At 39.5% G+C, this 133,585-nt stretch overlaps 2 protein-coding genes and 1 non-coding gene across 6 annotated transcripts; 2 read left to right on the top strand and 1 right to left on the bottom strand.

Annotated features, from left to right (window-relative positions):
• The first annotated feature begins 15,583 nt into the window (after positions 1 to 15,583).
• TOPBP1 (DNA topoisomerase II binding protein 1) lies at positions 15,584 to 100,026 on the top strand. 4 transcript variants are annotated; one of them, XM_047782833.1, is made up of 28 exons: positions 15,584 to 15,746; positions 16,369 to 16,459; positions 18,939 to 19,073; positions 20,842 to 20,985; positions 21,837 to 22,018; positions 23,476 to 23,672; positions 25,911 to 26,090; positions 27,941 to 28,095; positions 29,491 to 29,654; positions 29,805 to 30,055; positions 42,258 to 42,601; positions 43,421 to 43,593; positions 48,718 to 48,929; positions 50,324 to 50,610; positions 67,405 to 67,578; positions 67,669 to 67,778; positions 71,705 to 71,828; positions 72,430 to 72,576; positions 72,696 to 72,798; positions 74,354 to 74,546; positions 76,529 to 76,749; positions 77,820 to 77,986; positions 78,223 to 78,334; positions 81,588 to 81,751; positions 83,730 to 83,867; positions 86,852 to 86,941; positions 87,119 to 87,280; positions 99,283 to 100,026. In XM_047782833.1, the coding sequence occupies exons 2-28, from the start codon at positions 16,376 to 16,378 to the stop codon at positions 99,424 to 99,426; spliced, it is 4,557 nt and encodes a 1,518-aa protein (XP_047638789.1). In that variant the 5' UTR covers positions 15,584 to 15,746; positions 16,369 to 16,375; the 3' UTR covers positions 99,427 to 100,026. The 4 variants fall into 4 exon arrangements, with proteins under 4 accessions (XP_047638789.1, XP_047638788.1, XP_047638790.1 ...); XM_047782832.1 differs by having other exon boundaries at positions 27,926 to 28,095; XM_047782834.1 differs by having other exon boundaries at positions 15,585 to 15,746; positions 25,911 to 26,069; positions 27,926 to 28,095.
• On the bottom strand, positions 62,956 to 66,615 carry LOC125137830 (profilin-1-like). The gene is made up of 2 exons (XM_047798923.1): positions 66,593 to 66,615; positions 62,956 to 63,433 (listed from the first exon to the last, which is right to left on the bottom strand). Exons 1-2 carry the CDS (start codon positions 66,613 to 66,615, stop codon positions 62,956 to 62,958), a joined length of 501 nt encoding a protein of 166 aa, XP_047654879.1.
• Positions 100,027 to 122,396: 22,370 nt separating the features above from the next.
• On the top strand, positions 122,397 to 122,503 carry LOC125114698 (U6 spliceosomal RNA). The gene has a single exon (XR_007131878.1). It is a non-coding gene; the product is annotated as a U6 spliceosomal RNA (small nuclear RNA).
• Positions 122,504 to 133,585: the final 11,082 nt, after the last annotated feature.

The following is a 133,585-nucleotide window of genomic DNA, read 5'->3' as shown; positions in this document are numbered from 1 at the left end:
AGGGCTACTCCGAAGCGTCTCGGTTGCCCTCTCCAGGGCCCTCCCAGAAGCTCTGCAGCACTCCTTCCCTGTGACGCGGTCCCTGGCAACCCTCTTCTGAAGCTTGAGGTCGGGTGGTGAAGCGCTGAACCCAGGAAGTGCTCCTTCCACTCGCCCCTGCACCCTGCAGCCCTATCGTCCTATAATCTGTGACCTCTACCTGGGGGAAGTCTTTCAAATTTAGATAGAGTCTTACATGCATACATACAACTTCACATATTCTGACTATTCTTACTTATGAATTATCACCAAGTGGGCACATCCTTATAACCAGCATTCACATCTAGAGAAACAGAAGGTTGGAGTTCCTCTGTGGCGCAGCCTGTTGAGGATATCCTGTTGTCACTGAAGTGGCTCTGGCCACATCATATCCATTATCTTGATTTCCAGCAACAGTAGACTAATTCTGCTGATTGTTTAACTTTATAGGGATCGAATCTTATAGTATGTACAATGTTGCATCTGGTTTCTTTTACTTAAGGTTGTATTTGTAAGATGCATCTATGTTGTTGTGCATAGTTGCCCTTCCAGGGATTTGGGTATTGTGTATGACCCCAAATTGTGTATGCAGGGCCCACTTATCTTTCCTGTTCATGATGGAAGTTTCAAGTTTGGGCTGTTGTAAATAGTGAATGCTGGAGTTCTGTTGTGCTGCATCAGGTTAAGGAGCTGGCGTCGTCACTGCAGTGGCTCAGATCGCTGTCTGTCTTATCATTTTAGCCCACCATTACTCTTTATTCTGCCCCCTCTTCTCGTGCAAAGGGTGAATGTTTGCTAAGGAAATGTTGTTCGTTTCAGCTCCTACCAAGACTATGGAAAGTTCTTCCCTCTGCAGAAACTAACTCTGCCTTCCACTGAGGCCAGAGACAGTCCTGAGGGAGTGGGAAGAGGCTGCAAATCACAGAGGTCACAAGGTCAAGGGCATGAAACTATGATACACAAACCTGGGCTCTCTCTGGAATACACACACACACACACACACCTCAAAGTAAACTGCTTATCCCCTTCCTTCTGCATCTTGCAGACATTACCATCCTTCGACAACCAAGGGGAGATTGTCCTTATTCTCTTCACCTTCACACACCTCCAGCCAACTGTGTTCAGTTTTCAATTCAAGAAACGTACCTTGTCCCTCTCTATGTGCCAGATGAGTAGGGGGATGGAGAAGGGTTCCTCTCCAATCTGGTTAGCTTCTGAGGTGACCCTCTGTGCTTTGGAGTGAGGCCAGCTGGAAAGCACTGAGAAAGGTTTAGGAGCCTCAGTCACCCAAGGTCCATGCTGGGCAGAGAGGCAGGGTCCCTGATGATGACAGCCCATCTGCTCATGAGGTAGAAATAGCCAGTATGGTTCTGGTTAGAGATTAAAGCAACCTCTGGACCAGCAATCCAGCTAACGTCATCCCAAAGGAAAGGATGAACAAGTCCTCTCCTTGGTGAGACACTCATCAGGAGGTCCCTAGCATGGCACCTGCCACAGAGATTGCTAAGAGCTATACCCTTACTCTGGGCCTGCTGTGATGGTGACATAATCCTTAAGTCTGCCTGCTACCCACCCCTTGCCAAGGACGCTAGAGACCAGAGATTCTGTGCTGGGACTCTCAGCTACTTCTACTTTTTCCACTCAAGGAATCTTTTGACCTTTAGAATTTTTGAAAATGAGAATAACAGTCCCTTCCTCTATTTTTAATCTAGAGGAAAAGAGATTTATATCATTTTAGTGTGGAATCTTTTATTGACCTTATACATCCATATAGAAAACATACAAATCTTGTGTACAGCCTATGGATTGACCCACCGTGAACACACCAATGTAACCAGTGATCAAAAGTGACTATTATTGATTTTGAACACCATAGATGTTTCACCTGTTTTTGTATTTTAGACAAATGGAATCATAAAGTAAGCACTGTTTTCCGTCTTGCTTCTTTGTCTAAACATAATATTCGTGACAGTCAACCATGCCGTTTCATATGCAGTTTGTTCCTTCTCATTGCTGTGCGGTATTCCAATGGTGAATGTATCAATGACTATTGATGAACATTTGTTTTTTTCTCCTTTCAGTTTGAGGCTATTATGAAGTAATACTGCTGTGAAAATCCCTGTACATGTCTGTAAGCATGTGTATGTATTTCTGTTGATTACATACACAAAGGCACAATTTCTAGTTCACAGCAAATGCCTATGTTCAGCTTTAATAATTGCTGCCAAACTGTTCTGTTTTTGTTTTTTTTTTAATCTTTTTATGGCCACACCTGCGGTATATGGAAGTTCCCAGGCTAGGGGTGGAATTCAAGCTGCAGCTGCCGGCCTGCACCACAGCCACAGCCAGGCAGGATCCAAGGTGCACCTGTAACCTACACCACAGCTCACGGCAATGCCAGATCCTTAACCTACTGAGGCCAGGGATATAACCCCCATTCTCATGCATACTAGTCAGGTTTGTTACTGCTGAGCCACAATGGAAACTCCTTGACCTCTGTAACTTTATAATGTCTTCAAAACTCATCGTTAAGTCCTCCCATTTGTGCTTCAAGATGCACTTGGATTTGTTGGTTTATTGATGTTAGTTTAGCTTTTGCAATTACATGTAAATTTCAGAATCGACACATCAATTTCCAGGAAAAAATAACTGCAGAGATTTCATTGAAATTACATAAAATATAGATCAGTTTGGAGGGATGTGACAGCTTGATAATATTAAGCCTTGCAGTACATGAGTATGGTATATCCTTCCAATTATTTAGCTCTTCTTTACTACATCTTCTGTGGATAATATTTCACAGTGTTCACTTTGAAGGCCTGGCACATCCTAACTAGATTTGTTCCTAGATAGCACAGGTTTTTTTGGTGCTATCATAAACAGTATCATGATTTTAACTCATTTCCCACTTGTTCATCGCTGCTATATGAAAAAACAATTAGTTTTTCTATGTTGCCCTTGAATCCAATGACCTTATTAAATTCTTATTAATTATAATAGTTAATAGTTAATCATAAGAGTTTCTTTTGGATTTTCTGTGTAAAGCTTTCTATTTTTGTCAGTAATGTTTTGTTTCCTTTTTTCCAATCCTTATAATTTTGTCTTTTTCTTGATTTACTGCACTGACTAGAACTTACAATACATCATGGCATAAAATTAGTGATAGAGGAGAAATGCTTTCAATACTTCACCGTTAGGTAAAATGTTTGCTGGTGTTTTGTTTTAGATATTATTTAGACATTGTTTAGCTTAAGGAAGATATTTTTCTTCTTAGTTTGCCTTTTGTTGTTTGTTTTGTGTTTGGTTGGTTGGCTTTTGGCCATGCCCATGGGGTAGGAAATTCTGGGGCCAGGAATCGACCCACCCCACAGCTGTAAGCAGAGCCACAGTGACATCACCATGATTACGTCTCCTTTTAGCGTTAATATGGAGAATTACTCTAATCGATTGTTAAATGTTAAACCACTATTACATTCCTGTATTCAACCTCACTTGGTTAATATGTGTAATGCTTTTTATATATTGCTGACTTTGAATTGCTAATATTTTCTTGAGGATTTTTTTGCATCCATTTCATCTTTTTTCATGAGAGAAATCATTCTCCAGTTTTTCTTTATTTTAATTTCCCTTTAAGTTTGGTTTTAAAGTTATGATGGCTCAAAAATGACGTGGGAAATGTCTCTTTTCTTATCTTTTGGAAGACATGTAAAACTAGTGCTATTTTCTTAAATTCTTGGAAGACTTTAGCAGTAAAGTCATTCATCTCTAGATGGGTGGAAAGGTTTTCAATTTCAAATTAAATTTCATAGTGGAAAGGTTTTCAATTTCAGATTAAATTTCTTTAATAGTTAGAGAAGTGTTCAGATTGTCTGATTCTTGAAGTTTTAGAATTAGTACATTTTGTTTTCATCTAAACTTCAAATTTGAAATTTATTATAAGCTTGGTCACAATATTATCTTTGTTCATGCTTTTCTGTTTGCAAGTTTATAAAGGATATTACAAAGGATACAGATGAAGAGGTTCATTGGTGAGGTCCAGAAGGGTCCTGCATAGAGAAGCCTCTGTCCCTGAGAAACTGGAGTGCACCACACTCCCAGCACATGAAAATAAATGTTCACCATCCTGGAAGCTCTTATACATTTTTAATGTATGAAAGATTCTTGCTAGAATGTCTCTTTTTTGTTGCTGATGTTGCTATTTATGTTTGCTCCTTTTTCTTGATTCATTTTGGCAGGGTTTTATCTGTTTTATGAATCTTCAAGAAGAGTGAACTTTTGACTTTGTTGATTTTCTCTATGGTAAATTCACTTATTTCACTGATTTCTGCTCTCTCGAATTTCTTTGGGTTTTGTTTTCCTATCTTTGTTTTTTTTCAATCTGATTTTTCTATTAGTGCCAGATAAAGTTGTATTAAAGTTTTCCACAATGATTGTAGATTTGTCTATTTCTTCTTCTTTTTTTACTTTTTAAAAAGTTTTATTGAAGTGTGGTTGATTTACAATGTTATGTTGATTTCTGCGGTATGTCTGTTTCTTTTGATTCTGTCAACTTTTGTTTTATATATATATATATTTTTTCTTTTTTTTGTCTTTTTCTTGGGCTGCTCCCGCAGCATATGGAGGTTCCCAGGCTGGGGGTCCAATTGGAGTTGTAGCCGCCGACCTACGCCAGAGCCACAGCAACGCGGGATCTGAGCCTTGTCTGCAACCTACGCCACAGCTCACAGCAATGCCAGATTCTTAACCCACTGAGCAAGGCCAGGGATCGAACCTGCAACCCCATGGTTCCTAGTTGGATTCATTAACCACTGAGCCACGACGGGAACTCCAAGGGATTGTGCTATTTTACTGGTGGGTTATTTCTTTTATAAGTATGATCATCATGAAATGTCTTTTTTCATTTTTTAAAGTTTTATTGAAGTATAGTTGACTTAAAATTTGTGGTAATTTCTGCTGTACAACAGAGTGACTCGGTTATAAATGTACATGCATCCATTCTCCTTCAGATTCTTTTGCCACATAGACGATCACAGAATATTGGGTATAGAGTTCTCTGTGCTATACAGCAAGTCCCTATGGCCGATCATTCCATAGACCTCAGGGTGCATATGCCAATCCCAAACCCCACCAAAATGCCTCTTTTTATCTCTAGTAATGTTTCTTGCCTTAGAGTCTTATCTAATATTGATATAATTAAACCAGGTTTCTTTGTCAATTATAGGCATGATATTTTTTTTACTCCATTTGTGTTCAGTGTTTCTGTGTCCTTATAGCTAAAGTACATCTTTTTTGTTTGTGTGTGTCTAAAGTATGTCTTTTATAAGAAACAGATTTTTAAAAATTCCATCTGATAATTTTAGGCTTTTAATTGGCATATAGTTTGCTGACATTTCATGTAGTTACTGATGTATTGGGGGTGTTGTTTACCACCTTATTATTTGTTTTCTACTTGGCTAACCTCTTTTATATACTTTCCATTCTTTTCCTCTTTTAATCTTTTTTTTTTTTTTTTTGTCTTTTTGCCTTTTGAGGGCCGCTCCCGCGGCATATGGAGGTTCCCAAGCTAGGGGTCTAATTGGAGCTGTAGCTGCCAACCTACGCCAGAGCCACAGCAATGCGGGATCCGAGCCGCATCTGTGACCTACACCACAGCTCACGGCAACACGAGATCCTTAACCCACTGAGCAAGGACAGGGATCGAACCCGCAACCTCATGGTTCCTAGTCAGATTCGCTAACCACTGAGCCACAAGGGGAACTCCTCCTCTTTTAATCATTTTTAAAAAATGCATCCACTTTTTCCTATTTACTTGTTAGTTACATATTATTTTCCTATTCTTTTAATGAGTACCCAATAGATTGCAACATGACTTCCTTGCTAGTGCTAGGGACTTTATAACAAGTTCACTTACTGTTTTCTGACTATTGTGTTATGTTATGCATTTTTAATTTCATTTATAGTTTAGAAAGTCACAAAATTTTATGTTTGTTAAGTCAGTATTGATTTATGGTTAACCACATATTTATTCTCTTGACTTCTTCCCCATTTCCGTGGTTCCATCTGGGATCATTTTTATTGTCTAAAAGAATTTCTGTCCCTTGGTACAAATTTTCTTGCAAAGAATTTTCTCAGGGTCTTAAATGCCTTTGTTTTTCTTTTCTTTTTTCCCCCTTTCTTTTTAAGGTTGCACTGTGGCATGTGGGAGTTTCCAGGCTTGGGGTCCAATCCTAGCTGCAGCTGCCGCCCTACACCACAGCAGCACCAGATCAGAGCCACATCTGCCACCTGTGTCACAGCTTGTGGCAACAGCATATCCTTAATCCTCTGAGTGAGGCCAGGGATCAAACCTTCATCCTCACGGACACTTGGAGTTCCTGTCGTGGTGCAGTGGAAACAAATCCAACTAGGAACCATGAGGTTGCTGGTTCGATCCCTGGCCACGCTCAGTGGGTTAAGGATCCAGCGTTACCATGAGCTGTGGTGTAGGTCACAGACGAGGCTCGGATCTGGTGTTGCTGTGGCGTAGGATGGCAGCTGCAGCTCCTATTAGACCCCTAGCCTGGGAATCTCCATATCCCTCAGATGCGACCCTAAAAAAAACAAACAAACAAAAAAATCCCTGCATCCTCACAGACACTATTCTTAACCCACAGTAGGAACTCCTTAAATATCTTTAACTAATTGTCTTCTAAGTTTTTTTTTCCTCACCAAGTGTAATATTCCACTCTGTTGGTTATTTCCTTAATATTGTCTCTGCGTTGTGTTCTTTTGTCCATAATTTCTGTTGTGAAGTCAAATATTGCTGCTTTTAAAATATTCCCTTTATCATCTTTATGTTCTTTTGTTTGGCTATATTATACCTAAGTGTGATTTTATCCTAGTTGTGACTGTGTGCTCTATTTTTCATCACTCTTGGAAAATTCTTTTTTTTTTTTTTCTTTTATGGCTGCAGCCATGGCATATGAAAGTTTCCAGGCCAGGGATTGAATCCCAGCAACAGCTGCAACCTACTGCAGAGCTTTTAACCCACTGTGCCAGGCCTGGGATTGAACCCAAGCCTCTGCGAAGACCCAAGCTATTGGTCGTCAGATTCTTAACCTACTGCACTATAGCAAGAACACCTGTCTATTCTCTCTTGACTCTACTTCTATGACTGTAATTGTGTAGTACTCTTTTTAAAATATGCATATATATCGTGCTTTTTTTTTCTGTATTTCTATCTTTTTTTCTTGCTGTGTTCCAGTTCAGATATTTTATGTTAACCTGTCTTCCAGCTTACTAATTCTCTCTTCTCTGTGTCTATTTGTACTGTTAAATCCATTTAATGAGAAATTAACATCAATTGTTGCATTTTCATTTAAACTCATGTTTTAGATGTTTTTGGAGTAAAACAGGTTCTTTGCTGTTTACAAGGTTATTTCTGAGTTGCAAAGACTCTCTTTCCATAGCTTCATAATTCCTGTATTTCCCCCAGTTTTGGCTACCTCAATAAGACAAATCGCAAAGACATTTTTCTTAGATCTGTAGTAGAATTATTGCCTTTCTCACTGCTAGAATTTCCATTTGACTTCTTCTTCATAAATTTCAGTTCACCAAAGAAATTCTCCACCTTTACCATTATATTCACCATCTTTTCCTCTGTTTTTATCACATTTTACTCTACTTTTTGACTCTACTAATCGTGGGGATTTTTTGGGGGGTGGCTGTCTTTTTTTAAGGGCCTAACAGAGAGCATATGGAAGTCCCCAGGCTAGGAGTCGAATCAGAGCTGCAGCTGCCAGCCACAGCCACAGCCACAGCAATGCAGGATCTGATCCATGTTTGCAACCTACACCACAGCTCACGGCAATGCTGGACCCTTAACCCACTGAGCAAGGCCAGGGATAGAACCTGCATCCTCGTGGATACTAGCTGGGTTCGTTACCAACTGAGCCATGATGGGAATTCCTAATCATGGTTTTTAAAGTTCCTTGTCAGAGTTCCCCGTTGTGCTTCAAGGTAAGAAACTCGACTAGTATCCATGAGGACTCAGATTCCATCCCTGGCCTCACTCGGTGGGTTAAGGATCCAGTGTTACCAGGAGCTGCGGTGTAGATTGCAGACATGGCTCAGATCCTGTGTTGCCATGGCTATGGCCAGCAGCTGCAGCTCTGATTCAACCCCTAGCCTGGGAACTTCCATATACTGCAGATGTGGCCCTAAATAAATAAATAAATGGCTAAATTTCCTTGTCTGTCTGCTAGCTGCAGTATCTGGATTATTCATGGATGTATTTATATTGTGAGCTTTTCTACTAGGTTTTGTTTTGTTTTTTTTTTTTGACATATAGTTCTCCTGGCATGCCTTTTAATTTTTGCTTGAACAACTGGATATTGCATATAAAATATTTTAGAGGCTCTAGACAATATACCATAATTTCCAAGGGGAGTTCACTCTTTCATTCTGCTAAGAAGATAGAATGGGGACTGGTCACTTGGATCCATCTGAGATTTGGTTGAATCAAGACTAGTTTGCAATTTTAATAGCTCCTTCCTATATCTTCACACTGAAAGCCTGGTACAGCGGGGCAGAAAATGGCCCCTCTAAAGTCATCCACGTCCTAATCCCACAAACTGTGAATATATTTCAAGGCAAGGGAGGATTAAGGTTGCAGATGGAATTAGAGTTGTTAATTAGGCAATTTGGGGATAAACGGATTATCCTAAATTATTTGGTTGGGTCAGTGCAATCACAGGGATTCTTTAAATGTTGAAGAGGGAAGCAGAAGAGTTAGTATCTGAGAGAGACAATGTAAGAAAGACTCTAGAGTTGCTGGCTTTGAAGATGGAAGGGGGTGAGGCCATGAGCCAAAAAATGTGAGCAGCTCCAAAGCTGGAAAAGGCAAAAGAATGGATTCTCTTGTAGAGACTTCAGAAAGGAGCACACAGCCCTGCCAACACCTTGAGTTTAGCCCAGTGAGATCCATTTCAGACTTCAGACCTACAGAACCATAAGATAATAAATTTGCATCGTTTTAAGCTGCTAAATTTGTGGTGATTGTTACAGAAGAAATAGTAAACTAATACACCTGCTATATTCTTTGGGACCTTTGTGGAATTTTATTTTTTTGCCTCCCATTCATTCTATGGAGCTTCACATTGTGCCAAATTCCTTAAGAGGAAAACTGATTATGTGTTAGGCTTAGTTCTCTGTACCTCTCTTCTCCTCGGGATCTTGTCTGCAATTGTTTTTCCAGCACTGAGGTTCTGCTAGGAGTGGCCCACTGCTTAGGCAAAGCCAGATACATTTTGCCTTGTGCCTGGAAGTGGAAAACTCCCCCAAGTGGTTGCAGAATGTCATCTCAACCCTCTGGGTTACCCCCTCCCTTTTCCAGAAATTTGGCACTTCTAATTTCTAATGCTCTTATTTTTTTCTTTTCTTTTCTTTTCTAGAGCTGCACCTGCAGCATATGGACGTTTCCAAGCTAGGGGTCTAATCAGAGCTGTAGCTGCCAGCCTAAGCCAGAGCCACAGCAACATGGGATCTGAGCCACATCTGCAACCTACACCACAGCTCACAGAAACGCTGTATCCTTAACCTACTGAGCGAGGTCATGGATCGAACCCACAACCTCATAGTTCCTAGTCGGATTTGTTAACCACTGAGCCACGACGGGAACTCCTAATTTCTAATGCTCTTGAAATAGATGTTTTCTGGAGTTCCCGTCATGGCGCAGTGGTTAACAAACCCGACTAGGAATCACGAGGTTTGGGTTCGAATCCCTGGCCTTGCTCAGTGGGTTAAGGATCTGGCGTTGCCGTGAGCTGTGGTGTAGGTTACAGACGAGGCTCGGTTCCCACGTTGCTGATTAGACCTCTAACCTGGGAATCTCCATATGCCGCAGGAGCGGCCCTAGAAAAGGCAAAAAAAAAAAAAAGAAAGAAAAAAAACAAGAAAAGAAATAGATGTTTTCTGATGCTTTCTCCACATCTAGATCTATTCAACAATAGTATAATTCCTGCACAAGCTACTTCACCATGGCAGAAGCACTAGCCAAGGATGACATTAGCTACTCATTTTTAATCTTTTTTTTTTTTTTCAGGGCCACACCTGCAGCATATGGAAGTTCCCAGGCTAGGGGTTGAATCAGAACTGCAGCTGCTGGCCACAGCCACAGCAATGCAGGATTCGAACCACGTCTGCAACCTACACCAATGCGCATGGCAGTACAGAAACCCAACACATCAGTGAGGCTAGGGATCAAAACCTCATCTACATGGATACTAGTCAGTTTCCTAACCTGCTGAGCCACAACTGGAACTCCTAATCTTTATTTTTTAAGACTCTAGTGTATTGTTACTAAATGAATTTCACAGGGTACTGTGCTCATGTATAACTTCTTTAGCTCGTCTTCCATTTACTCCTAACTTTGAAAGGAAATATGGTCTATGAGGGCAGAGATCACATTTGTTTTGTTCAATGTGCTGATCCTATTGGAAAATAGTGCCTAATATAAGGCTCAAAAAATTAACAAATAGATGAATAAATGCACAGGATTATATCCAAAGTGGGTTGAGCAATTGTCTCTGTAAGCCTGCAGCAAAGACCAATTAGGGTCAAGGGGTGCATATTGCTGCTAATATTGATGATCTATCTAAAGCTAACAGTCTAAATCCGATAGGCCAAGGTGCCCTCTGACCTCTGAGTAGAGCAAACTATGGAAACTTCCTACATATGGGGACAAAGTCATCTTGCAAAGGAAGGCCATCCATGGTGCCAAAGCCATCTTTGTTGCTTTGGCATAATCTCTCACAATAGCAGAGCAGAAGTTTAGATTGTATTGTCAAAAACATTTTAAAGACTTCATGATGACCTTTAGAAAATTAGGGATTTGTAAATTTATCATTGTGTGTAGGCACTGAGCTAAGTGTTTTCCTAATATTAAAATAAACCCACAAGGTAGATGCTGTTGTCATCTCATTTTATACAGGAAGAAAGTGAGGTACACGGAGGTTAAGTAATTTGCACAAGGTAGCCAGCCGGTACATGTCAGAGCTGACATTCAAATTAAGCAGCCTTCACAACATTGTAAATCAACTATACTTAAATAAAACTTTAAAAAATAAAATTCTTAGGTTACAAAAAAAAACTAGGCAGCCTGCTTCCAAGTCCATGCTTTTTCCCAGGTGGCCTCTGGAGTCACTTCATTCTTTCCTCTTTCCAAGGGCCTTCTGGTAATAAAAGACAGTTTTGTTTTTTTTCCTCTTAGGGCTGCACCTGCGGCATATGTTAGTTCCCAGGCTAGGGGTCGAATCAGAGCTTCAGGTGCCAGCCACAGCCACAGCCACAGCAACGTGGGATCTGAGCCGTGTCTGTGACCTACACCATAGCTCACTGCAATGCTGTATCCTTAACCCACTGAGCCACGACTGGAACTCTGCAAAGACAGTTTTTGAAGTGGCAACACATCTGTTTAAACCCTGCCAACTTCGAAAAAGAAAAAAAATAAAAATAAAAAATAAACCCTGCCAACTTCAGAACTGATTAGGTTGGTACCAGTTGCCATAACAGATGACACTCTCAATCTCAATGGTTTAATACAGTAAACTATTGCTAATATAAAACCCAGTTGGCAGCAGTAGTGCTTATCTGTTGAAGAGGCGGGGGGTGGGGTGGGGCGGTGGGGGGTGGAGATTTCATCTTTGGAGCTCTTGACAGACATTCAGAGCTCTGCAATTTTCAACATGCAGTTTCCAAGACTATTGTTTGTGTTGGGATCTAGAATAAGGACGTGTGGGACCCAGTATGAGAGGTTTGCATGGACCAGGCTCAGAAGTGCTAAACATCACTTCAGCTTACACTGTATCAGCCATAGCTCAGTCACATGATCCCACCTAGATGCAAACAGGATGGGAACTGAAATCTGTGGCTGAGCACTCTGTTCCAGCAACAACACACATTATCAAGAGGAGCAAATGTCTTGGGTCTTTTGTCTTAGTTTGAGTTTCCCTAGAAGTCACACTTTTAGACAAGACTATTCAAATGTTTTATTTGGTAAGTAAAGAAACACAGTTTAGGAGTTCCCGTCGTGGCGCAGTGGTTAATGAATCCAACTAGGAACCATGAGGTTGAGGGTTCGATCCCTGCCCTTGCTCAGTGGGTTAATGATCTGGCGTTGCCGTGAGCTGTGGTGTAGGTTGCAGACGCGGCTTGGATCCCGCGTTGCTGTGGCTCTGGAGTAGAACAGCTGCTACAGCTCCAATTCGACTCCTAGCCTGGGAACCTCCATATGCTGTGGGAGCGGCCCAAGAACTGGCAAAAAGACAAAAAAAATAAATAAAGAAAGAAATAAAGAAACACAGTTTAGAGAAACAAGACAGACCTAAGAAGACATCCAGGGAGCTCCTTGGTTGTCTAGTGGTTGAGACTGAGCCATGATGGGCACTCCTGGATTTTTTTCTCTTATTTTTTGCTTGAAATCAAGCCACTTCTTCTGAGATTATTACTTTCTTATAATACCTAATTAAATGCAGCTAACAGCCACCAACACATGCCACTAACATTCCATTTTACCTCCTTTTCCCTATACTTTAGCAGACTCAGTAGGCTGATGTTCTACCATCCAGCTATTGAAGACAGACAACAAATAAATATTGTGCTGCAGCAAAGACTATTTCTGCAGCAAGAAAGATAATTTACTAATCTCATTTTTTTGTATTTTTAATTTATTTAAAAATTTTTTATTATGATTGATTTACAATGTTCTGTCAATTTCTATTGTACAGCAAGGTGGCCCAGTCATACATACATACACACATTCTTTTTCTCACAATATCGTCCATCATGTTCCATCACAAGTAAGTAGATACATAGTTCCATGTGCTATACAGCAGGATCTCATTGCCCATCCACTCCAAATGCCAGAGTTTTCATCTACTAACCCCAGATTCCCAGTCCATCCCACCCCCTCCTTCTCCCCCCTGGCAACCAATCTGTCCTATATGTACTAATCTCATTTTTTAATTATACATTTCCTTATATGTAGGTACTTATTCATTTACAGCACTGAAAACAAATATAAAACCCTATCACTGAAAACAATCTATTTTTAGTTTATTTTTTAGTTTTCAGAAATCTTATCTATGTAGCAAAATAGGACAAGAAATACTCGTTTTCTCACCATCCTGCCCTGCTATATTTATTTCCTATGTCTCTTCATTCTACAAACATAAGGTTCCCTATAACTGTACTCCAGGCAGGGTCTGAAGCTTCTGGCTCTAGGTCACAGAAATGCCAAAGAAACAGGGATTAATGTGAGGGAGGTAAGAGTAAAGTTAATGCCCAGATTTATCTTCCAAAGGTAGCTGCCAGAGAGCACATCACAACTATTCCTGTTTTTACTGAAATCTTCATGGACCTCAACCTGTATAACCACTTTCACTCTTTCCTAAGGGATTGCTATGCAAGCAAACCTTAATATGCATTAGAATCAGCCTATGGGCTTGTTAAAACTCAGAGCAGCAGCCCCATCCTCCAACTCTGCACATCAAGAAGTCTGACTCAATAATGTTCATTTCTGGAGTTCCCGTCATGGCTCAGTGGTTAACGAATCCGACTAGGAACCATGAGGTTTCGGGTTCGATTCCTGGCCTCACTCAGTGGGTTGAGGATTCGGCGTTGCCATGAGCTGTGGTGTAGGTTGCAGACGTGGCTTGGATTCCACGTTGCTGTGGCTCTGGTGTAGGCTGGCAGCTACAGCTCTGATTAGACCCCTAGCCTGGGAACCTCCATACGCCATGGGAGCAGCCCAAGAAAAGGCAAAAAGATTAAAAAAAAAAAGAATGTTCATTTCTAACAAGTTCTCAGGTGATGCTTATGCTGCTGGTCCAGGCACCACACCAGACAAAGACCCAGGGCTCTAGCTAATGCCCAAGATTAGGGGCCTCCGAGACAGACCCTCTTTGCCCACGTGCAGATACAGATGGCAAAACTTGGCCCCTGGTCTCCTATTCTCAAGAGCAGATGGACTCCCTTGCTATTCAGATCCAGCCACGAAAAGCTAAAGGGTTGATTTCATTTTCCTCCTTCTCCTCCTCCTCCTCATTAGCAGCATCTGTGAGTCCCTTCCTCCTCCCATGAGGCCTCCACTGGGCCCCAGGAATGGTCAGGATCAGGCTCCTGCCCCAGGGCTGACCTCCCTGTAGAGATGGGTGGCAGCCTGTAACTGGGACCCCTGTGGTGGGTCAGGAGGAGCTAAGCCTTCTGGCCACAGCACCTCAGCTCAAATGCAGGTACAGCCACCTCCCAGGTGGGTGGCCTTGGGCAAGTCACACAGCCCTGAGCCTCACTTGCCCATCTAGGTGACTTGGACAGTAATGCCCACATTCTAGGACAGAACGCTGGGCAGAGTGAGCAGGAACAGGGCAAGCAGGAGTCCCCTGTTCACTGTGGGGTGCCTGATGACAGTAATTACTACACAGCTCACCACAGACTTGCTCCTTCACAGTGAACTGAGGCGGTGCCATTTCTTTTTACAACTCTAGTAACTTTCACTCATGTGTATGTAGGCTTTCCTCATGCTTTTCCCTGACAACAGTCCTTTACCTTTGAGCCCCTGTGTTATTCTGACTACCCTTCCACAGATATGCTCACACACTTAGATCCAAGCTGCTCTTTGCTATATTGAGACATTAAAAAGGAAAAGAAAAACAATCGAGGTACAGGGCCTTAAACTCTCAACATTACTCAAGTCATGACTTTATCAACCTCAACAGTCTGGAATAAAATGAGGAGAAAACTCTAACTCAGCACTTTGTCATTGTCCATCAACCAGCCAGGATCCAGCAATCCTGTTTCACCTCCTCTCCCCTGATCTTTGCCTTCTCAACAGTAGGTTTCATCCCAGAATGAATCTCAAGTGGTTACAGAGAAGGAAAATGAGATGCTCATTGAAAGGTTTAAGGGAAGGGGGAACCACAGAAGACCTTGGTAAAGACCTCTTTGCACCAGGTGTGTAATTCAGGTCGTCCTGACACTTTCTTTCCTTTAGACTTCCTGGCTGAGGTAGCTGATGAGTACATTCATAATACACTGAAAGGAAAAGAATCCAGTCCGCCAGTCCACAGGGTGAAACAGACCCGGAAGCAGTCTAAATTCTACTTTACTGTGACCTTGAGCACGTCACTTAATTTCCCTAAGCCACAGTTTTTACATCTATAAAGTGGAGATACCGCTATTTGCCCCACAGTGTTGTTTTGGACGATAATACATGGTTTCTAGGTGTAAAATATTTATCGAGGAAACCCTCTTTTCCCTGGCTTTATTTTTTGGCTGTATTGGGGCCTCCTCTAAGGAACTCCGGGCCCCCTACCCGCTAGCCCTCAGCGCTTGGCCAACTCCCAGTGGAGCCCAGGCTCGCCCTTCCGAGCCCGGAGGTCCCAAAGGCTCTAGCCCTAGATTTCCCGAACACCTAGACTGGCGTCCCACCTCACCATAGCGACCGCCCACCACGTCTCTAGACGCCTCTGCCCTCCTCGCTCGACTCCGTTGATGTCACTTCCGCCGGAAGTTTCTGCAGTTGGCGCGAAAGTCAGTTCGGGTTCGGCAATTTCCGGGTCTGCGCTTGCTTTGGGCCGGGGGCGCCGCCGGGTGCGGCGGGTGTGCGCCGGGCTGGCGCCCGAGCCCAGCAGCCGTCTTGCCGGCTGCGCGGCCCCACTCTCGCCGCCCGGAGACCCCCAGGCGCCACCGTGGTGAGTGAAGCTTGGAGAGAGGAGTCAGCTCCCTCTCCACCCCGCGGTGCTTTCGGGACGCTGTCTCTGGCCTTTGGGGCCCTGTAACCGGCCCGGGACCGGCGGGTGGAACTTAGACGCCGGAGAGGACATGACTGCTTGCTGGACCAAGAGCCGGGCCTTGCCCCGGGAGCTGGGGAGCAAGCGCTTTTCGGCGGCCTATTACGGAGCATGACTTTGCTCGCTTGTTTTCACGTTTATGTTTAAACGTTTACATTACTGAGGGCTGAACGTACCTCGAGGGCCGCGGATTCCCGCAGGGACCGATTCATTCAGAGGATCTTTAAGCTAAGTACAATTGAATGCGCTTTGGCTTAAGGAATTTAGAGCCCCTGAGCACAGGCCCTTGATTCAATTTAGCGACATTAATTTCGTTATCCGATTTATTTGCAAGGATTGGTGTTGTCATCTTTTTCCTTGACTTTGTCCACATTCCAGTGTTTTCTACAAACCGTAATGATGAATTCAAAGGCAAGGCCAGAATGTTTGTCCTGAGGCATTCTTATCTACGCCGGAAAATAGGTGCTTTAAACATTTAACTTCATATGTAATGTTCTTGTTAACGGTTCCTTTATTTTGACAGTTCAAAAATGTCCAAAAATGACAAAGAACCGTTTTTTGTGAAGTTTTTAAAGTCTTCAGACAATTCCGAATGTTTTTTTAAAGCTCTTGAGGTAAGAATACTTGAAAATGTCTTGTTTGATGCAGTGAATTCCTTTTCTTGTTTTTAGTGGTTTTGATTTATTAGGCCTATTATGTCTTACTCATAATTATTTTATGTTCATAATAGTTTTACTGTAGTCTATATTATTAGATATCTCATTGTTACACATTTTTGAATTGATGTAAACATTATATATTTGGGGTGCTTGAAATCTTTGATGACATTTCTGTTGAAAGTGGTGGACCTGCTGTTCTGAAAATAATTTCTTTTTGTCTACAAACCACAGACCTTTGTTGAAAAAAATGTGAGTCCTGTATTGGTTACACTTTCTTTTTGTTGTTGTTAATTGTTAAAACTATGCTTTGTTATGTACAGTATTGTATCAGAGCAGGTAGGGTTGTGTAGAGCCTTGTTACTCACTGACGTCATCAGTAGCATCACCATGGCCTGAGAGTTGGGCCCTAACTCATACTTAGCAGCTAGAATCTGGTTTTTAACAAGATCCTGTGTTCAGGAATTCCCTTCGTAGCTCAGCGGTTAACAAACCTCACTAGGATCCAGGAGGATGCGGCTTCCTTCCCTGGCCTTGCTCAGTGGGTTAAAGATCCAGCATTACCATGAGCTGTGGTGTAGGTCTTAGACTCTGCGTGGATCCTGTGTTGCTATAGCTGTGGTGAATGCTAGCAGCTTTAGCTCCCATTCCACCTGGGAACTTCCATGTGTCGTGAGTGCAGCCCTAAAAAGCAAAAAAAAAAAAAACCCAAGATCCTGGGTCCGTTAAAGTTTAAAAACCACTGTTGTAGCAGGTTTCTCTTTAAAGTTCATTCATTCAGCAAGTAATTATTGAGTATCCTTCATCTGATGAGTACTGTTCCAGTACTCGGCATGTGTCAGTGATCAGAGCAGACAAAGATCCATAGTTTTTCAGAGTTCTCATTTTAGTCGAGGAGGAAATAGACGTTAATCAGACATATAAATGAAGAAACTATAGTGTGTTAAAGGTGCTAAGTACCGTGGGGAGAGAAATGCAAAACAGGTTAAAGGGTTCTGGAGGATGTTTGTTGGGGGAAAAGGAGAAGGGAAGATAACAATTTATTTTAAATAGAATGTGATCAGGGTAGACTTTATGAAGAAGGTTCTATTTGAGTACACTTGAAGGTGAGATAATGAGCCATATAGATATCTGGGGGAAAAGGTTTCAGGCAGAAAGAATAATCACACACAGGCCCCTGGGAAAGTGTCACGGTGTCTGTTCAGCAATAACGTGGCTGTAGAGTAGTGAGCAAGGGATGGGGGAAGACTGTTTAGGTTTACTTCAGAGAGTAAGAGTAGAAAGGTCAGGAGGGCCTTGTGGGCCATTGTAAGGATTTTGACTTTTATCTTGCAGTGAAACAGAGCCACTGGAGAGTTACACTCTGAAGAGTGACATAATCTGACTTAATTTAAAAAGGATGACGCTAAGTATTTAACATAAGGACTTCAAAATTTATTCTGAAAATACTCTTAAGTGCTTACTGGGAGTCATGATATGTTGGCAAACAAGAAAGAGAATGAAACTTTCATTCTTGTAAAGGAGAGAGACAAAAACTATAGATATATGAATATATAGAGAGATTGATATATATGTGTTATTTTTCTTCATAAAGTACACTAGAGGCACAAGAGTATTTTAAAAAGTATGATCGGGGAATTCCTGTTGTGGCTCAGTGGGTTAAGACTCTGACTAGTATCCATGAGGATATGCATTCAATCCCTGGCCTTGATCAGTAGCTTCAGGATCTGGCATGTCACATGGCATAAGTTGCACATGCAGCTCAGATCCTGTGTTGCTGTGTCTGTGGCTGTAGCCGTGGCTGGCAGCTGTAGCTACAATTAAACCCCTAGCCTGGAGACTTCCATATGCTGCAGGTGCGGCCATAAAGAAAAAGCAAAACAAAAGAAAAGTATGATCAGGAAAGACATCTCTGAGGAGGTGACATTTGAGCAGATGTGGTCGAAGTGAAAGATCAAGTCAGGTGAAGTTCTGGGAGAACAGTATTTCGGTCAGTGCGAACAAGAGCAGAGCATCTAGATGAAGTTATGCTTAGATTGTTCCAGGCCTGGCAAGAAAGCAGGAGTGGCTAAAGAAAGAGTGAGCCAAAGGGATGAGAGGTAGAAGGTAAGTGGAGAGCAGGGGAGAGACAGGCAGAGGCCAGTCTTATAAGTGATTTTAAGAAATGTGGATTTTATTCTGAGTGTAGTGGGAAGCTGTTGGAATTTTTGAACAGAGTGATTTGACCTGATTTGTATTGTTGAAAAGATAACTAGCTGCTCTGTGGAGAATAGATTTAGGGCAAGAGAGGGAGAAGGAACCACTTTGGAGGGATCTAATGAGAGATAGCTTGCAATAGGAAAAAGGATGGATTTGAGATGGATTTTGAAGATGGAATTCATAGGACATAAATAAAGGTGAATAATTTCTGATACATTTTTATTTATTTTTGTTTCAGTCAATAAAAGAGTTCCAATCAGAAGAATATCTTCAGATTATTACAGAAGAGGAGGCATTGAAGATAAAGGAGAATGATAGATCACTTTATATTTGTGACCCTTTTAGTGGTGTTGTCTTTGACCATCTCAAAAAGGTTTGCTTTAACTTTTAGTGTGTTCCTTCAGCAATCTATTTTTTGGTTTGCTTTTGCTTCAGCAGACATAAGTTCTTTACTGACCATGAAATATTTTGCAATTTATGTAATCAGAGAAATTCTTTGGTTTTGGAAATAGTGTTTTTTAAGGCTAATTGTGTTTCAGTAAGCTTTGGTTAATATGTAAGTTCATATTTCAGGGAATTTAACTTCATTTAGTACAAATTAATCCTGTGTTAATGAAGCATTTTATTGATGAAATTCCACTGCACTGTAAACACAGTTTGAATGTAAGATTTATCAGGAAAAAATAATCGAGTAGGAAAAGACCTCAACCTAAAGCTTGGTTACTTACTGTCTTTCCTATGTGCTCCTGAATTTTAGTACTCATATCTTTTTTTTTTTTTTGCCATTTCTCGGGCCTCTCCCACGGCATATGGAGATTCCCAGGCTAGGGGTCAAATCGGAGCTGTAGCCCCCGGCCTATGCCACAGCCACAGCCACAGCAACGCGGGATCCGAGCCGCATCTGCGACCTACACCACAGCTCATGGCAACGCTGGATAGTTAACCCACTGAGCAAGTGCAGGGATCGAACCCTCAACCTCATGGTTCCTAGTCGGATTCATTAACCACTGCGCCACGACAGGAACTCCTTAGTATTCATATCTTTATGGGGTCTGAAAAATGATATGCTAAACAGAAGCATTTTGGGGTTAAGCATTACTAATATACCAATGAGCCATCTTATTTCTTTTTGTTGATTCTAGAGTCTGCTGACTCATTACTTTTTTGGTGTCTGGACAAGAGAGAAGCATTGAAATAAGAGTAAACTGACTATAATTCCATCCAGATTACAAAGAACTTATTCTTGTTTGAAGGAGGAGAAAACATAGAAGAGTAGGTAGATGCAGTACTGTCTGTACAGTGTACAGAAGGTCTGTGCCCACCTTTGCCAAAAGCATTGTTGGTCTTGAAATGACACTGCTTGTCAGGTAGAATCAGCAGCATCAAAAACTCAGTTTTCTTATAACTGACCAAAAAGATAGCAACAATCATTTGCTCTGTGGATATTTAAATCAGTCATGCTTTGGTGACTTTGGCAACAGTAGGCTTTTTAGTCTGGCCCAGGTGTGCTGAATTGAGCAAGACTGTCACCTTTCTCAATTAGCAATGAAAATAAAAGGTTTTTTCTTTTTCTTTTTTTGAGCAACCTGCAGTATCTTAGGAGAAGTCTTTGTGGATCTTCCTTGAAAAGACATCAAGTTGAAGACAAAGTATTTTAAAAAAACAAATACAGAAACTGCCTAGGATTATACTTTTTTGGGGTAACATAATAGGTATTTTAGAGGGACTTTATCTGAGCTCATACTTTTAAACTACTTTATTGGCTGAAAGCTTCATTTGAAAAGTAAATGTAGATATTTACTAATTCTAATGGCATAAGACTGTTAATTCACATCCCCTGTCATTAAGATTGCATTTGTTTTAGAGATTAAAAATTTAATGGCAACTTTGAGTATGGCTTTTAGAGCTTATTTCTTTTGATAGCCTGCATTGTTTGATTTGCTTGTATGTGTGTGTTTTAATGTGGTGTGTGTTTGAGAAATCATATAGTGGTCTTTTTTTTTTTTTTCCTTGTAACAATTTGGTGATTTTTCTGCAGTGGTCATCAACTCCTATAAAGAATTGGTAAATATTACAAAATGTAATCTTAATGTAAGACTGAAGGTCTTTTCCTACTTACTAAACTTTATCTGTTTTTGTAGCTTGGCTGCAGAATTGTTGGTCCTCAAGTGGTCATATTTTGTATGCACCACCAGCGATGTGTCCCAAGAGCGGAGCATCCAGTTTATAACATGGTTATGTCTGATGTAACTGTATCTTGTACAAGCTTGGAAAAAGACAAAAGGGTAGGTGTTGAGGTGTTGAGACAAATATCATGGTCAATATATATATTTCCACACTTAATTTTTCACTGTGTAGGAGATACTTCAAAAGACCTTGCACTTGGTGTTCATGACTTATAGCAAAATCAAGATGATAGTGTATATCTTTTTAAATTTTTTAATAAATTAAGGAGTTCTTGCTGTGGTGCAACATGATCTGTGGCGTGTCTGCAGCACTAAGACGCAGGTTTGGTCCCTGGCCTGGCACAGTGGGTTAACGGATCTGGCGTTGCCACAGCTGCAGCTTGGATCTGATTCCTGGCTCAGGAACTCCATATGCCATGGGGCTGCCACAAAAGAAAAATAAGTGATAAATAAATTGAATACAGTGGAATCTTTTGTTGAAAACTGGCTAGTTGAAGTTTTTTGTTTTGATTTAAAGAGGAAGCTCAGTTTTTTTCTCTGTATAATCAGTGAGTTTGTTTTTGAATCATTTATATTTTTCCATCATAGTTGGTTAATTTTTTTAAAAAAGGCTTCTGAGAGCTATGTATATGTTTTTATATATTACGTGTATAATTTATATTTTTTGAGTATGTGCATGGCGTAAAAATTATTTTTTATTGTAGAAGCAACATAGTTAAATTTATGGAGTTGAAGAAGATAAATGTAGGGAGATAATGTGTATAAAGATAACTATTCTAAAACATATACTTTATATTCCCACAAGTAATTTTGTCATTTAATTTTATGGTGGTGGTGAACATTTGTACATTCAAGCTAACAACAAAAGATGTTTATGGGATATTGTATAAAAAGTGGAAGAGATATAGTTTTCCTCCCTATTAATAAAGTATTTTCTTTTGGGGCTACAGGAAGAAGTTCATAAATATGTACAAATGATGGGTGGACGCGTATACAGAGACCTTAACGTATCAGTAACTCACCTTATTGCAGGAGAAGTTGGTAGCAAAAAATATTTAGTTGCAGCAAACCTAAAAAAACCTATTTTGCTTCCTTCTTGGATAAAAACACTTTGGGAGAAATCACAAGAGAAGTAAGAAAAATATTTAGATATTTTCTAGATTTGAAAAAATGATGCATTCAATCATTTTGGCATATTGTGGGTTTTCATAGGGGAGGTTTTATGATACTCTCTTTGGATTTGTTATTTGGGGACAAAAAAAATTGTTACTCTTCTCTAATAAAAACAAAATATAACCTACAAGCTCTTATCATCAAGTTGATAGGTAGAATGAGCTGTGTACTTAGCATCAGCTGAAAGGTAAGAAAAGCTTTGATAATAGAATTGTTTTCAGCAATAATGTTTGTAAAATAGTTGAGAAAATCATTGTGGCAACCGTAGCTCTTAGGTTGCATTATCCGTCAATACTGTGCCCGTAGTTAAGATGGAGTGTAAGTTTTAGCCACTTTGGTATTTGTATTCCCTCCCAAAAGGTATATGTAAAGAGTTAAATGTAAACATGTAAAAACCTATTTTATGTGACCTGAGCAAGGCATTAGATATAGTTAAGAGAGCAAAAACAGGACAGCATCCCTGCCCTTGTGGAGCTTAGAGCTTATTTCAAAGGGTAGAATAGAGTCTCCTTTAAAATTAGGTTAACAGCCAATAAGTCCAGGTACCACTGTTAGAATTCAGTAGGCATTTTTTCAGTCTTCCTTTCAACACAATCCAGCACATCCTAAACATGTCTTGATGTTGGCAGCCTCATTCCTAGACTGTTTCATCAGCACATCTGCCTAACATGGCAACAGAATAATGATATTTTTGTTGTTATTTTGCTAAAAATCATTGCTTATTATTTGTATAGTATAAAAGAAGAATTAAAAGTATATTTTTCGAGAGGGCAACCAAAGAAACTTTGGCTTTTTAGGTAGAAATTTAGACTTATGGTTTTGGGAAATGCATCACTTTGACCAGCATGGACTTAGAGTTAATGAAATACATATATATATATTTCTTCCCTTTTCCCTTAAAACAGTTCTATTCGAGAGACTCTGTTGGAAATACTAATTTTTATCAGAGACATATTTTGAGCTAGATGAGTGAAGTGTCTTTATCAGTTTCCCTGTTACTAAAAATGATTATAGGAGTTCCCGTAGGGCGCAGCGGAAACGAATACAACTAGAAACCATGAGGTTGAAGGTTCGATCCCTGGCGCCTTGCTCAGTGGGTTAAGGATCTGGTGTGGTGTTGCTGTGAGCTTAGTGTAGGTCGCAGACGCGACTCAGATCTAACATTGCTGTGGCTGTGTAGGCCAGCAGCTGTGGCTCCAATTTAACCCCTAGCCTGGGACCCTCTGTATGCTGCGGATGAGGCCCTAAAAAGCAACAACAAAAAAATCCTAAAAAAATGAGTAAAACATTAGAGATATTCTATTGTTTGTCTTTTCATTGTTGTGGTGATATTGTTTGTCTTGTCATTGTTGTGGTGAAATTTAAACATATTTCATATGTTAATGTTTTTTCCTTTTTATCATTTTTTTTCCCCAGAAAGATAGCTAGGTATACGGATATAAACATGGAAGACTTCAAGTGTCCTATTTTTCTTGGCTGCATAATCTGTGTGACTGGCTTATGTAGCTTAGACAGGAAAGCAGTTCAGCGACTCACAGTTAAGCATGGAGGTCAATACATGGGACAGCTGAAAATGAATGAATGTACACATCTCATTGTGCAAGAACCAAAAGGTAAAACTGTTTTCCAAATGGGCAAATGTAAAGTTGTCCAGGATTTAACATTTTAAGGTCTTTATAGAATGGCTTTTACTTCTGGCATGTCATAAATCTGCTATGATATTTTTGCCCTAAAGTCTTCCAAAAATAGTTCGATAGTTTGGTTTACAATCTGTAGAGGAGTTCCTATGTGCCTCAGAGGATTAAGAACTCCGTGTTGTTATTGCAGGGGCTCAGGTTGCTGCTGTGGCACAGGTTTGATTCCTGGCCCAGGAACTTCTGCATGCCATGGGTGCAGCCAAAAAAAAAGTACAGTCTGTAGAAAAATTACATAACTATCCTAGTGTTTATCAGGTCATTGACTAAATATTAAAAAACAAAAATTTCCAGTGGTGTTTTACCTAAATTTATTATCAGATCTTTTTTTTTTTTTTTTAAGAAGGTCCCCACAGGGAGTTCCCATTGTGGCTCAGTGGTTAACAAATCTGACTAGGAACCATGAGGTTGCGGGTTCGATTCCTGGCCTTACTCAGTGGGTTAAGGATCTGGCGTTGCCGTGAGCTGTGGTGTAGGTTGCAGATGCGGCTCGGATCCCATGTTGCTGTGGCTCTGGTGTAGGCTGGCGGCTACAGCTCCAATTAGACCCCTAACTTGGGAGCCTCCATATGCCACAGGAGCGGCCTAAGAAATGGCAAAAAGACAAAAAAAAAAGAAAGAAAGAAAGAAAGAAAAAGAAGGTCCCTACATGGTTACCAAATACTTAAAAGAGACAGGAAATTTGGTTGCAGAGCAGGAAACTTAATAGATGTTGCTAAATAACATTTCTTTCTGATGATAAATTCTAAAGGCTTGGCTTAGTTTGTAAATGAATGAATCAGCTTTACTGAATGAGCTACAAATTTTAACTTGAAAATACATCTTGCAGAATATGAGACAACTAAAAGAAGAGAAATACATTACTAAGAAGAATTCTTTAAAATTTGCTATAATTTTGGGGTTCTAAAACCTTTATTCTGGAAAATATTTTTTACCAGTACTCTTAAAATGTATAAAAATTAATGAGAGAAGAGCTTTATTAGTGTTTTTATTATCTTTTTATATCTATACTGTGTTTTACTAAACTACCTAAAAGGTAAAATTAGAAAAAAAGGTTAAAATTAATTGGTAATTGTCCTTAAGTGAGCTTTAGGTGTGGCCAATTATGATCTTATGATTATGAGTTAACTTGATAACTGCTCTTAGTTTTCTGAATCTGAAGGCAGTTCATCTCTTAGCTCTCAAGGATGTAAAAAAACCACACACTTTCATGTTATTGTTTACTGCATACTGACCTCAATGTCTCTGTGACATCATTTCAAAATACATTGTGTTAAAGTTTTTTTTAAAGTAGTAAAAAGACACATTTTTAATATGACTTACTTATCTACTTGCCTGTCTGTCCTGGATGTCAAATAGAACCCTCCTCCTATGTCAGAGTAATCCGTTGAAAGTTGGTATTTTTTATATTGCACGTGTTTACAGTTTTCACAATTGTTTTATGCAGCCTTATTAAAACCACATAATTCTGTGAGTTATCCCCGTGTTACAGATTAAGAAACTGGTTCAGGAGTTCTCTTGTGGTGCAGCAAGTTAAGGTTCCAACGTTGTCTCTGCAGCAGCGCAGGTCACTGCTATGGTTCAGGTTTCATCCCTTGTGCTGCAGGCATGGCCAAAAAGGAAAAGAAACTTGTTTAAAGAATTTAAGTGATGGAGGCTATACTCAAACCAAGTCTAATATGGAGTTCCCACTGTGGTGTAGGGGGTTAAGGATCTGGCATTGCCTCTAAGGTGGCATGGGTTCAATCCCCAGCCCCGCACAGTAGGTTCAGAATCTGGCCTTGCCACAGCTGTGGCATAGGTCACAACTGTGGTTCAGAGTCGATCCCTGGCCCAGGAACTTCCACGGGTGTAGCTAAAAACGAAAAAGAAAGTCTAATATTATTTCAGTTACCCCACAGTTGCCTTTGTCTCTATGCAATTTTGTAAGAGATAACTCCCTCATATAGCATGAGTATTTACCTAACAGAAAATATAATTGGGCAATAACCTATAATGTTACTTTTTAATACACTATATAGCTAATTACTGGTAACTTTAATTTTGTCTCAGGTGTGTTTTTTTCATAACCTACTGTAATTTGAATATTTCTGCAAAGGTAGATTTTCTCAATGGTTTATATTTCTCTCTCTTTCTCTTTTTTAATGAATATATTAGGTCAAAAATATGAATGTGCAAAGAGATGGAATGTACACTGTGTGACCACACAGTGGTTTTTTGACAGTGTTGAGAAGGGTTTTTGTCAGGATGAATCCATATACAAGACGGAGCCTAGACCAGAAACAAAGACCCTGCCTGATACTTCAACTCCTACTGGTCAGATCAACACTATTGATAGTAGGTCTCTTTGGGATTCAAGTAAACAGTCATTTTTAAGGCAGTTTACTGTGTTAGAATTGATTTGTTAATAGGATCAAGGAGATATGGTGAGGGATTTCATCTTTTCTTACTGTGCTTCCAGGTATAATGGTATAATAACCAAATTGTATTTTAAAAAATTAGTCCAGGAGTTCCCGTCGTGTCGCAGTGGTTAACGAATCCGACTAGGAACCATGAGGTTGCAGGTTCGGTCCCTGCCCTTGCTCAATGGGTTAAGGATCCAGCGTTGCCGTGAGCTGTGGTGTAGGTTGCAGACGCGGCTTGGATCCCGCGTTGCTGTGGCTCTGGTGTAGGCCGGTGGCTACAGCTCCGATTTGACCCCTAGCCTGGGAACCTCCATATGCTGCTAGAGCAGCCCAAAGAAATAGCAAAAAAAAAAAAGACAAAAAAAAATTAGTCCAGAGCTCCTGATTATTTCTTTTTATATTGAATGCATACTTTATTTCATACCCTAACATAATGCAGAAGATGATTAAAGAAATTAAGAATACTAATAAAGACTTAAAATAAGAGGATTTTTTTTTTAGAATTTTACTGGCATGCACATATTAGTACATTTTCCTTATTTACTAGTTTGCTGCAGTTGTTATAGATCATCAGTGTTCTTATGTGACTTAAACCTACTTCTGTTTTGGAGGTACTATATTGGCAATTTAACAAAAGTTGTAGAGAGTTCCTGTTGTGGTGCTGCAGAAACGAATCCAGCTAAGATCCATGAGGACATGGGTTCGATTCCCTGGCCTTGCTCAGTGGAGTTAAGGATCCAGCATTGTCGTGAGCTGTGGTGTAGATCTCAGACTTGACTCAGATTCCGTGTGGCTGTGGTGCAGGCTGGCAGCTGTGGCTCCATTTCAACCCCTAACCTGGGAATCTCCATATGCCAAGGGTGCAGCCCTAAAAAAAAAAAGAGAGAGAGACAAAAAAATACTAAAGACTTAAAATAAGAGGACTAATTTTGACTGGCATGTACATAGTACGTTTTCCTTATTTACTAGTTTGCTGCAATTGTTATAGATCATCTGTGTTCATATGAAATTTAAAGCCACTTCTGTTTTGGAGGTACCATTTCAGCAATTTATCAAAAGTTACAGGGAGTTCCAGTTATGGCTCATTGGTTTACAAACCAAACTAGTATCCATGAGGTTGTGGGTTCAATCCCTGGCCTTGCCCAGTGGATTAAGGATCTGGTGTTGCTGTGAGCTGTGGTGTAGGTTGCAGACACAGCTCAGATCCTGTATAGCTGTGGCTGTGGCATATGTTGGCATATGTGTCCGATACTTCCATATGCCTCAGGTGCAGCCCTAAAAAGCAAAAAAAGAAAATGTTTTAAATAGATTTTCCTTTAAATAAATGAATTTTAATTAGTTTCATTTTCCCTTTTCATACTTAGCACCAAGATTTCAGTAAAAGCATTTGAATCTTTTTTTTTTTTTTTGTCTTTTTAGGGCCACACCCACAGCATATGGAGGTTCCCAGGCTGGGGGTTGAATCGGAGCTGCAGCCGCCAGCCTATACCAAGCCGTAGCAACACCAGATCCGAGCCATGTCTGCTACCTACACCACAGCAATGCCAGATCCTTAACCCACTGAGCGAGGCCAGGGATCGAACCGGCAATCTCATGGTTCCTAGTTGGATTCGTTTCCTCTGCACCACCATGGGAACTCCAGCATTTGACTCTTACTTTGGAAACTGTTCATAGCTCTTTTTATATAAGGCAAGCTAATCTATAGGAAAATATATAATCTCAGTTATTTTGTATCCATAAATTTATACATTTTTGTTTAATATGTAGGTCGTACTCTTTCAGATGTCAGCCATATTTCCAACATCAATGCAAGTTGTATAAATGAATCAATATGTAATTCAGTTCTTAATAGCAAAGTGGAGCCTACTCTGGAAAATCTGGAAAATCTGGATGTCAGTGCATTTCAAGCCCCTGAAGATTTACTGGATGGTTGTCGGGTATGTCTTTGTCATATAATTAAAGCAGTTAGTGGTAATGTACATTAGTACTTCTAGCTTCACTGTGAATACCTTTCAGAGTTGGGCTTGATCCTTATCTACCTAAATTACTGAGCCACAACAGGAACTCCCTGGTTGTGACTTTTAATTATTCTTTATTTATAATAAGTGTAGGTTCCTAATTTTTGTTAAAATATATTCTAGTAATGGAAGTTACTTAGTTTTGAATATAACTGTAGTTAGGAATAGATGGGTCATTCTTGAGAAATTTTTAGAAAACACATTATGTAAAATAGAGCTGGAAGGGAGTTCCCATTGTGGTGCAGTGGAAAAGAATCCAACTAGTATCCATGAGGATGCGGGTTTGATCCCTGAACCCATGCAGTGGGTTAAGGATCTTTTAGCTGTGGTGTAGGTTACAGACTCCGCTTGGATCTTGCGTTGCTGTGGTTGTGGCATAGGCCAGCAGCTGTAGCTCTGATTCGACTCCTAGCCTGGAAACTTCCTATATGCTGAGGGTACAGCCCTTTAAAAAAAAAAAAAAGAGTTGAAGAAGACTGTTAAATTGATTAAATTAGTTTAAATATGTACATATTGATAGTTAAAAATAGGTTATTGCATATGTATCATCCTCAAAGCATTGTGCTCAGTTCATTGACTTAAATTTCTTTGTTTAATTAGCTGAAAAAGATATCTCAATTTATAAATAAGAGGAATTGGTTTTAGAGAATCTTAGGTATCTTGACTTGGTCATGTGGTTAATCATTGGCTACTGAACCAAAGTTTAAATGTAGATTTTCTGAATTCACACATTTAACTCCAGTTTATTTCTGTAATTATTTTAAAGCCTCAAAATCCTTATCAGGTGTCTACTGTAAAGGATAATACTGCTATGGGATTGTGAAGAAGTGATAAAAATAAAACCAAAGTTTTTTTGTTTTTTTTTTTGGTCTTTTTGCCTTTTCTAGGGCCGCTCTCATGGCATATTGAGGTTCCCAGGTTAGGGGTCTAATTGGAGCTGTAGCCACTGGCCTACACCACAGCCACAGCAACTCGGGATCAGAGCCATGTCTGCAACCTACACCACAGCTCACGGCAACGCCAGATCCTTAACCCACTGAGCATGGCCACGGATGGAACCTGAAACCTCATGGTTCCTAGTCAGATTCGTTAACCACTGAGCCACGATGGGAACTCCAAACCAAAGAATTCTTTTAAAAAAGAAAAATCAGAGTTTCAGAATATACTCTACTTAATATATCTTAAAATGTACATAAGAGTTGTCTTATTTATATACAATGGATTTAGATATGTGCTTCTAATAAATAAGTTTCTATTGAGAAATAAATCATTTTAATTGCATTAATCTAAAGTAAATATTTCCTTTCTTTGCAGATCTATCTTTGCGGTTTTAGTGGCAGAAAGCTAGATAAACTGAGAAGGCTTATTAACAGTGGAGGTGGAGTTCGTTTTAATCAGCTCAATGAAGATGTAACTCATGTTATTGTGGGAGATTATGATGATGAATTGAAGCAGTTTTGGGATAAATCAGCCCACAGGTTTTGTCAGTTTTTAATTCAAAGCAATTTCTACCCTGTAGTGATTTTTCTTAAAATTGCATGTCCCTGCAGTTGTAGAAACTGCATGGCAAGTGGGTTAATGGTCCTGATAGTTTAAACTAATATATAAACTATGTACTATTTTTGTAGGCCTCATGTAGTGGGAGCAAAATGGTTGCTGGAGTGTTTTAATAAAGGTTATATGCTTCCCGAAGAACCGTATATCCATGCTAACTACCAGCCAGTGGAAATTCCAGTTTCAAATAAGCCTGAAAGTAAAACAGCCCTTTTAAAAAGAAAAAACAGCAGCTTCTCTAAGAAAGACTTTGGTCCTAGTGAAAAGCAAGAGCAAGCTGATGAAGATCTGCTCTCTCAATATGTGACTAATGATGCAACAGTAGGTAAGAAAGAATGATTTGTGTTTGCCAAATTTTCTAGAATTCAATTTAATATAGCCTTTTTCTTCCCTTAAAGTTTTACATTTGTTGCATTTTTTAAGCAGTTAAGGCTAAGGGGTTCTGGGCCTTCTGAACCCCTTTTCTCTCTTCAGCTCACCTGTTCCACTTACTTCTGTTTTATTTACAGGCATCACTTGGTTTGTGTGAGTTTGTAACAACCTGAGCTTTCATTTTAACTTTGTAACAAATGCCTCTTGGTTGGTTATTGTGGTCTTTACCATATATAATTCTGGGCTGTGGTCTCAGGATGTAGTACAGTATGGTAGGCAAAATTGCCACTGGAGTTGTGAGCAACATTTCTTCTTTTTTAAAAAAAATTTATTAAGAAGTATTTAATATGCCCAAAAAGATATAAAGAGTAATTTGCTGAGTAACCATATCCTACTGTCTAGCTATAAAATATAGAATATTCTACTCAAAATTTTCCAGTGAATCCCTCTCCATTTTTTTATGGTTTATAATGTGTATGTATCTATAAATTACATATATATATATATTGTTTCATTGTTTATATACTATAACTTAATATAAATGATACATGGAAAGTACAGTTCTACTTCCGTGTTCTGAACATGAGAGATAGTCATCTCATCCAGGTAACTGGTTATGAATATACCACAGTAGTATATAAACACACCACAATTTTTTTTCCCCACCAATAGGACATTTTCATTGTTTTCCTGTTTGCTAATACAGTACTCCTAAGATTGTTCTTAATGCTTATCTCTTTGTGCACATGAGCAAGAATTTTTCTAGGGTTGGCATGGCTGATTCATGGGATATGTTATGTACATCTTCAACTTTCTAACATGATACATATTGCTATCTGAAGGTTTTTGTGTGTGTGTGTTTTTGTTGTTGTTTGGTTTTTTTTTGTCTTTTTGCCTTTTCTAGGGCTGCTCCCGCGGCATATGGAGATTCCCAGGTTAGAGGTCTAATCGGAGCCTTAGCCACCGGCCTCCTCCAGAGCCACAGCAACACGGGATCCAAGCCGCGTCTGCAACCTACACCACAGCTCACAGCAATGCCGTATCCTTAACCCACTGAGTGAGGCCAGGGATCAAACCTGCAACCTCATGGTTCCTAGTCGGATTCGTTAACCACTGTGCCGTGACGGGAACTCCTGAAGGGTTGTGCTAGGTTATCAATTTACACTAAAACAATAATAAGGGTTTCTTTTTAAAAAATTTTTTAATATGGTTCATTTGCATTGTTCTGTCAATTTATGCTCCGCAGCAAAGTGACCCAGTCATATATCTATGCCCTAATTTCTCTTTCTGATCTTTCATTGTTAGTATATAGAAATGCAGTTGATTTCTATGTATTAATTTTGTATCCTGCCAAATTCATTGATGATCTCTAACAGTCTTCTGGTAGCATTTTTAGGATTTTCTAGGTATAATATGTCATCTGCAGACAGTGATAGTGTTACTTCTTCCTTTCCAATTTGGACTCCTTTTATTTCTTTTTTTCTCTGATTGCCATGGCTAGGACTTCCAAAACTATGCTGAATAGAAGCGGCCAGAGCAGACATCCTTGTCTTGGTCCTGATCTTAGTGTGAATTCTTTCATCTTTTCACCATTGAGAATGATGTTAACTCTGGGTTTGTCATATATGGCCTTTATTATGTTGAGATAGGTTCCCACTATGCCCACTTTCTCGAGGGTTTTTATCAGAAATGGGTGTTGGATTTTGTCAGTGCTTTTTCTACATCTATTGAGAGGATCAGATGTTTTTTATTCTTCAGTGTGTTAATGGGGTGTATCACACTGATTTGTGGATATTGAAAAATCCTTGCATCCCTGGGATAAATCCCACTTGATCATGGTGTACAATGCTTTTACTGTATCGTTGGATTCAGTTTGCTAGTATTTCGTTGAGGATTTTTGCGTCTATGTTCATTATAATTTTCTTTCTTTTTCTTTTTTTTTTTTGTGGTATTGTCTGGTTTTGGTATCAAGGTGATGGTAGTCTCATAGAATGAGTTTGGAAGTGTTCCTTCCTCTGCAGTTTTTGGAAATTGTTTCAGAAGGATAGGTGTTAGCTCTTCTCTAGATGTTTGATAGAATTCACCTGTGAAGCCATCTGGTCCTGGACTTTGGTTTGTTGGAAGTTTTTTAATCACAGTTTCAATTTCAGTACTTGTGGTTGGTCTGTTCTTCTTTACCATTTTGTCTTGGTTTAGTCTTGGAAGATTGTGCTTTTCTAAGAATTTGTCCATTTCTTCCAGGTCGTCCATTTTATTGGCTTATGGTTGCTTGTAGTTGCTCTTATGATCCTTTGTATTTCTGTGATGTCTGTTGTAACTTCTCCTTTTTTATTTGTAATTTTGTTGATTTGAGTCCTCTTTTTTTGTTGTTGTTGGTAAGTCTGGCTAAGGGTTTATCAATTTTGTTGTTCTTTTCAAAGAACCATCTTTTTGTTTCATTGATCTAGTCTGTGGTTTTCTTCATTTCTGTTTCATCGATTTCTGTTCGGATATTTGTGATTTCTTTCCTTCTGCTAACTTTGGGTTTTGTCTGTTCTCTCTCTAGTTGCTTTAGGAGTAAAGTTAGGTTGTTTATTTGAGCTTTTTCAACTGTGTCCTGAGATAGGTTTGTATTGCTATAAACTTCCTTCTTAGAACTGCTTTTGCTGCATCCCAAAGGTTTTGGAGTGTATCTTTGTTGTCATTTGCTTCTAGGTAGTTTTTAATTTCCTCTTTGATTTCTTCAGTGATCCATTACTTGTTTAGTAGCATTTGTTTAGTCTCCACATGTTGGTGTTTTTGGAAGTTTTTTCTTGTTGATTTCCAGTCGTATACCGTTGTGGTTGGAAAAGATGCTTGATATGATTTCAGTTTTCTTAAAGTTACTGAGGCTTGATTTGTGGCCCAGAATATGATCAATCCTAGAGAATGTTCCATGTGCACTTGAGAAGAATGTGTATTCTGCTGTTTTGGGTTGGAATGTCCTATAAATTTCTGTAGAGTCCATCTGGTCAAATGCTTCTTTTAGGGCCTGTGTTTCCTTGTTGATTTTCTATCTGGATGATCTGTCCATTGCTGTAAGTGGGGTGTTACAGTCCCCTGCAATTATTGTGTTGTTGTCAATTTCTCCTTTTAAGGTTGTTAGCAGTTGCCTTATATATTGAGGTGACCCTATGTTGGGTGCATATATATTTACAATTGCTGTATCTTCGTGGATTGGTCCTTTGATGGTTATGTGATGTCCTTCTTTGTCTCTTATAATATTCTTTGTTTTAAGGTCTATTTTGTCTGTTATGAGTATTGCTACTCCAGCTTTCTTTTGGTTCTCGTTTGCATGGACTATTTTCCTCCATCCTCTCACTTTCAATTTGTATGTGTCCCTAGAAGTGAATTGGGTCTCTTAAAGACAGCATGTGTATGGACTTGTTTTTGTATCCATTCAGCCAGTCTGTGTCTTTTGGTTTGGGGCGTTTAGTCCATTTACATTTAAAGTAATTATTGATATCTGTGTCATATTGCCATTTGATTGTTTTGGATTTGTTTTTACTGGTCTTTTTTCTTCCCTTCTTTTCTTGTTCTCTTTTGTGGTTTGACCACTATCTTTAATGTCATGTTTGGATTGCTTTTTCTTATCTGTGTGTTTATCTATTGTAGATTTTTGGTTTGCAGTTACCATGAGGTTTTGGTATAGGAGTCTGTATAGATATACAAGATTGTTTTATGTTGTTGATCTCTTAATTGCAAAAGTATCTCCAGTATCCTGTGTTCGTACCCTCCTCACAATTTCTAGTTTGGGTAGCATTTGTGTGTGGATGATTTCCTATCTTTACTATATGTGTGCCTTTACAGGTGAGTCTTTTGTAATATTTTTGTTTCTAGTTGTGGCCTTTTCTTTTCCACCTAGAGAAGTTCCTTTAGTATTTTTTGTAAAGCTGGTTTAGTGGTGCTGAATTCTCCTAGCTTTTGCTTGTCTGTAAGGCTTTTGATTTCGCCTTCAAATCTGAATGAGAGCCTTGCTGGGTAGGGTAATCTTGATTGAAGTTTTTTCCTTTCATGACTCTAAGTATATTGTGCCTACTTCCTCTGGCCTGCAGAGTTTCTGCTGAAAAAGCACCTGATAACCTTACCAGGGTTCCCTTGTATGTGATTTGTTTCTTTCCCCTAGATGTTTTTAGAATTTTTTCTTTTTTTCTTTAATTTTGGTAAGTTTGATTAATGTTTCTTGGGCTGTTCCCCATTGGGTTTATTTTATGTAGTACTCATTGTGCTTCCTGGATTAGAGTAAGTGATTCCTTTCCCATGATAGGGAAGTTTTCGGCTATTATCTCTTCAGTTATTTTTCTCTGGCCTTTTCTCTCTCTCTCTTCTCTTGGCATACTTATAATATGGATGTTGGTGTGGTTAAAATTGTCCCAGAGTTCTCTTAGACTGTCTTCATTTCTTTTCAGTCTTTTTTCTCTTTTCTGTTCTGCATCAGTGATTTTCACCTGTCTATCTTCCACCACTTTGCTTATTTGTGGGGTTTTTTTGTTTTTGTCATTTAGGACCACACCCATGGCATATCGAGGTTCCCAGGCTAGGGATCGAATTGGTGCTACAGCTGCTGGCCTATGCCACAGCCACAGCAACGCAGGATCTGAGCCACATCTGTGACCTACACCACAGCTCACAGCAACATTGGATCCTTAACCCACTGAGCAAGGCCAGAGATCAAACCTGCAACCTCATGGTTCCTAGTCGGATTCATTTCTGCTGCACCACAGTGGGGACTCCTGCTTATTCGTTCTTCTGCTTCCTGTATTCTGCTTTTGGTTCCTTCTGGTCAATTTTTTTTATTTTGGTTATTGTATTTTACATCTCTCTTGCTTAATCCTAAATCTTCTATTTCTCTGCTCAGTGTTTCTTATAATTTATCAATCTTTGCCTCTAGTTTATTTCCAGGATGTTGAATCATCTTTGGCATCTCAGTCTAAAGTCTTTTCATGGAGGTGAGTAATCTCCAGATCACTTAGCTGTTTTTCTGGGTTTTTTTTCTTGTTCCCTTATCTGAATTATAATTCTCTGCCTTTGCATTTGGTATGGATTTTCGGTGTGGTGTCCTTTTTGCAGACAGTAGGTTTGTAGCCTCTCTTGCTTCTGATGTTGGTGCCCCCTTGTGGCTGAAGTTGGTGTGGAGGCTTGCTGCAGGCTTCCTGGTGGAAGAGACTGGTGCCTGCCCACTGGTAGGTGGAGCTGATTCTTATCCCTCTGGTGGGTGGGGCTTTGTCTCTGGGTGTGATTAGAGGCAGCTGTGTGCCTGGGAGGACTTTAGGCAGCCTGTTTGGTGATGGGTGGGCCTGTATTCCCACTCTGTTTTTTATTTGGCCTGGCATTTCTCAGGTCTGATCGGTGGGGCCAGACTTTTCCAAAATGGCCACCTCTGTAAGAGTTCACGCTGATGATTATTCCAGAGACCTTTCCTCCAATATCCTTCCCTACAGTGAGCCACAGTCACCTCCTCTTTCACCAGTCTATCTTCCATTTTTCTTATTCATTCTTTTGAATAAGGGATCCTACAAGAACCATAGGCAGGTCTGACCCAATTTCTTATGGAATCTCTGCTTTGCCCTGGGACCCAGTTCATACAGAAGCCTGTGTGTGCCTTTTAAGAGTAGAGTCTCTGTTTCCCCTAGTCCCGTGGAGCTCCTGCACACAAGCCCCACCGGCCCTCAATGCCAAATGCTCTGGGGGCTCCTCCTCCCAATACCAGATCCCCGTGTTCATGGGAACATGACATGGGGCTTGGAACTCTCACTCTCATGGGTAAGCCTCTGTGATATACAGTTACTTTCCACTCTGTGTGCCACCTACCCAGCAGGTATGGGATTGCTTATATTGTGTAATCACCACTCCTACCTTCTCAGTGTGGCCTCCTCTTTGTCTTTTGGAATAGGATATCTTTTTTGATAGGTTCCAGACTATTTTGTTGTTGGTTGTTAAATAATTGGTTGGAATTTTGTTGTTTTCATGTGAGAATGTAAGCTCCAATCCTTCTACTCTGCCATCTTAATTCTGTCTCTGCAAATGAATTTTCTACTTTTTCTTGGCTCCTCCTTATATTTTCTAGTTTCTTTCTAAAGTAATGTGCATTATTGTTCATATCTGCTCTTAATTCCTTCAGTATTTTCACTGTCTCCTTTTTGAACTTGATGTCTGTTAGACTGCAGAGGTCTGTTTCATTGTTTATTCCTTCAGGGGAATTTCCTTGTTCTCTAACTGTGAATAGTTCCTAAACTTCCTCCTTTTGCTTATATTTTCTTACACTGTGAGTTTAGGGAAAACAGCTTCTGTAATCTTGGAGAGTTATTTGTATGTGAGAGCATCCCTGGATAGGTTGTGAGGGCTTACTTTTTTTTTGTTTGTTTTTTTTTTTGCGTGAGGGCTGCTTTTGGTTTGGATATGTGCTGTCTCTTTCCTCACTGTGTGCAGGCTTTTATCCCCTTGATAGAGGATGTGTTGATGTAAGGCTTGCACTTGCTTCCAGGGAAGACGGGGGCAATGGGCAGGGCCGGTAGTAGTGAGTGCCTGATTGCTAGACCTTTGACAGTGGCGAGTACCCATGGAGAGGTGGCACAGGATGGTCCTAGTTGCAGGCCCTGGGGAAGTGGCAGTGACCATCAGGGAGGTGTAGGTGGCACCCAGAGCCTTTGGCAGCAGAAATAACAGGGTGTGTGCGTTCCCAGTGGAGTGGGGGCAACAGGTGTCACTCAATTGCAGTACCCTCCTTTATGGTGATCCCAGAGGTGACTGGGGCCCTAGAAGGTGCCTTTTCATGGAGCCCTAGTGGTGGCGGGCCATGCTCACTTCTGGAGTCTGAGATGCCATGGTTTCCCCTCATTGCCTGAGAGCCTGCACATGCACAGATAAAGATATTCCTATGGTAGTCCTGTTCCTCCTCCTCTTGCCCTCCCCAACAATGGCATCTTGCTTCTCCTGTGGGCCCAGGCCTCCTCCTCCCATGCTCCCTCAGCTATGGCTCTCTGTACCCCAGCTTGTGGCACACCATTCCCTAGCCCCTCAGGCTGTCTCTCCTAGAACTGACCTTGGAACCTGGATCTCAGCACCTAGCCCCAACCCATGTGTCTCAGGCTATGGTGTCTGGGGGTAGTGGTACCAATGGTCTGTGCAGTTCTCTTTCTCCTTTCCCTCTTCAGTCTGGCTACTGTGCTTTCTCCAGTGCTTTGAGGTTCCTCCTCTGTCCTGGCTGATCTCCCATTCAGTTAGCTGGCTTCCTAGGGTGTGGATTCCTTTTCTCGTTCACAGCTCCCTGTCAGGAGTGCTGGTTCTGTCCTAGTTCTTTTTTTTCCCTCTTTTCTGTCTCATTCTTTTTTCCTTTTGTTCTTCCCTATTATGTGAAGGGTTTCTTGCCCTTTTTGGAGGCTTAAGGTCTTCTGCCAGTAGATTTTCTGTGCCAGTTGTTCTACATGTAGATGGGTTGTTTTTTTTTTTAATGTGTTTGTGGGAGATGGTGAGCACCATGTCTCACTCCTCTATCAACTTGATCCACCTCCATAACAGTTCCTGTTGTTCCACATACTTTCAACATTTAGAATTTCTTGTAAGGCTTAAAATTTTTGTTAATTTGATGGGTATAAAGTAGGATCTTATTGTAGTTTTAACTTTATAACTGACTGCTAATAAGGTGGAGCATCAGGTTTTCCTATCCTAAGGTCATAAAATTGTTTTTATATATATATTCTTAGAAGTCTTAAAACTTCGCTTTTCCACGTTTACATCTTCAGTCATGTGGAGCTGAATTTTATATTGGGTTTGAAGCATTCAAATTGTATTTTATCCATATGGATAATAACTTGTTTTCAAATTTTTTATTGAATAGATAACCCTTTCTCCACTAATTTACACTGTTGCCTCTGTCATTTATTAATGGTCTGTTATGTCAGGATCTGTATTTAGATTTTTTATTCTGTTCCATTGAGCTAGCAGTCAAACTGATAAACTGTTTTATAATATCTTTGTAACGTGTTTCAATATCTGAAATTAAAAGACTCCAATTTTCTTTACAAAGTGTCTTAATGTATTCTTGGACCTTTACTTCCATGCAAATTTTTAAAATTAGTTTGTCAGTTTGCACAAAATCAATATGGGAATTTGGTTAGGATTATATTGACTTTTTTTTTTTGTCTCTTTTGCTATTTCTTGGGCCGCTCCCGCGGCATATGGAGGTTCCCAGGCTAGGGGTCAAATCGGAGCTGTAGCCACTGGCCTACGCCAGAGCCACAGCAACGCGGGACCCGAGCCACATCTGCAACCTACACCACAGCTCACGGCAACGCCGGATCGTCAACCCACTGAGCAAGGCCAGGGACCGAACCCGCAACCTCATGGTTCCTAGTCGGATTCGTTAACCACTGCGCCACGATGGGAACTCCCTATATTGACTTTTATAATTTGGAGCAGAATGGATGTCTTTACATGAAAAAATCTTCCTATCCATGAATATAGAATGTCACCATATAGTTTTATCTTTTTTTTAATGTTTTTCAATAAAGTGTAATAACTATGTTTATAAGATCCTAGGCATGCTGTGTTACCACTACTAATTTTTGTTTTCCATTTACATTATGTTTATTTCTCTTTTTGATATTTTCATTTCATGACTTAAAATTATATATGTGTGTGTGGGTGTGTGTATTTTTTTTTTTTTTCCCTTTGGTCTTTTTAGGGTCACACCTCCAGCAGCATATGGAGGTTCCCAGGCTAGGGGTTTAATTGTCACTCTGGCCGTGGTGAAGACTGGCAGTCTTCACCACAGCCACAGCAATGCAGGATCCGAGCCATGTCTGCGACCTACACCACAGCTCATGGCAACACTGGATCCTTAACCCACTGAGTGGGGCCAGGGATCAAACTGGCATCCTCATGGATACTACTAGTTGGGTTTATTAACCACTGAGCCACAGCGGGGACTCCTTAAAATTATATTTTTGACTCTTCACTAGGGTGTAAGAATGAAATATTTCGACTATTAACTCTCATATTTAAACTTTTCTGTAGAATATTTTTGGTATTGAAGTTTTTAAAATTCTGGTGATATATACAAAACATAAAATTTGCCATTTTAACCATATTTAGGTGTACAATTCAGTGTTACTACTTTCACATTGTTGTGCCACCATCATTACCATCCATCCCAGAAATCTTCCCAAACTAAAACTTTATAGCCATTGAACAGTGATTCCCTATTCCTCCCTCTGCCTAGTTCCTGGCATTCTGTTTTCTGTCTCTATCAATCTTGACTATTCTAGGTAGCTCACATAATGGATTCACACAGTATCTGGCCTTTTGTGTCTGGGTTATTTTAATTAGCATAATGTCTTCAGAGTTCATCCATGTTTTAGCATGTGTCAGAATTTCATTACTTATAAAAGTTGAATAATACTCCATTGTGTGTTGCTGAACAGTTGGGTTGTTTCTACCTTTGGCTGCTGTGAATAATGGTGCTATGAACTTTGGTATACAGATATCTGTTCAACTCCCTGAATTTAGGGTTTTTTTGTATATAGTCCCAGAAGTGGAATTTATAAGTTGTATGATAATTCTATGTTTAATATTTTGGGAAACCTCCTTGCTGTTTTCCACAGTGCTATACTGCTTTTCATTCCTACTAGCAGTTCACAAGGGTTCCAGTTCTCTGCATCCTCACCCACATTTTGTATTTTCTGTATTTTCAGTACAAGTCATCATAATGCACGTAAAGTGGTCCCTTCCTAGCAGTTTTGATTTGCATTTCCCTGATGATTAGTGATGTTGAGTATCACTTCATATTTTTTATTGTGTACCTATATATCTTTGGAGAAATGTTTATTTAGTCAGGTTGACTTTTAGTTCTTGAGTTGTAGGAGTTCTTTATGTAAATTCTGAGTATTAATCCCTTATTATACCCCTAAATGATTTGCATATATTTTCCCCTTTCTTTGGGTTGTCTTTTCACACTGTGTTCTTTGATGAACAAAAGTTTTTGTGATGAGGTGCAGTTTATATCTTTTTCTCATTGCCTGTGCTTTTGGTGTCATAATCAAGAAATCATTGCCAAATCTAATGTCGTGAAGCTTTTCTCCTATATTTTCTTCTAATAGTTTTGTAGTTTTTATTCTTCTTTAGGACTTTGATCCGAGTACTTATTATATACTTTCCCTTTTGCTCACTGGATGATCATAAGGTTTTTCCTCCTTGGTATGATAAATTATTAATAGATTTTATGTTATTAAATTAAGTTTAAAATCTTTTGGATATGGTATATTCATCTTTTTATACATCACCATATTTTGTTTACTAATACTTTATTTGGGATTTTATCTATTTAGTATGATATTGACCTATAATTTGTCGTGTCATGTTGTCTCTGTTGAGTTTTGCTATTAATTGATAAAATGAATTGGTGAGTTATTCTTTTTTAAAAATCTCAGAGTGTGTGTAAGATTGGAGTTCTCTAATACTTGAATGTGTGATGAAACTCTTTTTTAACAAACCATCATTTTGTTTTTTTGTCACATCTATGGCATGTACAAGTTTCTGGGTCAGGGATTGAACCTGTGCTACAGCTGTAATCAGAGCCCCTGCAGTGACATCAGAAATCCTTAACCTGCAAGCTACAGTGGGAACTCCAAGAATCCTTGAATAGCTTCCAGGTTTGTTGGAATCCCATGAAGCAAGGCTTGGCAAACTTTTTTTGTAAAAGGCCACACAATATTTTAGGTGTTGCTAGCCACATTTTGTCTCTGTAACATTCTATTTTGTTTCATTCTGTTTTTGCAATCATTTAAAAATGTAGGGAGTTCTGTTGTGGCTCAGCAGGTTAAGAACATGACATAGTGTCTCTGAAGATCTGGGTTCTATCCTGGGCCTTGCTCTTTGGGATAAGGATCTGATATTGCCACAAGCTGCAGCCTAGCTTGTAGATGCAACTTGGATCCTTTGTTACTGTGGTGTAGGCTGGCAGCTGCAGCTCTAATTCAGCCCCTCGCCTGGAAACTTCCATATGCCGCAGGTGTGCCCCTAAAAAGAAAAAGGGAAATAAAAAAAGAAAGGAAAAAAATAAAAACCATTAACACACAGGTATTGGCCCACTTTGACTTCTAAACTGTAGTTTGCCAATCTCTGCTATAAAGTGTTACCTTCTAACATAGCACCACTAGAGTTTTAACTTTTGGCATTAATTTCACAATATTTATTGTATATTAGGGATTGCATTTTCATTACTGACATTTATATTTTAAAATAGCTTTTTTTTTTTTTTCTTCTACCCATCTATCAGCCAACTTTATCCTAAAATGAAGTATTTGAGACTGTTGGGTCCTTGATCAGTTGTTCTCTCTCTCTCTCTTTTTTTTTTTTTTGCCTTTTTACCTTCTTCTAGGGCCGCTCCCGTGGCACATGGAGTTCCCAGGCTAGGGGTGTAATCAGAGCTGTAGCCACCGGTCTACACCAGAGCCACAGCAATGCGGGATCTGAGCCGCGTCTGCAACCTACACCACAGCTCACGGCAACGCGGGATCGTCAACCCACTGAGCAAGGCCAGAGATTGAACCCGCAACCTCATGGTAGAGTCGATTCGTTAACCACTACGCCACGACGGGAACTCCGATCAATTCTCTTAAATATGTATGGACACTAAATAGCTCCAATTTTAGTATAAAACATTTTAGGAGTTTTTGAAAGAGAATTAAGTAACCATAATTCTCTTATTATTGCATTTATTCAGTTATTTCCATCTGAAGAGCTTATTCCTTAGGCCTGTTACTTCTGTTTTTTTCCTTAATGATATTTTCTTAATTCTGTTGTGAATTATATAAACCAGTTTTGGAACAGGCCCATGGAATTATTGGAACTTCAACTAATTAGAGTTTGAACTAATTAGAGTTTCTAGTACAATCAGAATATTTAGAATAGCAACATGATTGCTGTTGTCCTTCCAATGCGAGATAGTACTGATAACACTCTTGGGAACACAGAAGACAAGGGTTCATATTCTTTCTTCGTTGTATACTCATAAAGCCTTAATTTTTTTTTAATATCACAATTCTCAGCCTCCATGGTACCTTAATATATATCCTTACTAGAAAATAATCTTTATAAGATCAATAATCTGTTAGCAAACATTTCTTTTTCTATTCCAGTTGAAGCTGCGAAGTCTGAAGTTGGGCCCTTTAATGATTCTACTCATGTTGAGCCCCTTAATGAGTCTACTCATATTTCTCTGCAAGAAGAGAACCAGTCTTCTGTCAGTCACTGCCTCCCTGATGCTTCTACAGTTACTGAAGAAGGTTTATTTAACCAAAAGAGTTTCCTTATTCTGGGTTTTAGTAATGAAAACGAGTCTAATATTGCAACTATCATAAGAGAAAATGCTGGAAAAGTTGTCTCCCTTCAGAGCAGAATTGTTGCTGATTATGCTGTGGTTCCTCTGCTGGGGTGTGAAGTACAGGCAACTGTGGGAGAAGTTGTTACAAATACGTGGCTGGTAAGAAAACACTGCAGCAGTTGAAATGTAGTGCTGAGGGATATCTGAATGCTAAGAGCATTAATGTTTACTTCTTAGTTCAGTTTTGGTAAATTGGTATTTGTGTTTGTGCACTGTCTGAATTTTGCTTTTAGCAGAGGAAATTATAAATAATAAAATATGCAAGCTTCTTGGTCCTAAGCCTGGTAGAATAGAGGTTATTGTATTGGGGGGCCACACCAGCAATGTTCTTAATTAGGGAGTTAGTCCAGATCATCTCATATTATTTCAGTTTCCCTATTTCACAAACAAAGCGTGGCACTTATTGTTTGTATTATTCCATATTATTGGCTTATCACTGATAATTTCATTTTCTGAGAATTAAGAGAAAAAATTTTAAACTAACATATTGGAAGAAATTAAAGCAACATTCAATAATTTCAATAATAAATCTGATTTTAATATACTATATAATAGATTGACATGTATGTATTTCTTCGAATATTATAATTTTAAATATATTGAGAATGAGCATATGCACATTTGGTTTTTGTTTTCATTTTCGTTTTTTTTCTTTTATCTTTTTAGGGCTGTTCCCTTGGCGTATGGAGGTTCCCAGGCTAGGGGTAGAATGAGAGCTGTAGCTACCAGCCTATGCCACAGCCACGGCAACGCCAGATCCTTAACCCACTGAGCAAGGCCAGAGATTGAACCCATGTCCTCATGGATACTAATCGGATTCATTAACCACTGAGCCATGACAGGAACTCCATATGCATATGTGGTTAACACTGGTTGCTTATTTCAGGTTGATATTATTGTTTCTTTTGTTTTTAAAAGGTAACTTGTATAGACTATCAGACTTTTATTGATCCAAAGTCAAATCCTCTCTTCACGCCAGTCCCAGTAATGGCAGGAATGACTCCTTTAGAGGATTGTGTTATTTCATTCAGCCAGTGTGCAGGAGCTGAAAAAGATTCGTTGACATTTTTAGCAAATCGCCTTGGAGCAAGGTAAGTAGTATTTTTAGTGCACCTGCTGTCTTGGAGTACTTTGGATTTGTTTTGACCTATTGAACAGCATTCAAATTAGAATTTGGCAGGGCATCTTTATAATTCTTATGGGGAGTATATTGTATATCTGTGCGATGGCTCACAGTGGGAGAGGGAGAGTGCTATTTAACGGATTCCTGGCAGATATTAAGTCTGTAGGCATTAATGCTTACCTGCCAAGAAAGGGAATATTTAAAGCTGATACATGAGCAATTATTGAATATTGCTTGTCTAAGCATTATTCCCTTCCATATGTCAGATGGATAATTTATTCTTTTTCAGTATATGTTCATCGTTTCTCTGTAGTGCAGATGTTAAGTGGAATACTGAATACTCAGGGAGGAATAAAATGAATTTAAAAGTTCCAAAATCCAGATTAGCCCAACCCCTAAGTTAACATTTGATGATGGCCGTTTGAAAAAGAGGTAGAAAACTGTTCTATAAATAAATATAAATGGATTTTTTTTTTTTTTTGGTCTTTATCAAGGCCACGTCTGTGACATATGGAACTTCCCTGGCTAGGGTTCAAATCGGAGGTGTAGCTGATGGCCTAAGCACGGCAATGCCAGATCTGAGCTGCATCTGTGACCTACACCACAGCTCATGGCAATACTGGATCCTTAACCCACTGAGCAGGACCAGGGATCGAACCCGTGTCCTCATGGATACTAGTCGGGTTTGTTACCACTGAGCCACGATGGGAACTTACTAAATACATATAAATGAACTAAACCTTTCCATTAAAGGGAACGTTCTTTTAAATTAGATATAAAATCCTTTTAAACAAGAGACACATCTAAACCAAAGTGATTCAAAACATTTGGTGGGGTTGGGGGATGGGCAAAGATATGTCAAGTAAGTGCATATAGAAAGGAAGGAGGAGATTGCAATTTTAATGTCAGACAATTTGGATTCACATCAAAGGGCATTAGAAGAAAAGAGTAAATAAAAAAGAATAAAAGGTATTTTTTTACTGAAGCTTAAAAATATATACCAAAAGAGCATGACTACCATTCATAAAACAAAAACAATAGGAAATACAAGGAGGAATCAGCAGAAACACATCGAGACCACCTTTCCTTTGTAACAGGTCAAAGAGAAAACAAGGAAGGATACAGACTTAGTTACAGTTTGCTGTCTACCGTGAAACAGTGACTGTACTGTTTCAGGTGCACATGGAACACTCGAAAATGTTTCCTGTAGAGAAATTGGCCACAAAGGAAACTTCAGTAAATTCTCTAAAGTAGAAAGAGTGGAGACCATATTCTCTATAATCACAGTGCAAGAAAACTAGAAATGAGTAGTAGAAATAGAAAATGAAAGGACCTTATCGGCTGGACATTTTAGGATTGTTCTTAATAACTCTTAATTCAAAGAGGAATTCAAAACCATTTATAAGCCTAGAAGTCATTATCAACCCTATAGTAACAAGGAATCCCCATGCCTACATCGTGAGCCTAAGATACCAATTCCCACTAAAAGAAACTAAAGCTTAAAGGAATGATCACTTCCAGGTCTAGGGCAGAAAGGATATTAGTGAATCTGCAACGTTTTGTCAGATCAGATAGCAAGTATATTATCAGACTACAAGGGAGGGTTGTATCAAAAGGATATCCACTAACCAAAGACAGGAAGAGTTTAAGTATCATGAGAGATAATAATGGCAATGAATCCAGACACATCAAATAATGTTTAAATCATAACTTCATAAGGGCATCAAACAAACTAAGCTAATTGGTCACATTTGAAAGTTGCTAGGAAACCAACCTATTATTTTGAAAGCTGATAAGTAGAGAAAGGATCAAGCATTTATCCTTCCTTTCCTATGCAGTCCGTGTCAGAGTACCACAATAATAGATAAGATGGAATTTCTCTTTATAGAGGTATCCCAACAAATGAGTAAAAAAGGAGTGATAGGATTGTGATTCCTAATGAATAAAGAATCTAGTCATTGAAAATCAATAGCTAATCACATAATAGAGAGAAAACTGGACAATATATGCTTTCCGATGAAGAAAACACTACCACCTTAAAGTAGTCTTCCCGAAATAACAAAACTTCAATCTGTTGAAGCCTTTAGATTTAACTACTGATTTATAGGAAATACAGACAGGATAATAATAACTTGATTAACTGCAGCATAGAAATACAATCAGCAAAATCCAGATTCTGAGATAACTACATTATAAATCTGGTGTTTTCAACAACTATGTATTAAGATGGCAGGGAAAGAAGAGGGAACCTACAAGCTAAGAGACATAAAAAATTAAATGTAGTATTTAAGGAAAACACTGTATGATTAAAACTAAAGAAAAGTAAGGAAATGATTACCATAAATATCTAAATAGGGCTACTATTAAAAAGGAAGGGAAAGGGAAGAGGGATTGTAACTGAGAAGAGGCATGTTGGAGAGGTTCTGGAGTGACTGGTAAGATTCTATCTTCTGACGTGGATTTGGATATAAGGGTTTTCATTTTATGATAATTAATTACATTGTATATTTCCCTTTTGCTGTGTTCTTTATCTGAATTATACAAGCAATAAGCTTTTGGAAAAAACTGAAATTGCAGAAAATCTAAAATAACAGTAACAAAAATATGGCAACAGACTCTGTGGGGTACAACTAAAGCAGTGCTCACAGAAAAATTCAGCAAAGTGGCTATATAGAAAATTAATATGCAGAAGTCCCTGACCTTCATGTATATACAACCAGTTAGAAAAGCTAATGAAAACGAAGGTCTCTTACAAAGTCTGCAGTAAGAAATAGTACCTAGCAACATGATGTGGAGTCTTAAAAAAAAAAAAAAAAACTAAACAGAATAAAACCAAAATAAGCTCATGGATATAGAGAACAAAGAAAGAAGTGGTGGGGGCGGGGGAAGGGCAAAATAGGTGAAGGGGGATTAAGAGGTACAAAATTTCAGTTATAAAATTAAAAAGTGGTAAGGATGTTGGAGTTCCCGTTGTGGCTCAGTGGTTAACGAATCCGACTAGGAACCGTGAGGTTGCGGGTTTGATCCCTGGCCTTGCTCAGTGGGTTAAGGATCTGGCATTGCTGTGAACTGTGGTGTAGGTTGCAGACGCAGCTCGGATCCCTCCTTGCTGTGGCTCTGGTGTAGGCCGGCAGCAACAGCTCCAATTTGACCCCTATCCTGGGAACCTTCATGTGCTGCAGGAGCGGCCTAAGAAATGGCAAAAAGACAAAAAAAAAAAAGTCATAGGGAAGTTAATATTCAGCATAAGGAAAATAGTAATATTGTACTAGCTTTGTGTGGTGACAGATGGCTACTAGATTTATGGCGTTGATCATTTTGTAATGTATTTACATGTTGAATCACTATGTTGTACACTGAAACTAATATGATATTATATGTCAACTATACTTTAATTTTTTAAAAAAGTTGAAAGTGAAACTTGTAAGAATTACAGAAACTTGTAAGATGCTATTGATGGGAGCAAAGTAAGACTTGAATAGTAGGAAAAAATGTACCTATTCTTGGACGGGAAGACTAAACATTACAAAGAAGTTTCTCTTATCCCCTACTTTATTATTATTGTTATTTTAGTTTTATTTGCATTGTATGTGTGCCTTTTAAGTTTTATTAAAGTATAGTTAATTTACAAGGCTGTGATAATTCCATTATTTTAATGTATAAATTTACTATCTTAATAAAAATGCTGAAGGAATTTTTTAGGGAGGGCAACAAACAAAGTAATTCTTAAATTCATAAGAAAAAATTAGCAAGCAGAAAGGTCATAAAATTCTGGAGTAGAATAGTTATTTAAATATATTTTGTATGGAGTTCCCGTCGTGGCGCAGTGGTTAACAAATCCGACTAGGAACCATGAGGTTGCGGGTTCGGTCCCTGCCTTTGCTCAGTGGGTTAACGATCCGGCGTTGCCGTGAGCTGTGGTGTAGGTTGCAGACGCAGCTCGGATCCTGCGTTGCTGTGGCTCTGGTGTAGGCCGGTGGCTACAGCTCCGATTCGACCCCTAGCCTGGGAACCTCCATATGTCGCGGGAGCAGCCCAAAGAAATAGCAAAAAGACAAAAATAAATAAATAAATAAATAAATTTTGTAAACCTCACTGAATAATAGTGTGTCTATAAGTAGCAGAAAGTCTACAAACAGACCACAAACAGGAAATTAATATATGATAAAAATGATGTTTCAGCTTAGTAAAGAAGTGATTGGTGGTTTATTTAATAATATGATTCAGTAAAGTTGGAGCCATATTGCATACGAAAATAAGTACCAAATTAATTGATCAGTGGGTTAAATATGAAAAATCAATCCATAAAAGTACTAGGAAAAGCGTGAGAGATTTAAAAAAAATTACAGAGTTCCCATCATGGCTCAGCGGTTAACAATCCCGACTAGGATCCTTGAGGACACAGATTCAATCCCACGCCCTGCTCAGTGGGTTAAGGATGCAGCCTTGCTGTGAGCTTTGGTGGAGGTTGCAGACATGACTTGGATCCCATGTTGCTTTTGTTGTGGCGTAGGCCAGTGGCTAAAGCTCTGATTGGACCCCTAGCCTGAGAACCTCCATAGCTGTGGGTGTGGCCCTAAAAAGACAAAAATAAGATAAAAATTAAAAAAATCTTAAAAGTGGGGAGCTAGGACCTAAAATCCAGAGGTCCTAAATGACAATTCTGTTTATATTTCAAGTCATGGACTTCTGTTTCTGCCCCCATGCTCCCTTTAATATTCTGTGGTCTTGAGCAAGGCATTTAATTTCCCTCTATTTCCCAGGTTATCTCTTTGCAATTATTTGTAAACTATTGGTATTTCACTAATGTTGAGAGGATCGAATGAGATAGTGAAAATGCTTAGAGCAGTTGTAGTAGGCTAAAAGATAAAATGTGTCATTCTTATACTTCCTTTGCTCCCCTAATTGTTCCGTACCTCTCTTGGGAGGAAAGATAAAGTGGGTGGGTAATGACTAAACAGATCATTTTTCTCGTTAATCTGTGAGTATTTTCTTACACTTAGAACTCTTCCATTGTATTAGAAACTTTATTCTGACTTTGCTGACTAATTGTGAATATGACCATTTGCTTTTATTTAAATGTATCTTTCAGTGTTCAAGAATACTTCGTTCGCAAATCCAATGCCAAAAAAGGCATGTTTGCCAGTACACATCTTGTACTGAAAGAACCAGGTGGATCTAAATATGAAGCTGCCAAGAAATGGAATTTACCAGCAGTCACTATAGCTTGGCTGTTGGAGACTGCTAGAATGGGAAAGAGAGCAAATGAAAGCTGTTTTCTGATTGAAAATCCACCTAAAGAAGGTTAATGCTTTACTTTGTTTTTTATATGAAGTTTTACAATGTAATGGTTTTGGGGATATGAATGTGCTAAATCTTGTTTTTAGAGAAGGTCATTAATTTTTCCTTTTCATGTGAGCCACTGTTGGGTATTCATTATTAGCGGGTGTGTAGGCAAAATAAATTGTGTTCATAGCACAAATATTTAATTTCCATCTATACTATCAAGTGTAGTCACTATCTGGAAACTAGAGGATACAAAACAATATAGGAGCATTCTAGGGTCTCAGTATTTGAAGTCTAAAGATGCGAGCTTGGATCCCATTTACTGTCCCTTCTGTTCCTCACACTGATGTTAAAGTGCTCTCTCTTCCCCATCTTTGGACTTTTCCATGTTTACTCTTGCCCATCTCGTGCTTGCCTGTTCTTCTTTCAGTTCTCAGCTTGGATGTCACTTTCCCTGGAAAGCCTTCCTTGACTCACCAAGGTGTGGCCTTTTTCTTGCTCCCTGTTTCTTTTATAGCTCTTATCTCAGTGTTATCTTTCTAGTTTATTTCCATGGTTCCCTACTCAACTATAAGCTCTGAAAAGGCAGGGAGTATATGCATGTCTTATGCATCTTATATTTCTATTAGCATTGGGCCTGGCATGGAGCAGCCATCTAATAAGCCTTTTTATTAAGTGTTGAAAGAAGGTAGGAGGCAAGGTGGGTGGACACAGTAGGCCCTCTTGTAAATGAATGATGGCATCCCTAGGCAGGTTCAGGGAAGCTTGGGAATAGCTTTCAGAGGCATTACTTATTAAGGACTTTTCAAAAACTTGACAGTAGTTGTTAAGTCTGAGTACATGTAATTAGGATACTCTTTTTACTCTGGCATTGATTAAGGAAGATGTTTATTGGAGTTCCCATTGTGGTGCAGTGGAAACGAATCCGACTAGGAACCATGAGGTTGTGAGTTCGATCTCTGGCCTTGCTCAGTGGGTTAAGGATCCGGCATAGCCATGAGCTGTGGTGTAGGTCGCAGATGTGGCTCGGATCTGGCGTGTCTGCAGTTCTGGTGTAGGCTGGCAGCAACAGCTCTGATTGGACCCCTAGCCTGGGAACCTCCATATGCCATGGGTGCGGCCCTAAAAGGACAAAAGACCAAAAAAAAAGATGTTTATTTATATAAATTAGAGCAAATTATATGAGGTTTATTGAGAATATCTTTAAGTTATAAGATGAAATGGGAAATCTAATTTCATTAATTTCTTCTTGATGTGCTTGTCTAACAACATATATTTTAATATATCATGTGGTTTGTTTCTTGGAAAGTAGGTGTATATATATAACTTTGTGGTTTGAAGTATACTTGAGAATTCGCAGGAAAACCAACAAGATAAAAAAAAAATCACTTCTTTTCATTTTAAATCTCTAGAACAAAGTTTGGAAGCTGGAACAACAAACGGGGTGAATCTAAATCCAAATACTCCAGAGCATCCTGTCAGACAGCTGGAAACTCACAGAAAAACAGCCATTACACCTCTAGATATGAATCGCTTTCAGAGCAAAGCTTTTCGCGCTGTGATTTCACAGCACTCCAGACAGGCTTCAGTCTCCCCTGCGGTAGGACAGCCACTTCAGAAGGAGCCCTCATTACACCTGGATACACCATCAAAATTCCTCTCCAAGGACAAACTCTTCAAGCCTTCCTTTGATGTGAAGGTAAGGTTTATAGAAAATCGTCTTGGAAATAACATTTTTATAGTTTATAAAGTTAAAGCAATGAATTCTCCATCTTCTCTGAAGTTTGTAGTAGTAACTTTCAGAGATGTTGGCAAGTAGATTCGTAGTATTGAGTCCTAGTATATACCCAGAGTTGAGCTGGAAATATGTACAGTGTGAAATCAGGACATCTGAGTTCAAGTCCTATATCTGTCATGAACATTATGACTCACAGATCATTTAACATATCATGAGCAACAGTTTCTTCTTTTATGCAAGGATAATATCACTCTGAAAATTTACAGGTTTTTCAGTAAGGATCAAGTAGAATGGTATGATGGAATAATTTCATAAAGTGTAAAAGAATGTAAATACATTGCTACTTATTTTTTGGTTCTGGGGTACACCCAGTGCTCTCTTTCTGGAAATGTCTATATTCAATCATTTCCTTTACAAAGATGAGTCAAGTGTCCATCTTTCTTTGAACTTCTGAGTGCTGGAATATGGCTCCCTCTCTTAAAAATTCATACACAAATCAAGGACTAATTCAGCCTTCTCAAATGGTTTCCTTTTATTCTCCAAAGATAGTTATCTTCATGATTCCTTTAGTAGCTTTTGCCCTTTCAAGTGACTGTTCAAACCATTGTCTATGATTTTTTTTTACCTATGAACCTTTGCAAAATTATTGTACTATTTATTGAGGTTTTGCTCATGGAGTTTAGTATTTTTACTAGTGTGTTTTAGAGCAGACTTAAATAAAGTTGACAGATTGTTCATCTTCACAAAGCGAAATTGAGCCCTGGGAAAATTTTCTTCAAGCTAAATCTTTGATCAAATTTCTTCTGTAATAACATTTTGTCCTGTGATTAACATAGTTTCACAATCTAGAATCAAGCCTCTTCTTTGCCTCATGCAGCCTTTTAAGGCAAGTTAGCCTCTTTGGGTTTCATTATCTCCATCTGTAAAATCATGGAGCGTATCTAAATGTTTTCTAGGTTTCCTAACACGTAGACTCTTTGAATAGTAAATGGAATAATTTTAGGAGGCAAGAAAATACAGAAATATTTCAAGTCATTGAGACCATTCTTTAGATACCTTGCAATTAAAAGCTGATGATTCAGTGAAGGTGCAAAAGACATTTAAAGGTTTCATTGTTTAGAGTCATAATTTATTTAGCAATGTCTCTCTCTCCCTTTCCTTCTCCCTCGCTCTCCTCTCTCTGATCATATAAAATAGTACTTCGTCTTATAATCAGTGATTCTCCAAATTATGTGATATGGTAAATTGAATTTTTCCTCTGAAAACAGAAGGGCCCATGATTCAATATGGATCACAAAAGTGAACATATGTTAGGCCTCACAGTAAAAAAACACCCCTTATTTACACTTAATTTTTAATTGACACATCAGAAAAGTACACCAAATATGCTAATAAATGAACCATCACTGTGAACAGATGGGAAACCATAATACATGTTCAGAAAGATCATTGCCAATACTATAGAACCTTCCTCATGCCCCTTCCCCATCTCTGCTTCCTCTCCAAAGGCAATACTTCTGACATCTAACACTAGCTTTATTATGCTCACTTTTCACTTTTAAATAGGTGGAATCATAGCATGTGTTCTTTGGAAGTCTATCTACTTTTGTTCAGCCTTCATTTAGAAGATTTGTCCATGTTGTTAACCTCTAATAATTCATGGATTCTATTACTGTGTAACAATCCATTGTATGGATGTACCACAATTTACACACTCAGTCTACTGTTGATGGGCATTTAGATGGTTACTGGTTTTTTGCTCTTAATACTGCAGCTGTGAACATTCTTGTGCATGATCCTAGAATATGTGTGCATGCATTTCTCTTTGGTATATACCTAGAAGTGAAATTGCTAGGTCATATTTCACCTTCAGTAGAGACTGACAAGCTGTCCAAATGGTTGTACCAGTTTACACTCCCACTGACAGAGAATTGTGCACCTAGTTTGCCCATCCTTGCCAGAGGTGTTATTTTTTTTTATTTTATTTTTATAGCATTTTTTATTACTTAGTTACATTTATAGTTGTACAACAATCATCACACCTAAATTTTATAGCATTTCCATGCCAAACCCCCAGCGTGTCCCCCCACCCCACAACCTGTCTCATTTGGAAATCATAAGTTTTCAAAGTCTGTGAGTCAGTATTTGTTCTGCAAAGAAGTTCATTGTGTCCTTTTTTTTTAGATTCCACATGTAACTGATAGCATTTGATGTTGGTGTCTCACTGACTAACTTCACTTAGCATGGTAATTTCTAGGTCCATCCATGTTGCTAAAAATGCTGGTATTTTGTTCATTTTAATGGTTGAGTAATATTCCATTGTGTATATGTACCACATCTTTATCCACTCCTCTGTCGACAGACATTTATGTTTTTTCCATGTCTTGGCTATTGTGTATAGTGCTGCAGTGAACACTGGAGTGCATATATCTTTTTGAGTCATGGTTTTCTCTGGATAGATGCCCCAGAGTGGGATTGCTGGATCAAATGGTAGTTCTATTTTTAGTTTTCTGAGGCATCTCCATACTGTTTTTCACAGTGGTTGCACCTATTTACATTCCCACCAACAGTGTGATAGGGTTCCCTTTTCTCCACACCCTCTCCAGCATTTATTGTTTGTAGACTTTTTGATGATGGCCATTCTGGCCAGTGTAAGGTGGCACCTCATGGTGGTTTTGATTTGCATTTTTCTAATAGTGAGTGATGTTGAACATCTTTTCATGTGTTATTTGGCCATCCGTATGTCTTCTTTGAAGAATTGTCTGTTTAGATCTTCTGCTCATTTTTCTATGGGGTTGTTTTTTTTTTGTATTGAGCTGCAGAAGGTGTTTATAAATTTTGGAAATTAATCCCTTGTCAGTCGATTCATTTGCAAATATTTTCTCCCATTCTGTGTGTTGTCTTCTTGTTTTGTTTAGGGTTTCCTTTGCTGTGCAGAAACATTTAAGTTAAATGAAGTCCCATTTGTTTATTTTTGTTTTTATTGTCATTACTCTAGGAGGTAGATCTGAGAAGATATTGCTGTGGTTTATGTCAGAGAGTGTTTGGCTGATGTTTTCCTCTAAGAGTTTCATAGTATCTGGTCTTATATTTAGGTTTTTAATCCATTTTGAGTTTATTTTTGTTTATGGGGTTTGGAAGTGTTCTAATTTCATTCTTTTACATGTAGCTGTCCAGTTTTCCCAGCACCAATTAATTGAAGGGGCTGTCTTTTCTCCATTGTATTTTCTTGACTCCTTTGTCATGGATTAGTTGACTGTAGGTGTGTGGGTTTAATTCTGGGCTTTCTATCCGGTTACACTGATCTATCTTTCTTCTTTGTGCCAGTACCATATAGTTTTGATGATGTAGCTTTGTTGTATAGTCTGAAGTCAGAGAGCCTGATGCTTCCAGCTCCATTTTTCTTTCTCGGGATGGCTTTGGCTCTTCTGGGTCTTTTGTGCTTCAAACAAACTTTAAAATATTTTGTTCAAGTTCTGTGAAAAATGCCATTGGTAATTTGATAGGGGTTGCATTGAATCTGTAGATTGCCTTAGGTAGTATAGTCTTTGTGATAATATTGGTTCTTACAATCCAAGTGTGGTATGTCTTTCCATCCGTTAGTGTCATCTTTGATTTCTTTCATCAGAGTCTTAGAGTACAGAGTTTTTAGAGTACAGATCTTTTGTCTCTTTAGGTAGGTTTATTCCTAAGTATTTTGTTCTTTTTGATGGAGTGGTAAATGGGATTGTTTCTGTAATTTCTCTTTCTGATCTTTCATTGTTAGTATATAGAAATGCAGTTGATTTCTATGTATTAATTTTGTATCCTGCCAAATTCATTGATGATCTCTAACAGTCTTCTGGTAGCATTTTTAGGATTTTCTAGGTATAATATGTCATCTGCAGACAGTGATAGTGTTACTTCTTCCTTTCCAATTTGGACTCCTTTTATTTCTTTTTTTCTCTGATTGCCATGGCTAGGACTTCCAAAACTATGCTGAATAGAAGCGGCCAGAGCAGACATCCTTGTCTTGGTCCTGATCTTAGTGTGAATTCTTTCATCTTTTCACCATTGAGAATGATGTTAACTCTGGGTTTGTCATATATGGCCTTTATTATGTTGAGATAGGTTCCCACTATGCCCACTTTCTCGAGGGTTTTTATCAGAAATGGGTGTTGGATTTTGTCAGTGCTTTTTCTACATCTATTGAGAGGATCAGATGTTTTTTATTCTTCAGTGTGTTAATGGGGTGTATCACACTGATTTGTGGATATTGAAAAATCCTTGCATCCCTGGGATAAATCCCACTTGATCATGGTGTACAATGCTTTTACTGTATCGTTGGATTCAGTTTGCTAGTATTTCGTTGAGGATTTTTGCGTCTATGTTCATTATAATTTTCTTTCTTTTTCTTTTTTTTTTGTGGTATTGTCTGGTTTTGGTATCAAGGTGATGGTAGTCTCATAGAATGAGTTTGGAAGTGTTCCTTCCTCTGCAGTTTTTGGAAATTGTTTCAGAAGGATAGGTGTTAGCTCTTCTCTAGATGTTTGATAGAATTCACCTGTGAAGCCATCTGGTCCTGGACTTTGGTTTGTTGGAAGTTTTTTAATCACAGTTTCAATTTCAGTACTTGTGGTTGGTCTGTTCTTCTTTACCATTTTGTCTTGGTTTAGTCTTGGAAGATTGTGCTTTTCTAAGAATTTGTCCATTTCTTCCAGGTCGTCCATTTTATTGGCTTATGGTTGCTTGTAGTTGCTCTTATGATCCTTTGTATTTCTGTGATGTCTGTTGTAACTTCTCCTTTTTTATTTGTAATTTTGTTGATTTGAGTCCTCTTTTTTTGTTGTTGTTGGTAAGTCTGGCTAAGGGTTTATCAATTTTGTTGTTCTTTTCAAAGAACCATCTTTTTGTTTCATTGATCTAGTCTGTGGTTTTCTTCATTTCTGTTTCATCGATTTCTGTTCGGATATTTGTGATTTCTTTCCTTCCGCTAACTTTGGGTTTTGTCTGTTCTCTCTCTAGTTGCTTTAGGAGTAAAGTTAGGTTGTTTATTTGAGCTTTTTCAACTGTGTCCTGAGATAGGTTTGTATTGCTATAAACTTCCTTCTTAGAACTGCTTTTGCTGCATCCCAAAGGTTTTGGAGTGTATCTTTGTTGTCATTTGCTTCTAGGTAGTTTTTAATTTCCTCTTTGATTTCTTCAGTGATCCATTACTTGTTTAGTAGCATTTGTTTAGTCTCCACATGTTGGTGTTTTTGGAAGTTTTTTCTTGTTGATTTCCAGTCGTATACCGTTGTGGTTGGAAAAGATGCTTGATATGATTTCAGTTTTCTTAAAGTTACTGAGGCTTGATTTGTGGCCCAGAATATGATCAATCCTAGAGAATGTTCCATGTGCACTTGAGAAGAATGTGTATTCTGCTGTTTTGGGTTGGAATGTCCTATAAATTTCTGTAGAGTCCATCTGGTCAAATGCTTCTTTTAGGGCCTGTGTTTCCTTGTTGATTTTCTATCTGGATGATCTGTCCATTGCTGTAAGTGGGGTGTTACAGTCCCCTGCAATTATTGTGTTGTTGTCAATTTCTCCTTTTAAGGTTGTTAGCAGTTGCCTTATATATTGAGGTGACCCTATGTTGGGTGCATATATATTTACAATTGCTGTATCTTCTTCGTGGATTGGTCCTTTGATCATTATGTACTGTCCTTTCTATTTTTCTTTTTCTGTCTTTTTCTAGGGCCTCACCTGTGGCATATAGAGGTTCCCAGCTAGGGGTCTAATTGGAGCTGTAGCTACTGGCCTATGCCAGAGTCACAGCAACGCAGGATCCTTAACCCACTGAGTGACGCCAGGGATCAAACCTGCAACTTCATGGTTCCTAGTCAGATTCATTAACCACTGAGCAATGACTTGAACTCCTGTACTGTCCTTCTTTGTCTATTGTAATATTCTTTGTTTTAAGGTCTATTTTGTCTGTTATGAGTATTGCTACTCCAGCTTTCTTTTGATTCCTCTTTGCATGGAATATTTTCTTCCATCTTCTCACTTTCAGTTAATATGTGTCCCTAGAAGTGAAGTGGATCTCTTGAAGACAGTATGTATATGGACTTGTTTTTGTATCCATTCAGCCAGTCTGTGTCTTTTGGTTTGGGGCGTTTAGTCCATTTACATTTAAGGTAATTATTGATATGTATGTTCTTATTACCATTTTATTAACTGTTTTGGATTAGTTTTTGTTGCCCTTTTTTCTTTCCTTCTTCTCTTGTTCTCTCCTCTTGTGGTTTGATGACTATGTTTAGTGTTGTATTTGAGTTGATTTTTCTTACTTATATTTGTATCAATTGTAGATTTTTTGGTTTGCAGTTACCCTGAAGTTTTGGTATAGGAGTCTATATAGATATACAAGATTGTTTTAAGTTGTTGGTCTCTTAATTGCAAGTGCATCTCCAGTGTCCTGCATTTGTACCCTCCTTTTCTCATGATTTCTGATTTTGGTTGCATATTTATGTGTGGATGATTTCCTACCTTTACTGTATATATGCCTTTACTGGTGAGCCTTGTCATTTGTGGTATTTTTGTTTCTAGTTGTGGCCTTTTCTGCCTAGAGAAGTTCCTTTAGTATTTGTTATAAAGCTGGTCTAGTGGTCCTGAATTCTCTTAGCTTTTGCTTATCTGTAAGGCTTTTGATTTCTCCTTCAAATCTGAATGATAGCCTTGCTGGATAAAGTAATCTTGATTGAAGTTTTTTCCTTTCATCACTTTAAGTATATCATGCTGCTCCCTTCTGGCATGCAGTTTCTGCTGAAAAAGCACCTGATAACCTTACCAGGGTTCCCTTGTATGTTATTTCTTTCTTTTCCCTAGCTGCTTTTAGTATTTTCTCTTTGGCTTTAATTTTGGTCAGTTGGTTAATATCTGTCTCAGGGTGTACCTCCTTGGATTTACTTTATACAGTACTCATTGTGCTTCTTGGATTTCAGTGAGTGGTTCCTTTCCCATGTTAGGTAAGTTTTTGGCTATTATCTCTTCGAATATTTTTTCTGTCCCTTTGTCTCTCTTTTCTCTTTCTGGTACCCCTATAATATGGATGTTGGTGCGTTCACCATTGTCCCAGAGTTCTCTGAGACTGTCTTCAGTTCTTTTCAATCTTTTTTCTCTTTTCTTTTCCACATCAGTGATTTCCACTAATCTGTCCTCCACCTTGCTTACTTGTTCTTCTGCCTCCTGTATTCTGATGTTGGCTGCTTCTAATGAATTTTTTGTTTCAGTTACTGTATTTTGCATCTGTTTGCTTAAGTTTTAAATCTTGTATTTCTTTGCTCAGTGTTGGCTCTACATTATCAGTCTTTGCCTCCAGTTTATTTCCAGTGTCTTGTATCATCTTCAGCATCATTAGTCTAAAGTATTTTTCCTGGATGCTGATAATCTGCAGATCACTTAGCTGTTTTTCTGGGGTTTTTCTTGCTCCCTTATCTGAGTGATAGTTCTATGCCTTTTCATTTTTATAGGTTTTTGGTGTGGTCTCCTTTTTGCAGACAATAGAGTTGTAGCCTCTCTTACTGCTAATGTCTGCCCCACTTGTGGCTGAAGTTGGTATGGAGCTTGCTATAGGCTTCCTGATGGGAGGGACTGGTGCCTGCCCACTGGTAGGTGGGGCTGATTCCTGTCCCTCTGGTGGGTGAAGCTTCGTCTCTGCACCTGGGTTATTGTTTGGCCTGCGGCTTCTTAGTGCCGATGCGTGGGGCCAGACTTTCCCAAAATGGCACCTCCAGAGGAACACATGCTGATGAATATTCCTGAGAGCTTTGCTTCCAATGTCCTTTCCCCACAACAAGCCACAGTCACCCCCTGTTTTCCCAGGAGATCCTCCAAGAACTGCAGTCAGTTCCAACCCAGATTCCCATGGAGCCTCTGCTTTGCCCTGGGACCCAGTGCACACAAAAGTCTGTGTGTGCCTTTCAAGAATGGGGTCTCCATTTCCCCCAATCCCTGGAGCTCCTGCACACAAGCCCCAACTGGCCTTCAATGCCAGATCCTCTGGGAGCTCTTTCTTCCAGTGCCAGATCCCCAGGTGTTGGGGACCTGATGTGGGGCTCAGAACTCTTACTCTTGTAGGTGAGTCACTATGGTACTGTTACTTTCTAGTCTGTGGGGCTTCCCACCCGGAAGGTATGGGGTTGCTTATATTGCATAATCACACCTTCTACCTCTTGTTGTGGCCTCCCTCTTTGTCTTCTGGAGTAGGATATCTTTTTGAAAGTTTCCTGTCCATTTGGTTGAAGGTTGTTCAGCATTTGGTTATAATTTTGTTATTTTTTATGAGAGAAAGTGAGCTACAGTCCTTCTATTCCACCATATTAATCTTGTTCTCCCAAGAGGTATTATTTTTAAAAATATTTTATTTGGAAATAATTTCTAACTTGTACTCTCTGCAAAATAAAAATAGTACAAGGGATACTTATATACTCTTTATTCAGGTAATGTATGTAGAGTTTTCATTAATTTCCAGATGGAAGGATTTCATTTTTTCATTTTGTCTAGTTTTATTTTCGTGTGATCAGACTTGTTTATAGTACTTCACAGAGTTTACTGATCTTTTCTTTTTACCCTGATGTATGATCAGTTTTTCGAGACTATTCCTTGATTTTTGAGAAAATGTCTTGATAATAAGATACATTCTCAGGGTTTTCTCTCTATAAAGGGTCTGAATTACTGATTATGTTGTTTAGATCTTTTATATCCTTTCTTATATTTTGTTCATCTAACCCCTCTTACATGGCATTTTCAGGTTTCCTAATATTAGTGTGTTTCTATTTCTTTTTGCCTCCGATGTGAGGGGTTTTTTGTGTGGTTGGTTGGGTTTTTTTCTTTTTGCTTTTTTTAGGGCTGTAGATGCAGCTTTATGAAAGTTCCCAGGCTAGGGGTCGAATTGGAGCTGCAGCTGCTGGCATATGCCACAGCCACAGCAGTGTGGGATCCAAGCTACTGCTTGGATCTGCAACCTACACCACAGCTCACAGCAACACCAGATTCCCAACCCACTAAGCAAGGCGCCAGGGATCGAACCTGAGTCTTTGTGAATACTAGCTGGGTTTGTTACTGCTGAACCACAACAGAAACTCCAGATTTTGTTTTAAGTAGATCATTGTTGTCTTAGAGCATAGATATCCATAACTGTTATGTATATTGGAATGTGTCCTTTGTCTTATTTCATTTTTTTTTTTTTTGACTTGAAGTCTACTTCGGTGTCAGGATTTCAATCCTTACTCTCTTACTGTTTTTATATCCCTTATAAATCTGTGCATTACTTCAATTTTAGCCTTTTTGTATTGCTTTGTTTTAAAGTAGATTTCCTGTATACAGCACAGAGTTGAGCTTTGCTTTTTGAGCTATTTTGAAAATTTTTCTTTCAATTAAGCAAGTTAAGCCCATTCATGTATTTTTTTTTTTTTTAATAGTCGCACCTGCAGCGTATGGTAGTTCCTCGGCTGGGGGCACATCGGAGCTGTAGTTAAAGCCTACACCACAGCCATAGCAACACTGGATCCAAGCTGCATCTGCAACCTATGATGTAGCTTGCAGCAATGCTGGATCCTTAACCCACTGAGCAACGCCAGGAATTGAATCCACATCTTCACAGAGATAGTGTTGAATCCTTAACCCAGTGAGCCTCAATGGGAACTCAAGCCTGTTCAAATAGTTAATACAACTTATATTTGGTCTTAGGTCTGCCCTGTATTGTAATTACTTTGTGATTATGTTTTATGTATGTTTATTATGTTTTGTCCCTTATCATGTCTGTTTTGAGATTTTTTTCCTTTTGCTATCTAGGAAAGAGTTTAATTGTCATGGTTACCTTTGTATTAATATTTCTTATAGTGCTTTAATCCCCCTTCTTCCTTAACCTTTTATATATGTCAGTTTTAAATTAGGTCTTGACCCCTGCTTATTGCTTCTGTACAGTCAGTGACCTTTTCCAACCTTACTCTGTTCCTGCCTTTTATTCTTCAACCCATGGACCTCACCCTGTTGCTTTTATCTTTTTTTGATTTTATTACCTTTTTTATGGCCACACCCACAGAATATGGAATTACCTGACCAGGTATTGAATTCTAGCCATAGCTGTGGCAACACCAGATCCCTTAACCTACTGTGCCAGGCCAGAGATCAAACCTGCCCCTCCACAGTGACACAAGCTGCTAAAGTCAGACTCTTTACCCACTGTGCCACACTGGGAACTCCTCACCCTTGTTTTAATCTTAACGTTGTCATCTTCCCTGTCATCTATTTTTCGCCTGTCATCTTCTGGTAGAATGTAGTTCATCCTCTGGTAGATTTCTTAGGAAGGACACGTGTGAACAGTATTTCTAAAAGCTTGCTTCTTTAACAGACTGTTTGGATGTACTATTCTTAGTTTTCATTTTTTGGTTTTTTTCCCTGAGTTTCCTAAAAATGCTGCTCTACTGCTAGTTTGCTTTTATATGTATTGTTTTTGAAAATTTTGATGCCAATTTAATTATGTTGTCTCTGTAAGTTATTTCATCTTTTTTGCCTGAAAGCTGTGTGGACTTCTGTCTTTAAAGCCTTACAGTTTTACATGGATATATCTAGATATTGATCATTCTCAGTCAATTTTCCCTCATAAATGGTGAGTTTTTAAGTGTTTAGCACTTGGCTTCTTTTTCAAATTTTTGGTCTGACAGATCAGAGTGGAGCTGCTGATTAACTGAGTTTAATAGAACTTGTTAGGATTGAAGCCTAAAGACCAAGCATTCGTATTTTGGACACATAAAGTTGGAGATGCCTGTTAGATATCCAAGTACTTTTGTCACATAGGCAGTTATACATAAAGCCTGAAGTTTGCGGACTGGTGAATGGTCTGGGCTCAAGAAAGAAATTTGGAGGTCTGAGTTTGTAGGTAACATTTAAAGCCACATGGGAAGAGATGCCAAGAGAGCAGAAGAAAAGAGAAGAGGTCCAGGGAACAACACCCAGAGAGGCTCACATTTAGAGGAGAAAACAACTGAGACCCCACCAGTGAGGAAAGAGAAAGCCTATAGATTATCTTAGAGGCCAAGTAAGAAAGTATTGAGAAAGGAGTGATTAACTGTGTCAGATGCTGCTGGAAGGTCAAGAAAGGTGAAAACAGAAAATTGACCGCAATGTCACAATGTTAACATTGTGGAGGTGGAAGTTAGTGGGTTCATATGGAAATATGAGGATGTTTGAGGAGTCTGCTGTAAAAGGGAACCAAGGAATGGGGTACTAGCTTTAGGGCAAAGCATGATAAAAAAAAAAAGTTGTTTTGTTTTGAGGTGGAAGAAATAACTGTATGCCAGCATGATGGATCCAGTAGATGATGTGGATGACAGGGGAGAATTGGTGAGAGGGAATCTGGTGTTTCAGTGGACTAAAATACCAGAAGGGAAGCAGTGTTCATGGCACAGGTGCAGAAGGTGGGTAGATGTGGTGTGGGAGCTCTGATTTCTTTGGCATATGAAGAATCTTTTGAATGCAAAGAGAAATTAAAAAAAAAATCATTAGCAAATAGAAAGACTTACCATGTTCTCAAAAAAAAAGTTTAAACATCATAAAGATCTAAAAAGATAATATAGATCCAGAAACAATATAAAAATTTGAAAAGAATAATTAAGCATAGGCACTAGCTCTTCTAATTGTTAAGGCATAAAGCTGCAGTAATTGAAGCAGTGTGTTATTGTCACATGAATAATCAAATCTGTACAAAAGGTTATACCCCGTAGGTAGAAGCTGTCTGAGAAAACAAATGGGTTGAAACCTCAAACCTTAGCTAAGAATGAATTTCAGAGAGTCAGATATTTAAATATAAGAAATGAGGGCTTAAAAATATTAGAACAGGTCATGAGAGACCTTTTAATAAATGAAATATTTGTATAAATTTGACAGCATTAAAAATTCCCTGTATTCAACTATGTAGATTTTATAAATGTGCAGTAAAAAGTATTTGTTTTAAAAAAATTCTCCATAGCCAAAATTTGACAAATGACAAATTGGGAGCAAATATGTGTATGTCATAGTGGGGGTGTGTGTGTGTATTTAATAGAATCTTTTTTTTATTCAGGAAAAAAAAAGCCCCCCAAAACAGTTTTCTAACCATACTCAGGAAGGGGATATAGGTTGGGGGAGGTGTCTGTCCATCCAGCCCTGGCCCCCCAACCCATGTGGTTTTGGCAGCAATAAGGGTGTGGGGTAATGGCCCAAAAAATAAAAATGGTGTATGTGTTGGGGAGGGAAAGGAGAGGGGTGCAGAAGCAGTGGGCAGTGATGAAGGGGAAGGGACAGGTGAGGTCAGTACTGGGAATGCCACAGGTGGGAGGCCATTTCATAATATTTCTTGTTGATTATACCGCCTTGGACACCTTCCTTCCCCATCAGCAAGACTAGCATCTTGGCAGTCATGGTGACAGTCATATTGAAGGTGGGGGCTGAGCCAGTGCTCTTGGTAGGAAGATCCATGGTAAATTCCCCTTCCTTCAGCAGTGAGTCCCAGATCGGAGAACATTTCTGGCCCCCAAGCATTAGCCCATGCACAAAAAAACTTGACCAGTCTTTACCGACCAGGACACCAACCTCAGCTGACGTGATGTTGATGAAGGTTTTTTTTTTTTCCCCTGGGATGGAGGCCCAGATGGAGGGTGAATCTTTATAGCCCACAATGACCATGTCCTGACAGGTCTCATCTGCCATGAGGTTATTGATGTAGGCATTCCACCTAACCACAGTTCTGCTACTGGGGCTGCTGCTGGGGCCACGTGCTGGGCTTAGGCTGCCTCAGACTGGCAGGAGGAGACGGTAGAGAGCTTGGGGCATACACCATGCATATATATGTGTGTGTGTGTGTATGTATATGTATGTGTATATATAAAAGTTTATATAAATACATTCATGCAAGTGAGTATTTTTAAAAGACTAATAACTCAGTGGGAAAGTGAACAAAGGATAGGAAGAGCTAGTGGTCACAAAAATAATGGAAATATTATATGTGCATGAAGATGTTTAATTTCATTCAGTATAAGGATGAAAAATTAAAGCATGCAGATAGGTTTTTTTCTTTCTTTTTTAGAAATTATAGTTGATTTACAGTGTTTTGTCAATTTCTGCTTTACAGCAAAGTGGTCCAGTCATACACACACACACACACACACACACACACACACACACACACACACACACATATTCTTTTTCTCATATTATCTTCTATCATGTTCAATTACAAATGATTGTATATAGTTTCCTATACTATATAGCAGGACCTCATTGCTTATCCATTCAAAATGTAATAGTTTGCATCTACTAATCCCAAACTCCCAATCCATCCTACTTCCTCCACTTGGCAGCCACAAGTCTGTTCTCCAAGCCCATGAGTTTGTTTCTTTTCTGTAGGTAGATTCATTTGTGCTGTATATTAGATTCCAGATTTAAGTGATATTTGGTATTTTTCTTTCTCTTTCTGACTTATTTCACTTAGTATTAGAGTCTCTAGTTCCATCCATGTTGCTGCAAATGGCATTATTTTGTTTCCTTTTATGGCTGAATAGTATTCCTTTGTGTATATATACCACATCTTCTTAATCCCTTCACCTGTTGATAGACATTTAGGTTGTTTCCATATCTTGGCTATTGTGAATAATGCTGCAGTGAACATATGAGTGAATCTTTTTGGACGAAAGTTTGTCCAGAAATATGCCCACAAGTGGGATTGATAGATCATATGTTAGTTCTTCTATATTTAGTTTTCTGAGGAACCACCATACTGTTTCCCATAGTGATTGTACCAATTTACATTCCCATCAACACTGTAGGAGGGAACCCTTTTCTCCACACCCTCCAACTGGTGTGAGGTGGTACCTCACTGAAGTTTTGGTTTGCATTTGTCTAATAATTAGTGATGTTGAGCATTTTCTCATGTGCCTGTTGCCCATCTGTATGTCTTCTTTGGAGAAATACCTATTTAGGTCTTTTGCCCATTTTTCAATCGGATTATTATTATTTATTTATTTTTTGCTGTTGAGTTGTATGAGTTATTTATATATTTGGGGATTAAACCCTTGTCAGTTGCATCATTTGCAAGCATTTTCTCCCATTCCGCAGGTTGTCTTTTTTTTTTTTTTTTTTTTTTTTAGTGGTTTCCTTTGCTGTGCAAAAGCTTATAAATTTGATTAGGTCCCATTGGTTTATTTTTTTTTTATTTCTCTTGCCTTAGGAGACTGACCTAGGAAAACGTTTGTATGGTTGATGTCAGAGATAATTTTGCCTATGTTCTCTTCTAAGAGTTTTATGGTGTCTTGTCTTACATTTAAGTCTTTAAGCAACATTCTGAGTTCATTTTTGTGCATGTGTGAGAGTCTGTTCTAGTTTCATTGATTTACATGTGGCTGTCCAGTTTTCCAAGCACCACTTACTGAAGAGACTGTCTTTTTCCTATTTTATATTCTTGCCTCCTTTGTCAAAGATTAAATTGACTGTAGGTGTTTTAATTTATTTCTGAGGTCTCTATTCTTTTTTTTTTTTTTGGCTTTTTGGCTTTTTGCTATTTCTTGGGCTGCTCCTGCGGCATATGGAGGTTCCCAGGCTAGGGGTCCAATTGGAGCTGTAGCCACCGGCCTACACCAGAGCCACAGCAACGCGGGATCCGAGCCGCGTCTGCAACCTACACCACAGCTCACGGCAATGCCGGATCGTTAACCCACTGAGCAAGGGCAGGGACCGAACCCACAACCTCATGGTTCCTAGTCAGATTCATTAACCACTGCGCCACGACGGGAACTCCCTGAGGTCTCTATTCTGTTCCATTGATCCATATGTCTTTTTTTGTGCCAGTACCACACTGTCTTGATTAGCATAGCTTTGTAATGTTGTCTGAAGTTTAGGAGAGTGATGCCTCCTGCTTTGTTGTTTTTTCTTCAGGATGGTTTTAACAGTTCTGGGTCTTGTATGGTTCCCTATAAATGTTGATTGTTTGTTCTGGTTCTGTGGAAAATGTTATGGGTAACTTGATAGAGATTGAATTAAATCTATATATTGCTTTGGATAGTATGGCCATTTTAATGATGTTAATTCTTCCAATCCCATTCTTCCAATAGGATATCTTTCTATTTCTTTAAATCTTCTTCAGTTTCCTTGATTAGTGCCTTATAGTTCCCAGTGTATAAGTCTTTCACCTCCTTGGTCAAGTTGATTCCTAGGTATTTAATTTTGGGGGGTGCAATTTTATTTTTTATTTTCTACTTTTTTATCTTTTGTCCTTTTTAGGGCTGCACCCACAGCATATGGAGGTTCCCAGGCTAGGAATCTAATCGGAGTTACACCTGCTGGCCTACACCACAGCCAGAGCAATGCCAGATCCGAGCTGTGCCTGCAACCTACACCACAGCTCATGGCAACGCTGGATCCTTAACTCACTGAGTGAGGCCGGAGATCAAACCTGCAACCTCATGGTTCCTAGTCAGATTCTTTTCTGCTGCGCCACAACAGGAACTCCCCTGGGGTGTGATTTTAAAAGGTATTTTTTATGTATTCTGTTTCTAATATTTCATTGTTAGTGTACAGAAATGCAGCTGATTTCTGAATGTTAATCTTATATCCTGCTACTTTGCTGAACTTGTCGATCAGTTGGAATAGTTTTTGTGTGGAGTCCTTAAGGTTTTCTATATATAATATCATGTCATCTGCATATGGTGACAGTTATACCTCTTCTTTTCCAATTTAGATACTTTTTTTTTTTGTCTGATTGCTGTAGCTAGAACTTCCAATACTTTGTTGAATAAAAGTGGTGAGGATGGGCATTCTTTTCTTGTTCGAGATTTTAGCAGGAAGGCTTTCAGCTTTTCTCCATTGACTTTATATTGGCTGTAGGTTTGTCATATAAGAGCATGCAGATATGTTTTTAACCTATCAGATTGGCAAAAAAGAAAAATTTGTTTACTTGACCACTGTGCTGTCAAGCATGGGAAACATTAATGCTTTTGCTTATGAAAATGTCAATGTGGGTGCATACATCTTGTTTAAATTTTCCCTTTACTTTTGCATGTGCAAAATGTGTGTATAAGGTTATTCACTGCATTGTTATATGGGAAAAAGATTGTTATAATAATTCATCAGTGAGTACTGGTTAAATACCTTCTGCTGTATATACATGGGAGACTATACAGCTGGGAAAGAGAATGAGCTCAAGTCCTGGACAGCAGTGACCTCTGCTCACATGGGACTTGAGAGTGGCCTGGGAATAGGAATAAAATTTGTGCCTTTGAAGATTTTTCACAGTTCTCAGCTCATTCTGACTTTTTAATATTTCTTGTAGTTGATGTCTTTTTTTTTAATTCATCCTTGCTTGCTTGTTTCCCTCTGTGTTTTTTTGTTTGTTTGTTTGCTTGTTTGTTTGGGGTTTTTTGGTATTTTAACTGCAACTTCAACTATAAGATCAAGCAAATATGGTAAATGCTGCTGAAAGTGTTAAGCTTGTTAGTCTCTTTGAGCCATTTTGCTGGACACTATGAAATTTTTTTTTCTTCATTGTGTATAGATTCAGGTAATATTTCGTTCTTTTGGTGTAGTTTGGAGGAAAGCTGGAGGGGGTTAAAGCTATAATCCAGTTAATATTGAGAATTATTCCCCTTTTCTCTTTACCTCTTTTTTCCCCCTCTTATTCTATTTCTCATTTCCCTTCTCTCCCCTCTTCTTTCTCTTTCCTTTTCTCCTCCTTTTCCTTTCTTCCCTTCTCCCCCTCTATATGTGCAGGATGCACTTGCAGTCTTACAAACTCCAGGAGGTCCCAGCCAGCAGAAAAGGAAACTGAGTACACCACTCTCAGAAGTCATTGTCAGAAACTTGAAACTTGCTTTGGCAAATAGCTCTCGAAATGCTGTTGCTCTTTCTGCCAGCCCTCAGCTGAAGGATGCCCAATCAGAAAAGGTAGAATTAAATTTCTAATTACAAGTAAGTTTTACACAAAACCTTTAAAGTGATAATAGTTGATTTGTTTCTTTTATTTTCCATGGGCAGGAAGAAGCTCCAAAACCACTTCACAAGGTAGTAGTCTATGTTAGTAAAAAACTCAGCAAGAAGCAGAGTGAACTAAATGGGATTGCAGCCTCTCTAGGAGCAGACTACAGGTAGTTGCACATCTTTCTGTTTGGTGGTTATATGGCCTTAAATTTATGGGGAACCTTAAACTATTGTGAGCATCTACGAAAAAAAAAAAGTTATTTTGCTTTTCAGTTGGTTATATCTATAGAATCTCTCCAATTGACTTTTAATTTACCGCATCTTTTTAAAATACCGTCTCCCATATCAATTCACTCTTATATGTGTCTTTTTAGGGTATATTAATAAATATGTGAGAACCTATGTTGTGCCATTCACTGTTCTAGAAACTTGGGACCCATGAATGAGGACAATCTAGAAAGATCCTTGTCTTCAAGGAGTTTATATAGTCTAGTAATACATTTAGGTCTGAGATTAAGCATGTTTTTACCATAGTGATTTTCTTAGTGTGAGTAGTGGCAAGTACTGCAGCACTCCTGAGTTAAAATGGTCTTTTTTAAGGATTTTTGTTGTTGTTGTCTTTTAGGGCCATACCAGCGGCATATGGAAGTTCCCAGGCTAGGAGTCGAATCAGAGCTGTAGCCACCAGCCTACGCCAGGGCCACAGAAGTGCTGGATCTGAGCTGCATCTGTGAACTACACCACGGCTCATGGCAACACCAGATCCTTAACCCACTGAGCAGGGCCAGGGATCAGACCTCAAACCCACATCCTCATGGATGCTGGTAGGGTTCATTAACCACTGAGCCATGATGGAAACTTTTTTTTTTGTCTTTTTTGTTTTAATTTCTATCATTTTTACTACTTTGGAGGCATAGATTATCAGATCCACTCTCAACCTGACAGCCAAACTAGAGACAGGTCTCTAGCACAAGTGGATTCAGTTTCAGGGATTGAGAGACCCTTGTCTATCCAATCCTGAGTTGATTGTGCTCCTCCATTGTCTGTGGTGTTAGCTCCCTTGATCACTTGTTTTCAGCCATTCATAGATAGCATAATGATAGTTTTACAAGTAACTAACAGTTTGAGGAATATGATTAGATTTATCTTTCCCTTTGGTCAGTCTTATTTCAGTTATCTTTCTATTTGAAAAGAAATTAGATCAGTAGAATGTAAAAATAAAATAAATCTGCAATAGTTATAAGTATTTAGTGGTTAATTCATCTATTGTAGAATAGTGAAGCTTTCTTCTTATAACTTATTTGTATTGTCTAAACTACAGATCTATTCTATAATAATTGTCTAATATTATAATTATCTGCTATTATATTTATATTACCTATTACCAGTTGCTGATCACTTAGTATATATAATGCAAGTATTATCTCATTTTATCCTCACAGTAGCCCTGTAAGAATATACATATTTAGCAGAATTTAATGCTTCCTTGAGTGTTGTTTGGATGTGGACTTGATGTAAGATTTAAAGGGACCATATAGGACTTGTGTTTTTATAAAGTTTAAAATAAAATGCCAGTCCTCTCAGTATGAAAAAATAAAATATATTGCTGAAAGTCCTGAATAAGATTTAGCTGGTCAGTTGCATTAAAGTTTGCATTAAATGTATTCCTAAAGTGGATTTCTCAGAGTTGGTAATGAATGAGAGGGAAGAACTCTTTTTTTTGCTTTTTAGGGCCACACTTGGGGCATATGGAAGTTCCCAGGCTCGGGGTCCAATCACAGCTATAGCTGCTGGCCTATACCATAGCCACAGCAATGCCAGATCCAAGTGGCATCTGTGACCTCTACCACGGCTCATGGCAGTGCCGGATCCCCGACCCACTGAGTGAGGCTAGAGATCAAGCCCTGATCCTCATGGATACTAGTTGGATTCATTTCCTCTGCACCACAACAGGAACTCCAAGAACTCTTAATATGCAGAAGTTATAGTATGTATGTGTTCATAGAGTAGTCAGTTTTCAAGTGAAGATGTCCCTGATGTTCCCTTCCATAAGTTAGGACTAGGACATCCTTTCTGAAGAGATCATTGATACTGCCTCCACCTGCTGACAGTTAAGCTTTTAGACCAGACATCAACATGACATTCCCTTTTTATTACAAATATTTATAAAACATTCCTTCTACTGAAATGGATTTCATTAATTTTTCAACTTTTATAATGTAAAAAATAATGTAAGTCAGTAAAAGATAATAATGATAGAATGTATATTTAGTATGTAAATGCCTATGCCTGACAACATTAGATGGAAATGGAGTACTTATATTTTTACATACATCTGTAAGATCACTTCAAATGATTCAGCTATAGATCTGAAGCAGATGGAGTTCCCGTCGTGGTGCAGCGGTTAACGAATCCGACTAGGAACCATGAGATCGCGGGTTCGATCCCTGGCCTTGCTCAGTGGGTTAACGATCCGGCATTGCCGTGAGCTGTGGTGTAGGTTGCAGACGAGGCTCGGATCCCGTGTTGCTGTGGCTCTGGCCTAGGCTGGCCGCTACAGCTCTGAGTAGACCCCTAGCCTGGGAGCCTCCATATCCCGCAGGAGCAGCCCTAGAAAAGGCGAAAAGACAAAAAAAAAAAAAAAGATCTGAAACAGATATGGAGACTCAGATACCATGAGCGGCATTTCTGTTGGTAATATGACTTCACCAAGAGTTATTAGCAAAGTTTCAAAGTAAGCAAAGGGCAGTCTTCCATCAATTACTCAGTAGTTGCTTGTCTGGTATATTAGTGTATCTTAAAACTGCAAAACATATAAACTGTCTTTATATGTAAAACAGGTTCTAGACTCATCTAATTAGAACTTTTTTTTAACTGATAAGAATTTGTCAGGACATTGAGAAATCATGTAGGGATAATTGTTTGTTATGACTGTTATGACAGAATTTCTGGCATCCCTAAATGCTAGTAGCACAGCCAGCATACAAACATATATTATTCTAATAATGAAATCACTCCACCAATTTCCAAAGTAGTTCCTAAAGTTAGCAGTTTTGCTGAAAGCACTAATCTAGATGAAGGATTGGGCAGGACAGCCATCTGTTTTTGTAAGTAAAGTTTCATTGGAACCCAGCAATTTGTTTACCTATTACCTACTGCAGCTTGTGTACAGCAAGGCAAGAGTTGAGTAGTTATAAAAGATCTTTTTTTTTTTTTTTTTCTGTCTTTATAGGGCCGCACCCGCAGCACATGGAGGTTCCAGTCTAGGGGTCGAATAGGAGCTGTAGCCGCCAGCCTACACCATAGCCACAGCAACACCAGATCCAAGCTGTGTCTGCGACCTACACCACATCTCACAGCAACGCTGGATCCTTAACCCATTGATCGAGGCCAGGGATCAAACCCGCATGGTTCCTAGTCGGATTCGTTTCCGCTGCACCACGATGGGAACTCCCAAAAAGATCTTTTGAAGAATGACATAATTTACTTTTTTAGATTATTTTCCTAGGTCAAGAAAATGTTAAATGGGAAGAAATCAGGAGCACAGTATAATAGCTAAAAGTGAGTTTTAAAGTCAAAACTGGCTCTACCACTTACTTAATATCCTTGAACATGTGACTTTAACCATGCCCTTCAGGTTTCTTATCTGTTAAGTGTATAAAATAATACCAATGTTCTAGGATTGTTGGGAGGAATGGATGAAATAATGCTATGTGGAATACATAGTCTGTGGAGCACAGAGCAAATGTACAATGAACAGTGACTGCCAATAACTGGAGGACGGATTGAATGCTTTGCCATTTCATTAACCTGAAAATATCTTTATTGTTACCATAAGGTGATATTATAAAAGAGGAAATTTAAAATTCAGAAAAGAAAGTAATATTTTAAAGACTATCCTTCAGATATCTCTCTGCATTTATATTCCTAGAGATATACATATAAAATTTGACAACAAAAGTGGAGCCTATCATTTAATGTTTTTGCTTACTCTGGTTCTTGAAAGTTTTGTGAAGGTCAAGAGTATTCTGTTTATGTCTTTAACGTACTTATTCCTCTTGGGTATTCAATTTTTTGTACTTGGTTGTTTCAGGTGGAGTTTTGATGAAACAGTGACTCATTTTATCTATCAAGGGCGACCAAATGACACTAATCGGGAGTACAAATCTGTAAAAGAAAGAGGAATACACATTGTTTCAGAGCACTGGCTTTTAGAAGTAAGCCATACTTTTTTTCCTCCCCTCCCTGTTAAATGAAAATGTATACAAACATTATTTCAAGGTGCAAACCCACTTCCCTGTGTATAAACAAGTTGATAACCTCAATTAATTACACATTTCATTTCTTTGGCATCAAAAACTTAAGATCTTTAATCTTTGAATGCTTAATGGGACTTTACTGGGTACTTTTTCTGATTCTCTGATTATTTTCACTAGTTAAAAATGATGTGATAGAAGATTATAAAAATTTGAGCAGAATTATTTTAGCATGCCAAATAGTTTAATTAGTTTAGAACTATGTTTCTTTTCTTTCCTTTTCTTTCTTGGGTATTCCCTGGAATGCGATTTATACCTTGACAAAAGCATAGAAATAGAATTAGGTTTATATTTTAATGGACATAACATTAAAAAGTGAGGACAACTCATCGTTTGTATGGTGGAATTATTAAGTGTCAACTACTTTCCCAAACTTTAATTTTATGAACTTACGCTGTCTTAGAACATAATGTATTGGTTGTCTTTATCCTACTTAAGGTCACTTATTTGCTAAGGTTTTTTTTTTTTCGGTCCTGTCTCAATGCATACCATTGTATTGCAGTGTGCCCAAGAGTATAAACATCTTCCTGAATCTCTTTATCCACATACTTATAATCCTAAAATGAGTCTGGATATCAGTGCAGTGCAAGATGGCAGACTCTGTAATAATCGACTACCGTCAGCTGATTCAACAGCAAAGGATGATGAGGTAGATGATGTGTATGATACACTTACCCCTCTTTAAGCTGAATGAATGTGCAATTGTAGGTTACCATGAATCTTATACCAGACTTGGTTTGCAAAATTGTCATTTTTCTCCTTCAATAGGCAGATCATTTGCCCATAGAAGAAAATGATATAGACAGTATGACCACCAGTAATAAAGAATCAGCAACAGCAAATGGAAATGGAAGGAATGACTCTAAAGGAGGTAAAATATTTTAAATTACAAAATAAGTTTTTTTGTAAATATGTATCTTTCATACAGAATGCTTCCATTGCATCAGATAGATGAATAAAGTTATTTTCTATGTTGCTAAATATAAGTAAAGCATCTATTTGAGGATTGAGTTGAGGTTCCATGCCAGTCATTCAGTAATAGCAAAGCTTTAAATGATTGGTGAAATCTGTGAAATTTGTGAAACTAGGTATTTTACGGAGTTAGTGAAACACAGCCCTATCCGATTAAAGGTATTTTTCAAGAATTTGTTCTTCAGTTCTTTAGTTCTTTTTGGTATTTTTCAAAAAGTTTAATTATATGTACAGTATTTTTAACATAAGTTTACATGATTTTAAAGATACAGAGGTAGGTATGAAGAGTTTCTCCCACCTTCTGGTGGGATCCATCTTCTTATGGATCCTTCTAGAGCTGTTTTATGCAAAACACAATCATAAACATAAATGTTTTCTACTTACCTACTTTTTAAAAAATATGTAAATGGTGAACTACTATATACTTTGATCTTGATCTTTTTATTTAACAGTTTATCTTGTGGAGTGTTTCACATTAGTACATAAGGAGCTTCTGTCTTTTTCCCTTTTTTGGCAACTGTGTAGTATTTATTCACAGTACAAATGGCCCACTTTATTTAGCCAGTCCCTTGTTGATGGGTACGTAGGTTATTTCTAACTTCTTGCTATTGTAAAGAGTGCAGCAGCATATGTCCTCTTTTTAATGGATTAGCATTTTCTGTTTTCTTTATTCCACTCTTCCAGAGCTTTTCCTGTCTATGATTTACCTGTTTACTTAGTCCCACTCTGTCCATTGGAAAAGTGTGTATTTAGTACCTACTTTTGTGTGTGTGTGTGGTTTTTTTTTTTTTTTGTCTTTTTGCCTTTTCTAGGGCTGCTCCCTCAGCATATGGAGGTTCCCAGGCTAGGGGTCTAATTGTAGCTGTAGCCGCCGGGCCGATGCCAGAGCCACAGCAACACCAGATCCAAGCCGCTTCTGCGACCTACACCACAGCTCACAGCAACGCCAGATTCTTCATGTACTGAGCAAGGCCAGGGATCAAACCCTCAACCTCATGGTTCCTAGTCGGATTTGTTAACCACTGCGCCACGACGGGAACCCCCCCTGCTTAAGTGTTTAGTCTACAATGAAACCAAAGATAAATACGTTGTGGTCTGTGTTTTCAAGGATCATAGGGGAAAATCATCAATCACAAGTGACTGTTGGACTTAAGAGCCTGAAGGGTCAGAAGGAGGCACGAAGCTCTACAAAAGGGTGAGGGCTACAGATCTTAGCAAGGAGTTTGCAAAGGGCTTGCTGATTACTTTCTATACAGTCCTCACAGTAAGGGCTGCTGTTATGTTCTGCAGGATTCATAGTCTTAGTATATTACTGTAGCCTGTAGTAAGTATTTGGTAAATGTCAAGTTAATAAATTTATGTTCAACCAAATCTAGATGAAATAATTACTGTGATTGGGTAGATTAAAAAAAGGAGAAACTTAACTTTATTGGTGTACTTATGTTTGTTTCAAGCTCTGACACAGACCTTGGAGATGAGAGAAAACTTTCAAAAGCAGCTGCAAGAGATAATGTCTGCAACTTCAATAGTGAAACCCCAGGGGCAGAAGAATTCCCTTTCAAGAAGTGGTTGTAACAGTGCCTCTTCAACCCCTGACAGCACTCGCTCTGCCCGCAGCGGACGAAGTAGAGTCCTAGAGGCACTGAGGTCCGTACTTGTCACTGATGGTAGGATAGCTTTTCTTTCCTCCTGGCCTTCCTAGCTTTTCCTCCTTCCTTCCCTTGTTCCAAGCAGTTCTAGCATTCTTACTGGAGAACAGGAAGCAGAGGTTTGTTCCATATCAAGCACCTGCTTCCAATAAGGCATGATTAATGCATTTTATTACCTCCTCTGAGAAAGAAGTGATTTTAAGATCTAGTTTGCCTTGTTTGAATTGGATTCAATGGACAGTCCTCTCTGTTCTTAGTTTTGGAGTTAAATAATTTTAATATTTAACAGTAAGTACATATATATGTATGTATTTAAGCAGTGATTTCTTATTGGAACTACATGCATCTTTGTAAATGTCTTTATAAATCTTCTTTATAAACATATCTTCTAGGGAAGGTGATTACAGATCTTAGTGTGATGTGACTTAAGTTCCATAACATGAATTCATCTTTTCCTTGATAGAAAAATCTCTAATTGTATGATGAGTGTTATGGTACTCATATCTTGATTAGCTGAACTATGCATTTATCTTACATTAACTTATATTTCATGAGGCTGTTTCTTTATCTGAGTACTCAGCAAAAATGGTTCTCTGTTTAATATACTTCAGGTCTTTTTTATCAGAGAGAGCCTAGATTTTGTGTCAAGTCTGAATAAATAAATATACTCTGAGAATAAAGAGCCATCTTCCTGGTATTTGAGGCAAATGAACTCTTTGGGAGTGCCATCAGCTTTGGCGAATTATTTTTCTAAGATTCCATATATGTTTATACATGGGAATATTCAGTATATACACATTGAGGGAAAATAGTTGGAATTCTGTCACCTTTCCAGTGGAATTGTTACGTGACACCATAAAATACATTTCACTCTAGTCCACTGTATAGCTGGTCTACCTTAGGTTCTGGGAGGTTTGGTTACCAGTAGCCAAAAGGACGTGGTTTTTTTTTAAGGCAGCCTATAAATACTATGCTTCCCATGTAATTATATTTCTTAATTATTTCAAGTAATAAAAATACAACTACTGGGAGTTCCATTGGGTTAAGGATCACTGCTATGGCTCTGATTACTGCCATGGCACAGGTTTGATCCCTGACTGGGGAACATCCATATGCCTCAGGCATGGCCAAAAAAAGAATACAAATATTAACTGGTAAGTAAAGTGATGAGGTTTCTAAATATTACCATGTTTCCCCAAGGCTATATAATCAAGAGAAATCTTTTTTTTTTTTTGCTTTTTAGGGCTGCACCCGTGGCATATGGAAATTCCCAGGCTTGGGGTCAAATCAGATCTACAGCTGCCAGCCTACACCACAGCCACAGCCACACCAGCTCAGAGCCTCGTCTGTGACCTACACCACAGCTCACAGCAACGCCAGACCCTTTACCCACTGAGCAAGACCAGGGATTGAACCCACATCCTCATGGATACTAGTCAGATTGGTTACCACAATGGGAACTCCGAGAAATCCCTTTTTTTTTTTGTCTTTTTTGCCTTTTTTTTTAAGGGCCGCACCCTCGGCATATGGAGGTTCCCAGGCCAGGGGTCTAATTGGAGCTGTAGCCGCCGGCCTACACCAGAACCATAGCAACCTGTGATCTGAGCTGAGTCTGCCACCTATGCCACAGCTCATGGCAACGCCAGATTACCAACCCCCTGAGCGAGGGCAGGGATCGAACCCGAAACCTCATGGTTCCTAGTCGGATTCGTTAACCACTGAGCCACAACGGGAACTCCCAGAAATCCTTTTTTTAAATGCAGCAATCATTTTAGAATTGTTTTCACATTTTTTTAACACTTTTAAGTGTATGCATGTTCAGTCCAAATAATGTGTTTCATAAGTATTTTCAAATGTTTACTGTGTGTTAGATGATGGACATATAAAGGTGAGCTACCAATTTACAATCTAACTTAGGGAATTTATGAGCGGATTTTGTTATGGCTATCTGTTTATTAAATTTTCACTTTTATTCCTTAGGCAGTCTCGTCAAACAGTACCTGATATCAACACTGAGCCCTCCCAAAATGAACAGATCATTTGGGATGACCCTACAGCCAGGGAAGAGAGAGCAAGACTTGCCAGCAATTTGCAGTGGCCTAGCTGTCCCACACAATACTCTGAGCTTCAGGTTGATGTTAAAAAACTGGAGGATTCTCCTTTCCAGGAGCCTTTACATGATTCAGAAATTGCTGCACAGGGTAATGAGAAAGGAGTCTATTTATTTGTTTGTGTTAGGTAATGCTAACCCCTTAAAAATAGATAAGCACCTTGTGGTTCTCTGAATTGTACATGCAAACAAAAAACTCGCTAGATGTTTCTGATTTGAGTTTAAATTTAAAAAATCAGAAAAATAATTGTAAATTGAGGTAATTTATCAGTAAACTGAAAAATATATTTTGATTCTTATATTGTGAAATCTAGGATTAGGTATTTTTCCCCCCATTTTTCCAGTGCCTTTTGTATTTGTATAGTTAATACTTGGTTTTTCTCCTGTTTTCATCTGTTGTCTTCTAAATTCCACTGAGCACATACCTACAAAATTTGTTGTTTGGAGTTGTATGAGTTTCTTTATGAATTCCTTATTTTATCTTTCTTGGACTCTACCTTGAAAAGAAAATGCTTCTTACCTGTTATTTAGGTCATCTTCCCCCACCCCTTCTCTTTCGTATCATATGATTATTTCTCTATACTAAATGTATAGATTTATCTCTGCTTCTGATTTCCTCCAAGTGTAGAATTACTCTCATTTTTTAAATTTGGTTTACATTTTACTGATAAGAGAAATTATCTAAAGAAAGGGTTGGAGTGGTACCCGTTGAAGTGGAAATGAATCCAACCAGTATCCATGAGGACGAGGGTTCGATCCCTGGCCTCTTCAGTGAGTTGGGTATCTGGTGTTGCCATGAGCTGTGGTGTAGGTCACAGACATGGCTCAGATCCTGTGTTGCTGTGGCTGAGGTGTAAGCCAGCAGCTGTAGTTCTAATTCAGCCCTTAGCCTGGGAACTTCCATATGCTGTGGATGCGGCCCTAAAAAGCAACAACTAAACAAAGCGAGCATTGGAAAAGCACACAGATAATACCATTTAAAGCCCTTTTAAAGCTAAGTAATTGCATTTTTTTATAAGCTGTAGAAATAGGCTACTTCTTTCGCATGTACTTTATACATTCCAGAATTTGTGTTTAATATCATCTTGGCTAAGACAGATGAGAATATTTCCCAGACTTTGTTTTGGATAACATCACACTGCAGCATTTTATTGCCCTCAGCTGTCTGTGATCCTGGGAACATTTGTGTGACTGAAGCCCCAAAACACCCGGTCTCTGAAGAAGTGGAAACTCCAATAAAAGACAGCCACCTGATCCCTACGCCTCAAGCCCCCAGTATTGCCTTCCCCCTAGCCAACCCACCTGTGGCTCCACACCCTAGAGAAAAGGTTTGTTAATCCTTAGTATGGTGCTAAGGCTTTTGGATATTGCCATTATACTGCATTCTAATTTGTTGATATCAATATCAAGGGTTCGTCAGATGTTGAAAACTATTTCTTTGTACTCTATTATTACTCTATACTTGAGAACTCAGAAGACTAAGTAAAATGTCACTGTAAAAGAACCATAGACCTGATAACTCTTTTAATGTAATTTTTTTCTGAAGTAAACTCTTTTATTCCAGGTTATAACGATAGAGGAAACTCATGAAGACTTAAAAAAACAGTACATATTTCAGCTGTCATCTCTGAATCCTCAAGAACGTATTGATTATTGTCATCTGATTGAAAAACTAGGTACAAGTATTTTACTTAGGTTAAAAATGTCCCACCTTATTTGGAAGTCAAATGTAAGCTAATTATTGATATCATTTGTAAGCTGTAGACATGGAGATAAAAAAGGATGGGTAACTTGTCTAAGACTATATGCTGAGTTGAGTCAGCAATAGAACTTCGATTTTATAACTCTCTAATCTAAATCTAGAATCACTGGGTCATTAGATTTAAGTATTTAAATTGAAACCAACCATTAAGCTTTAAGAATTTCTTGTGCTGCTTCACGCATTTGTTCATTGTTGAATCTTGGACAAAAGTCAGTGGAATTACAGATTTAAATATAATTAAAACTACGTTTTAATGAAGTTAAGGTACAGTAATACCCAGAGAGGAGCTTCTCCATATTGATATTCTTCCTCCACTAGTTGTCAGGCTCTCCATCTGACACCTTTCTGGAAGCAACATACTAGAAAGGTAAACTTTCCACCAGCTGTATTTTCAAAAGTAAAAAGAAACAGGTGAAATTAATTTAAATATAGATTTTATTTAAACTGGTATATGCAAAATATTATATTCAACATGTAATTAAGATAAATTATCAATGGGATGTTTAACTTTTTTTCTTATGAAGTCTTTGAAATCTGGGATATATTTTATACTTAGTACACACATCAGTTTGGACACACTGTGCTTCAGGTATTCAGTAGCTACATGTGGCTAGTGGTACTGTTTGGGGCAAAGCAGCCCTGTAGAATTAAGAACAGTATTGAAAGAGAACAATTTGGAGAGTTTCTGCTGTGGCTGCGGTGCAATGGGTTAATGATCTGGCTTATCTCTGTGGAGGTACCAGTTTAATGCTGATTAAGGATCCAGCATTGCTGCAGCTGTGGCATAGTTGCAGCTCCAGCCCGGATTTGCTCACTGGCCCAGGAACTTCCATATACCACAAGGGCAGCTGAAAAAGAAAAAAGAGAACAGCTTGACCTAGAGAAAACATTAAGAAGTAGTGGGTAGGAGTTCGGAGTTCCCATTGTGGTGCAGGGGAAATGAATCCGACTAGGAATCATGAGGTTGCAGGTTTGATCCCTTGCCTTGCTCAGTGGGTTAAGGATCCAGCGTTTCTGTGAGCTGTGGTGTAGATCTCACATGTGGCTAGGATCTGGCGTAGCTGTGGCTATGGCTGTGTTGTAGGCTGGCAGCTGTAGCTGTGATTCGACCCCTAGCCTCAGAATCTCCATATGCCATGGCTACGGCCCCCCAAAAAAGGAAGTAATGGGTAGGAGTTCCCTTGTGGTGTGGTGGGTTAAGGATTTGGCATTATCACTACAGCAGCTCAGGTCACTGCTGTGATGCAGGTTTGATCCCTGGCCTGGGAACTTTCACATGCTGCTAGCGTGACTGACAGAGGAAAAAAAAAGTAGTGGTTGTTTTTAATAGTAGCCTTCAATCATCAAAAGATTAAGTGTGGAATTCCCACTGTGGCTCAGCAGAAACGAACCTGACTAGTATCCATAAAGGCACAGGTTTGATGCCTAGCCTTGCTTAGTGGGTTAAGGATCCAGCATTGCAAGTCTCAGATGCAGCTTGGATCCCACATTGCTGTGACAGTGGTGTAGGCCAGCAGCTATGGCTCCAATTTAACCTCTAGCTCAGGAACTTTCATATGCTGTACGTGTGGCCCTTAAAAATTTTTTTAAAAAGAAAAGATTGTGTCATTTATTGCTATCCTTTTAGGGTTGTGGAGAACTATGATATACATTTTTGTGTTTATTTTCTTTAAAGATTTCTGTCACTTGAGAAGCTATAGTTTTTGGAAACTTTACTCATATGGAACACTTTGTTTCCCAGTTACCTAATAAATTAGATGGAGATTAGTCAGAATTGCTAAGCTTTACATAGAGGTCACCAAATGGAATGCTTCATGTGTCTGTTTTCTAGATATTGCTCCAGCTCTGTTAATTCTGGGCAAGAGTAGTAGCAGCTAGCAGAGACTTACCTAGGAGGACAGAGAGCAGAGACAGATGAATGCAGACTGTGCTAGAATGAGAGTTTGTGATGAGAGCTTGTTTCTGTTTTGTTGTTTTTTATGGCCACACCCACAACATATGGAAGTTCCCAGGCCAGGGATCAAATCTGAGCTGCAGCTTCAACCTACACCACAGCTGCAGCAATAGCAGATACTTTAACCTACTGTAGGGTGGGGGATTGAACCTGCACCTCTGAAGCAACCTGAGCTGCTATAGTCAGATTCTTAACCCACCGAGCCACAGCAGGAACTCCATGTGACTAGAGGGTTTTTAATACTGAAATGCCAAGAGACCCTTTATTGTATAAATGAAGCAGCTGTAACCAACTGATGTACATAAATAAGTGGGTCTGTTTTGTTGTCTGGATCACAGAATAAACTTGTTCTGTAGAATTAGATATTGATACTTATAATGGAATTTTTACCGTATTGTTCTTTCGTCACTGTGATCCTGGGTGAGTTACTCTATCCCTGTGTCCTCGTGTAAACTTCACATAATAGTAACTAAGGTTCACAGGGTTGTGAGGATTAAATGATGTAATACTTTCAACTTTCAGTAGTCCCTGCCATATATATAGTTAAGTGTTCAAAAGTATTACGGCTATTATCATTAGTCATCTGTAAAGCATGGGCAGAGTTCCACTGTTTTGTTGAAATCTTAGTCCTTGATACCACCTTGCTTAACCAGTAGTCAAGTTAACTTCTAAAGTATAAATCAAAAGCCATGCTTTACATAAGCTGATATTTTACTCATACCTTTTTCCTCATATTATCTTAATTGTAACAAACCAATTACAGATAAGCAAGAAAATTTGAGCAAGGATTTAGTAGTGAGATAAAGAATTTTTTTATTTATATTAGATCTGATAATGGCATTGTACCTGTAAAAAAATTTCCGTCTATTTTAGAGATGCATACTGACTACATAGGAGCAGATTAAAATGATTTCTTGGATTTGCCTTAAAATGGTTAAGCAAAAAGGGGAGGGGGTAGGTTGAAATAAGGATGACAAAATTTTGATAAATTTAGAGCCTAGGTAGCCAGTTCATTTTACTGTTTTATCTAATTTGCATTTAAAATTTTCACAGTAAACATTACTTTATAAAAATGTATATGTAAAGTAAAATAATTGTCAGGGGTTTTGTTGTCTGGTGCATTTTGTACAAATAATTCCTCTGCATAGGTGAAGTACATTTTTCCTAGGAAAAGGTTAAAAATCAACAAAGTATCAATTTTTCTTTAATTAAGGTGGACTAGTGATTGAGAAGCAGTGCTTTGATCCCAACTGTACACATATTGTTGTGGGACATCCACTTCGGAACGAGAAGTATTTAGCCTCAGTGGCAGCTGGAAAGTGGGTGCTCCATCGCTCCTACCTTGAAGCATGCAGGACTGCTGGGCGCTTCGTGCCGGTGTGTATGCAAATTAATGTGAAGGGTCTTTTTTCTTCTAAAGTTTTTTTTTTTTTTTTGTCTTTTTAGGGCCCCACCCACGGCATATGGAAGTTCCCAGGCTAGGGGTCAAATTGGAGCTGCAGCTGCTGGCGTAACCACAGCCACAGCAGCGAGGGATCCAAGCCATGTCTGCAACCTACACAACAGCTCACGGCAATGCCAGATCCTTAACCCACTGAGCAAGGCCAGGGATCGAACCTATGTCCTCATGGATACTAGATGGGTTTGTTACCGCTGAGCCATGACAGGAACTCCTGAAAGTAATGTCTTAATAATTTATTTTAGCACGTACACTGACCATTCATATCATTGAAATAACCAAATATGAGCAGTTAGACTATACCAAATTTATAAGGTCCATGTTAACAATTAAAGCAAAAATACTTAAAGATCACAGACCCAGATTCTTAGTTATATCAGTTTTAATTGATTTGAAATTTTTGAATTCAAATAACATTAGAAAACTTTCAGGAGTATCTCATTGTAAGCTTTTATCTTTACTGTTAGCCCATAAAATAATAAACTAATTATTTGAAATATTTTGGTTTCTAACTATCACAGTAATATCTATCATGTAGTTTTTGAAGTTTTCAATCAGGATTCCTTAGGGATCTCTCTAATATAGACAGGTAATCAAACTATTGATACCTACCTCCTCTGAGACCATGTCCTTCTGTGGGGTTCATCTTATAGTAGGTGAAACCTGATAATCTAAATTACCATTTACTGAGTTGTAGTTATCTGTGTTTCTTAGAAATGCATGCCCCCCCAAAAAAAGAAATGTGTGCAATGTATTTCTTTTTTTAATGATTTTTATTTTTTCCATTATAGTTGGTTTACTGTGTTCTATCAATTTTCTACTGTACAATACTGACTCACAGACTTTGAAAAACTTATGGTCTCCAGAGGAGACAGGTTGGGGGTGGGGAATTGGGCTGGGGGTTTGGGATGGAAATACTATAAAATTGAATTGTGATGATTGTTGTACAACTATAAATGTAATAAAATTCATTGAATAAAAAAAAATTCTACTGTACAGCAAGGTGACCCAGTCACACATACATAATACATTCTTTTTCTCACATTATCATATGAGACAAGTGATTAGGTATAGTTCCCAGTGCTATACAGCAGGATCTCATTGCTTATCCATTCCAAATGCAATAGTTTGCCTCTATTAACCCCAGATTCTGAGTCCATCCCACTTCTTCCACTCCCCCTGGGCAACCACAAGTCTGTTCTCCAAGACCATGAGTTTCTTTTCTGTAGAAAGGTTTATTTGCGTCATTTGTTAGAGTCCAGATATAAGTAATATCATAGGGTATTTGTCTTTCTCTTTCAGACTTACTTCACTTAGTATGAGAGTCTCTGGTTCCATCCATGTTACTGCAAATGGCATTATTTTGTTCTTTTTTATGGCTGAGTACTATTCCATTGTGTATATATACCCCATCTTCTTAATCCCTTCACCTGTTGATGGACATTTAGGTTGTTTCCATATCTTGGCTATTGTGAATAGTGCTGCAGTGAACACATGGGTGCATGTATCTTTTTCAAGGAGTTTTGTCTGGTTATATACCCAAGAGTGAGATTACTGGGTCATATGGTAGTTCTTTTTTCTTTTTTTAAATGATTTTTATTTTTTCCATTATAGCTGGTTGGTGGTTCTATATTTAGTTTTCTGGGGGTACCTCCATATTGTTTTCCATAGTGGTTGTACCAATTATTTTTCTCATTTCTAGTTAGAAGCCAGATGTACTTGACTTTCCTATGAAGCCAAATTAATCTACATTTCCTCCATGCTCGTAAACTGATGCTTACTTAGTACTCTCTGTATTTATAGGAATGAAATGTATAGCTTATAACTTTTATTAGATTGTAAACTCCTTGAGAACATATTTTAGAAACTTAAAAATTTGTTGGACTAATTCTCTAGGAAGAAGACTATGAATGGGGAAGCAGTTCCATACTTGATGTTTTGACTGGAATCAGTGTACAGCAGCGAAAACTAGCACTTGCAGCAATGAGATGGAGGAAAAAAATCCAGCAAAGACAAGAGTCAGGCATTGTTGAGGTATTAATATATATAATTATGTAGGTAGTATAAATAGCATTTGATGTCATGACCATCCCAGGTTTTTATTTTTATTTATTTTTATTTTTTATTTGCTTTTTAGGGCCACATCCGTGGCATATGGAAGTTCCCAGGGTTGAATTAGAGCTATAGCTGCTGGTGTACACCACAGCCACAGCCATAGCAACGTGGGATCCAAGCCGCATCTTCGACCTACACCACAACTCACGCAATGGGAACTCCTATTTATTTTTTAAGAGAATGCCCTTGACAAAAGAGTAATTTTATTTGTCTTTATCCCTTGATTGATATACTTAAATTGGGCATTCTAAATTGAGCTTACAGAGTTCACCTTGTGGCACAGCGGAAATGAGTCCAACCAGTATCCATGAGGATGCGGGTTCAATCCCTGACCTTGATCAGTGGGCCGGGGATCCTGCATTGCCGTGAGCGTGGTTGTAGGTCACAGACACAGCTGGGATCCCGAGTTGCTGTGGCTGTGGTGTAGGCCAGCAGCTGTAGCTCTGATTAGACCCAGCCTGGGAACTTCCATATGCTGCAGGTATTACCCTAAAAAGCAAAAATAAATAAACTTAGTCTTAATTTCTAATTCTTTTAATTATGACCAACAGACGTATATGTAATGTTGATGCCTCTTATTTTTTATTTTTTATTTTATTTTATTGACCACACTGCAGCGTGTCAAAGTTCCCAGGCCAAAAATTGAACCTGAGCCACAGCAATGACACCACTGAATCCTTAACTACTAGGCCACCAGGCAACTCCTGCTGATGGCTCTTTTAAAAATCCTTTAGGAGTTCCTGTCGTGGCTCAGCAGGTTAAGGACCTGACGTGGTCTCTGTGAGGATGCAGGTTCAATCTCTGGCCTGGCTCAGTGGGTTAAGGATCTGGCATTGCCACAAGCTGCAGTAGGTTGAAGATGTGGTTTGGATCCAGTGTTGGCTGTAGACATGGTATAGGCCTGCAGCTGCAGTTCCAATTTGACCCCTGACCTGGGAACTTCCATTTGCCACAGGTGTGCCCATAAGAAGAAAAAAAAAAGTCATTTATATGTGTAAAATATGACTCATACAGTATTTCTTCTAAAGAATCTCTTCAGGAGTTCCCATCGTGGCGCAGTGGTTAACGAATCCGACTAGGAACCATGAGGTTGCGGGTTTGGTCCCTGCCCTTGCTCAGTGGGTTAACGATCCGGCGTTGCCATGAGCTGTGGTGTAGGTTGCAGACACGGCTCGAATCCCGCATTGCTGTGGTCCTGGCGTAGGCCGGTGGCTACAGCTCTGATTCAACCCCTAGCCTGGGAACCTCCATATGCCGCGGGAGCGGCCCAAGAAATAGCAAAAAAAGACAAAAAAAAATCTAAAGTATCTCTTCAGCATTTAGCTTCAGGGCTTCTCAACTTGGAGTCCACAGACTCTCCCAAAGGAGTTTATAGATGAAACTCAGGAAGGCTATATACCTCAGGTGGGAGAGGAAATACAACCTTATTTTTACTACCCTATAACTGAAAGTTAGCATTTCCTTCCTTATGAGTCTAGGCAACAAATCATACAATCGTTCACACTACTGCGACCTTGCTCCACAGACAGAAATCCAATATTTTTGCTTGCAATGTGATTGCAACTTGAAATATTATTTATGTTTGTCACTACTTTAAAATTATAGTACATAAGAGATACACATTCAGTAGAAACCATACTTTGAATTTTCAATTTTGGTCTTTTCCTGGGCTAGCAGTGTGCAGTAATAGTATTCTATTTTGATGCTGTGCAGCAGCAGCAAACCACAGCTCCCAGTCAGCCATATGATCATAAGGGTAAACAACCATTCTGGTTTTCACTTTCAGTATAGTATTCCATAAATTGCATGAAATATTCAACCACTTTATTGTAAAGCTGGCTTTGTGTTAGATGATTTTGCCAACCTGTAGGCTAATGTGTTATGTCAATGTAGGCTAGTAAGCTGTGATAGTCAGTAGACTAGATGTTTTTGGTTTTTGTTTATTTGTTTTTTGGCTGTGCTTGCAGCATGCAGAAGTTCCTGGGTCAGGGATCAAACCCAAGCCACAGCAGTGACAGTGCTAGATCCTTAACCCGCTAGGCCACCAGGAAACTCCAGTTTAGATGTATTATCATTTAGTAGATCTAGATATATATGGATGTGTTAGATATTGTATCATTTAGTATTTTTGACTAGATATTTTCAGTTTATATAGTTCAATATAGAAGTACCTCTATTATGTGACAAATTTTTTAATATTTTGATAATTTTCAATAAAAACTTTGTAAAAAATACTTTATATTTTATTTCAAACATTTAAAGAACATATGGTATGGAAATTACATCTCTATAAAACTCTTATTTTAAAAAAATAAGAGGACAGATCCATAGGTTTTACTAGATTGCCAAACCAGTCCATGGCTCATGAAAAGGTTATAAACCCGGATTATATCATTTTTTGTGTGGTATTCTGAGTTCTCTGCTGTCTCCAAATCCCTGTTAGCCTTGATTCCCTGTCTTTTAGAGTATTTCCTCTGGCTTTGTCAGTACTGTACTTAAATATTTTATATTTCTCATTTGTAAACATTTTCAGGAGAAGTATGATGGAGGCTTCATCTAATCTAAGCAGCTGTGCTTTACGCTCTACCTTTGATTAATTGTAAGAAAAAAAAATACTAGAAAAGACTAAACAACTGTCAAGTTGCTTTGTTTTAATGTTACCTAATCATTAAATCATTTCCCTTGATTATTCAAATATTTATTGATGGCCTATGTGCCAGACACCATGGCTCTGTGTTTCAAAGTTTTTAGACCAATACAGTTATTGCTGTGTTCATCAAAAGTAAAGGCTACAAGATTTTTCATTAACATAAAACTAAGTCTGCAGATAAAATAATGGATTTTCTGTATTTTGATATTCATTTTCCAAATAATTTCAGCACTTTTTTTTTTTTTTCCTATAGGGGGCATTTAGTGGGTGGAAGGCTATTTTACATGTTGATCAGTCTCGAGAAGCAGGATTCAAACGCCTTCTTCAGTCAGGAGGAGCAAAGGTTTGTATTGAATCAACTTACTGAGTTTTTTACAATTATTTCTAACCGAGGTTGCTGTGATAAGTTCTTGTTTTTTGTAGTTTATTAGGTGGTAATCCGTATGTATAGATTATATAGTTGAACTATTTTGTACTTTGGGACACTGATTGATGGTTATACGTTGGTTTTTTCCCCTAGGTGCTGCCTGGTCATTCTGTATCTTTATTTAAAGAAGCTACACATCTCTTTTCTGACTTTAATAAACTGAAACCAGATGACTCAGGAGTTAATATAGCAGAAGCTGCTGCCCAGAATGTATACTGCTTGAAAACAGAATACATTGCTGATTATCTTATGCAGGTTTGTAAGATCTGGTCCTTGACTTCATTATCAGAAATGCGCTTGTGTGCATAGAGATGTGAGTACACAAGAAAACCCTCAGCTTGTTATTCGTAGAATGTCATTCTCCTCTACTCAACCCCCTTCAATTTCAGTTTTTTTATAATAATGAACACATATGTAAACATGTAGCCTAGAAGTTAACTATGAGAACGGTCAAAACCTAGGTTCCTCTAAACACTTTAAAAGTGCTCTTTAAAATGTTGGAATATAAAGAAAGTAGAAATTGATTCCATGGCCCAAGAAGAAACATTTAACCAATGGTTCTTTTTAAATTTTCTTGACCTTTTGCTTCATACATTGTAAACACCTGTATTAGACAATAAGGTAAATCAAGCATTTGCTACACGAAGGGATAATACACTGGATGACTTGAATGGGCAAAAAAAATCTTCCTGACACCAGAGTGCCCAAAATGCCATCCAGAATCAGCAAGATGGGAGACATGGTCATAAAGGTCTTATTACAAAGGATTTCAACAGAATAGTGTAAAAATAGGGGGAAACCAAAACTCAACCTGTTTTGTGTTTATTGCTGCTTGTGTTTGGAAGTTGGTCAGGGTTTAATAGAGGAATGCCTGAAACATAAACACAAAGCCTTTGTCATAAAGCAGTGAGGCATACTGATTAGGAATTAGTAAACCAGTAATAGCTCTCCTTGAACTTCTAAATAATTTTTTAAAAATCTCTATTTGTTGAGACATGTGAGGATTTAAATTTTTACCCTCGGGAGGGATGTAGAGACTTCCTGAACCTCATCCCTGCAGAAGTTCCTATTTCAGGGATACAGCTGCCATCCAAGATGGATCACTTGCAGTTTGTGCTGTGTTAAGCATTTGAACATGTGCTATCATTTGGGTTTGTTTTTCTTTTCTTTTTTCCTTACATATAAAAAGTGTATAGGTCATGGACATATGTCCTAGTTAAAGAATAGCAAAATGTCGGAGTTCCCGTCGTGGCTCAGTGGTTAACGAATCCGACTAGGGACCATGAGGTTTCGGGTTCTATCCCTGGCCTTGCTCAGTGGGTTAACGATCCGGTGTTGCCGTGAGTTGGGGTGTAGGTCGTAGATGCAGCTCGGATCTGGTGTAATTGTGGCTGTGGTGTAGGCTTGTGGCTAAAGCTCCGATTCAACCTCTAGCCTGGGAACCTCCATATGCTGCAGGAAGCGGCCCTAGAAAAGGCAAAAAGACAAAAGAAAAAAGAAAAAAAAAGATACTAGAAATAAAAGATTGTTAGTCCCACAGGAGCTCCCTGTTGTTTTTCCCCAATTGCATCTTCCTCCTTCCCTGTCTGACTTTTGGTTGTTCGTGTCCCTACCTTTCTCAGGGTGGTCATGTGTATCAAGTACTAGATGTCTGGAGAAATGCACTGAGGGAATGAGCTTCTCTGTATTTCTGCATCTGAGTTCATCATTGCCTACCTCTGACTCTTAGGAGTAGGTCAAAACAGAACAGTTCTGTAGGTTAAGGAGCAGGTCAGTGAGGGGAGAGCAGGAGCTTTCTGTCAAGGTCATGGTCAGGACAAGCCAAGAACAGATAAGACTGAGATAGGCTCACCCCAGTGTTCTGATGTCAGGTTAGAAGCTAGGAGAGATGGCCGAAGGGATCTTGGTGATAACAGCCTTCAACATGTCTTCAGTCACATCGCTGCAATCTGGATGGCCACCTCTGTATACCTCTGCACTGCCATCATCCCAGGAGTTCTAGTCAGCATCTTTTGTCTCTTCTCTGTTGGGTCTCCTGTTTCTTTTCTTTCTTTCTTTCTTTTTTTTTTTTTTTTTGCTTTTTTTAGTGGGCCACACTTGCAGCATATGGAGGTTCCGAGGCTAGGGGTCAAATCGGAGCTACAGCTGCCAGCTTACGCCATAGCCACAGCAACATGGGATCCAAGCTATGTCTGTCACCTACACCACAGCTTACAGCAACGCTGGATCCTTAACCCACTGAGTGAGGCCAGGGATTGAACCCGTGTCCCCGTGCATATTGGTCTGATTCCTTACTGCTGAGCCACAATGGCAACTCCTGGATCTCCTGTTTCTGAATCCCGTGTCATCCTGATCAGCTCTCTCATTTTGATGAAGGTCTCTTCTTGAGAAAGAACACAGGAGAGATCCACCATGTTTGAGACTTTCTGTGTGTAAAGATTCTTTTTTCTGTGCTCATACTCGACTGATTGGGTGGGCATCAGATTCTGGGTTGGAAACTGCTTAGCCTTTTGGTTGTCTCCTTGCCTCTAGTATTGCTGTTGAGCATTCCACTCTCATTCTTAATCTTTTACATGTAACTGTAGTCTAGTGGGAAGTTCCTATTTTCTGAAATTTCAACATGAGGGTCTGTTTATATTATGCTAGGCACCTGTTTGACCTCTTCTGGTTGGTGACTTCTATCTTTGCATTCCGGGAAATCTTTTTTTTTGTGGCCACATCTGCAGCATATAGAAATTCTTGGGCCAGGGCACTACAGCATGCTGGAGATTGAACTCATGCCTCTGCAGCAACCCAAGCCACTGCAATCAGATTCTTAACCCACTGTAGCACAGCAGGAACTCCACTTCTGGGGAATCTTGAATAATTTTAATGATGATTTTTTTTCTACTTCCTGTACTTATACCATTTGTAGATTAGATTTTATATTTTTCACTTATTTTATCTTCATTTTTTGAGATTCCCTCAGTTGAGTCTTCTGTTTTTTCATTTTTTGAATTTACATTTTATTTTTTTGATGACATCCTCTTGGAGTTCCCTGGTGGTACAGCAACTTAAAGATCCAGCATTGTCACTGCTGTGGCTCAGGTCACTGCTATGGAATGGGTTCAGTCCCTGGCCCAGGAACTTCTGCATGCTTTGGGCACAGCCAAAAAGAAAAAAAAGAAGTAGTACTAAGCACATAGTTAGATCTTGTCAGACAGTTTTGAACTGGGTGCGATAGTGCGAATGGATGAGTTATTGGACACCCTCTCCTAGATTTAGCCTCTCCTAGTGCTTCTTGAATTGTTTCATTTTACCCAGTGAGGAGTTTTCCCATCTGCCTAAAATGATGTTCCTGGCTACCCTTTTTTAAACAGTGAGATGTAGTTGGTATATAACATTATTTAGATGTACAGAATAATGATTCAGTATATGTATACTGTGAAATGACTCCCACAATAAGTCAATATCCATCACCACACATACTAACTTTTTTTTTTTTGCTTTTTAGGGCCGCACCCATGGCATACGGTGGTTCCCCGGCTAGGGGTCCAATCGGAGCTACAGCTGCCAGCCTACATCACAGCCACAGCAACGCTGGATCCAAGCTGCGTCTGTGACCTACACCTCAGCTCACGGCAATGCCGGATCCTTAACCCACTGAGCAAGGCCAGGGATCAAACCTGCAACCTCATGGTTCCTAGTCGGATTCGTTTCCACTGCATCACAATGAGAACTCCCACATAATTACAATTTTATCTTGGGTTGAGAACTCGCAAGGTTGACTCTCAATAGCTTTCAAATATCCTATACAAGACTTCCCATCGTGGTGAAGCAGAAACGAATCCGACTAGGAACTATGAGGTTACAGATTCGATCCCTGGCCTCGCTCAGTGGGTTAAGGATCTGGGCATTGCATGAGCTGTGATATAGGTCACAGACATGGCTTGGATCTGGTATGGCTGTGGCTGGGGCGTAGGCCAGCAGCTATAGCTCCAATTAGACCCCTAGTTCAGGAACCTCCATATGCCACAGGTGCAGCCTTAAAAAGCAAAAAAAAAAAAAAACCAAATATCCTATACAGTACTATTAACTTACCCATCATTCTCTATATTATATCCCATGACATTTACTTTGACAACAATTTTATACTTCTTGACCACCCTCATCCAGGGTTTGCCCATCTCGCAGTCCTTGCCTGTATCAGGCCTGTTCTCTGTATCTATTGAGTTTTGAGGGTGTTGTTTTATGTTTTTTAAATGCCACCTACAAGAGAGCATACAATATTTATATTTCTGTCTTACTTTTTTTTTAACTTAGCATAATACCCTCATGCTCCATTCATATTGCCACAATTGGCAGGATTTCCTCTTTAATGGTTTAATAGTATTCCATTGGTGTGTGTGTAGTATGTGTGTGTTTGTGTCACATTTTCTTTATCCATTCATTCATTGATGGACAGTTAGGTTGTTTCTTTGTCTTGGCTATTGTAAAAAAAAGAAAAAGAAAAATGCTGCAGTGAACATGGGAGTGTAGATATCTTTTGAGTTAAGTATTTTTGTTTCCTTTGGATGAATACCCAGGAGTAAAATTATTGGATCATATGGCAGTTCTGTATTTAATTTTTTGTGGAACCTCCATACTGCTTTCCATCGTGGCTGCACCATTTACATTCCCACCAATGGGGCACAGAGGTTCCCTTTTCTCAACATCCTTGACAACACAAGTTATCTCTTGTCTTTTTTATATTAGCCGTTTTAACAGGTATGAGGTGATGTTTTGTTGTGGTTTTGATTTGCATTTCTCTGTTGATTAGTGATGTTGAACACCTTTTCATGTGTTTTTTTAGCTGTCTGACTTATTTGGAGAAATATCTATTCAGATCCTTTGCCTGTTTTTTAATCAGTTTTTTTTTGTTTGTTTTTTTGTTTTTGTTTTTGTTTTTTTTTTGCTGTTAAGTTGTATGTCTTTATATATATATATATATAGGATATTAGCCCCTTATCAGATATGTAATTTGCAGGTATTTTCTACCATTTGGTAAGTTGCCTCTTCATTTTGTTGATGGTTCCCTTCACTGTGCAGGAGCTTTTTTGTGTGCTTTTGTTATTTTTGCTTGTTAACTTTCCTTTTGGTGTCAAAAAAAATCATTACCAAAGCCAGTGTCAAGGACTTTGCTGCCTATCTTCTATTTTTTTTTTTCTAGTTTTATGACTTTGGGTCTTATATTCAAGTCTTTTTTTTTTTTTTTTTCTTCCTCCTTTTTTGGCCACCCCATGGCATATGGAGTTGCCAGGCCAGGGATCACATCCAAGCTGCACTTGTGGCAGCAACAGTGCCAAATCCTTTAATTCACTGTGCCAGGCAGGGACCAAACCTACATCCTAGTGCTGCAGAGATGCTGCCAATCCCATTGCACCACAGAGGAAACTGTGGGGGATTTTTTGTTATGTTTTTACATTCAAGTCTAATCCATCTTGAGCTTATTTTTGTGTATGATGTCACATAGTGGTCAGGTTTCATTCTTTTGCTTGTAGTAGTTCAGTTCTCCCAGTACTATCTATTGAAAAGACTGTCTTTTCCCTATTATATTATATACTTTTGGCACCTTTGTCATAATTGACAATGTATACATGAGTTTTTTCCTGCGCTCTCTATTCTTTTCCATAGATCTCTTTTTATGCCGGTATCATAATATTTTGATTACTATAGCTTTGTAATATAGTTTGAAATCAGAGAGCATGATGCCTCCAACTTTGTTGTTCTCTCTCAGAATTGCTTTGATCATCTGTGGTTCCATGCAAATTTTAGGATTGTTTGTTCTGATTCTGAAAAATGCCATTGGAATTTTGATACGGATTACATTGAATCACTAGATTGCTTTGTGTGGTGTGGACATTTTAACAATATTAATTCTCCCAATCCATGAGCATGGAATATCTTTTCCTTTATTTTGTATCTCCTTCAGTTTCTTTCATCAGTGGTCTTATAGTTTTCAACTTACAGGTATTTTACCTCCTTGGTTAAATTATTCCCAGGTATTTTATTCTTTTGATGCAATTGTAAATGGTTTTTTTTTTTCTCTCTCTCTTTTTTTTTAATGGCCACATCCATAGCATATAGAAGTTCCCAAGCCCTGGATTGAATCCCAGCAGCAGCTGCGACCTGTGCTAAAGCTGTGGCAATGCCAGATCCTTTAATGCACTGTGCTGGGCTGTGGATCAAAGCTGTGCCTCCACAGTGACCGAGCCACTACAGTTCGATTCTTAGCCCACTGTGACACAGCAGGAACTCCTCTCTCTCTTTTTAAAAATTTAAATTATATGTGTCTTTATATTTAAAATGGTTTTCTTGGAGTTCCCTGGTGGCTCAGCAGGTTAAGGATCCAGTGTTGTCACTGCTGTGGCTCAGATCACTGCTCTAGTGCAGGTTCAATCCCAGCCTGGGAACTTCCATACACTGTGAGTACAGCCAAAAAAAGTAACTAATTAAATAAAATTGCTTTCTTGCAAAAAGGGTATAGATGGGTCTTGCTTTGTATTCTCTGGAATGTTTAATGCATGATATAATTACTAATATTGGATTTGATTTTTGCCATTTGTTTTTGGTTTGTCTCTTTAGTTCTTCAGTTATTTTTTTTCTTTCCTTTTTTGCTATTTAATTTTTTAGAATTCCGTTTCTTACATTGTCTTTCTAAAACAAAAACTTTCTTTTTTTGGTGGGAGTGTTTTGCTCTACAGGTTACAATATACTTTCTTAATTTTTCATAGTCTTCCTAGAGTTAATATTGTGCCACCTTGCATAAAATGTAGAAATCTTGCAACCATATATAAATTCATTTGCTTCCCCTGTTCTTCAAGCCAGGGGTCAGTAAACTATAACCCACAGGCTAAATTCAGCCCATTGCCTATTTTATAAATAAAGTTTTATTGAAAGTCAGCTACATCTATTCATTTGTATATTCACTTAGGCTGCTTATGCACTGCAAACTACAGGGTTGAGTAGTTGCAATAGAGATTTGCAACTGCTAAGATATTTAATGTCTGGTCCTTCATAGAAAGAATTTGCTGGCCCCTGCTTTGTGGTATGTTTGTCATATATTTTATATATATCTGTTATTTTATATCAGTATAGCAAGTTTTGCTTTAAACAATCCTATATATTTTAAGGAAATCAAAAGAAAAAAAAAAGTCTTTTATACTTACCCTAATGTATACCATTTTGAGTATTCTTTCTGAAGATCCAAATTTCTATCTGGCATCATTTTCCTTCAGCCTGAAGAACTTTATTTTGTAGTTCAAATATGATGGAGACAAATTCTAGTTGTCTTTTTTTGAAAATGTCTGTTTTACCATTACTCTTAAAGATATTTGGCAGGATATAGAATTTGGGGTTGGTATTTTTTTTCTTCTACTACTACTATAAAGACTTCATGCTCTCCTGGTCACTGTTGCTTCTGATGAGAAGTTTGTGGTAATTTGAATTGTTCCCCTTTGTGCAGTGTATCATTTTTTTCCCGGGCTATGCTTGGAATTTTTTCTTCATCTTTGGATTTCAACCATTTGTGATATTTCCGGGTGTGGTTTCTTTGTGTTAATACTGGTTGGTATCTGCAGAGCTTCTTTAATCTGTAAGCTTATGTCTCTCACCAAGTTTGGGAAATTTCGGGCATTATTTCTTCATTCTGCTATTTTTTTCTACTCCATTCTTTCTTGTCTGGGAATTCAGTTACTCCTTTTGATATTGTCCCACAGGTCCCCAAGGCTGTGTTCACTTATTTTTCTCTGTATTCTTCTGGCTATCTAACTCCTGTTTATTCACCTCCAACTTCATTAATTTTTTTTTTCCCCTCTGTTATCTTCATCTGTTCTTAAGCCTATCCAGTAAGATTTTAGGTATTAAATATATTTCTTATATCAAAATATCTGATTCAGAGTTCCCCAGTGGCCTGGCAAGTTAAGGATCTGGTGTTATCACCGTTGTGGCATGGGTTCAGTCTCTGGCTGGAGAACTTTTGTATGCCACAAGGGCAACCAAAAAAAAATATCTCAGGTTCTTTTCTGTGGTTTCTATTTTTGTGCTGAGATTTCCTCATTTCACTCATTTTAAGAATATTTTCCTTTACAGCATTAAGCACAGTTACAATAGTTATGTTGGAATCATTGTTTACTATTTTTAACATCTGGGTCATGAGCAAGATGTTCTGTTGCTTTTTAAAAAACTTTTCAGTTTGAGGAGAGTGCCTGTCGTGGCACAGCAGAAATGAATCCGACTAGGAACCATGAGGTTGCAGATTCGATCCCTGGTCTCACTCAGTGGGCTAAGGATCTGGCGTTGCCGTGAGCTGTGGCGTAGGCCAGCAGCTACAGCTCCGATTTGACCCTTAGCCTGGGAATCTCCATATGCCATGGGTGCAGCCCTAAAAAGACAAAAATAAATAAAACTTTTCATTTTGAAATAACTGTAGATCTACATGCAGTAAAAGAAATAATGCAGAGAGATCCTGTATACACTTTCTCCAGATTCCCCCGGTGGATAGCATCTTGCAAGAAGTATAGTACGGTATTACAACCTGGATTCCGGCATCGATACAATCTAATAATCTTATTCAGATTTCTGCACTTTTATCATGTGTAAGTTCATGTATCCACCACCACAGTCAAGATATAGTTCTGTCATTACTAGAATCCCTCATTTTGCCTTTTCTTAACCAGACCCACCTCCTTCTTCTCCCCCATCCTCCCAGCTCTTACTCCTAGTGACCACTAATCTATTGTCTGTTTCTATAATTGTGTTCTTTTTTAAATCTTTTTTTTTTTTTTTTGGTCTTTTTGCCATTTCTTGGGCCGCTCCCGCAGCATATGGAGGTTCCCAGGCTAGAGGTCTAATCGGAGCTGTAGCTGCCAGCCTATGCCACAGCCACAGCAACGCAGGATCCGAGCCGCGTCTGCCACCTACACCACAGCTCATGACAACGCCGGATCGTTAACCCACTGAGTAAGGCCAGGGATCGAACCCGCAACCTCATGGTTCCTAGTCGGATTCGTTAACCACTGCGCCACGACGGGAACTCCCCTTTTTTAAATCTTAAGTGGAATTAATATAGTATGTAAATTGGGGTGATTGCCTTTTCTCAGTAAAATTCCTTTGAGATTCATCCAGATTATTGCATAATACTTTTTATTACCTTTTATTGCTGAGTAGTACAGATGTATCACAGTTAGTTTAATCATTAACCTATTGAAGGACATCTGGGTTGTTTCCTGTTTGGAGCTATGAAGAAAGCTGCTGTGAACGTTTCTGTACAGGTTTGTATGTGAATATAAGATTTCATTGCACTGAGATAAATGCCCAAGAATGTTTCCAGAGTGGTAATATTTTCCATTCACACCATCAATATATGAGTGATCCAGTCAGTTTCTTTGTATCCTCATCAGCATTTACTTGTCATTTTTTATTTTAGCCATTTCAGTTGATATGATGATCTTTTCTTGTGATGATATCTTTTCACTTGTATTTCCCTAAAGGCTAATCCAAGTGAATGTCTTTCTGTGTGTGCTTTTTTCCATCTTTATATCCTCTTTATTGAAATGCATATGTTTTGCCCATTTTATAATTGAATTGTTTTTTGCCCTTGAGAATTGTTTATAATAGATACTACTCTTTTATTGGAAATGTATTTGCACATGTTTTCTCCAAGTTTGTGGCTTATCTCTCCATCCATTTACCTTTATCCTCTTAACAGGGTTTTTTGCAAAACAAGTTTTCAAAAAGGTTTTGTAATTTTTACATTTTATGTTGATGATCCATTTTGAGCCAGTTTTCATAAAAGGTATGAGGTTTAGGTCAAAACCGACAGAGGGGTTGGTTGAGGGGTTTTCTGCCTCAAAATGTCCAGTTGCTCCATCACCATTTGTTAAAAGAACTGTCCTCATTTGTTTGCATTCGGACCTTTGTCAGAGTTAGGTTGGGCATTTTGTGGGGGTCTCTTTCTGAATTCTCTGTTCTCTTCTATCCGTTTCTGTGTCATTCCCTCTGCAAAACTCTTAATTACTGTATATATAAGTCCTAATATTAGGCAGTGATTTCTTTATTCCTCTTTTTCAAAATTGTTGCTATTTTAGGGCCTTAATTTTTTTTTTTGCCTGCATCATTATATGTAAATTTTTAAATAAGCTTGTTTGCCTATAAAAATATCTTGCTGTGATTTTGATAGGAATTGCATTAAACCTACTGATCAGTTTGAGTGATTGACATCTTTAGTATGTTAATTCTTTCAGTCCTTGAAAACAGCTTATCTCTGTTTATTTAGGTTGTCTTTGATTCCTTTCATGAGCATTTTTAAATTTTCAGTATATATGTATTTTTCTTAGCTTAGAGTATTTCCATTTTGGGTGTGATTGTTTTTCTTGAGAATAATTCATGTTCTGTTTCTATCATGTGTGTAGTAATTTTGGATGTATCCTGGACATTATGAATCGGTTGTAGAAAGTGTAGATTCTGTCTTTCCTCTGAAGAGTACCATTTTATTTGTTTTTTTATTTTGTTCTGCCTTTTTTGTCTTTTTTTTTTTTTTGCCTTTTCTGGGGCCGCTCCCTCGGCATATGGAAGTTCCCAGGCTAGGGGTCTAATCGGAGCTGTAGCCGCCAGCCTATGCCAGAGCCACAGCAACGCGGGATCTGAGCCGAGTCTGCAACCTACACCACAGCTTACAGCAATGCCGGATCCTCAACCCACTGAGCCACAACAGGAACTCTCTTGTTCTGCTTTTTAAGGCCGCACCCGTGGCCTATGGAAGTTGCTGGGCTAAGGGTTGAATCAGAGCTGTAGCTGCTGGCCTGCACTACAGCTGATGGCAATGCCAGATCCTTAACACACTGAGTGAGGCCAGGGATTGAACCCATGTCCTTATGGATCCTAGTCGAGTTCATTAACTGCTGAGCCATGAAGGGAACTCCCACATTTGATTTGTTTAGCAGGCAGTGAGTGGCAGCTCAAATTGCAGTTTGCTGCTTTGAGCCTTACCTTGAGTCTCTGCACATACATGATTTAGAGGTCAAGCAAGGAATTTGGTCAGCATTTACAGCACAATGTGGGTTCCCCCCAAACTTTCTGGAATTTCTCACTTCAGTTTCTAGTGTTGTGGTTGCCATTCTGTCCTCTGCTTCTTCAGTGTTTTCTATTAGATATTGAGCCAGTCAACATGACACAGAGGGGTCTTCTTCTCCGACTACAAGCTATAAAAAATGAAAAGGGGAATTCACCCTGTTACATGCCTTTCTTTCCAGATGTGAACCCCTCTTCTGTATTCGCCTGGTTTTGTTACTTCTATAGTATCTTATAGGTCAGGAGTTATACTTGTTATCTGTGGGAGAGTTAAAAGGCACTTACCCAGTATTTTCTGGTGTTTATTTTTGTGTTCTTCAATCTGCCCTATTTCCAGAAAATTTTTATTACAATGAAAATAAGAGGAAAGAGTCCTTTTCTTTATGTTGGAATATGGTTAAGAAGAAAATGCAAGGGTTTTGGAGTCAAGTGGAAAACTACATGAATTTTTGACTTTGTCACCTGCTAGTTACGTAACATTGTGTTATTTTTATCTGTGAAATCAAGAATAAAAACACCTGGAGTTCCCATCGTGGCACAGTGGTTAACAAATCCAACTAGGAACCATGAGGTTGCTGGTTCGGTCCCTGCCCTTGCTCAGTGGGTTAACGATCTGGCGTTGCCATGAGCTGTGGTGTAGGTTGCAGACGCGGCTTGGATCCCGCGTTGCTGTGGCTCTGGCGTAGGCTGGTGGCTGCAGCTCCGATTCGACCCCTAGCCTGGGAACCTCCATATGCCGTGGGAGCGGCCCAAAGAAATAGCAAAAAGACAAAAAAAAAAAAAGAATAAAAACACCTACCTCACATTTATTGGAAAAATTAAAAGATTTTCAAAAATTTACAGTAAAAACTCACACTTAAATGATAGCTGTTTACTGTATTTTACCATATTTTCCATATTGTTTTTAATTCATATTTTATAGAAGAAAATATGAGAGTGAGCTGGCCCCACTCTGCCTGAGCTATAAACTCATTTTTCTGATAAAAGGTAAAATTTTGTCACATGGAATCTGTTCACTAAAGGTGACAAGTGCTAAATAGCTACCTTGAAAGACAAATGTTTAAGTTTTTCTGGTCATGAAATAGAATAAAGGAATCTATTACCTGATTAATAGTTTGCTAACTGAAAACAATGAACAATGTTGCATTTTTTTTTTTCCCCTTTCATAGGAATCCCCACCTCCAGTAGAAAATTACTGTCTACCAGAAGCTGTTTCCTTTCTGCCGAACAATAAGGAACCTGGGCCTGGATTCTCACAAAAGAGGAAAGCTCCTACCGAGAAAAATAAAATCAAACGCCCTAGAGTACAGTAATTGTACTCAGTTACCAAACATTAAATGTTTTTCAAATTAATAGCTTGAACGTTACTCTGATGGATTTGTATCGTAAAGACAAGAACCTGAAGAATTCCACTTCAGTGAAACAATGACCCTGCTTAAAGTTAGTTTTTTAACAACTGAAATTTTAATCACTGAAATATTAAACTGTTCCTGAGTGGAAAGTCACTGAAATAACAACAGAATACAACTGCTCAGCTAGGTTGTTGCTAAACCATATTGACATGTGAAAGGGGCTTTTGGTTTATTTATTTTCATGTAAATATCTGAGTCTATAACTTAGTGGAAGTTTTAGCAAGGTGATGGATTTTGCCTTAAAATGTCTACTTGAATAGCAATAAGGGAGTTATCAATTGGAATTTATTAACGTTTTCCCTGATTTTTATCTTACCATTTTACGTCTCTTTAACAGGAACCTGAGCTACAAGGGTTAATGAGGAACTGAGACTTTAAACGTAAATGTGTGTGTGTATATGTGTATATGCATGTTTGTATGAATCTCCATGACGTTTGCCAAGTTTGGGCACCAAAACTTGGAAAATAAAGACAATAAAGAATAAAAGTAGTGACTCAAAATAGTTGTTGAAATAGATAAGTTTAAAAAAAAAAAGGCATTCTGGTATCTATTCTTCTTACAATAAAAGCTTTGTAAAATTGGCTTAAAAAGCAAATTTCTAGTTAACATTTCTGATATTGTTTGTGAAGAATATTGTTCTACTGGGTTAAAAAAAAATACAAATGCATTAGCCTTTTATTAATCTAAACCTAAACACCGAATACTATGTGCATGACCACAATCCTCTAAATATAAAGCTACCTCATTTTGTTTAAAGGACAAATTAGTTAAGACCATAATTTTGCTGTAAACTGTTCAATTCTTAATGTGTTGTTTTTGTTTTTTGCTTTTTAGGGCCACACCCATGGCATATGGAGGTTCCCAGGCCAGGAGTCTAATCGGAGCTACAGCTTCCAGCCTATATCACAGCCACAGCAACTTGGTATCCGAGCCACATCTGCAACCTACACCACAGCTCACGGCAATGCCAGATCCTTAACCCACTGAGCGAGGCCAGGGATCGAACCCGCAACCTCATGGTTCCTAGTCAGATTCGTTTATGCTACGCCATGACAGGAACTCTTCTAATGATTCTTCAAGAGGCAAATTCAAATGGACACCAAACCCCTGAAGTTTTCATCAGATTTTCCTGTAACTGGAGTCAGGGTCATCCCTGCCCTTCACTTTTCAGCTCTGAGCTAATTGATAGTTTAGGACAATACAAATTCCTACACCACCAAGCAGGTGGCATTGTCAAGAAAACTGTACTCCTATTCCTTACCCCCAAATAAACCATGGGCCTGGTTTTATTAGAGCCATTTGGTGTTAACTGGATCTTCCATTGGCAGTTTGCAGTAAGTTTCTCCCTAAATTTAAAAATTATTTGAGGAGTTCCCGTTGTGGCACAGTAGAAACGAACCTGACTAGTATTCATGAGGATGTGGGTTCTCTCAGTGGGTCAGGGATCCGGCATTGCCATGAGCTCTGGTATAGGTGGCAGACATGGCTCAGATCCCGTGTGGCTGTGGCTGTAGTGTAGGCTGGCAGCTATAGCTCTGATTCGACCCCTGGCCTGGAAACTTCCATATGCTGTGGGTGTGGCCCTAAAAAGAAAAAAAAATTCTTTGAAGTGGCTACTCTTCAGATCTCCTTGATGAGCACGCTGTTGCTAAAACAAATATTCTATTTCTATCCCGGAAAAAATGACCTAATGTACTATTTTCTGCTAAAATTATTAACTGTTTTTCCAGTTCAGGCCTTAAGTACATAGTTTACAATTTTAAGGCTCCAGATCTCAGCTTCTCTTGACTCCAGAATCTGTCTACACCCTGCATAAACCATTTCAACTCAGTTTTGTTTCTTATACTGCCATGTGTTAAAGGCAAATGACTCCAAGCATAGGTAGGTGTCTTTTTTTTTTTTTTTTTTAGGGTGGCACCCGTGACACATGGAAGTTCCCAGGCTAGGGGGTCAGATCAGAGCTGCATCTGCCAGCCTACACCACAGCAACTCAGATCTGAGCCACATCTGCAACCTACACCACAGCTCACGTCAATGCCAGATCCTTAACCCACTGAACAAGGCCAGGGATTGAACTCGCATCCTCATGGATAGTAGTCAGGTTCATAAAGGTTCATAACCCGCTGAGCCACAGTGGGAACCCCAAGTATATTGTTTAAAAAGGAAAAAACTTTCTTTGATTATTCTTACTTTCTCCTTAGAATTGCTACAGTGTTTTGAAGTTCCTGTCCTGACTCAGCAGTAACAAGCCTGGGTTAAGGATCCAGTGTTGCCCATGAGCTGTGGTGTATGTTGCAGACACAGCTTGGATCCCGCGTTGCTGTGTAGGCCAGCAGCTGCAGCTCCAATTCAACCCCTAGCCTGGCAACTTACAGTGCTGTGGGTTTGGGGAAAAAAATAAAAAATAAAGACTTGCTGCAGTATTTTAATCTGTGATACTTCTATTAGCATCTTGTTTTCCTCCGTGAATTTTCTTGTGTTTCGTTTTGACTTCATCACCATTAATTCAACAAATACGACTCCTTAGCATGTAGGGTGCCTGGGTTCAGGAGCAAAGCACTTAGAACACATGCTCCTTCAAATTTAGTATTTATGTTATGGGCTGACTTGTGTCTTCCCTGCCCCCACCCACCCCCTTAAGAGAAAATTATAGGTTGAAGCTTAACCCCATCTGTGATTGTACTTGCAGATTGGGCCTTGTAGGAGGTAATTGAGGTCCTATGGGTGGTGCCCTGATTTGGTAGGATGGGTGGCCTTATAAGGAGAAACCAGAAGTTCATGGGCCCAGAGGAAAGAAAGGCTATCTCCAAGTCAGGAGGTGATGCCTTACCAGAAGCCACCCCTTGCCAGCACTTCCACCTCGCTATCCTCCAGAGTTGTGAGAAATTTGTTTAAGCCACCCACTCTGGTGTTCTCTTTTGGCTGCCCGAGCAGACTAATACAATATTACTGTGCAGAAGTTCTTAACCCGGCCATACGGCCCAGGAATGGACATAAGGACATTTTTGTAGGATAGAGCTCAGAGTTCACATCTATGACCTCCCACCCAAAAAACACAAACCACTCTCTAATCCAAACGTATTTTGAGACAGGAGGGAAAGGGGAGAACAGAACCTCTAGAAAAATGAAAGAGGGCCACAGCTGTAGGGATGCCACAAAAACTGGTTGAAATCGGCTAGAGCCACGTAGCTTTAAGAATAGTCTGGTCATTGGGCTTTAGCTCATTATACCTTTATTGTAATACTATAAATCACTCCCCCTTACTCCAGGACATTTCTGAGGCTGACCACAAAAGGCCAAAATGTGGGCAGTGGCCCACTTTCCGGGAAATCCCACCCCTTCCCCAAAATAGCAAGAATATTCCTTCCAACTCCTTAGCTTGTTAAATTACTCGGCCCATAAAGTCCCCATGCCCTGGGGTTGCTCTCTCTGAGACAGCCACATTCTGCCTATGGAATGTATATCTTTCTAAATAAACTCAATTTCTCTGGCTCACTTATGAATTCTTGGGCAAAGCCAAGGATCCTTTCTTGGTGGTCCATCTCAGGATGGGACATTTCCCGGTCCTACAACAACTTCACAGACAACGCCTTTCAATCCGGTGCTTTCACACAGGTTGCTTCGTATCGGGTTGGCAAAACTCTCTGTAGAAGCCTGGAGAGTAAACATTTCATGTCCACTGATCTTTGTGGCATTTTTTCTCCCTCCAACTCTTTAAAATGTAAAAACCATTCTTAGCTCAAGGCCATACAGAAGTAGGCAGTGGGCCATAGTGTGCTGGCCCCCACTCTATAGTCCTAAAAGTATTTTTAATCTATATCTGTCAAGCAATGGAGTTCCCATCGTGGTGCAGTGGTTACTTAATCCGACTAGGAACCATGAGATTGCGGGTTCGATCCCTGGCCCTGCTCAGTGGGTTAAGGATCCGGTGTTGCCGTGAGCTGTGGTGTAGGCTGCAGACACGGCTCGGATCCCACGTTGCTGTGGCTCTAGAGTAGGCCAGTGGCTACAGCTCCTGGGAACCGGCCCTAGAAAAGGCAAAAAGACAAAAAAAAAAAAAAAGCACCCAGCTCCCTATAAAGAGTGCCTTTTGGTGGAACCATCTCTGCTTGTTTAGCATTTGTGGTTCTGTAGTTAAAAGTATTGAGTTTCCTGGTAGCCTAGTGGTTAAGGACTTGGCATGGTCACTGCTGTGGCTTGGGTGTGATCCCTGGCCCAGGAACTTCTGCATGCCACCCCCCCACCCCCCCAAAAAAAGTATCAAGTGTTTTTAATTTGTGAGGTATTTATGGGGAGAAAAGCCATGGTACAAATACTTAATTGGGATTTTTCAAGCCATAAAAGAATGTTAAAGCAATAGAAACTGATAAATGAAAGGAGAGAATCAAGCAATTATACCGGTATGAACTGCATTTCAGGATAACATGACAGTCGAAAAACACTATTGAATAATTACAGGCAATAAGTGCAGAAGAAATGATAGAAGCAAGCCATTTTAGAGCTCCTAATGAAAAATTATAGATCTAGGCAAATGGGGCATTTTATAATATTTGACCAAACTGGTAATACCTGAACTCATTGGTCACTCAAGACAGCCAGACATGCCTCCTGATGCGATGCAATGGGAAGCAGGGAACATCTGCCAAGTACTCTTGCCTGTAGCCCAGTGACTTAAACTTGAATTTGATCAAGCTTCTAGATCTTTCTACCTAAAATCAATCAACACTGAGTAAGGAGAGCTCCAGTTCAAGATGATGTTAGTGGATCCTGAACTCTACTCTCAGGGAGACACAATTTGCAGTTACATACAGAACAATGTCCTCTGAAAGAAACCCCCAAAGTAGCTAAGCAAACCTTACACATCAGGAAATGAGAAAGTCACATCAAAGCAAGTAAGGGAAGGCTGAGACCCAATCTCACTATAAACCCCACCCCTACCACAGCAATCCACAGTCAGAAGGGAACTGGCAACTCGGAGTGTCTCCCTGGAAGCAAAGGCTTTGAGCCCTGCATCTGACACCCCAACTTTTAAGACCTGCACCTGAGAGACAAGCTTCCAAAACATCCAGTTTGACAGCCAACGGAGCTTGCGTCCACAAGACCTACAAGGCTACAGTGATCTGGGAACACACCCATCCCAGGGCCCCCGTTCAGAGGCAGACGGTAAGAGGTCTAGCTGCTCATCATAAACCTTTGGGCTTTATAATAATTATAAATGGAATATAACCTTTTTAAATTGGGAATCACTGCTGTACACTTGAAATATAGCACACATCAACTATACCTCAATTTAAAGAAAATAAAGATTCCCTCTGTGGTGCACTAGCTTAAGAGTCCGACTGCAGTGGCTCAGGTCACTGTGGAAGCATGGTTTCAATCTCTGGCCCAGCCCAGTGGGCTAAAGGATCCAGCACTGTCACAGCTGCAGCTCATATTCAATCCCTGGCCTGGAAACTTCCATATGTCACAAGTGCAGCCATTAAACAACAACAAAAAATAGGAGTTCCCCGGTGGCCTAGTGGTTAAGGATCCAGAATTGTCACTGTTGTGGCTTGGGTCCCTGCTGTGGTGTGGGTACATTTGATCCCTGGCTTGGAAACTTCTGTAGGTGCACAAAAACTAACCAAAAACAAAAACAAAAAAAGCTTCAGCTGAGGAGCAGGCACTCATTTTAACAAAGAGGGGTCCACTGAAACACTCTCCAAAAGATGGAGACCACCATACCCCAGCACTCTCTGCTTCACTCCAGATTGCCAGGATCTCCCAGAAAGGAGCTGGTGCACTTGCCTGGTGCCCTGATTTTTGCAGCTGCCACACACACGATACCCCTTGATCACCTGGCTCTGGTGGTCAGTGGGGTTTAGGCCAGTGGGTCTCATAGGACTGTAACAAATGGAGCATGTCCTTAAACAGCTACCACCCCCAGGGCACAACAGGGAAGCAAATGAAACACCTACTTTTTCTATGAAAGAAGCCTAGCACTTATCTTCATTGCTACAACCTGAGGGGGGAGCTTCTAATTAAACACACATGGAGAGGTCTCCTGACGTACTTTTTAAAGTCTGCAGAAGCCATGGAAGCTCCCTCTGCTTCACTCCAGGTCACTGGAATCTCCTGAAAAGGAGCGTGTGCCCATGCCTGACTCTGGGTCTTTGTGGCTGCTGCCTAGGGGATGTGACTTGATCACTTGGTTCTGGTGGCCAGCAGGGCTTACATTCACAGGACCCACACTGCAACAAAGGGAGAATCAATCTTTAACCAGCTACTACCCCCAGGGCACATCATAAGGCTGGCAGACTAAAACGTAGCCAGGCTTTCTGTGAAAGAGGTCTATTAGCATGTCTTCATAGCTATGACTTGGGGTCAGGCATCTGATTAAACGCACACCTAAGAGCTGGTCACAGTCTTCTCCAGAGACCCCAGAGGGTGCGCACCATCTCTACTCTCCCCCTCTGCCTTGCCCCAGATAACGGGTATCTCTGAGAAAGGAGATTGTGTTGTGTACTGGAAATTGGCACGTGCCATCAGCCTCTACATGGATTAAAGCACGAGCCGTTGCAGTGGCTGCCCTGCATCACCCCCTGAGCAGAGCAGGGTGGAGAGCAGGAGTGAGGCACTCTGTGCTCTGGGAGAACTGGAAGAACAGGTTTTCAAGAGAGTTAGGTATTTTTAGGAGATTTTATGAGCCCACTTCTTGCATCTCCTCATATCTAGAAAAACACTAAAATCCTTCATGGTGATGTCTGCTCCTTGTAACTAGGAGTAAGCTTCATGAGACCAGAAGCAAACTTTTGTAAAATTTGTGTGCATGGCTGCATGCACCAACCCCCTTCACCTTTATCACATATACATTATTTCCCCCTGCCTCTTTGGAGAGAGATTTCAGAGTTTGGTATTTCTGAAATACCACCATCCAGACAGTATTTTCTTTAAAGCAAACGACGTCACAGTCATCTGTGAGTGCAGCCACTCCCAAGTGTGAGCCAGTGAGCCCAGAGGGAATTCAGGGGAAAAAAACAAAGAATACTGACCCCAGGAGTTCCCATTGTGGCACAGTGGTTAACAAATCCAACTAGGAACCATGAAGTTGCAGGTTTGATCCCTGGCCTTGCTCAGTGCGTTGAGGATTTGGCGTTGCTGTGAGCTGTGGTATAGTTCGCAGACACGGCTCAGATCCCATGTTGCTGTGGCTCTGGTGCGGGCCAGTGGCTACAGCTCTGATTAGACCCCTAGCCTGGGAACCTCCATACGCCATGGGAAGCGGCCCTAGAAAAGGCAAAAAGACAAAAAGACCAAAAAAAAAAAAAATACTGACCCCAATAGCTAACGTGAATATCAAAGGCGTGAGTACAGTAAGCCCAGGCCTTTGCAATTTCCCATATAACTCCCCCCTAAATTCCTTAAATCGAGATATCTGTTTTTCCTGTAATCTTTAGTTCTGACTATCTGCCCTTTGTTGGAAAAAAACTCCTACATACCCCAGCTCCGTGCCTCACCTCCTTGGAGTTGTTTTCTCAGGTCTACCTGAGATGCTGTCTCCCAGCTTAAGTTCTAATTTTGCCCCAAATAAAACTTCACTCTCAACTTTCAGGTTGTGATTTTTTTTTTAAGCCAACATGTACATGTCTGGTACCCCAGCTTTTTTTTTTTTTTTTTGCTGCCACCCAGAGGACACATCCCTTGATGGCCTGGCTCTGGTAGTCAGTGGGATTTGTGTTCACAGGTTCAAAAGATGGTAGCAAACTGTTCTTACTGGCTGTCACCCCAGGGCTCAGGGCAGAGGAGCAAAGAGAAATGATCCTTTCCCAGTCTTCCCCTGAAAAAATGGAATATACTTCCTGAGGGTCTGGCTTCCAATCAGCCTGAATCTTAGGTGCTGACTGAGATCCTCCCCTTTGGGAAACTGACAGGTCTTGGCACATCCTCAATCCTCAGGAGCCAGTAAGTATAAATTAGGCTGTAAGTTCCCTTGTGGTGCAGAGGGTTAAGGATCTGGCATTGCCACAGCTATGGTACAGGCCACAACTGTGGCTTGGGTTTGATCCCTGGCCCAGAAACTTCCACATGATGTGGGCACACAAACAAAAAAGATAAATTAGGAGTTCCCGTCGTGGTGCAGTGGTTAACGAATCCAACTAGGAACCATGAGGTTGCAGGTTCGGTCCCTGCCCTTGCTCAGTGGGTTAACGATCCGGCGTTGCCGTGAGCTGGGGTGTAGGTTGCAGACGCGGCTCGGATCCCGCGTTGCTGTGGCTCTGGCGTAGGCCGGTGGCTACAGCTCCGATTCAACCCCTAGCCTGGGAACCTCCATATGCCGCGGGAGCGGCCCAAGAAATAGCAACAACAACAACAACAACAATAACAACACACACACACACACACACACACACACACAAAAGATAAATTAGGCTGCTTGCAAAAATCACAAAGTTTTGAAGGATGCCTAATGTCTAGAGCAGGGCTGAATGACCAGTTTCATCTGCAACACAAGGCTACTCTTCAAAGACTAAGAGTGGTTGTTTAATGTACAGAAACCAATACAAAGAGGCAAGAAAAAATGAAAAAAGGGAATATGTTCCAAACAAAAGAATAAGCTAAAACCTCAGAAAAAGACCATAATGAAACAGAGATAAGTGATTTATTTAGTTCATAAAGAATTCATAATAACAGTCATAAAGATATTCCCCAAGACCATGAGAAAAATAAATGAACAAAGTGAGAATTTCAACAGATAGAAAACATAAATACCAAATAGAAGTCACAGAGCTGAAGAACGCAATAACTGAACTTTTGAAAAAGACAATAGAGGGGTTCAACTTAAGATTAGATGGAGTGGGGAGTTCCCGTCGTGGCGCAGTGGTTAACGAATCTGACTAGGAACCATGAGGTTGCGGGTTCGGTCCCTGCCCTTGCTCGGTGGGTTAACGATCCGGCGTTGCCGTGAACTGTGGTGTAGGTCGCAGACGCGGCTCGGATCCTGTGTTGCTGTGGCTCTGGCGTAGGCTGGTGGCTACAGCTCCAATTTGACCCCTAGCCTGGGAACCTCCATATGCCGCAGGAGCAGCCCAAGAGAAACAGCAAAAAGACAAAAAAAAAAAAGATTAGATGGAGTGGAAGAAAAGGTAAATGAACCTGAAGACAGGTCAGTGGGACTCATTGAATCAGAGTAGAAAAAAAAAAAAAGATGAAAAGATAGCTTAAAGGACTTATGGAATAACATCAAGTGAACAAATATTTGCTTTATAGGAATCCCAGGAGAGAGAGAGTGAGGGGCATAAAATATACATGAAGAAATAGTGGCTCTAAACTTTCTTAACCTGAAGGAGGAAACAGATATACAGATCCAGGAACTGCAGAGAATTCCAAAGATGAACCCAGAGATACATTATAATTAAAGTGTCAAAAGTTAAAGATAGCAAAAGAATCTTAAAAGCAGTAAAAGAAAATAAAATAACTTGTTATGTACAATGTAGCCCCCATGAAGATTATCAGCAGGTTTTTTCAGCAGAAAATTTTCAGGCCAGAGAAGAGTGGCATGGTATATTTTAAATTACTGAAAATACAAAATGCTGTGCTGACAAAGTTGTCCTTCAGAATTGAATGAGAGATTCCCAGAAAAGCAAAAACTAAAGGAGTTTCTCACCCCGAGAACAGATTTACAAGAAATGTTAAAGGAATTTCTTTAAGCTGATGGGAGTTTCTTGGTTGCACTGTGGGTTAAAGTTCTGGCGTTATCACTGCTGTGGCTTGGCTTGCAGCTGTGTCACAGGTTCAATCCCTGGCTCTGAAAGTTCTGTATGCTGTGGGTGCAGCCAAAATAAAAAGGGGGGGTACTTTTTTTTTTTTTGTCTTTTTGCCTTTTCTAGGGCCACTTCCCGCAGCATATGGAGGTTCCCAGGCCAGGGGTCTAATTGGAGCTGTAGCCGCGGGCCTACGCCAGAGCCACAGCAACATGGGATCTGAGCCACATCTGCAAACTAACCACAGCTCATGGCAATGCCGGATCCTTAACCCACTGAATGAGGCCAGGGGTCCAACCCGACCTCATGGTTCCTAGTCAGATTCATTAACCACTGTACCATGTCGGGAGCTCGGGGGGGGGGGGGGGGGGGGGGGGGGGGGGGGGGGGGGGGGGGGGGACTTCTTTAAGCTGGTGAGAAGGGGCACTAATTACTAATGAGAAACATACAGAAGTATAAGTCTCACCAGTAGAAACAAATATATAGTAAAATTCAGAATAATGAAGTTGGCGGATTAACCGCTTATAAAGGTAATATGAAGGTTAAGACAAAAGTAGTAAAGGAGTTCCTATTGTGGCTCAGTGGTAATGAACCCAACTAGTATCCATGAGGATGCAGGTTCAATCCCTAGCCCCACTCAGCGGGTTAAGGATCCGGTCTTGCTGTGAGCTGTGGTGTAGGTTGCAGATGCAGCTCAGATCCCACATTGCTGTGCCTGAGGTGTAGGCTGGCAGCTGCAGCTCTGCTTCAACCCCTAGCCTGGGAACATCCATATGCCCTGGATATGGTCTTAAAAAGGCAAAAAATTTATGTATATAAATATAGTGTATATATATATAAATATAGTGTGTATACACACACACACACACACACACACAGTCTTTTTAGGGCCACACCCATGGCATATGGAGGTTTCCAGGCTAGGGGTCCAATTGGAGCTATAGATGCTGGCCTATGCCACAGCCACAGCAACGCCAGATCCAAGGCACATCTGTAACCTACACCACAGTTCATGGCAATGCCAGATCCTTAACCCACTGGGCTAGGTCAGGGATCAAACCTGTGTCCTCATGGTTATTAGTCAGATTTGTTTCTGCTGAGCCACAGTGGGAACTCAAAAGTGGTAAAAATTATAACTATAATAATTTGCTAATGGATATACAAGATAAGAGGTAAATGGTGGTGGGAGTAAAAATGTAGGGCTTTAGAATGAGATCAAACTTAAGTTGTTATCAACTTAAAATAAGCTATTATATTATGTTGTTTTAAGTAAGTTCATGGTAACCTAAAAGCAAAAACCTACAGTCAATACACAAAAGACAAAGAGACAGGACTCTAACCATACTATTACAGAAAACCATCAAATCAAAACATAAGAGAGCAAGAGATGAGAAAAGGAATAGAGGAATTACAAAATAGCCAGACAACAATTAACAAAATGGCAATAACTACATACACATCAATAATTATTTTAAATGTAAATGGAATAAATTCTCCAATTAAAAGACATAGAGTAGGAGTTCAATGGGTTAGGCAGTGTCTCTGCAACACAAGGACACAGGTTCTATCCCTGGCCCAGCACAGTGGTATAATGGGTCCCATGTTGCCACAGCTGCAGTGTAGGTCACAATTGCAGCTCAGATCTGATCTCTAGCCCTGGAACTCCATATGCCACCAGGTGGCCAAAACAACAACAAAAACCATAGAGTAGCTAAAAGGATTTTAAAAAAGACCCATCTATATGAGTCTCATGAGAGACTCGCTCTGGGTGTAGGGACACAAAAAATGAAGGGCTATAAAAAAGATATTCCAGGAGTTCTCTGATGGCCTAGCAGTTAAGGATTTGGCATTGTCACTGCTTTGGCTCAGGTATAATTCCTGGCCCAGGAATTTCTGCTTGCCACAGTTGCAGCCCAAATGATTTTTTAAAAAAGATATTTCATGAAAATGGAAACAAACAAACAAAAAAAGCTGGAGTAGCTATACATATATTTGTCAAAACAGACTTCAATTCAAAGACTGTCTTAAGAGGCAAAGAAAGTTATTAAATAATGATAAAAATGTCAAGAAGATATAACATTTGTAAATATTTATGCCCTGAATATAGAAGCAAATATATAAAAGCAAAAATTAATACTCCTAAAGGAAGAAGTAGACAGCAGCTTAATATTCTATTTTAACCAATGGGTAGGTCATCCCGATGAAAATCAATATAAAAACACTGGCCTTAAATGACACATTAGATCAAATGGACTTAACAAATACAGAACATTCCATCCACAAGAAACAGAATACACATTTTTCTCAAGTGCACATAAAATATTCTCCAGGACAAGGAAAATGTGAGAAAAAAAATATATCTTATATATACATACATACACACATGTATGTATGTATGTATGTATCACTGGGTTACGTCACTATACAGCAGAAATTGACAGAACAATATAAATCAACTATAATAGAAAAAAAATAAAATAAAAAAATTCTCCAGGACACAAAACAAGTCAATAAATTTAAAAAGATTGAAAGCATACCAAGCATCTTTTCAAACCACGATGGTATGAAACTAGAAATCAATTACAAGGGGAAGCGGTTAAATTCACAAATGTATGGAGATTAAACAATATGCTACTGAACAACCAATGGGTCAAAGAAGGCCTCAAAAGAGAAATCAAAAAATACTTCGAGAAAAATAAAAACGGAAATACAACATACTAACAATTATGCGATGCAGCAAAAGAAGTTCTAAGAGGAAAGTTAATAGTGGTAAATGCCTTATTAAGAAACAAGAAAGATCTCAACCTAATTTTAGACCTCACAAAGAATCATAAGTATACTATGAAAAATTATACACCAACAAACTGGACTAGAAATGTAAAAACCACAAAGACTAAATCATGAAGAAATAAAAAATTTGATTAGACTGATTACTAATAAGGAGATTGAATCAGTAATCCAAACCCTCTTAACAAAAATCCAGGACCAGATGGCTTTACTGGTAAATTCTAGTAAATATTTAAAGAATACCTCTCCTTCTCAGACTCTTTCAAAAATAGAAGAGGAGGAACCACTTCCAAACCCATTTTATGAGGCCAGCATTACCCTGATACCAAAATCAGACACAGCCACTACAACAAAAGAAAATTACAGGGGGATCAGAGGAAATGGCAGAGGAATAGGACCCAGAGCTCACCTCCTCCCACAAAAACGTTAAGCATACATCTACGAGTGGAAAAATCCATGCGGAACATCTGCTGAACACCAACAGCAGATATCAGACTTCTGAAAAGGCAAGACAACCCCCATAAGCCTGAGTAGGATAAGGGGGAGAAGAAACAAAAATAGAGGGAAGAAAGAGAGAGAAAGGAACCAGGATGGGACTTGCACCCCCAAGGAGGGAGCCATGAGGGAGAAAAAGGTCCCACACTCTAGGCAGCCCTCTGAGCACAGGGAGATCTGCCAGAGTGGAGGGGGATCTTCGGAGCCTAGAAGCAAAGAGCAGCAGGCAGTTTTCAAGGGGCCAAATAAAGAGTGAACTTTATTTTGAGGGTCAGAACCCTCAAACAAAGAGCAAGCACGGAAGGTCAGAACCCTGGGACTGCACTTCCCAGCTTCATCCCCCAAGAGTAGCTGGGGGCTGGGAGCTGATATTCAGGATTCAGAAGTCAGATTCAGGGAGATGACCAGGGTTGGCTGCGCTGAGATAGCCTAAAGAGGCGGGATGGTGACACTGGAGGGTGTATTCAGAAGAAACCAGGTCCCACCAGAGCGACAAGACACCAAGGGGCATTGAAGGAGAGGAAGAGGGACAGGACCACTATCAGAGCTTCCTCCTCTGGGAGCCTTTCAGGCAATGAGAAACCACCTACAGAGTACAGAGTACAGAGTGGGTACAAGTCTCTGGCACCATCGTGAGCTTCAAACCCAGGGGCTGCCAAGAGACCAGCTGCAAGCAGACACCAAGCCCTGCTTCTGAAATCCCTGAAGGGCAGGAATTCCAGATAGCCCAGCAAAAATTGCCTGTAGGTGCCAAGCCCTACCCCTGTGGTCCTGGGAGTTCTCTAACCACAGTCTTCACTGTGAAAACTGCCAGGAAGGGCATGACTCCCCTCCAACTACCCCAGGAATACAGCAAGGTGCAAATACCCCATGAAATTTGCCAACAGGCCCCAGAATCTGCTCCAGCTCCCCCAGGAATACAGGGAGGCACAGATACCCTCTGAAATTTGCCAGCAGGTACTTGACTCCACTCCAGCTGTCCTGGGAATGCGGGGAGGCATAGCTACCTTGTGAAACCTGGGAGCAGGCACCACTACCCCATCTGTCCTGGGAGAGCAGAAAATCCCAGATATCCCATGAAACTTGAGTGGGGCCTGGACCCTGCCACCGCTGTACTGAGAGTTCAGAGTGAGCCCCATGGGCCTGATCCCTGCCCCACCTGCCTCCCTTCTGGATAGGGTCCTGTGTTCCTCCTACCTTGGATTGCCCACATTCAGAGGTGGGGACTATAAAAACAGATGAGCCCCACGGGCCCTACAACTAAGGAAGAAGAGCTAAAATCTCTCCTCCCAGCTGTGGGAACCACAGATTTAAACCTCTGCAGCCGATTTTGTAACTCTAGCACCGGAAAAACCTCCCAACAGGCAATGAGGGCTCCTGCAGCTGAGACGGGTCTGGTGAAAACTCAGACACCCATCTGTGGGCTCTGTGGGCACATATACGTGGGGATTGGACAAGGCCAGAGTCTAAGCTGTCTTTGTAGCTCCCACAGTGGGCACAGGGGCATGAGTACCATGATCCTGGGACCTAACCTCATTGGATCTATGCTGATGGCCTGGTGAAAACAATACCTGACAGACACCAGGGCCAATTGTCAGCACAGCAGTACCAGCAATAGTGTACTCTGTGAACCTGCACAATAATTGAAAAATGACACAACAGGGCACATTCATAAGTGAAGAGCTTTATCAGAGGAATACTCAGGGGATCCTCTCCTAGTGCTCTGATCCTGCCGGCCTCACACCATGAAGCAGAAGCACAACTCACAAACAGGTCTGGTGGCTCCTACACCAACAAATAGGAGGAAGATTCTTCTCCTGACTGAGCAGAGGCCAAACTTAGTATCCAGTGCAGGCTCTGATACCCACAACGTTAGTCACACCTCCTATCAAGGGGATAATGGCCAGAATACACTGAGGTAAGGCATAAAAAATTCTGAGTTCCTGTCATGGCACAGTGGAAATGAATCTGACTAGCATCCATTAAGATGCGGGTGTGATCCCTGGCCCTGCTCGTGGGTTAAAGGATCCGGCATTGCCGCAAGCTGCAATGTAGATCATAGATGCAGCTTGGATCTGGTGTTGCTATGGCTGTGGCATATGTCAGCAGCTGTAGCTCTGATTCGACCGCTAGACTGGGAACATTCATATGTTATGGGTGCAGCCCTAAAAAGACAAAAAATGAAAATAAAAAATTTGATTAGACTGATTACTAGTAAGAAGACAGGACAAATGCAGAACATTAAAAATCCATTGAAGACTCAAAATATAAGACCAGGTACTACAAAACCGCCGAACACTCTCTGACATAAACTGCAGCAGTGTCTTCTCAGATCCACCTCCTAGAATAATGACCATAAACACAAAAATAAACAAATGGGACCTAATTAAACTTAAAAGTTTTTTGCACAGCAGAGGAAACCATAAATGAAACAAAAAGACAACCCATAGAATGGGAGAAAATCTTTGCAAAGGAAGCAACAGATTAATCTCCAAATTTGAAAAAACATCTCATGGAGCAGCAGTCATAATGGCCATCATCAAAATGTCTATAAACAATAAGCATTGGAGAGGGTGTGGTGAAAAGGGAACCCTTTTACACTTTTGGTGGGAATGTAAATTAGTGCAGTCACTATGCAGGACAGTATGCAAGTGCCTTAAAAAACTACAGAATTACCATATGATCCAGCAATCTGACTCCTGGGCATATGCCCACAGAAAAACACAATTCAAAGAAATACATGCATTCCAATATTCATTGCAGCACTATTTACAAGAGCCAAGACATGTGAGAAAATTAAATATCCATCAACAGAGGAATGGATAAAAATGCAATATATATATACAATGGAATATTATTTGGCAATAAAAAGAATGAAATAATGCCATTTTCAGCGACATGTATGAACCTAGAGATTATTATACTGAGTGGAGTAAGTCAGATAGAGAAAGACAGATATCATATGATACCACTTACATGTGGAAACTAATAAAAATGATACAAAAGAATTTATTTAAAAAAACAGAAACAAAGTTGTGATTTCAAAACCAATCTTATGGTTACCATAGGTGAAACTGTTGGGGGGGGGATAATATTCACACTACTGTACAAAATAACTATTTTTTTTTTTTTTTTTACGGCCACACCTGTGGCATATGGAGGTTGCCAGGCTAGGGGTCTAATCAGAGCTACAGCTTTTGGCCTATGCCAGAGCCACAGCAACGCCAGATTTGAGCCGCATCTTCGACCTACACCACAGTTCATGGCAATGCTGGATTCTTAACCACTGAGCAAGGCCAGTGATCAAAACTGCAACCTCATGGTTCCTAGTCAGATTCATTTTTGCTGCGCCATGATGTGAATTCCCAAAATAAATGATTAATAAGAACCTACTCTATAATAGCACAGGATAATCTACTCAATAGTTTGTAAAAACCTATGTGGGAAAAGAAGAATGGATATATTTATATGTATGACTGATTCATTTTGCTGAACACATGAAACTAATGCAACATATTAAATCAACTATACTCTAATAAAGTTTAAATTAAAAAAAGAAAATTATAGGCCAATGAAGAACATAGATGCAAAAAATCCTCAGCAGGAGTTCCCATTGTGGCACAGTGGTTAACGAATCCGACTAGGAACAATGAGGTTGCGGGTTCGATCCCTGCCCTTGCTCAGTGGGTTAACCATCCAGCATTGCCATGAGCTGTGGTGTAGGTCGCGGTCGCGGCTTGGATCCTGCGTTGCTGTGGCTCTGGCTGAGGCTGGCAGCTACAGCTCCGATTAGACCCCTAGCCTGGGAACCTCCATATGCCATGGGAGCGGCCCAAGAAATGGTGAAAAGACAAAAAGACAAAAAAAAAATTTCTCAGCAAAATATAAGTAAACTGAAATAAAAATACATTAAAAGGATTATATACCATAATTAAATGGGATTTATTCCGGGGATGCAAAGGATAGAGATAGTTCAATATCCACAAGTCAGTCAATGTGATACACCACATTAACAAAATGAAGAATAGGAGTTCCTGTCGTGGCACAGTGGAAATAAATCTGACTAGGAACCATGAGGTTGTGGGTCATGGTTGATCCCTGGCCTTGCTCAGTGGGTTAAGGATCTGGTGCTGCCATGAGCTGTGGAGTAGGTCACAGATGTGGCTTGGATCTCGCATTGCTGTGGCTGTGGCGTAGGACAGAAGCTGTAGCTCCAATTAGACCCCTGGCCTGGGAACCTCCGTATGCTGCAAGTGTAGCCCTAAAAAGCAAAAAGAAAAAAAAGAAGAAGAAGAAAAATCACATGACCATTCCAATAGATGCAGAAAAAGCTTTTCACAAAATCCAACATCCATTTATAAAAACTCTCAGAAAAAATGGGTATAGAGGGAATGTACCTCACCACAGAAAGGGTCATGCATGACAAGCCAACAGCCAACATCATACCCAATGGTGAATAGCTTAAAGCTTCTCCTCTAAGATCAAGAACAAGACAAAAATGCCCATTCATGTAGAGATTATCATACTAAGTGAAGCAAGTCAGACAGAGAAGGACAAATACCATGTGATATCACTTATATGTGGAATCTAAAATACAGCACAAATGAACCTATCTACAGAATAGAAACACACTCACAGATATAGGGAACAGACTTGTGGTTGCCAAGGAGGAGGAGGGGAGTGGGATGGACTGGGCGTGTGGGGTTAATAGACATAAATTAGTACATTTAGAAAGAATAAACAACAAGGTCCTACTGTGTAGCACAGAAAACCATATCCAATCTCCTGAGGTAGACTATGATGGAAAAGAATATTAAAAAAAAGAGAATATGAGTGGGAGTTCCCTTCATGGCTCAGTGGTTAATGAACCCAACTAGGATCTATGAGGATGTGGGTTTGATACTGGCCTCTCTCAGTGGTTTAAGGATCCAGCATTGCCATGAGCTGTGGTGTAGGTGGCAGATGCAGCTTGGATCCTGGGTTGCTGTGGCTGTGGCATAGGCCAGTGGTTGTAGCTTTGATTTGACCCCTAGCCTGGGAACTTCCATATGTTGCAGGTGCAGCTCCAAAAAGTAAAAAGAAAAAAAAAAAAGGAGTTCCCGTCGTGGCGCAGTGGTTAAAGAATCCGACTAGGAACCATGAGGTTTCGGGTTCGGTCCCTGCCCTTGCTCAGTGGGTTAACGATCCGGCGTTGCCGTGAGCTGGGGTGTAGGTTGCAGACGCGGCTCGGATCCAGCGTTGCTGTGGCTCTGGCGTAAGCCGGTGGCTGCAGCTCCGATTCGACCCCTAGCCTGGGAACCTCCATATGCCGCGGGAGCGGCCCAAGAAATAGCAACAACAACAACAAAAAAAAAGACAAAAAAGACAAAAAAAAAAGAATGTGCATGTGTTTGTGTGTATATATGTGTGTATATATATATATATATATAACTGAATCACTTCTGTACAGCATAAATTGGCACAACACTGTAAATCAACTGTACTTCAATTAATTAATTTATTTTTTTTGTCTTTTTGCCATTTCTTGGGACGCTCCCATGGCATATGGAGATTCCCAGGCTAGGGGTCGAATTGGAGCTGTAGCCACCAGCCTACGCCAGAGCCACAGCAATGCTAGATCCAAACCACGTCTGCAACCTACACCACAGCTCACGGCAATGCCAGATCCTTAACCCACTGAGCAAGGCCAGGGATCGAGCCCGCAACCTCATGCTTCCTAGTCGGATGCGTTAATTATTGAGCCACAACTGGAACTCCATCAACTGTACTTTAATTAAAAAAATTAAAAAAAATACAAACCAGGGAGTTCCTGCTGTGTCACAGGAGGTTGAGAATCCAACTGCAGTGGCTTGGGTTGCTGTGGAGGCACAGGTTCGCCTGGCTCAGGCACAGTGGGTTAAAGAATCCAGCATTGCTACATCTGCAATGTAGGATGCAGCTGTGGCTCAGATTCAATTCCTGGTCTGGACACTTCCATATTCAGCAGTTCCAGACATAAAAACAAACAAATAAACAAAAAAAACAGAGATACAACATTTTCATTATTATTATTTTTTATAGTGATCTGTGATCAGTAATCTTTTTTTTTTTTGCTTTTTTAGGGCCACACGTGCAGCATATGGAGGTTCCCAGGCTAGGGGTTGAATTGGAGCTGTAGCTGCCGGCCTACACCACAGCCACAGCAACATCAGATCTGAGCCATGTCTGCAACCTACACCACAGCTCACAGCAATGCCGGATCCTTAACCCACTGAGCAAAGCCAGGGATCAAACCCGCAATCTCATGGTTCCTAGTCAGATTTGTTTCCACAGTGCCACAACGGGAACTCCTGTGATCAGTAATATTTACTGTTACTATTGCAAAAAGATTATGACTTGCTAAAGGATCAGATGATGTTTAACATTTTTCAGCAATTAAGTATTTTTTAACTAAGGTATGTCCTTTTTTTAGACATAATGCTATTCCACACTTAAATTTACATTATATTTGTAGTCTGTTAACTTTTTATGTCCTGGGGAAATAAAAACATTCATGTGATTCACTTTATTGCAATGTTCACTTTATTGTGATGGTCTGGGACTGAAGGCACAATCTCTCTGAGATATGCCTCTACTTATATTCATATCACAATTTCTTTATACCTCATGGTACATCATACAAGGGTTTTTTTTTCCCAAAAAAAAAAGACAAAAAGTCCTTTTTATTCGTAATAGTTTTGAAAGTTTTAGCCAGAGCAATTAGGCAAGAATAAAAAGCATTCAAATTGAAAAGGAAGTAGTGAAACTCTGTTTGCAGATGACATATTATATAGCAAAAAAAGAAACCCTAAAGATTTCATCAAAAGACTGTTACAACCAAAAAAAAAAAAAATTGAGTTCAGTAAAGATGGAGGATACAAAATCATTATGCAAAATAAGTTGCATTTCTGTACACTAATAATGAACTATCAGAGAAATTAAGAAAACAATCTTAGGAGTTCCCGTCGTGGCGCAGCTCCGATTCGACCCCTAGTCTGGGAACCTCCATATGCCACGGGAGCGGCCCAAGAAATAGCAACAACAACAACAACAACAACAAAAAAGACAAAAAAAAAAAAAGAAAACAATCTTAGATCTATACTGAAAACTTTAAAACATTGATAAAGGAAACTGAAGATGACCCAAAGAAATGGAAAGATGTCCCATGCTCCTGGATTGGAAGAATTAATATTGTTAAAATGGCCATACTACCCAAAACAATCTACAGATATAATACAATTCCTATAAAATTACCCATGGTATTTTTCACAGAATTAGAACAAATAGTCCTAAAATTTATATGGAAATACAGAAGACCCAGAATTTCCAAAGCAATCTTTTATTTTTTTTTAATTTTTTTTATTTTCCCACTGTACAGCAAGGGGGTCAGGTTATCCTAACATGTATACATTACAATTACATTTTTCCCCCAACCTTTCCTCTGTTGCAACATGAGTATCTAGACAAAGTTCTCAATGCTATTCAGCAGGATCTCCTTGTAAATCTATTCTAAGTTGTGCCAAAGCAATCTTGAGGGAAAAAACAAAAGGTGAAAGCACAACCCTCCCAGACTTTAGACAATTATACAAAGCTATGGTAATCAAGACAGGGTGGTGTTGGTACAAAAACAGACATACAGATCAATGGAATTCAACAGAGAACCCAGAAACAAATCCATACACCTATATTCAATCAATTTTTTGTTGTTGTTGTTTGTTTGTTTGTTTATCTTTTTTGCCATTTCTTGGGCCGCTCCCACGGCATATGGGAGGTTCCCAGGCTAGGGGTCGAATTGGAGCTGTAGCTGCCAGCCTACACCAGAGCCACAGCAACGCTGGATCCGAGCCGCGTCTGTGACCTACACCACAGCTCCCAGCAACGCCGGATCATTAACCCACTGAGCAAGGGCAGGGATCAAACCCGCAACCTCATGGTTCTTAGTCGGATTCATTAACCACTGTGCCGTGACGGGAACTCCCTCAATCAATTTTTTTTTCTTTGCTTTTTAGGGCCAAACCCACCCTAGAAGTTCCCAGGCTAGGGGTCAAATCAGAGCTGCAGCAGCTGGCCTATGCCACAGCCACAGCAAGACCAGATCTGAGCCATATCTGCGACCTACACCACAGCTCATGGCAATGCCAGATCCCCAACCCACTGAGTGAGGCCAGGGATTGAACCCACATCCTCATGGATACTAGTTGGATTCATTTCTGATGCACCACAACAGGAACTCCCTTTTAAAAAAATTTTATTTTAAAAAATTTTTTGACAAAAGGAGGCAAGAATATACAAAGAAGAAAAAGACAGTCTCTTCAGCAAATGGTGTTGGAAAAGTTGGGTAACCTCGTGTAAATCAATGAAATTCAAACACTCCCTCACACCATATACAAAAATAAAATTGAAATGGTTTAAAGACCTAAACATAAGATGTGACACCATTAAAACTCCTAGAAGTGAACATAGGTAAAATATCCTCTGATATAAAATGTAGCAATGTTTTCTTATATCTTTTTCTGAAGGCAAAAGAAATAAAAGCAAAAGTAAACAAATGGGACCTAATCAAACATAAGCTTTTGCACTGCAAAGAAAACCATAAACAAGATGAAAAGACATCCCACAGACTGGGAGAAAATATTTGCAAAAAATATTTCCAAAGGTTGCACCAATTTATATTCCCAAATATAATTTGCAAATATTTTTTCAAGTATTGCAAATATTTTCCCATATATGGGAAACAGCATGGAGTTTCCTTCAAAAACTGAAAATAGTTACCATATGACCCAGCAATTCCACTCCTAGGCATATATCCAGAAAGGACAAAAACTCTAATTCAAAAAGATACATGCACCTCAATTATCATAGCAGCACAATTTGTAATAGCCATAATATGGAAGCAACCCAAGTATCCAAGAACAGATGAATGGATAAAGATGTAGTATATACATACAAGAAAATACCACTCAACCATAAAAAAGAATGAAATTCTGCCATTTGCAGCAATGTGAATGGACCTAGAGAATATTATGCTTAATCAGATAAAGATGGTATGGTATCTCTATGGTATCACTTATATGTCGAATCTAAAAAAATAATACAAATGAATGTGCATACAAAACAGAAATAGACTCACAGATATAGAAAATAAACTTATATTTACCAAAGGGGAAAGGGAATTGGGTGAAAGATAAATTAGGAGTATAGAATTAACAGATACACACATAAAATATATAAGCAACAATGATTTATTATATACACAAGGAAAAATATTCAATATTTTTTAATAACCTGCAATGGAAAATAATCTGAAATATATATATTCATATATATATACATATATATAAAATAGATAAAACTAAATTACTTTGCTGTACACCTGAAACTAACATAATATTGTAAATCAACTATACTTATAACTTTTAAAATGCCATCTATAATTACATCAAAAAGAATAAAATATCTAGGAATAAATTTATCCAAAGAGGTGAAACATCTGTACACTGAAAACTCTAAGACATTGATAAAAGAAACTGAAGAAGACACAAATAAATGGAAAAATATTCTGTGCTCATGGATTGGAAGAATTAATATTATAAAAATGTCTATACTACCCAAAGCAATATAGAGATTCAAATCAAAATTCCAATGACACTTTTCATGATATAGAAAAAAGCAGTCCTAAAATTTGTATGGAACCACAAACCCAGAAGAGCCTAAGCAACTTGAGAGAGAATAATACAACTAGAAGATGATTTCAAACTATATTACAAAGATATAATAATCAAAACAGTATGGTGTGGACCTAAAAACATACACTTAGATCAGTGGAACAGGTGCTTGCTTCAGCAGCACATATGCTAAAACTGGAACAATACAGAGAAGATTAGCATGGCCCCTGAACAAGGATGACATGCAAATTCATGAGGTGTTCCATATTTTTATCAACTGACAAGGGATTAATCTCCAAAATTTATAAACATCTTTTGCAGCTCCATACCAAAAAAAAAAAAAAAACCCCATGAAAAAATGGGCAGAAGATATAAACAGAAAGTTCTCCAAAGAAGACATACAGATGGCCAAAAAACACATGAAAAGATGCTCAACGTCACTCATTATTAGAGAAATGCAAATCAAAACCACTCTGAGATACCACCTTACACCAGCCAGAATGGCCATCATCCAAAAGTCTACAAACAGTAAGTGCTGGAGAGGGTGTGAAGAAAAAGATACCCTATTACACTGTTGGTGGAATTGTAAATTGGTGCAACCACTATGGAAAGCAGTATGGAGATCCTCAGAAAACTAAACATAGAACTACCATTTGATCCAGCAATCCCACTCCTGGGCATCTATCCAGAGAAAACCACATCTCACAAAGGCACATGTACTCCAATGTTCATTGCAGCACTACTTGCAATAGCCAAGACATGGAAACAACCTAAATGTCCATAGACAGAGGAGTGGATCAAGAAGAAGTGGTACATATACACAATGGAATATTACTCAGCCATTAAAAGGAATGAAATACCGGCATTTTTAGCAACATGGATGGACCTAGAAATTATCATGCTAAGTGAAGTCAGCCATATAATGAGACACCAATATCAAATGCTTTTTGCTGACATGTGGAATCTGAAAAAAGGACAGACTGAACTTCTTTGCAGAACAGATGCTGACTCACAGATATTGAAAAATTTATGGTCTCCAGAGGAGACAGTGTAGGGGGTAGGGGGATATGCTTGGGTTATGGGATGGAAATACTGTGAAATCGGATTGTTATGATCATTATACAACTACAGATGTGATAAATTCATTTGAGTAATTTTAAAAAAAAAGATCAAACTCACATACATGGTCAATTAACTTACAACTAAGGTGCCAAGAATATACAATGGGGAAAGGATGCTCTTTTTAATAAATGGTGATGGAATACTGGGCAGCCATATGCAAAAAATGAAACTGGACCACTACTTTACTCCACACATAAAAATGAACTCAAAATGAATTAAAAACTTGAACATAAGACCTGAAACCATAAAATTTCTGAAAGAAATCATAGCAGTGAGTTCCTTAACATAGGTCTCAGTGATGATTTTTTGGACTTGACAACAAAAGCAAAAATAAACAAGTGGGATAAATGTTTCTACCCAGCAAAGGAAACCATCAACAAAATGAAAAGAAAACCTATTGAATAGGAGAAAAATTAGCAAACCATATAACTGATAAAAGGTTGATATTCAAACTTTATAATAACTCATACAACTGAATAGCAAAAAACCAATCTGATTTAAAAACAGGCAGAGAAGAGTTCCCATTGTGGCTCAGCATGTCAAGGACCTGATAATGTCTCTGTGAGGATGCAGGTTTGATCCCTGGCCTCCCTCAGTGGGTTAAAGATCTAGCATTGCCGCAAAGCTGTGGCATAAGTCACAGATGCAGCTTGGACCTGGTGTTGCTATGGCATAGGCCTGTAGCTGCAGCTCCAATTTGACTCCTGACCTGGGAACTTCCATATACCATGGGTGCAGCTGAAAAAGGGAAAAAAAATGTATAAATAAGTACTGGGGATGTAATGTACAGTATGGTGATTACTGTTGATAATGCAGTACTACATATTTAAAAGCTGCTAAGAGAGTAGATCTTAAAGTTTCTCATCACAAGGAGTTCCCATCATGGCTCAGTGGTTAACTAACCTGTCTAGCATTCATGGGGACATGGATTCTATCCCTGGCCTCGCTCAGTGGGTTAAGGATCCAGTGTTGCTGTGAGTTGTGGTGTAGGCCAGCAGCTATAGCTCTGATTCAACCCCTAGCCTGGGAACCCCCATCTCCATCACAAGACAAAAATTTTTGTAATTATGTGTGGTGATGGATTTTTTTCTTTTTTTCTTTTTTCGGGCCACACTTGCAGCACACGGAAGTTCCCAGGCTAGGGGTCTAACTGGAGCTACAGGCGTTAGCCTCCACCACAGCCATAGCAATGTGGGATCTGAGCTGTCTGTGATCTACACCACAGCTCATGGCAACACTGGGCCCCAGATCCACTGAGTGAGGCCAGGGATCGAACCCACATTCTCCTGGATACTCGTCAGAGTCGTTTCTGCTGTGCCACAGCAGGAGCTCCTGGTAGCGGATGTTGACTTACTGTGATGATCATTTTGCAATATATACACATATAAAATCATTATGTTGTACACCAGAAACTAGTATGTTACATGTCAATGATGTCAAACAAAACAAAATAAAACAAAAAATATATAGGCTACCACTGAGTCCAAGTTTCAATCAACCAACCAAGTAAGCTCTTAGAGCCTCAAGATCTAATACTTTAAGTCCAGAATCTCTGATAGGTGCACCCATATCAATGGATTCAGCTCTAAATCTAGTAGTACGTTCTGTTCTCCTTGCTTTAACACTCTTCACATACACTCCCACACATGTTTTTCCAGATTTCTGCTCATACAGGTTAGGGAAATCCTACAATTTTTGTTTTCCTTTGTGGTCACTCGCTATGGGTATAGTGGCACCAAAGAAATTCTTGAGAATGAGCAATGTCTGTGCAAGGCAATCTGGCCCAAGTGAAGGATTTCAGGATTTTCAAAAAAAGGTTAGCCTTCTCAGCTAACACAGGAGGGTAAGTGAGGTCCATTCTCAAATATGAGAGACCTTTCATACTAACACTTTCAGTTTAGTCTGAGCCCAGCCATAATTTGCCATTCCAAGTTTCTTTTCAGAGTTCCTTGTTGTGGCACAGTGGAAACGAATCTGACTAGAAACCATGAGGTTGTGTGTTCGATCCCTGGGCTCGCTCAGTGGGTTAAGGATCCAGCATTGCTGTGAGCTGTGGTGTAGGTTGCAGACATGGCTCGGATCCTGTATGGCTGTGGCTGTGGCATAGGCTGGAGGCCACAGCTCTGATTTGACCCCCAGCCTGAGCACCTCCATCTCCTGTGGGTGTGGCCCTGAAAAAGACACACACACAAAAAAAGACAAAGGCAAAAAGAGGAGAAAAAAAAAGAAAAAAAAAAGGCAGCACCAAACCAATCCCTAAATCCAGTCTTTGAAGTTCTCCTGAGATCATTCCTGGTAACATTTCATCAGCCAACACTCAGTCAGGAAAAAATTTAGACAGGAAAAATATAAAGAATTATTCACTAGTAAAAGTGGTTAACATCTAAGTAGTGTAAAAGAAATGTGCTAAGGATAAGCAGTAGCAATTATAGAAAGCAGCCACTAGCCCTAGAGCTGAGGAAGAGTGAACAAGAAGGAAATCATAAATACAAAGGCAGCATCCTGAGATCCGGGATCAAGATGGCAGAGAAGTAGGACGTGGAGCTCACCCCCTCCCACAAACGCATCAAGAAAAAAAAATTCTTCATGTAGAATGGTTCACACAGAACAGCTACTGAATGCTGGCAGAAGACCACAGACTTCCACCCAAAAAGGGCAAGAAAACCTCCACCTAACTCGGTAGAAGAGAAGGAGAGAGAGAGAAAGAAGAGGGAAAAAAGCTCCTGAGAAGGAAATGTGAAAGAGGAAAGGTATCTGCACCCTGGGAGGCCACCTAACTGATGGGGAGACCAGCGGGAACAGAGGGAGAGCCTCTGAGCCTCAGACAACAGGGCAGCGGCTGGTCTGAGGAGGGCAAAGCAGAGCGAGAGCTATACAGACCATGTCCAGTGATACACTTGATCAGGGGCTGGGTGCTAAGACTTGGGCCTTGGAGGTCAGTTCCTGGGAGAGGACTAGGGTTGGCTGGGTGGCGACAGCCTGAGGGGGCTTACAGAGCAGTGTGCCACAGGTGAGGAGTGCAGGAGAAGGCTTGGGCCCACTAGAGAAGCAAGGTGCCATTGTTGGTGAATGCAAGAGGAGGGGAGATGAGCCCACCATAGGAACTTCTTTCTCTGGGCACACACAGGCTCTGGGGCGGGGGCTCTTGCATGTGCAGCAGGGGTGGATGCAAACTGCTGCAGGCATCTTGTGCTCCAGAGGCAGGTACAGCCCACCACCAATGAGGATCCTGTGACCAAACACTGTCTGCTGCCCCAGTTACCCCAAGTGTTGCCTTTGTGGAGGCCCCTGCAAGCAAACACTGCCTGTTGCCCTCACCTCCCCAGGAATGTACACTCTCTGCTGCTGCCAAGGGCCAGGTGCTGCCCTCACCTCCATGGGGGTCACTGCCACTGCCAAAAGGCCTGGCAACCAGATGCCACCCATTGCCCCTCCCTGCAAGCATGGGCAGGCCATGCACATGCACATCCCCTCTCAAGAGAATAATGGCCTGCCCACACTGAGGATAAAGACCAGAAGCATCCAAACCAAAAGCAATCCTCAGAGCAAAAAAAAAAAAAAATTAACCCACACAAGCTACTCAGGGATGCTCCTGCATATAAATAGCCCTCCAAGATTAAGTAGATAATTGTCTTCCTTCAATTCACAGACTAAGAAAAAGATAAGAAAAAGGAAGAAGCTCAGGAGAATTCCCCTGAAGGAGTAAATAATGAACCAGAGCTCTACAGTCTAACAGACACCAAGTTCAAAAAGGAAATAATTGAAAGCTGAGTTAAAGGCACTGAACAGGAGAGTGAATAATGCAGAGTAATGAATAAGTGACTTGAAAGATAGAAGAGTGGAAATCACCCAGTCAGCACAGCAGATAGAAAACCATATGAAAAAATAAGTGAAAGTAACATTAAGAGATCTATGGGATAATATAATATATATTCCAATCTATGCATAATAGGGATCCCAGAGGGAAAAGAAAGAGAAAGGGGGATTGAAAATACACTCAAAGAAATTTTGGCTGAAAATTTTCTAAATCTAAAGAAGGAAACAGATATTCAGATACAGGAGGGTTCCCAACAAGATGAACCCAAACAGACCTATAATAAAAATGGCAGGAGTTACAAGATAAGGAGGGGATTCTGGAGTTTCCATCATGGTACAGTGGAAACAAATCTGACTAGGAACCATGAGGTTGTGGGTTTGATCCCTGGCCTTGCTCAGTGGGTTAAGGATCTGGCATTACTGTGAGTGGTGGTGTAGGACCCGGCTCAGATCCTGCGTTGCTGTGGCTGTGGTGTAGGTTGGCAGCTGTAGCTCCGATTAGGCCACTAGCCTAGGAACCCCCATAGGCCGAAGGCATGGCTCTAAAAAGCAAAAATAAACAAACAAATAAATAAATAAAAATAAAGATAAGGAGAGGATTCTAAAGGCAACAAGAGAAAAATTAAATTACAAGGGAATGGCCATAAGGCTAAGAGCTGATTTCTCTACAGAAAAGCACATGCTAGAAGGGAGTGGCAAGAAATATTTGAACTTCTAAATGGGAAAATTTTGCAGCCTAGAATACTCTACTCAGCAAGATTATCATTTAAAAAGCAGAAATAAAGAATTTCTCAGATAGGAGTTCCCATTATGGCTCAGTGGTTAACAAATCCGACTAACATCCCTGAGGACACAGGTTGGATCCCTGGCCTTGCTCTGTGGGTTAAGGATCCAGCATTGCCATGAGCTGTGGTGTAGGTCGCAGACACAGCTTGAATCCCATGTTACTGTGGCTGTGGTGTAAGCTGGCAGCTACAGCTTCAATTCAAGCCCTAGCCTGGGAACCTTCATGTGCCATGGGTGTGGCCCTAAAGAGACAAATAGACAAAAAACAAACAAATGAACAAACAAAAAACTAAACTAAAAGAATACAGCAATACTAAACCTATCCTTAAAAAAAATATTGAGAGGTCTCTTCTACACAGGAAAGAAGATGGAGGATGGAGGAAATCACAATTGGAAAGTAAACGTTTAAACTAGTATACAGATTTTTTAAAAAGTACTTTTTTTTTCTTTTTAGGGTGCCAACTGTGGCATATGGATGTTCCCAGGCTAGGGGTTGCATTGGAGCTGCATCTGCCACCTACACCCCTGCTCACAGCAATGCTGGATCCTTGAACCCGCTGAGTGAGGCCAGGGATCAAATCCACAAACTCATAGATACTAGTTGGATTCTTAGCCCGCTGAGACCCAGTTGGGAACTCCCACAAAACTTATTTGTGAAAGCGATGTTAAACACAAGGAACAGCAAAAGAATAAACATGAAGATGTAAAAAAGGACATAAAAACCATAAAACATGGAGGAGAGTAAGAAAACCTAGACTCTTTTTTTTAAGAACGTGTCTGAGCCTGGAGTTCCCATTGTGGCGCAGTGGTTAACAAATCCGACTAGGAATCATGAGGTTGAGGGTTAGATCCCTGGCCTTTCTCAGTGAGTTAAGGATCTGACATTGCTGTGAGCTGTGGTGTAGGTTGCAGACACAGCCTGGATCCCGTGTTGTGGCTCTGGCGTAGGCCGGTGGCTACAGCTCCAATTAGACCCCTAGCCTGGGAACCTCCATATGCCATGGGAAGCGGCCCTGGAAAAGGCAAAAAGACAAAAAATATATAAGTAAATAAAAATAAAAAGAATATATCTGAGCCTATCTCACTATCAAAGCAAGTAGATATAGAAAGGAGTTAACATACTTGAAAAACTGGGCAGCCACAAATCAAAGACAAATAGAGTCACAAAAACCAAAAAGAAGAGGACATAAGCATAAAATAAAAGGGAATCATCAAACCACAGAAAGAAAGGAACAAAGGAGAAACATAGAATCAATTGGAAAGCAAGGCTTAAAGTGGCAATAAATATGTCTATCAATAATTACCTTAAATATCAATTGACTGAATGCTCCAATCAAAAGACAGAGTGTCAAACTGGATAAAAAAACAAGAGTCTCCAATATGCTGCCAACAAGAGACCCACCTTAGGGCAAAGGACACATGGGATTGAAAGTGAGGGGATGGAAAAAGATATTTCATGCAAATGAAAACAAAAAGTGGGAGTCATAATACTCATATCAAACAGAATAGACTTTAAAACAAAGGCCGTAAAGAAAGATAAAGAAGGATACCATTTAGTAATAAAAGGATCCATTGAAGAAGAGGACATTACACTTATCAATTTATATGCACATAATATAGGAGCACCGAAACACATACAACAAACTAAGAGACACAAAAGGAGAAATTGATGGGAATACAATAAGAACACAATCAGTGGAGAGATCTAGACAGAAAATCAATAAGGCAACAGAGATCCTAAATGACACAATAGAACAGTTAGACATACTTGATATTTTCAGGACAGTAAATCAAAAAAAAAAAAAAAAGAATGTATATTCTTTTCCAGTGCACATGGAAAATTGTCTAGGATTGACCATATACTGGGGCATAAAACTAACCTCAACAAATTTAAGAATATAGAAATTATTTCAAGCATCTTCTCTGACCACAATGGCATGAAACTAGAAATCAACCACAGGAAAAAGAAATGAGAAAAAACTGACTACATGGAGATTAAAAAACAAGCTACTAAAAAACAAATGGGGGAGTTTCCGTTGAGACTCAGCAGTAACGAACCCGACTAGTATCCATGAGCATGAGGGTTTGATCGCTGGCTTTGCTCAGTGGGTTAATGATCTGGCGTTGACATGAGCTGTGGTGTAGGTCAAAGAAGCAGCTCAGATCTGGCATTGCTGTGGCTGTGGTGTAGGCCATCAGCTACAGCTCCAATTCGACACCTAGCCTGGGAACTTCCATATGCCATGGTGCAGTCCTAAAAAGACAAAACAAAAAACAAACAAAAAAACACCTTGAGACAAACGGTAATGAAAACACAACCATACAAAATCTATGGGATGCCACAAAACAGTTCTTAGAGGGAAGTCCATAGTGATAGAGGCCTTCCTCAGAAAACAAGAAAAATCTCAAAAATCGAAAACCTAACCTACCACCTAACAGAATTAGAAAAAGAAGAACAAACAAAACATAAAGTTAGCAGAAGGAAAGAAATCATAAAAATACGAGGGGAAATAAATAAAACAGAGATTCAAAAAACAATAGAAAAAAATAAAACCAAGAGCTAGTTTTTACCTTTTTTTTTTTTCTTTTAGGTACTACACCTACAGCACATCAAAGTTCTCAGGCTAGGGGTCAGGTCAGAGTTGTAGCTGTCGACCTAGCTACAGCCACAGCAATTCAGGATCTGAGCCACATCTGTGATCTACACCACAGCTCATGGCAATGTTGGACCCTTAACCCACTGAGCGAGGCCAGGGATTGAGCTCATGTCCTCGTGATACTAGTTCCTTAGTGTTTAGCCACAATGAGAACTCCAAGAGTGAGTTTCTTTGAAAGGGTGAAAAAAATTGAGAGACTTCTGTCCAGACTCACCAAGAAGAAGAGAGAGAACAAAATAAACAAAATAAGAAATGAAAAAAGAGAAATCTCAACAGATACTGTGGAAATACAAAAAAATCATAATACTATTAACAATTATATGTCAACAAACTTGACAACCTAGAAGACATAGACAACTTTCTAGAAACTTACAGCTCACCATAAATGGAGTCAAGAAAAAATAGATCCTTGAACAGACCAATCACTAGAAATGAAATTGAATATGTAATTTAAAAAACTCCCTACAGGAGTTCCCCTTGTGGCTCAGCAGTAATGAACCCAACTAGTATCCATGAGGGTTCAGTCCAGGACCAGATGGCTTCACAGGCAAATTCTACCAAACATATAAAGAAGAATTTATGGAGTTCCTGTTGTGGCTCAGTGGAAACGAATCTGACTAAGAATCATGAGGCTGCAGGTTCAACGCCTGGCCTTGCTCAGTGGGTTAAGGATCCAGCATTGCTGTGAGCTGTGGTGTAGGTCACAAACATGGCTCAGATCTGGCATTGCTGTGGCTCTGGTGTAGGCTGGTGGCTACAGCTCCATCTGATTCAACCCCTAGCCTGGGAACCTCCATATGCCACAGGTAGGGCCCTAAAAAAAAAAAAAAAAAAAAAAAAAGAAGAAGAACTTATACCTATCCTTCATAAATTCTTCCAAAAGATTTAAGAAGAAGGAACACTCCCAAAGACATTCTACGATATCACCCTGATATCAAAACCAGCCAAAGGAATTCCCGTTGTGACTCAACAGTTTAAGAACCCAACTAGTATCCATGAGGATAGAGGTTTGGTCCTTGGCCTCACTCAGTGGTTTAAGGATCTGGTGTTGCTGTGAGCCATGTTGTAGTTTCACAGACCTGCCAGCTTGGATCTGGCATTGCTGTGGCTGTGATGTAGGCCAGTAGCTGCAACTCTGATTTGATGCCTAGCCTGGGAACTCCCATATGCCACATGTGCAGGCCTAAAAAAGGGCAAAAAAAACCCCCAAAGATATTACCAAAAAAGAAAATTATAGGCCAATATCTTTGATGAATATAGATGCAAAAATTCTCAACAAAGTTTTAGCAAACTGAATTGAATTAACACATAAAAAAGTTCATACACCATGACCAAGTGAGATTCATCCCAAGATCACAAGGATGGTTCAACACATGCCAATCAATCAATGTAATACAACACATTAACTAGAGAAAAGTAAAAAACCACATGATCATCTCAATGGGTGACAAAATCCAATATTCATTCATGACAAAAACTCTTGCCAAAGTGGGTATAGAAGGAACATATATCAACATAATAAAAGCCATTTCTGACAAACCGACAGCCAATATAATACTCAATGGAGAAAAGCTGAAAGCCTTCCTGCTTAAATCTGGAACTAGACAAGAATGCCCAATCTCACCAATTTTATTCAACATAGTATTGGAAGTCCTAGCCATAGCAATCAGACCAAAAAAAAAAAAAAAAAAGAAAGAAAGAAAGAAAGAAAGAAAGAAAAAGTATCTAAATTGGGATTGGAAGAGAAGAGGTAAAATTGTCACTATATGAAGATGACACGATATAGAAAACCCTAAGGACTACACACAAAAACTATTTAATCTAGAATACACACAAACAAGAAAGAAAGAAAAAAGAAATATTAAAAAATAATAACTTTTTTTTTCATGTGTCATGAAATACTACTCTTTTTTTAAAAATTATTTATTATTATTTTTTTCCCACTGTACAGCAAGGGGGTCAGGTTATCCTTACATGTATACATTACAATTACATTTTTCCCCCCCAAAAATAATAACTTTTAAATTACACCTCCCACCAAAAAAAAATCTAGGGATAAACCTGACCAAGGAGTTGAATGACTTCTACACTGGGAACTATAAAACACTAACCAAGGAAACTGAAGAAGATTCAAAGAAATGGAAAGATATTCTATGCTCCTGGATTGGAAAAATTACCAATGGCCATACTAGGGAGTTCCCATGGTGGCTCAGTGGTTAACAAATCCGACTAGGAACCATGAGGTTGCGGGTTTGATTCCTGGCCTTGCTCAGTGGGTTAAGGATCTGGCGGTGCCGTGAGCTGTGGTGTAGGTCGCAGATGCGGCTCAGATCCCATATGGCTATGGCTCTGGCATAGGCCGGTGGCTACAGCTCCAATTTGACCCCTAGCCTGGGAACCTCCATATGCTGTGGGATCGGCCCAAGAAATGGCAAAAAGACCAAAAAAAAAAAAAAATGGCCATACTATCCAAAGCTATCTATAGATTTAATGCAATCCCTATCGAATTACCCATGACATTTTCCACAGAACTAGAACAAATAATCCAAAAGTTTATATGGAACTAAAAAAGACCCAGAATTGTCAAAGAAATCCTGCAGAAAAAACAACAGAACAGGCAGCATAACTCTCCCAGACTTCAGACAATATTACAAAGCTACAGTAATCAAGACAGTGTGGTACTTACTGGTACAAAAACAGATACAGACCAATGGAACAGAATAGAGAACTCAGAAACAAACCCAGGCACCTATGGTCAATTAATCTTCAAAAAAGGAAGCAAGAATATAAAATGAGAAAAAAACAGTCTCTTTGGCAAGTGGTGTTGGGAAAACTAGACAGCTGCATGTAAATCAGTGAAACTAGAACACAGCCTCACACATGCACAAAAATAAACTCAAAATGGCTTTAAGACTGAAACATAAGACAAGATACCATAAAACTCCTAGAAGGGAACATAGGCAAAATATTCTC

Source organism: Phacochoerus africanus, chromosome 1 (assembly GCF_016906955.1).
Source record: "Phacochoerus africanus isolate WHEZ1 chromosome 1, ROS_Pafr_v1, whole genome shotgun sequence".
NCBI classification, from domain to species: domain Eukaryota; kingdom Metazoa; phylum Chordata; class Mammalia; order Artiodactyla; family Suidae; genus Phacochoerus; species Phacochoerus africanus.
The sequence above is the reverse complement of the archived record's forward strand: the minus strand, read 5'-3'. Positions and strand labels throughout refer to the sequence as shown.

What these genes read in the sequence shown, in the direction of transcription:
- TOPBP1 (XM_047782832.1), top strand. Translation starts at nt 16,376, where the DNA reads ATGTCCAAAAATGACAAAGAACCGTTTTTTGTGAAGTTTTTAAAGTCT. An exon ending in TCAGATCAACACTATTGATA is followed by an intron (nt 26,091 to 27,925) that starts GTAGGTCTCTTT and finishes TTTAATATGTAG; the next exon opens with GTCGTACTCTTTCAGATGTC. An exon ending in ATTTACTGGATGGTTGTCGG is followed by an intron (nt 28,096 to 29,490) that starts GTATGTCTTTGT and finishes CTTTCTTTGCAG; the next exon opens with ATCTATCTTTGCGGTTTTAG.
- LOC125137830 (XM_047798923.1), bottom strand. Translation starts at nt 66,615, where the DNA reads ATGCTTGACAGCACAGTGGTCAA. An exon ending in CTTGACAGCACAGTGGTCAA is followed by an intron (nt 63,434 to 66,592) that starts GTAAACAAATTT and finishes AGTCTGAGGCAG; the next exon opens with CCTAAGCCCAGCACGTGGCC.